We start from the raw sequence: 110,000 nt of genomic DNA, 5'->3' as shown, positions 1-110,000 counted from the left end.
TGTGGCTAACAGGTGTGCACACAATACAAAAGGAAATTAGAAGAATACCATGGATATAATGTGCCTATTGGTCATTGAGAGGCAGGCTGACCTCGGGTCAGGAAGATCTCCATTCAAGACCTGCCTCTGACACATACTGGCCATGTAACCAAAGATGAGTAGCTAAAATTTCTTGAAGCTTTATTGGTCATTTGAGTTTTCACTCTCTCACACACTGTGATACCAATCTCTCCAGATATGAGCTAATTTAGTAAAGATGGTGGAGATGGTACAGATTTTCTTTTCTCTTTGCCAACATAGGCTGTTTTCTCCAGCTTGTTCTTGAGATCCGGTGGCCTGCTTAGTGCTCTCCTTTCACTTGTCAGCTTATTCTCTTGAGCATTTAAAAGCATGTTAGTAATATCATCCAAGTCCCAAGCAGACTAATTGACATAGCTCCTAGTGTGGGATCACTGAGATTTCTTCTGAGGTCTCCATGGGACAGTCAGAGCCTGCTTTATACTATTAATTCTGCCTAATCCTCCAAATGAACGTGTTTGATGAGATGATCTCTATGAACCCTTAACGACTATGAATGCACAATCCTGTGATGAGAGGCAGAGTGCTGTACTGGTCTCAGAGCTGCTTCAGAGCTAGGAAGATCTGGGTGCAAGTCTTGCCTCTTATATATACTAGGTATGTGACTCTGGGAAACTCTCTTCATCTCTCAATGCTCTAGGCGACTCTTTAAGACAGTGTTGGGCAGAGCAGGCAGAGAACAGGGAGAGAAGCATAGTGACCCACATGGTAAAGGGATTTTCCTCAGCTGAGCACTGCTTGTACCAATGGAAGCACAGGTCCAGATCTATCCCTGTGATGATCCAATAATTACTGGCACATGAAATTCCTGGTTATATGTCCTGAATTATTTCCTTTCCATGAAGTGATTACTTACAGAAACAACCAGTTTAAGTGACTATGTTTATTCATAGGGAGATTAACTTAATTAATACTACGCTCATCTCCTTGAGTTTCATAGACTTCCTTGGAATCTATGTTTAGTGTTGTGGAACTCGGCAATCCCTGCACATATTGTGGAGGACTGCATGCTCTTGTGCACCAACCCTGTACGTGTGTGGACTTGACAATGACGCTCTAACTCTTGGTGCATTACTGGGACCCGTAATTAGATGAAATGCGTCTGTACCCTTAGGGAAACACCATATGCTTATCTGGCATCCTTGTAAATCACAGAAAGAGTGGAAATAGATTGGAGGTGGAAAGGGAATGCATGGTCACTGAAAATGACTTTGAGAATAATTCGTTTTTTTCTTTTTCTGCTGGCTGGTGTAGTGAACACAGCAACACACTAGAAGAGCAGTGTTCAAATCCTGCTTCAAGCCTCTTACTAGTTGTGTGACCCTGTATAAGCCACTTAATCTGCCTCATCCTCTTCATTTGTCAAATGAGGCCATTAACAGCACCTACCTCATGGGGCTGTTGTTATGATCCAATGAGATATTAGACATAGAGATTCTTCTCTTTCTACTGTGATCTTGGGGTCTGTGGTCAGTCTTTGACAATTTCACAGTCAATTATCTACTCCAAAGGGTCTGCCCATCACCATTAGGAATAGGGAAGTGGTCCTCAGAGCCAAAGTGCAGAGGTCAGTCTAGGTGATTTTTTTTTTTGGGGGGGGGTTGGGGAATGAGGCTTCACGGTTTTGCAAGGAAGGGAAAAGATGAACCATTGTATCAGTAAGCATCCGGACATACACGGGCGGGGGGTGGGGGAGCTGCTATCACAGGTTCTTAGATCTACATTTATAGAAGGAAAGGCAACTTTTGAGGGATCAACAGTCACTTTAATCAAGTACATGCATCATTCACTTAGTTCAGGGGAAAAAGTCAGCACCCTGAACATCAGACAAAATACAAAGAAATACAGATCAACAGACATGCTTCCAAATGTCTGACATAAGCAATATGTTCATCACAGATCAATGGACTGATCCAACTGTCTGACTATTGTTACCAAAGAGGGAAGCACAAAGATCTGGGTTTTCAAAGCCAGAGGGTTCCTTAGCAGCTTCTCAGAGTCTCATCTGGCCAAACACTTCCAGTCAGCAAGCCACAAAGTAAAACCTCACCCTCAGAATATTTACACATATTTTAGAGCTGGAGGGCATCACAATCCTTGAGAACCAGAGCCTCATTAACAAAAATTGGGCCTTCCTACAAATATTCCCATGTCAATTAATGGGTGGGGAAGATCTTTAATCACATTAAAATAATTAAAAATAGAAATAATTTCTAGTTAAAGAAACTCTAGTTTCTGTACTTTACTCCTAGGAAAGACTCTGAGTTGATGAAAGCAAGATTTAATCAGAGGCACTTGATTACACTAAAGCAAAAACAGCAAAATATCCTACTTTGCTTGCCATCACAGCCATTGACTGAAAGACTGGGGGAAAATTAGGTCCTGGTGGTCATCAATTCTCACCAGGTCTTTGAGGCCCTTCTAGATGGTGTCTGGACCTGCTTGCCAATAGATGGAGGAAGAGTCAGACTTCTCCTACTGGAGATAATACAGAGAAATGCAATACATGTCTGAATTTTCTTTTTGTCTCACATATGATCAGAAGATTCATAATGGAGAGAAAAACCAACCACCTCTACCTTGATCTGGCTATGTATATTTGTATTAAACATTTTTTCTTGTAAGTAGCACAATAATGTTTTTATTTCTGTTTTATTCAAATATTTTCATTTATTAATAGAAATACTGATATAAAGTTGGTAGATTTGATTTACCTTCTGACAAAAAATTAGGGGGGGTCTAGGTATTTTCTAACTGCCCTCCATGTCTACTCTCTGGTTTCAGGTTGAAATGACTTTTTTGCACTGTGTAGCACCCTGATCGATTCTTGGGTTTCCAAGCCCTTTGATCAGTCCATCTTTTTCCTAATGAAGATAGTCTCCACAAAAAAGGATCATATCTTTATCTCGCTGAGGCAGCTAATGGGTTTGGTGGATTGATCACTAGTCCTCAACTCAGGGAGATGAGTTCAAATCCTGCCTCCCACATTTACTTTTGAATGATCTTGTTAATTTCTCTCAGTGTCAGTTTCCTCATCTGTAAAGTATGAGGACCAACTGAGATAATGAATGAAAACACTTTAAAACCCCCAAAGTAGGATATAAATGGTAATTATATGTATTTTTATTTTCATATATATATATTTATGTATTTTTTTCTAGCCTTGGACTTAATTCCACAAACAGATGCATTCTCACCCTCTTTTGTACTCACTCTGGCTTTCAATGACTCTCTTAAATTTCTTTTTTGTTGAGTGGGTCTTTTTTCTCTTTCTTTGATATGACAAGTCATGGTTTCCTTGAATCACTTTTCTTCTCCTGGAACCCTGATTCTCTGCCTTGTAGACACCTGTCAGCAGAGTTTGTTTTTCTCCCTTAATTCTGACTCATTATGAAATTAACATCCTCTATAACCCCAAGAAATGAGATTGAAAAACAGCCTAGATCAGTGTCACAATTCCCAAGTGTGGCCTGAGCCAGATTAAAATGTGACTGGGAAATATTTAACAAAATGAATAAAAATACAATAGAATATACTTAATGGTAATATGTGGCTTTCTACTTCAGTGTAGGAATCCTTATGTACATCTGTTTTTATCTGAGTTTGACACAACTAGTCTAAATGACCTGAGGGGGAAATAGATTGGAACTAGCAAAGCCAGACTTGGGTGCTAGAATGTGCTACACTGAAGTCTGGAAAAGCTGAGGACTTGTTAATTTCTTGTCATTCCATTGTTTCAGTTGTGTCTGACTCTTTGTGATTCCATTTAGGGTTTTCTTGGCAAAGATACTGAAATTTGCCATTTCCTTCTCCAGCTCATTTTATAGATGAGGAAACTGAGGCAAAATGAGGTATCAAGTGACTTGTCCAGGGCCATGCAGTTAGGAAGTGTCAAATCTGAACTCCAGTCTTTGTGACTCCAGGTTTGGTGCTCTTGGTGCCACCTAGATGCCCTGACTTGGGGATATAAGCTCTATTCAACTGACTTGTTATCTACCCAGCTGAATATAGCTTGTACCCCTGAGTTCCTCAAACTTCAGTCAAGTAGATGTTGCCTTCCAGAATAATATGAATTATTTTGTTAGAAGGTAAATTGAATTGATTATGATGATGATAGCAGATGCAAGCACAGTTGGATAGAGCATGGGGCCTGGACTTAGAAAGACCTGAATTCAAATTCAGCCTCAGACATGCACTACCTGTGTGACCCAGGAAACGTTATTTAACTTCTCTTTTCCCCTATATAACAGGGGTATAACAATAGCACCTACCCCAAAGGGTTGCTTTGAAGATCAAATAAAATATATTTGTAAAAGTTCTTAGCAGAGTACCTGGTACATAACGTGTGCTATATACTTATTCTTTTCCCCATCAGTTTCCTCCCCCTTCTCATCTTTACCCTAATGATATTTAATATATGCATATGTACACACACATATGTCTGTATATGTGTGTGTTGTGAAGTATTTTACATATGTCATCTCATTTGATCCTCACAATAACCCTGTGAGGTAGTTGTTATCATTATAATCATTTTTCAAACTGGGAAACTGAGGCTTAGAGAGGTTAAGGCACTTGCTTAAAGTCATACAGCTAGTTAAGTTTCTGGGTCAAGATTCAAACTCAAGTCTTCCTGACTCAATCCAGCACTCTAACCACTGGGATACTTAGATATTTATATACAAACCTATAAATTAATTTGTATGTCAGTCCATCCAAGCTACTTTAAAATATGCATCTAATAGAGACAACATGAATGATCTTTGAAAAACATGGAAAGACTTGCACAAAATAATGAAGAGTGAAATGAACAGAATCTAAAGAACATTGTATACAGTAACAGCAATATTTTTTTTTTTTACAAAATTAATTTATTTTCAGTACTCAACAATCACTTCCATAAATTTTAAATTTTCTCCCCCTCCCTTTCCCCTCTCTTCCCGAGATGGCAGCAATCTTGTTTTAATAATGACTTTGGGTGAATAAATCATTTTGACTGTTACAAATACCCAAATTAACTATAAAAGATATATGAAGAAAAACACTATTTGCATCCACAGAAAGAAATGATAAATAGACGTGTAGAACAATATTACATCTATACCTATTTGTGTCTAATGGTAGTCATTTCTAGGGTGGGGGAGGGAAGGAAAAGAAGAAGTTTACATGATAACTTTATTATATATTTAAAAAGGATGACAAGTTGTACATAATAGATATGCAGTTTCATAAGCAATAATCTTTTTTTATTATACTATGTCATGGAATTGTTTATTCCATAAATTAAAATAAAATAAATTTTAAAAAATTAAAAAATTTACATCTAATAGAGAACTATTTATCATAATCCTAAAAACATTTTGATGTTGGTTCAGCAACTGCTTTGTTCTATCCTAAAAGAGGTTAGTACCACATGCTACTGCCTCAATGAGGTTTCTGCACCTATGAAATAGAGATTCAAGTGTCCTCTCTAGCCTCAGTAGTAGGATATCTCTGGGGTGAAAGGAGAAGGGAGAACATATCTTGTATTCTACTTTAAGAAGGGATCATTTGGAGGCTCTAGGATTATATGCAAAGCACCAGCTTTGCTTTCAAAGCCCAGCTTTAAAGTTCCAATAGTCTTGTTCCAGGGCATTCTGCAAATTGCTGGTTTTACTCTGACATGCTGAATAGATGTACCCTTATCCAATTGAATTACACTCCAATCACCATCAGCCAGAAGAGGTTCGTGACTATGGCCTGTGCATCCACTCCCGACTGCTGGGCAGAAAAGAAAGATCAAAGTCCCAGGAAATTATTTGATCTTTCATCAACAAATAGGGGCCATAGGAGGACAGAACACTAATTAATTACCACTGAATGGAAAGCCTTCCTCTTGAAACAGCTGGGAACAAGTTGCTTTTGACTAATAGCTCTGCCCTTCTGATAGGAAGATGATGCTTCTGAGCCAGATCTGCCCAACATGTAGGTAAATTTGGTGATGACACTTCTGGGGTGATTCAGGAGTTCTGGGAAGGCTTTGGTCTCCTTTTCCTCTCCCCTACAACTTTCCACCCCTCTCAACCTTACTCCTCCATCATTTAGCAGCTGGTGCCTAAAAGTTATCATCAAGGCTTCATACGTTAAGGCTTTTAGCAATGAATGATCAATTAACAAGCATTTATTAAGCCTACTATGTGCCTGGCTTTGTTGATACAAAGACAAAAATGAAACATACTCTGCCATGAAGGATCTGACATTCTTTTGTGGGGGAGAGGTCAGGGAAACGTTGAAATGCAGGTAAATACAAGATATATAGAAAGTAATTGCAAAGTACTTTGGGGGAGGCCACGAACGTTTAAGGGGAAGAGGAAAGGCCTCATTTAGAAGGCAGCACTTAAGCTGCACTTGGAGGGAGTGAGAGTTAGAGGCAGAGGTGAGGTGGGGGGCACTTAGGTTACAGGCAAGAAGATTGAATGTCCTCCTCTTCATCTTCCTCACCATAACAGCTAGCATTTATATAATGCTTATCTAATTATATCCTTACAACAATCCTGGGAGGTAGATACTATTATTATCCCCAACTTACAGAAGTGGAAATCAAGGCACGGTTCAAGTGATTTGTCCAGGGTCATAGACCTAGTAAGTGTGTGAGGTCAAATTTGAATTCAGGTGTTTCTTCACTCCATGTCCAGCACTCTAACCACTGAGTCACCTCGCTGCCTATATGAGGAATAGCTGGAACACTGAACCTGTGAAGAGGAGCACTGTATGATAATCCAGAAAAGGTAGATTGGAACTAGCTTGTAGAGGGCTCTAAATACCATTTTATACGAGAGTCAAGGAAGTCTGAGGATTTTTCAGTAATACAGTTACATGGCTAGACCTTTGCTGGAGGAATTCAGTAAATATTTTAGAGGAAGCTAGGTGGCACAGTAGATAAAGGGCTAGGCCGGAGTTAAGAAACCCCGAGTTCAAATTCAGCCTGAGACACTTACTAGCTGGGTGACCCTGGGCAAGTTACTTTGCCTCTGTTTGCCTCAACTAGAAGATAATATTTGTTAAGATCTTGGCATATCGTGACATTTATTTTTCCTTATCTCTCCCAGTTTTGTGGAGGATAGATTTGAGAGGACAGAGACCTGAGCAACGGAATTCAGTTGTTAGACTATGGCAATAGTGTGCGCTGGAGGTGATGAAGCCCTGAGCTAGGGTGGTTGTGATGTGAGAGGAAAGAAGGGGAGAGATGCAGGTGGTATGATAGGAGCAGAACTGACAAGACTTCCCACCTGTTTGGATTTGGGGTGAGCAAATATGAAAAGTGGAGAATATGAATCTGGGTGACTGGAGAGAAAAGGGGCAGGTTTGGGAACCTGTTTAATTGCAAATATCTCTGCTAGAAATAATGCCTTCTGCTCTTATGAGTCATTTATGCCTTCCCCCCTTCCTCCCTTTCTTCTTCCTTCCCTCCCTCCCTCCCTCCCTTCCTTCCTTCCTTCCTTCCTTCCTTCCTTCCTTCCTTCCTTCCTTCCTTCCTTCCTTCCTTCCTTCCTTCCTTCCTTCCCTCTCTCCTTGGGAGCACAGGTTCCAAAGAACTAACTCAATCCATGAGATCACTTTTCTAGTTCTGAATTTTGAAAAAACTCTATAAGGATTGGTCTGATTCCAGAGCTAGCATCCTGTCAAATAATATAGTTTGATTTGAAGATACTTGCATTAATGTGCGACAGTCATTGTATTTCTCTAATGGCTCCTAATGGTTTGGGAGGTGTTAGCACCATGCTCCCCGAGGGAGGAGGCACTCTCCTTCCACAATCTCTTTTTCATCCCTAGGGAATTGCCAGCCTGTTCTTCGCCATGTTTAAGGAGGTAGGAATGCAAAAGCAGGGCCTTGATGTCAGACCCAGAATATCCTTGTAAGACTGAAGAGAGGAAAGGCAGGAATCATTTCCATGTTGCTGATGAATTCTAGAGAGATTAGAGGGACTTAATTATTGTTTTTCTACTTCAGAATACAGGATGGAAGAAATCTCAGGGATAATCTATTTCTACCCTTTCTTTTTGCAGATGAGGAAACTGGGGCACGGAGTGGTAAAGTCCGAGGGCACATAGCAAAGTTAGTAGAAGAGCCAAGGTCTCCAGCTTCGTCTCACAGAAATCTTTCCAATAGAAAATGATCATCTTTGATCTATTTCCTTGGAGACCATCCACAGCAGATTCAGGGACTGAAAGCAAACCTTTCTCTCATTAGTTTTTCAATTATGGAACATGTCTAATTATACTGCCATAAATGCTGTTTCCCTAAACAGTTTGTAAGGACATAGAGCCCAGGGACTGTTTAATTTTGGTCTTTGCATCCTTAGCTCCTTGCAGAGGGCTTGGTACATTATCGTTCAGTTGTGTCCAACCCTTCATGGAACCGTGAACTTCACTGTGGGGTTTTCTTGGCAAAGATCCTGGAGTGATTTGCTATTTATTTCTCCAGTAGATTAAGGCAAACAGAGGTTAAATAAATTGCCCAGAGTCACACAGCTAGTATGTATCTGAGATTGAATTTGAACTCAGGTTTTCCTCACTCCAGGCTCTGTACTCTATCCCCTGAGTCACCTAGCTGCTTTGGCCTGACACATAGTAAACACTTTATGTTTCTTGGTTAATTAACTGATAATCTTAAAGAACTTTCATATGCATTCTCTCATGTGAGGTAATGGCAGGTGTTATTGTCCTGCTTTACAGATGAGAAAATTGAGTTTGTGACTTGCTCAGTAAATGGTAGATTTAGGTATGACTCTGTTACTCAAGAAGCTTCAATGGCTCCCCATTGCCTCTGAGATAAAATATACACTCCTCTGTTTGTCATTTAAGACCCTTTGTAATTTGACTGTAGACTGTCTTTATAGGGTGATCACTCATGACTCCCCATCACATTCTTTACCCTCCAGTGAAACTAGCTCTTCCTCCTCCATCTACCCCTTCTCTGTGCCTTTGTATAAGGCTATCTAGCCTTACTGCCTGACAGGCTGTCTATCCTTAGATAGCCTCTTAGAATCAGTCTGCCTTTAAGTACTACCTCCTACATAACACCCTTCTGATTTATCCTGTACCCCGACTCACCCCCTCCCCATTTATCCCATACCCTGACTCCCCCCCTCCCCCATCCCTACCCTCGTCCCTATACTTTGTATTTCCTTTGGGTACATTTTGTATCTACTTACACGGGCACACATTTTCTCTCAGAAAATGTAAGCTCTTTGAGAGGAGGAATTTTCTCATTTTTATCTTCTTATCTCTAGTGACATAACAGAGAGGTATTTTAAAAATGCTTGTTGATTGCTTGTTTTTCTGATTCCTATTCTGAGGCTCCCTCCCTCCTCTTGGTCAATCAATCAGTCAACAAATATTTATTGAATGTCTATGCTTACTGAGTAAGGTGATATTATTGAAGATTCCCTTTGTGCTTAACTATCACTTAAAGTTATAGAACTAGTCTTTCCCCAAATGTTGCTCCTTTGTTGGAGGTGACAAGAGGGTGATCTGACAGGAATTCAGGAATTCTGTTTATGGGACACCCTTCCCTTGTTCCCCTTTTCCTGTCTCTCATTTCCCAGCATTGCTAGCCCTAACAGAAGACTGGGTTGCCTAATTGTGTGTTGGCAAATTGTTTGGACTCACCTCTATACCAGGGCCCCCCCTCCAGGTCTCTTTTCACCCTTTGAGGCTTTTGAAAAGTGATTTGATTTGAAAGCAACACATTAGCCACAACATATTCCCCCTTTATTACCATGGAGCAGGAGGAGATAAATTGCCCAGTTCTGGTCTTTGTAGTTTCTGTATGGATTGTGGGACTGGGGGTGGGGGTGGGCATGGCCCAGCTGAGGTTGTGGTCTCAGCCACCAGGATCCATGACAGGCTCTCAGTCACGTACTGCCTGGACCCCAGACTTGCTGTCTTAAGAAAATGTAATTATGGCCACATATACTACAGACCTGATTACCATTCCCCAATGTTTGGAAAAGGACCAAGGGGAACTTAATTATTCTGGTGGATTATTTGGGGGTAGGATGTAAGGATTCTTTTCCGATCTACAAACAGTTCTCAATTAGGCTTCCTGGAGCACAGTTAGGAGAGGTCAGGTCAGAGAAAATTGTTTTATCATTTTGACTACATCCCCCTCCCCCATTTTTTAGGCTGGAGGTAGCATGGTACCCTTGAGAGGATGCTTGATTTGGGAGTCTCAGAACCTGGGTTTAGATCCCAACTTTGTCACTTACTCCTGGTGCATGGCCTTATACGTTCATGATCTCGCCTGCACCTTGGTTCCCTCACCGGTAAAATGAGACGATTAGACTAGATTACCTCTAACTTCTTTCTCAGCTTTAAATCTCTGATTCTATCAAAGACTGGTTATCTTTTTTTGCTGTTGTTTTAAAATTATGTATATTTTTGAATCAACAAACATGATTTTTTTCTTCCCACTTCTACTTTCCCAACTGGAAAAACAGGGAACTCATAACAAATGTGAATAAGTCAAGTAAAAAAAATTCCTGAATTAGCCATGTCCACTCTGTTTTTTCATCATGTCTAGCAAATGTATTCTTAATCTTCCAGTTCGGGCTAGATAACCAGAAATCTTCAGTTTTTATAATTTCCCTTGCTTTCTCATAGGGTCGTTGGATTTTAGGCTTCAAAGGAGCTCTGTAGTTTATCAAGGCAAACTCCCTTTTCTCCCTTCTCATATATTTTTGTTTTTTTTTTTACCATTTTCACCATTTTCTTCTTATTCTCATCTAATTCTTTCTGTAAATCTTTTCTCAGACCCAACCTCCAACACTTGATTGTCTTCTAGATCCTCTATTGATAACTGTGCCTCCTAGACTCCCCAGGCATCTGAACCCAAACAGGGATGTTTTGTGTGAGCGTAAGGTTATCTTCTTTGATGTGATAACAAAATATTAAGTCCAAACACCTTAATAGCTTGTGGATATGTCATTCACTAAATTATTTAAGCCTTTCTTGAATCATTTTCAGCACGGACAACCTCTGAATTTTCAAAGGGCAAGGGCCATGCTGGGAGCTGTGCTTATTTTGTATAGTGCCTAACTGGATGCCATGGGCAGATAAATACAGCAGTATTGTGAAGTAGGAACATTTTGTCCTCAATGCCTACATTATCCGTTTCTGGTGCCCTTTAACCCACTCTCAATATGCCTATGCGGGCTACATCAGAAGAAATCCGGCTTCCGTTCTCTTTCTCTAAAGTAATGTCTTTACTGCTAAATGCTATGGCCTTTTCTCAGTATTGACTCTGTAGAAAACCTTCTCCTGATTCCCTGCTGATGTGCTTCCATTTAAGAAATCAGTCTGTTTACTTAACTATTAATTAAGACATTTGCTAAAAGAAGGTAAAACAAGAGTAATTATGACATAACATTGTACCCATAAACCTGGGGCATGTTCTATCATGATGGCAGAGGATATCTATTAGGGAGAGTGGGCACAAACTTAAAGTATTATTTTAGTGAAGCTCATATTCAAGGAAACCATGTGCCATTTTGTTGACTTAGGTAGAAGAAATCGAAGGGGTTTGTCATCAGTGTTGGATGGTTGGCTCTTTTGTTGGGCTACTCCTCTTCTGAGCTGCTCTAGTGTCTGCTAGGTGAAGCTCACTAAACTAGTGAAACTCTGGGGTTTTTGTTTGTTTTCAGAAAGCTCAAAGACCCTTAGCCTAGGATTTGGCTAGTGACTGAGGAGTGTCTACCTCCTAGGAAACCAGTGTCAGCCAGAGAGAGATAAAGTCTCTGTTTCCACTCAGCTTTTCCAAGAGGAAGTGCAGAGAAGGGTTATAAAGTTTGTCATGAGTCAGCCCTCTTCTAGGCTGCTAGTGGCAATGCAGGGAAAAGTAAATTAGCTCTGAAATCTTTCTTTAAATCTTTTCCTGGTCTAAAGCTGAGTCATTTTGGTGAGAAATCTCATTTCTAGCTCATGGTGATTAACAGAATCTTCATTTTTATTGGCTAAGCTATAATCAGGAAATGTACATTTGCGTGATAATCAAAATAATTTTGATGTCCAGGATTTCTCAGCTATCAACTATCCTTCCTTTCAGTCATATTCAAATGAGATACTAGTAAATAGGATACTGCACTTATTTTCATGGAGGTTTTTTTTTAGGTATACAAGTCATGTTTGTTTTTATTTTTCGACTTTAAATTTGCAAAATGATCATGATCTGAAAGAGACATTTCCTTATACTAATAAATCAATGTGCTTCCGTCATTATGATGCAAATCAGACTCTAGGAAACAGGACACTATAGCCATCTCTACCCTGATGGGATATGAGATAAAATTGGGATGTGCTTATACTCGCTACCTCATAGTCACTGTGAGAAAAGTGCTTTCCAAGTCTGCTATATAAATGACTATTATTATCATTTTGTTCAATTTTCAGTTGTATCTCACTCTTTGTTAGCCACCCTGACTGCAGGGCTGATGTTCTCTCCACTGCACCAGATAGAGGCCCATAAATAAATTATCATTAATAAAAAACAAGCAGACAGAATATTGTTACAACAGTAGGAATTAAACAAAAAAAGTTGAATTGGAATAACAGATTGCTTTTTGCCCACCTTATGTAATGGGGGACTGGTCCATGAGGGTTTAGTCTTTGGAGCATGCAAGGTGGAGGCTGCATGATTGGTGAGGCTACTTCTGGAAGTGTTTAATGATGTGGAATAGAGGATCCCTTCTCTTTACTTCAGAGCATTCATGTTGATTGAGGAAGAAAAGGATTTTGATTGGCTGCTGAGTTGGAAATGAATGTTGTAAGAAAGGCACTGAGGCAAATTAATCTCTCTGGTGACTAACATTAATTATAGCTAATAACAGCTTTAAAATTTGCAAAGTGCTTTACAAATATTATAACATTTTATCTTTAAAACAGTTCTGGGAGGGAAGTGCTATTATTATCCCATTTTTACAGATGAGAGAATTAAGGCAGACAGAGGTTAAGTTAGCTGCCCTGGGTCACAGAGCAAGGCAGTGTCTGGGTTTGGATTTGAACTGATTTCAGGTCCATTGTTCTGTCCACTGAACCACCTAGCTCTCCCAGCTGGTAAAGGGAAGGAACTGTATCACAGGGACTGAAGCATCAGCGGCGCTATTCATTCCTAGGCGACATGTTGACCCTTTGTGAGGAGAATAGACCATTGACCTTACTCTTCTCTCTTTATATGAAAGCTTACAGTAGTCCTTGCCTATTTCCTATAAGATTTTCTGAGTGTGAAGAATATTTTTGTAAAAAGAGTTTGTTTTATTAAAAAAATCGTTGCAGTGTTTCAAATACTAAGTTTCAGTTTTCTGGAAAAGCCATGTATCTAGAATATTCATTTATTGGCAAAACTAATTGTTGGAACTTCCAGTTAAGATGGTCCTAGAGGAACATCAAATGTCCCAACAAAAATATGAAATAATGGCAAAGAAGGCCAAACAAAAATAATGCAGTCTTGAATTGCGTAAGGTAAGACTCAAAGAGAGAATGCACCAGGAGAGATGGAAGCAAAGTCAGAGCAAGTGGTTAATCATGTACTTTTGGAGCAGTAAATAGTAAAAAGAGCCAGCCCTCATCGATCCCTATGTAGGGGTCAAACTCTGACTACAGTGAAGATATTCTATAGGTTGAGAAACGGAAGAGGTAAACACGGAAAAAGAGAGTAAGTCAATGACTAGCATACGCAGAGCTTTGAAGAAAAGAATGACGACTATAAAAACTTGAAGAGCATCTTCAAGAGATAAAAAATTAAATTAGAAATGAAATTCTAAGAACTCTTCAGGAAAACAAATGGAAAGAGAATAAATAGCTTAGAACAGAAAGTAGAAAACCTTACCCAAGTACTGGACTCCCTGGAAAACAGAACTCAATGATTCAGTGAGATAGCAAGCAACAATAGAACAGAGGCAAAAGACTGAAAAATTAGAAGAACATGTAAGGTATCTACTATTAAAAACAGCAGCAACAGTAGCAATTAGCATTTGTATAGTACTTTCAAATTTGTAAAATGCCATATGTATATTATCTCATTTGTTTCTCACCACTGTGCTGAGATAGGTGCTATTATTATTTTCATTTTTCAGATTGGGAAACTGAGGCTGAGAAAGGTTAAGTGATTTGCTTCAGATCATACAAATAAGCAGTGTCTGAGACAGGATTTGAATTCAGGTCTTCCTGATTCTAAGTTATATCTACTGTGCCACCTAGCTGCCTTTAAATTGGGGTTCAAGTGAAATACTCAAAAGGGACAATGTTACATCATACATGTATTATATGGTCTCCTATACTTACTAGCTGTATGACTCTGGGCAAGTCACTCAACCTCTGTCTGCCTCAGTCTCCTTGATTATAAATAGAATTAATAATAGCACCTAGTGCCTAGAGTTGTTGTGAGGATCAAACAAGATAGTATATGTTAAGTCCTTAGCACACTACCTGATACAGAACAGATACTTAATAAAAGCTTGTTTCTTTCTTACCTTGTAAACCCCACATGGGACACACTACATGTGGCAATAAATGCCTGTATGATATTTACTTGGAAAAGAGATGAAAAGAAAATATTATGATTCCTTAACTTTTTCTTTTGAAATCTCCGGTTTTCTTCAAACTCATGCTCAACCAGTAACTTCTACGTGAAGTCTTTCCTCTTTCTTCAGTTGCTAGGCTACATCCAAACTACTGTGTATTTATTTTGTATGTATTCTGCATATACTTGCAGGGGTAGATGTTATCTTCCCATTAGATTATGAACCCCTGGAGAGGAGGGATTATTTCATTTTTATCTTTGTAGCCCTAGTATGTAGCTCAGAGCGCAGCACATACTCAATACGGAACAAATGCTTCATGACTGAAGACGTGATGCTCAACTTTTATTTCTTCCACTTTTTCTTCAGGGGATTTGGATTGCCCATGGATTAGAGTGAGATTTCAACTTGGTCTCCTTATTTCTGCCTACTATATGCCAGAAGTTAGAGCACTGGAATATGATTAGAAAGACCCAGATTCTTGTTCTGGGTCTGCCACTTCTTTACTGTGTGACTTTATAACTTCAAAAGACCCCTGAGTGGGACGGAACCTGGGACCATCTAACCTAAGCCAGACTGACATAAGAATTCTCTTAATATCATTCTCAAAGAGTGGCTATCCAGGGGACTCTAAATAAAACCCATTTCCTCCTGGGGCAGTCCATGACAGTTTGGATAGTTTTGCAATTTATAAGTTGGCTTGCAAACTTATGGATTTCAAATCCTTAGACCTGGGTTTAAGTCTCACAAGTGGAATGAGCTGGATATCCTTAGCCAAGCTACTACATTTCTCTGAGATTCAGTTTTTTTCATCTGTAAAATGGGGATATCAGTTTGTACTACCTACTCAAAGTGGTGCTTGTGGAGAAGGAATTTTGTACTTAAAGTATCAACATCATACCTCTTACAGATTTTGTATCTCCCTTATTCCCAGGGATAGCATGCCAAAAACACACCTCTTTGATCAATGATGGCCTTGAAGATTAGCCCTGGAAAATTCCTGAAGCTTTTGTTTTACTTTGATCCTTTTCTAGTATTAAATTCAGAATTTCCAAATACCAATTCAGCCCCCTTCCTATCTATTTCTCTTAACGTTCTCCAGGTTCTACTTGGAAGAACTTACCAATTTTCCACTTCAAAAACAGGTTATCCCATGCCCTAGACTTCTGAGTTTAGAATTCTAGTGCATTAGCTCTTGGATGCTATAACCCAATTGTGTTTATTCTATTGCCCATATCATTTTTCTTTCACCTCAATCCTAGCCTTCCCCTCCAATTCTAATTAGTGCCAGCATATGCCAGATTCACCTTATTATTTAAAAGATATTCATTGCACTGAAGTGTAGCATATGGTACCACAATCTCCTTACTCTCAGAGCAGACAGCTTTGCTTGTGAGGCACTTAAGGGCCCTGCTCTACTTTCCTATCTTGGAAGAGAGAGAGCTGGTGAAGTTTGTTTCTAGGTCACACTGACAGATCATACTGTAAGCATGAGCTCCATTATGGGAGGATGTCCCTTGGCAAAGTAAACTGTACCATTAATTAAGATTAAGCTCTGACCTGGTAACCTGTAGTTACTATAATGCTCCAAGTGCAGGCTTGCTTCTCTTGCTTCTAGAAGAGAAGGTGAAGGGACTTAAAATGCTTCTCCACTCTCCATTGTTAGGGATAATAATGTTCCTAAAGGGCATGGAAGTGAGGTTTCAGCAGGAAATAAAAGGGATTAGAAGTAGAAGAGGGGAGATAGCCCTTGTCAAGAGGTGGGAATGTGGAAGACTGTCACTCAGAGGAGAGAAGGAGGAAAAAGGACAACTGCACATTTGGAATTAAAAAAAACTAAACAACTTAGTTGAGGCCTTTTTTTAAGAGAAGGGAGCTAGATGCTCCAAATATGAAGAAACTACTCATTCTCCCAAAAATGATATGCTAGAACTTCAAAAGCTATTAGATGAGAAACATTAAATTCAGAGGAAGAAGCTAAGAAAAGCAATGATTGGTTTGGGTCCTGAGGTAACAATTTGCACCTTGATAACAAAAATAAGTAGGTCTGCTCTGTATCTTTCTTTGGCATGTATTCAAAATATAACAGAGTCTCCCATGATTTTTCACAATGGATGACTGCTACCCATTTCTAGTGATTACTGTCCAGTTCTGGTGGGCACCCATGATGCTGCCAGAAGCAACCTAAAGAATATTATTAAAAACACTGTCAAAGTGCTGAACAATAAACTGAAGAGATGATCATAGGAGCACATGTATTTTATTTATGGTTGCCCATCAAAGGTCAGAGACACAGAAAAGAAAAATTGCTTGGGGAAGTGGATAGTCTAGCAAAGCACATGGCATCTCAGAAAATGATTTGGACTTCTGGATCATAGTTTAAAACACAGGGAAGAGATTAGTTCCGGGAGGCAAGATGGCAGAATAAACAATAAATTACTGTAACTCTTCTATATTTACCTCCAAACAACCATAAAGTAGTGCCCCCCCCCCACAAATCTTGGAATAGCAAAACCAGCAAAAAGCTGGAGTGAAACAATCTTTTAGCACAAGAAACTGAGAAGATTGGCAAGAAAGGTCCTTGTCACTCAAGTAGAAGGGGAGCACAGTCCAGGATAGGAAGCATCCCAGCAAGCCAGCAGCAAACCTCACCTCACCAAACCAACAGGAGACCCTAAGTCCCAGTGCTGTGGAGTAGACAAACACCAAACACCAGGACCCCCCATGTGCCTCAATGTAGCCAAGGGAACTGGCAGACTCCAGCTCCAAGAATCACCATGTGCTTTAGTGTAATCCTAGGCAAGCAGGAATCCTCCAGTGGCCAGACCTCCATGTACTTCAGCACAGCTCTGGGCAAACAAGTAGATGCCAACCTTACAGATGCTTAAGCAAATAGGCATCCTCCAACAGCCAAACCTCCATGTACTTCAGTGTAACTCTGGGGAAATGTAGAAACACCCCATCAGGCCTCAGCACAGGCCAAGCACTGCCATTTGGACCCCAGGTTAGCATCTGGTAAGCTGTCAGATCTCTATAGACTCCAGTAGGTCCAGCCATCCCACACCCTACCCACTCAGCATAGCACCAGACACAAGGGTCCTCTGTGGGTCTCAGGATAACATCAGTGCTGCACCAGATAATCAATCAGGACCTGCAGCAACTGGCACAAGTGACCTGAGATAGTGCCCCTTCCACTCTGGGTGCAGAGCTTAAATTTTAAAAGATAGGAAAACAGCCCACAAAAATGAGTAAAAGTCAACAAAAAATAATCAGACTATAGAAAGCTATGCTGACAGGGAAGACCAAAAGAAACTTAGAAGAGGACAGCAATGTCAAAATACCTATGGGCAAAGGAAAATGGAAAGTGGTCTGAAGCCCAGAAAGAACTCATGGAAGAGCTGAAAAAGGAGCTTAAAATCATATAAGAAAGGTAGAAGAGAAACTGGGAAAAGAGATGACAATGATGCAGGAAATATAAAAAAAGAGTCAACAGCTTGGAAAAAGAAAACAACTGCTTAAAAAGTAGAATTGGACAAATGGAAAAGGAGATATAAAAATCTGCTGAAGAAAACAGCTCCCTAAAAAGTACAACTGGCCAAATAGAAAAGGAAGTACAAAAGCTGAGGAAAACAACTCCTTAAAAGTTAGAATTAGGTAAGTGGAAGCTGACGACTTTATCAGACATCAAGAATCAATCAAACAAATTGAAAAGAAGGAAAAATAGAAGAAAGTATAAAATAATTCGTTAGAAAAACAACTGACCTGAAAAATAGACCAAGGAGAGACAATGTCAAAATCACTGGAGTACCTGAAAACCATAATCAAAGGGAGGACTTGGACAGCATCTTTCAAGAAATTATCAAGGAAAACTGTCCTCCTATCCTGGAACCAGAGTGCAAAAAGCAGGCTTTGAAAGAATCCACCAATCGGAGGCGGAGCCAAGATGGCGAAGTAGAAAGACGCACATACACATAGCTCCGAACACACAAACCACAGAACGGCTAGAGGGGACCAAGCCAGGGCGAGTTCTGCACCCAGAGACCGCGGAGTATTGGAGCGAGGGAGATTCCTGCTCTGGAGAGACCTGCGGACCTCTCGTGGGGGGTCCTTCGCGCCGCGGACTGGGCGCCGGGACTGGGAGCGGAGTGCGGCCCTGCCGCGGCAGCGACACTGAGGGGAGGAGATCCGAGAGGGCTACGGGGACGGGATTTCCAGCCGGCCACATGGGTCTCCCCACCCACAGAGGGACCTGCAAACCTCTCGCAAAAGGTCCGTCGCACTGCAGACGCGGAGCCCAGCCTGGACCTGCGGCGGCGGCCGGGGCTCCGAGAGGCACAGATCTGAGAGGGCTCCGGAGGCGGGATCTTCAGCGGCGGCATGGGCCCCCCCACCAACAGGTGACTGACAGGGGTGGGTGAGAGAGTCTCTTTGGCGGGTTGAGAGGGGAGTGGGGTGCCCCCAAGGCTTGGGCCCCCCCTGGGAGGTGGGGGCTGAGAGGCGGCTGTGGACGGGGGCTCCCCAAATGGGCAGGAGCCTGGATCCATTGTGGAAGGTCTGTGCATAAACCCCCAGAGGGAACTATGCCTGAGAGGTAGCCCTGCCCCTGACCACCTGAACTTAATTCTCACACTGAATAGCAGCCCTGCCCCCGCCAAAAATCCTAAGGCAGGAAGCAGCATTTGAATCTCAGTCCCCAAACACTGGCTGGGAGGACCAGAAGGCGAGGTGGGTGTGAGGAGAACATTCAGAAGAATCCACCAATCACCTTAGGAAAGAAATCCCCAAACAAAAACTCCAAGGAACATTGCAGCCAAATTATAGAACTATGAGGGTCAAGGAAAAGATACTGTAAGTGATGAGAAAGAAGCAATTCAAATACTGGGGAGCCACAATCAGGATACACAGGATTTAGCAGTTGCAACATTAAAGGATCAGAGGTTGTGGGACATGATATTCCAGAAGCAAAGGAGCTAGGACTACAACCAAGCATCATCTACCTGGTGAAAATAAGCATAATACTCCAAGGGAAAAATGGTCATTCAATGAAATAGAGGGATTTCAAGCTTTCATAAGAAGAATGGAATTAAATAAAAAATTTGATTTCCAATCAAGACCCAAGAGAAGCCTACAAAGATAAAAAAAGAAAAGAAAACATAAAGGATTCAGTGCAAGTGGAGTGTCTACATCCCTACATGGAAAGATGACAATTGTAATTCTTAAACATTGTACCACTGCTAGTATAACTAGAAGGAGTATACATAGACAGAGGGTATGGGTATAAGATGAATTTGAGGGAATGATAATTAAGGGATGAGAAAGAGGAGCATCCTGGATGCAGAAGGAAGAGAGATGTAGAATGGGGTAAATTGTTTCACATGAAGAGTAGCGAAAAACTTATTATAGTGGAGGGAAAGATGCGGGAGAGTAGCCGATGGGCAACGCTTAAACCTTACTCTCCTCAGAATTGGCTCAAAGAGAGAATAATGAACACATCAGTTGAGTATAGAAATCTGTCCTACCTGATGGGAAAGTAGCATGATGGGAGGAGATTAAGAGGGAGGACTTACAGAAGAGAGGACAGACTGAGGGAGGGGGTAGGCAGAAGCAAAATGCTGTTGAGAAGGGAAAGGGCAAAAGGAGAGGGAGGACAAGCAGGAGGAAAAGTAGGATGGAGGGAAATACACAGGTAGTAATTATAACTGTGAATGTGAATGGGAAGAACTCTCCCATAAAATGGAAGCAGATAACAGAGTGAATCAAAAATCAGAATCCTACAGCATATTGTTTATAAGAATCACACTTGAAACAGAGAGATACACAGAGTAAAGAATCTATTATGCTTCAGCTGAAGTTGAAAAAAAAAAGAAAAGCAGGGATAGCAATCCTGATCTCCGACAAAGCAAAAAAAAAACTGCCTATGTATATTGAGCAAGATAGATACAATAGAGTGTATCTATGGTGAAGGAAGAATAATGTGCTGAGAAACTAACAGGAGGCAAAATCCAAGAAAGAATCTAGTAGCAAAATCAAAAGCCTCATGTTCTATATACAAATGCCCAAAGTTCAGGAAATATGAAAGAAGAACCAGAGATCTTACTGCAAATAGGCAACTTTGGCCGCATAAGGGTCACTGCTGGAATGAATCTCATGACGCACTTGTATCTGGGATGGGTATACTTTATTCAAAAGAAATAATATAATTAAAGTGAGGTATGGGGTAGTGTGTATTAAGAATTTAAGGAAATCAAGGAGGCAGTTTTGGAAAATGTTGTAGAGAGCATAGAGCTCAATGTGGGGAGAAATACAAGTGAGTTTATCATGAGACAAACCTGCCTTCTGAATTGGGGAAGTATGAACCATCTAGGGAAAAAGTGAGGAAGTAAATGAATTCGGGAAGTAGATTACAAAGCTGCCACAGAGGCATGATGTGGTAGTGAAGGGAGTCTAGATATCTACACATCTGCTGCAGCTCTCTGTCAAAAGCAGAGGAACTAAAAACTTCTTTGCTTTTTTAAAAAAATTATAATTTCATCTTTTAAAATGAGGATGAACCAAAAAGGGGACATTCTATATTGAACCTGATTCTTACTAAGATGGGAAGAATTGGTTGCTGGGGTGGAAATAATAGAAACTGAAGGGAGGAATGATCGGGAGTGATCAGACAGAGCCAGGCATAGTCGATTTAAAAGGATTCAAAGTCAGGATAGTTAAGATCCTTCAGGTTGGAGAATCAACTTAGGAGCATGGTTAACTTGTAAAAAGGAAATTTGAATGACATAAAGGGAAACAATTTCAATGAGGAGGAAAAATGTCTGGAGAGATCTATGTGACACTGGGGACTTGACAATCAACTTAGATTTTAAAAAAAGTAAGAAAGTAGAGGATGGATACAAGAGGATGATGTAAAAATAATGTAAAGAGTGCTAAAACTCAGAATGAATTGAGAGCATTGAAAGAGACTCAGAATAAGAAAAATGATTTTTCAAGCTATACTGAGAAAAGAAGATGCTCAGAAAAAGGAGTAAAAAATACTTGGAGTGTATGGGATAATGATAAATAGATGATTAGAGGTGGCAGAGCTGCTCAATTTTTACCTTGCTCCTGTTTTCTCTACCTAGGAGAATGGTATCTAGTACACTCCCTTGATCTATTCCTTTCCCCATTCTGCTATTGCACTATAAATGACAGAACCAAAATAGCTAATGGAGAGTCAATGCTCAAGATAAGCAATGAGATGGCGTATGGGGAACACAAGGATGTGACCTCAGTACAGTCTGCATCTGGGTATTATGGTTACATAACCACCCACGTGATCATGGGCCATTCTTTGGCACCAAACATTCTTTGTTCTTTCCATATATAAAATGTGACTAGCTCTGAGTGTGGTGCAGAGATCTACCATTATCCTGCTGCTGCCCAGCATTGGCCTTGTATGTAAGTCTCTTTGAATAAACTCTATTTGGTACCATGTTGGTGTGAATCACTTCTTTCTTCGTTACCTCAATACCCTTTCAATATGGTGAGACCCTCCTTCTGGATGATCTGCTCCCTGACAACTGTTGTAATTGATAGGATACCAAAGAAATGGGTCTGGGGAGAGAAGCTTCTGGGCAGGAAGTCCTGCGTTGGACATCCACATCCATGTGGGGATGGGTGGCTTATATACTAGATGTAGCTCACCATGTAAACACAGGGATGTACCTTCTTATTACAGTGGGACCGTCTCTCTGGGTGGTCTGTTTCCTGGCAGATAATAAGAGAAAACCTATTTGGCCTTGATGAATTTAAGTCATTTGACCCAGATGAACTTCAGAAAATTCATCTCCATAAAAGTTCAACTCCAGAAAAGACTGACAGATGTGACTGGCAAGCCACTGTTAATGATATTTGCAAGATTATATAAAGTAGCAGCAGTATCACAGGATTAGAGAAGGGTAGTGTTAACCCAATTAAAAAAAAAGTAAAAGGATGGAGTGTGAAACCTATTGGCCAATGAGCTGGACTTGGATTCCTAGGAAAAGTTTTAGAACGGACTGTTAAATTATGGATAAATTGAAGATCTGGGAAAAGGAAGCAGGGACTTTATCAAGAACAGGTCATGACAGACTGTATCAGTTTCCTTATTTTGAAAGGAATAGAACAAGGGAATGTACTAGATGTACTCTACATAGATTTTTAGCAAAGCATTTAATGAAGTATCTTATGGGAAAAGATGGTGAGATAGGAATAGGTGACAATACAATTAGATGGATTCAGGACTGGTTGAATAGCCAGGCTCAAAGAGAAGCCATTAATGGTTTGGTGTTAACTTGGAGGAAGATCTCCAGCACAGTACCTTATGTATCCATGCTTTGACTCATGCTACCAAATGTTTTTGTGACAGTGACTTAGGTAAAGGCAAAGATCTTATGCTTATAAGAATTTCAGATTTCTTAAAGTTTAGAGGTAGAGCTAACACCTTGAGTGAATCAGGAACTAAAAATGATTTTGTCAGGTTAGAACATTAAGCCAAATCTATTAAGAATGAAATTCTTTAGGGATAAATGTGAAGTTTTACGTAGTTTCCAAAAGTCAAATTCACAAAGTCAAGACATGGTTAGACAGTAGTTTGGCTGGAAAAGGCCTGGAGGTTTTAGTGGATTACAAACTCAATGTGTGTCTAGACCATTGTATGACAGACCAAAAAGGACCATGTGATCTTGGGCTATGTGAAGAAAGGCACAGCTTTCAGGAATAAAGATGTGATTCTTCCAATGTATTTTGCCCTTGCTATACTACATATGGGGTACTATGTTCAATTTGGAACACCATAGCTTAAAAAGGCTACTGAGAGCCTGGAGAGCAGACAGAAGAGGATGGCCAGGATACCATGCCATAATTGAATTCATTGGGGATGTTTAATCTGGAGGACTCAGGGTCATGATAACTGTGTTTCTGAAAGGCTGTAAGAGGGAAGATGGATTGGACTTTTTCTATTTCTTCTCAGAGGGCAGAACTATGAGCCATGAACAGAAGTGATACAGAGGAAAAATTTAGGCTTGTGGTCAGGAAAACTTCTTAAATAGGGATGTCTAAGAATGGAATGAGATTCCTCCCTTTCTCTCAAGTCTTCAAGTGGAGTCTGGATGACTACTTGTGGTGCGTGTGATGGTGAGAATTCTTTTCAGCTATTGGTTGGACTAGACTGGAGCCCTTTTATCTCTTAAGTACTGTGTAATGAAAATGAATGTGATCTCTAAAAATGTTCGAATATATAGATTGCCAAATATCTGAAGGTTATTTAGCTCTTCCTTGGGTCTAAATTCATATTCAAAGAACCCCAGGTAATTTCTCATAGTCCTTAAAAGTTTGAGAGTTGGTATGTTGTAGCTCAAAGAGTCCTAGATTTGAAGTAAGGATGAGCCACCAAGCAGAAAAACATTTATTAAGCACTTAGTATATTGTAGACTCTGTGCCAGGTACTGGGGAATGCAAATACAAAAGTGAGGCTGACTAACTTTAAGATGTTCCCATCTTACAGAGGATATGGATCAGCACTCCAGCTCTTCTGCCTACTATCTGTGCCCTTGTCGCTCAGTCTATCCTTCCTCATCTACAAAATGAGAAGGTTTGACTTAAGTTCAACCTTAACCTCTAAGTCTCCTTCCAGTTCCAAATCCTGTAATTCTCTTAATAAATCAATTTATACTTCAACAGGAGTCCTCCTTTGAGTGATTCAAGAATCATAACCCATCTACTACTTCTCATAAAAACTGTAACTAATATTCACATGGTTCACTTTGCATACATACAAAGATCTTTGCTATAAGCCTGTGACATAACCACTATTATTATTGTCATTTTACAGATGAGGAAACTAAGTTAAATAACTTGCCCAGGTTCACTCAGCTAGAAAAGCCAGAATTCTAGTTCAGTTCATCCCAACTGTGCCACCTAGTTCCCCATTGTTTTTCATGATTCCTATCGCAAGCTTCTCACAAGTCCCAAGTCCTTCATGTGAGTAACATGGAAGAAAAATTTTGGACTCTGAATTTCTAGCCTCTCTCTCTGTCTCTGTCTCTGTCTCTCTCTCTCTCCTACCTCCCTCTCTTTCTCTTCATATACATACATATATATACATATCTGCAATATATCTATATTGTATATATCTGCAGATACTGGAGACATATATTGAATGTTGCATATAGTGTAGTTTTCTCTCTCTCTCTCTCTCTTTCTCTCTTGAAGTGCAGGAAGTATGACAGGATAGAAAGCTGTCCTTGAATTCACTTACATCTGGGTTCAAGTCCCTTTTCTGGCACATAATGGCTGTGTCACTTAACAGCAACAAGTCACTTAACCTCCTAGTGCTCTAGGCAGCTTTCTAAGACAATAAATTAGAGAGAATGCAGTGGCATCGGTAGAGGAACCTTCATCATCTTGGAATTGCCTGTGCCAAAGAAATCACAGATGTCTCTAGTCTGATATTAATATATACACATTATTATTTGGAGGGAAATCTAAACGGGAAAATATCCTCTAATGATTGAAAATCTCCCAAACAAGCTATGTCATCTTACATTTATAATATTTAAGAAATAAAAGATAAAATTCATTCATCAAGATAAATCAAAGTAGAAAGTTTAGGCTATGCCTTTTGATTCACCAAGCAGAACTACAGAACTATAGATTACAGAAATGGTAATGTTGCAGGTAAATACCTGGAGGTCATCTGTTTTCCTGGAAAACTGAAGAATCCTCTTCAGCGAAAAGAAAGGATCATCTTCCTTGAGGGTGGCTTTCCTTTCCAGATTGGTATGTATTGCCTTCCAAAGGAAAGGAAAAAATTGCTTGCCTGCTGAGGATCACTCATTCACTTTTGTGGTCATACTGTACCAACCCAAGTTTACTAGAGGTATCTTCTCACAGATAATTTTCTCTCTTTCTGGATGGTTAATGTGACAAACTAATAAACTCACATCTCTAGTAAATGTGTGAATCTGAACACCCAGACAGTTTGTAAATGTCAAAATCCAAATTGTGCTTACAAACTTCCAATAATTTATATTTTTCTCCTTCTGAATTTTTTTCCTCTGCCTTCCAATCTCCCCATGTGAATTCAGAAAATAGAGCTAGGTGTCACAGTGGATAGAATGCCACACCAGGAAATCTTATCTTCCTGAGTTCAAACTTGGCTTCAGACTCTTACTACCTATGATGCTGGGCAGGTCACTTAACTTTGTTTGCTTAGCTTGTTCCTCTGTAAAATAAACTGGAGAAGGAAATGGCAAACCACTGTGATATTTTGCCAAGAAAACTCCAAATGGGGTCACAAAGAGTTGGACACAACTGAAACAACCAAATATCAACAAAACTTTGACAGCTATATGGTTTTAATGTTTCAAATATATAAGAAATCCAAACAGCTGTATAAATAGACACCATTTTAAAATGCTAGCCACTTGCTCTAGATCTGCAGGGGGTGGAAAACTAGTGGCTTTCACCTTTTCTGCCTTGTTACCTGTTGGGATGGATAAAAGCAGGAAATTGATAATGGTAGAGATGAGTAGAGAGGTTCTCCACTGCTAGGAGGGTACCAGGAATAACCCAAGCTGGTTTCACCAATAGACACTTGCTTCTTCAATTCTGCTAGGAGGCAGCAGTCTTTGGACCATTTTTTCTCCTGTATAGCTGTATCCCTTGTGCTAAGAACTCCTGTTGTTCTGGTTAGGATAGTAGTGGTACTGAACCTCAGGCTCTACCCAGGCTGGAAAAGATCAAGATAAGGACCTTGGATAGGGCTCTTCTTAGTTATTTCTTGTCTAGCACCACTTCCTCTCTCTTTCCTCTTTCCCCTGGCATCCTCTCCAAACCAGTGAGAATTAGGAGGTTCTCCAGAGAAAATCTCTCTGGCCTCATCTAGCTTTCAGGCCTCTGATTTTCAGTAGGCTTAGTGAAGAGTTCCACATAAGCCTGAAAATTTCTTTCTTATGTAAGGGACAGTGGACCATCTTTATTATTCCCAAAGCCACGGAGTAATGCCTTTCCTTGGAATTTGTCCCAAGACACTGAAGTGTTCTATATAAAGGTACTCTATCTATTTAAAACAGGTGGTTTTCCTCTTAATTTTGATCATATTTAGATCCCCTTGTGCTCATAACAAGCTTATAAAACAAGGCAGGGTTGTAGAATTAGTTGTTAACCCATGGAGCACTGATAACTTGGAAGAAAGAAATAAAATCATATTTGGGGGCTAGGAAAATGAAGAAAGTGCCTAAGGTTCTTTGAAATCTGCAAATATGTTATGGACTCCTAATAGCCTCTTCTGAAGTGAAAATGGCTTTAACTTAAATGGCTATAGAGAGGCTCTATAGCCACACAACTTTTGAAAAAACATATCCCCAAACTCCAGGAAGAAAAATGGGATCCAATAATGCTACACAGAGGAAAAGTCCTGTTAGCACAAGGTCTCACTCGGACCCCCTAGAGTGAATGTTCTTCCCACCTCAAATCTACAGGCAAAAATCAATGAGAGTAGGTAGACATTTAGTTCATTGAGCTACAGCATCCTTGTGGATATGCTTAAGGCTGATGAAAGTGAAGGAAATAGCGACAGCACTGGCTTAAGCCAAACAATTTGGTGCCTGCTACTGCAGACATTGCTTCACTGAAGTTCTCACATGGCCTCTCAATTTCAACTTGAATCACCATCAGCTCAGTCATGGACAAGTGTTAGTCCCTAAGCCTCTTTAGTACTTAGTCCCTCTTTCCCTCTCCACTGTCTCGACATTTTTATAGAGCCATCCATCAGGAGACCTCCAAGGGTAATCAAGTCCAGTTCCTTGCCTCTGAGCATAACTAAACAATCTCAAGTCAAGACAGTTAACTATTGATTCTATGGCCAAAGGTTTCTTGGGGAGTGGGAAAGTGATGCATGCTTGTTATTAGATATTTTTTCCAAGACCCAAGGATGTTCATTGACAGGATGTTCCTACTAATGGCTCATGTGTAGGATGTAGAGCTACAATGGACTTTTATTCAACAGTCTCACTTTATACATCAGCAAACTGGAGGTCAGAAAGATTTAATGTCTTGTGCAGCTAGTAAGAAAAGCTTGGCTTCAGACTCTGGTTTTTTGGTCCTCTGACTCTAGATCTAGTGTTCTATTTACCCCACACCTCTTTTTTCACATAAATTTATTTATTTTCACTTTTCAATATTCATTTCCACAGAATTTTGAATTTCAAATTTTCTCTCCATCTCCCCCTTACTCTTGCCCCAGGCCAGCGTGTATTTTGATTGCCCTTTCCTCCAATCTGCCCTCCCTGCTATTTTCCTTTAGGGTAAGATAGATTTTTATACCCCATTGTCTATATATCTTATTTCTCAGTTGCATGTAAAAACAACCTCTAACATTCATTTTAAAATTTAATTTAATTTAATTTTTAATTTTTCCCTCACCCCACTCTTCTTCCCAATATATTATATTGTCTCATCTCACTGGCTCTGAGCTAAACACCTTTCTTTTTACTTTCTTTTCCAGAAGAGATAGAAAAATTGCTAGCCACTCTTAATGGGATAATTCATGGCTTCATATTATATTTTTCAATTAGTGCCAACCCCATGACATCAAAATATAAGGTCCTAACTCTGTGTGCCTATCTCTCCACTTCCCAAGATTCTGATAAAGATGACTTTGAAACAGAGGATGTTAGCCAGAAGCTTTTCAACTCCAAGGAAAGAATAAAAACAAACAGGGTGATATTCTATACAGGGGATTTTAGATTAGATGTAAGGAAGAATATTCTGATAGTAAAGAATATCCTGATAGTCTGCTGATTATGGGACCATCTTTTCTGAAGATCTTTAAAAATAAAAGAAAGGGTGGAGTATCTGGATTGGTTCACAGGTCATTGGGGGTGATTTTGGATCCTTAATTCTGTGTAACATAACACAACTGAGTTTTCTTTGGACATTGAAAGCAGGGTGCTGCATACTGAATCATTGAGAGTAGAGTGACATGGTTCCTGAACCATGCTTTCAAATTTGGTTTAGTCAGGAAGGTGACAGAAAGGGAGCTACACTTTATGGGCAGTATAACTAAGACAGGGGATAATGGGACTTTGGAAGAAGCTAGGTACATAGCTGGACAACCATAACATCTCATGACCTAGAGAGATGAATTGACTTGTCAGTATTGAGTCATTTGTGATGATTTTAATCTTTGTCTCTTAGAAGTCAGATGTTTAAACAGGTTATTTTAAAAAAATTAATTAAATTCTCTCTAGCCAAGGAATACATTTATCCATGGTTTTCTCTAAGAAACCTGGAGTCACACTTGACATGATGAGGACCAGTCCCCTTACAGACCACAAAAATTGATTCCACTTTCTCATCACCACTTAAATAAGTGATCACTGTCCTAAGGGGATTAGTACTTGATTTGATATAGCTTCCCATCTCTACATGCTGACTGTTGAAGTGGTTTTCAGTGTTGAGGTGTTAGAGAAAAACTGTTTGGTAGAAAAGAATTGTATGGCATGGCATAGCATATTTCATGGCATTAGGTATAGAGAATAGACAGTACAAAGATTTATGACTTTTCTCTTTTACTTCTAATCCTTAATGTTTGGCCATATTCCAGTGAGGTTACTAGGCACAGGGAATGAATGACATGTACTGCTTTCTTCTCTCCTGCCTATTTCAGTATTTATACTGTCTAGAAGGTAGAAACTGCTGAAAGATTTCATGGCCAAGTCATTTCCTCCTGGCAGTGACTTTCCTACTCCTGGAAGGGGTTCCAGCTTTTCAAAACATACCATGTCAAATAATACCTTCTACTTTGTCAGAAGGAATTACCAGTTCCTTGAACAGCTAGAGCCTTCCCCTCTAAAGCTACTTTCCATCTATTCTGTGTGAATCTTGTATATGCTTATTTATGGATATATGGTCTTTCTCAGGCCCATTAGAATGTGAAAAAGGGGGTAGTTTTACTTTTATTTGTATCCCTAGTGTTTAGCATAGGGCCTGGCACATAATAAGCACATATTTATTAAATATTTGTTAGGGTTAACTTCTGGACCTTAGTCCAAGGCACTGCACAACATGGCTTTGGATTCTGTATTATCATGTGGAACTGACATGGACAAAGTCCAGTAGTGTATGTCAGAAGCATGATTTCTTTTGGGAGTTGTTGCTAATAATTAGATTGAATATCCCCAGGGCAGTGATTCCCACCCAACCTTTTGGGACTTGTGTCACTATGAAGTTATTTTATTTTTGTAAAATATGTGTCAAATGGCACACATGCATATTTAATTAAAGTCAACTCAAATTTTTTTTCACCTTTTGAGAGTTGTATGACACTGCTTAAGATAATAAAAAACAGCGTGGGGTATTATCGACTTAGAACTGGGAATTACTGTCCTAAAAAGTAACTATGTTCCCACTAATAGTCTGGGAAGTGCCCACCAGGGCACCACTCTGTGTGGTTGAGGGATTTCAAGTAGTCTCTGCTGGAAGACAATGATCTTAGTGATGTGTCTAGAAAGGATCAACAGGACCTTTCATTGCCTCTTCTGTAGTTTTAGTGACAACACATTCCATCTGTTTCTGAATGGTTTGGGAGAATCAATGAACCATATTTGGAGAATTCCTAGTTATTGAGAAGGAAGGAATGTGGGCATGACAGAGTCAGAAATATATGGTAGAGTATCACCAATTTGGATTCATTGTGGGAAGGTCACCCTGGATTAGTGAAACATCTAAATTACAAAATATTTGAAAAATAAATTTAATTTCTTTTAAGAAGTCCAACAAATTGTGGCCACATCAAGGGCCCCACAAATCCCTGATCTAAAAAAAATAGGCCAGAATAGTTTGTAATAAGATATTCATTTTAGCTAGATTAATCTTTTAAAAATAATTCAAAACAGTTTATGCATACGTGATTAATTTCCTTCTGCATTCTTATTTATGTAACTTCCTTAGTAAGTTCTCTTTTCAAAGATAAACATAATCTCAGCCCCTGAAGTGCTACATTGTGAATTAGTTGGGTATTTTGTATGAACTTTACTTGCTAACTTAAAAGAGCAAATATTATCAAAGGTATCCAATTTACTGATAAACACTGCTTCAAGGACTAGAAAAATCTGGATTTGAATCAAGACATCTTAAAGTTGTAGACATTTTTTCACAATGGATAAGTTTTATTTATATTCGTAGGATTTTAGAGTTGGAAGGCATGTAAGAAATCATCTAGTCCAACCTCCTCACTTTGCAAATGAAGAAATAGAACCAGAGAGGTTTTAAGATCACAGATTTAGAGCTAACAAGGACTATAGAGTCCATCTTGTTCAACAACTTTATTGTGCAGATGATGAGATGGAGAGAGAGGCTAAGTGATCAAGCTGGGATGTAAACCCAGGTCCTATTACTCAAAATCCAGCACTTTCACCATTGTACCATGATGACTCTCATCAGTTTCCAGATGCACTCTATTGCTTTTTATAAATGATCTTAATATAACTTTTATATGATTCTTCAGATTGTAAAAAAAGCAGTTACCAGCTCCTCCAGATCATACTTTATTTCATTGACCCAAATTTCTCTATTCATACAGTTTGACCACTTCTCAGTTACTGTTCAATTTGTAGCTGGTCAGTTTTGTAAATGGTGCAGCAATGGATGTACTTTTAAATTCATTTTTGTCTTCTGATATATACAGATACTTTCACTGTTAACAGTGAGTGAAGATGGCTAAAATCCTATCTTGGTCCATATAACTATGAATACTATACTTCAGAATAGTACTTCTCAACTGTTATACCAGGATCCTTTACTACATTTCAAAGCTTTTCATGGTGTTTCAAGGCAAACCTGGCTTCCTTTATAGCTCTGGCTACAATTACCTCCTGCATGGATAGTAATGTGACATCCTGAAGACCATACAATAATTTATTGGTAGAGTTAGGACAAGAGGTAAGATCTCCTGACTCTCAGTCCAGTCCCTTTTCCTAAACCAAATTTTAATAAATTAAGTCAATATTCTACAAATTTAATTAGATAAATGTTGGTTGAATTGAATTTGCTGGATATTTTAAGTACACCTAACAAGGCTTACTTCTAAAATGAAGCTCACTATAAAAAAGTATTAAGAAATCAGTAATCATTTTGTAAAAACAACTAATGCTCCCTAATTCATTTATGTGTGCATGTGTGTATGTATTTGTGTAAATTTGGATTTTCAAACATCAAATTTCACCTAAAATGAGTCACAACTATGAAATTAATAAACCTAAACGACTTTAAGATGATTTCAGAACCATGGACAGAAACAGAAGTCTGTTTACTCAAGAGAACTAAAGCAGAAGTGTAATAACTTAAAGTTATTTTAAGGAGTAGGTGCTGGACAACTGCTGGAAGCCAACACTGAAGGGCAGATGGGGAATATTGGAAGGGCTATTTATGTATCGCTGCCCTGAAAATTAGATCTGTGTCATTTTAGCTACAGTCACCTAAACTTCTGTCTGTTCTTGGGGGCTTTTATCTGATAGGTTTTTATCTGATAGCCTTATGGTATGGGATCAAGGAATATGAGGATAAAAACTATGACCTACCATGAATTAGAGGATTTGGTTATTCTACTTATCAAACATTGTTGATGTACCCTAAGTACTGACCTGGTGATCAAGAATACCATTATTATATCTCCGAGGCTTAGCTCTCTAAGAGCACTGGACCAGTAGGTTAAGAGATTGGGGAAAATGAGATACTATTAAACTGTCACAAGTAATTCTAGAGTACCAGTGAGAAAAGGAAATTTGAGATGTTATTTAGTTAATTTGTCTTCAAATAGAACTAAAAGGAAATTATGCCACAGAAATAAGAACCCATATAATTAAAAAAAAATTCTCTGAAGAAGGACATACCTCATCTTCCCATGGGAATCAATCCAAATGTTTAGTAAACGTCAGTGCTGATCTTTTTCTTCATCACAGCTATTTTCCTTCATTGATGTCCCATTCTGACACCTCATTGGAGTACAGCAGTAACAGTGGCTTCATGAAGGTTGGGTTCCTCTTGGACCCAACCTTGCTCAATTCTTCAGTAGTGACCTCTACTACCCAGCATGGATCTTGAATTGCCTTTGGGTATTTGTCTATCCTTCCTCCTCCATCCATGGAATACCCTATGATCTCAACCACCCATATATTCAAGGCTTCTTTTCTCCTTCAAAATTTCTCTTAAAACATTAATAGAAAATGTCATTTATCCCATTCCTGCCAAGTGCTTTTGATAATGCTTGTCATGGGTACCAGAATTGCCAGTTATAGCTCTGCTGGTGAAGGTGTTGTCTATTTTTTTAATGTAGGACCAATCTTTCTAAGAGTGGTGAAGCTCATCATCAGAAAGCTGGACCGCAGGTAAGAGGTTTTTGGCTGTTGTTATTCTGGTATGGCAGCTTATGAAGCATACAAGTTGCCATCTTCATCAGTAAAGAGAATATCTATATTATTGAAATCATGACTCTTTTAAAGTATAAAAGTAGATCTAACTTTGATCCCTAGATACTATCATTTAAGCCCACTTCTTCATGTCTCATATTCATGGAGAATATAATGGAGAATATTAAATGACCATTCTGTAGGGTACTCTCCATTGACATGGTGACTAATTTCAGAATGGTGATGATGAGTTTGTGTCTCCTGTAGCTTTATTCTCCTCTTTTTAATCAGAGAATTTCTTTCCTCTTTCTTTCCTGGCATGACAATGACACATCCTCCCAATAAACCCAGGAAATTCACAGTGTCTATTTATCCCAGTAGACACAAGCCTTCTAACTACCTTGTTGTGTCTGGCAAATACAAGGGATTAATTGCATACTGCCATAATGGCTGAGCCATCACATTTAGCTGAGTGCACTAATAAAAGGATTATTATTTAACAGTTTGGCTTCCATAAACTGCCTTTTATCCTGCCTCCCTGGGTTGGTAGGAAAATTAGAAGGCTAAACACAAATGCATAGTCTTTACTTTGAAGTTATAACACAGCCTTTCAGTAATTTTCTTCTATAAATTTGTATTGTGGTTTTTATTCCCAAGTTGATGTAGAAATAGATTAACACTAGGTATATGATTGTCAGTACGAATGGCCATTTGAGTGGAACAATGTGGAGCCTGAAGGATAAGTAGTCAGGATTTCTGGGCACAATGTTCTGTTCTCTAGCATGGTCAGATAATGGGTCATCCTAGTTCACCCAGTATTGCAGTTAATGGAAAGTGATCCTAGCTGTCATATATGTACCACCTATAATTGAAAGATTAGAAGATCATAAAATATATTAAGCACTATGACTATTACACTGTACATAATTCTATCTCTTTTTGGTGATCGAGAATTTTGCGAAGTCTCAGGGCTATTATATGACTTAGAATTATAAGAGGCCTTAGAGACCATCTAGTGCAAACTCTTTTATATGCAAAAAAAATCTGAGGCTTGCAGAGAAGAAAAGGTTGCCCAAAGTCACATGGGAAGTAAGTAGGAGGATGAGGATTTGAACTACAAAGCTACTTCCACTACATAATTCTTGCATCATTATGGCTATAGTGCATTGTTGTATCATAACCATTATACTAATGTAGGACTTCACACATACAGGAGAATTTATTAATAGAGAAATAATAGATTTCTCAGTTATAGAATTGGCTGATTTTATTTTCTATGCTTACAAGTAGAATGGTATCTCTTCCCTTCAAATCTATCCTGAAGGAAAAAAAATATATCTTTTGGTCACAGGGTGGGGGATACTCATATTTCCTTTACATAAAACTAGTGCAATGCATGAGGTGAGACAGGACTCACTTCCTCCTGACATTCCTTTAAATTTGCTTGTATGTGTACTTGCTGCATCCCTCAAGTAGAATGTAAGTTCCTTGAAGGCAGGGGATTATCATAGATCTGGAGGTGGAAGGGATTTTAGAGGTTCACTAGTTAAACTCCCTCATTTCAGAGAAGGGCAAAACTTAGGCTAAAAGGAGTTTCCCAATGTCACACAGATAGCAAGTGGTGGAGCTGGGATTTGAACCCAGGTCTTCTGAATCTGAATCTGGTCTCTTTCTACTATATCATACCTTCTCCATGACTTTTCAGTTTTGTCTTTGTATTCCAAGTCAGCCAAGAAACATTTATTAAACACCATTATGTGTCAGGTACTATGTTAAGTGCACCTTGTATAGTACCTTGGATGTAATAAATTAATAATGGATGTCTATTGTGTTGAATAGGTAAAACGCACAATTCAGGTTTATCATTTTAGCCTTTCACTTGCTTACATGAACACTCTCAATAGTTACAAACAAGAAGTATGCACCAGATTTGAATTTATTATTCATACAAACAAGTTTGCCAGACACAATATAGTATCTACTTAAGAAAATATGAACATTTACAATTTAAATATCTTTCTCATTCTTAGACCTGGAATACCTAAAATTCAATTTAACTCAGTCACTTCAGACATTCCCAACTGGCCCCTCAAAACTAAGTATGCAGTCACTTTTTCCAAAGTACGTGTTACTGTAATAGGCATTCAATTCTCCTGCAAATTGATTTTTCTTTATCATCTTCTCTTTCCTCCTCTCTCTTTTATTTCTTGCCCCTCTAAGGCATTCTAGTTTCCAAGTGGTTCAATGAAAATACAGTATGTGCTTGCTTAACTTTACAGTATGCCCAATAGGAGGTTCAAATCATATAGCAAGAGTTTGGCTCATTAGCAGTCTTTCCAAGAAGCCTCACAGACCAAAAGTTACACCACACCTTTAATATCATGGACAGTGGCTCCAATGTGGCAGATTTCCTTAGTCAAGGCTTTGTTTCCCTCTGAACTAAAGGTCTTCAGAGTATTTAATATCCTTATTTATTTTTTAATCATTATTAATAATAAGTTAAAGCCCTCAATTTCTCTGAAGCAAAATTGTTCAAGAGATGCATATAAGAGATACATAATGAAATTGTTCAAGAGACACATAAAGACATTCACGTGAATTCGAACCAGAAGAGAGTAAGAACTCAATGGAATGACTTCAGAAAATCAGATCCCTTTTAAACATTATTTATCAAAATATAAAATATAATCCAAAGAAAGATCAATGACACCATTAGTCAGGAGAGTCTCTATATAAGAAAAGTAATAAATTGGAGCACATGGAAAACATTCTTCATGCTCCATCCTAAAAAAAAAACAAAAACAGCCTACAAACCTCAACATTCAAGTTTATATGTGATTAGTATAGAACAATGAAATTCATATAAATATTATCTTCCACGATAAATACATTCACAAAAATGAATCAGTCTTTATAGATATTGCACTTGAACTCATTCACATAAAACTTAAACTAGCATTCCTTGTGACTAAGCATTTAAAAAATAAATAGACCTATTATGTGTTGATACACTTTGGTAAATATAAATCCACAAGAAAGCACTCATTTAAGGGGTTAATAGGGAACCGGTAGGACCATGAAGACTTAAACAGTAAAATATAGCCACTCCTTGGAATTTGGGCTGCTCAGGGAATCATGACTAACTGCAATAGAGTGGTCTTTTTTCCAGTCATTTATTGCAAATCCTGTTCACACACACTCAACTTTGGGACCCAAAATAATTTAAATTGATCACTAAGGTAATCTGTTTTAGTGAGAACCTTAATAGATTTTCAATCAAACAAAGGCTGTTATAAAAGCATTCCATTTTGAATTTTCAGAGTCATTTTGGAAGGATCTACCTGAAATTCTTCTAAAATAGGATGATTTTCAGCCATATCTTCAGTCAAAGAGCAGTGAGCTATTGAAAGAGGAATTTCTTGAATGGATTTCCTTCTTTGAATGGAGAACTGGATGCATATAAACTCAGATCATTTGGGTGTGTATGTGTATGTGCATATATATATGTTTGCAGGATATTATATGGAAAACCTGATTCCTTGACACTGTATTTGTGCTTGTTGGGAGTATGGAAGGAAAGAAGTTATTGTCATTATAATAGTCCAGCTGTAAATCAGAACTAACCCTACTGGACAATAGGAGTCCAATATGGAGAGGCAGGCATGCTTCCCTGTTATATTAACAGCTTCCACCTGGGAAACTATTTGGGAAAGCTAATTGTACATATGAATTGTTGGGGAGAGTTGATTTTGTCCTTGTCTAAAATTTGGAGAACTCATAACTGAACCCAAAATATTTGGTCCATGTTTTACTTCACCTCAAAAAAAGCAAATCAGAGAATGTCCATACAAGAAGAACTGTTGATCTTGTTTTCATTGCTACCATAAAGAGCAAGCTTGAAATTCTATGCTTAAAAGGTTTATCTGGATTTTTGAAAAAACAATAACATGACAAGCCTTTTAGATGAAAAACCTTTGAGTGCTATGTCTATGTATGTTTTCCCAAACTCATGAGCCTCTGGGAAATCTAATGAAAACTAATGGCAATAATTTGCTGCTGTTGTTGTTTTGGGCTCAAGAAATCTTCCTTTTCTTTTACTTTTCAGAAGATCTTTTGTCTTGGATAAGACAGAAAAAATCTATACATAATGTTAGTTTGTAGGGATGCTTCTTGGTTGCCCAGGATATATGAACAGAAAGTATTTTGTTCCAGAGCTTTTTCCAAGAGAACCTATCAGGAGTGAGAAGGATAGGTAAAGATGTTTCTGTTTCTCAAAGTGTCATCTTTAGCACCTGCGACTGATGAGTGGAGATATGTCAACTCAAAAACCCCTTTTTCGGTAAGCGCATAAAACGCAAATACCTTGAAAAATGCAGAAATATTCAATCTTAGGAGTTAGGAACAGCATGATGAAGAGATTACCTATGCTCATTGAATGTAGTATCAATTAAGCACTATTGGGTCTTACATATACTGAAAAAAATGAGTTATTCCCAGTGACCACATAGTGTGATGAGACTTGACCATATCCTATTTTTTATGCCACTGGTCCATACAGATCCAAAAGTAGAGTACTCTTGCCCTCCATAGAGGTATCAAACTGGCAGGGACTTTTGCTCTTAACGTGACTTACCAAAAACAAAACCCCAAACAAAATTATGCTTCTTTTCCTTTTCTACCAGCCTAATTCTACCAGTTTGATAGTCTTTCAGGCTATGGAGACATGAAATCTGATTACCACTCTTGAGAAGAGAAGTTTCAGCAAGTATAATGTGAAGATCTTAGAGCCCCATTAAATGGAGCGGAAGTGGCTATAGCAACCTGGTCATGGGGATACTTTTATAGGCTTCCCATTTTTATCATATTGATAAACCAGCATTTTGATACAGTGGGAATTGGCTGGTGAAATCCAGGGACTACTTGTTATTGAGAAGTTATGATTAGTATAGAACTGGACAGGCTGCTTTTGACACTTAAAGAAAGCTTTGAGTGTTCCAGCCGCCATGGTACGGAATCGCTTGCTGATAAAACAATAGAGGAAGAAGTTGATTGCAGTGTTCAACAGGGCTAGCATATTGGCAATGTCTGATATAATATGCACCAGCCAACTATTGTGGATAGGTGACACATAAAGGTGATATAGGATCATTATGATTCTGGGTGCCCAAAGGGTGGCAAAAATGGAAGTGATGGTGAACAGGATAGCTGTGGTTTTCCCTGTGGAGTAACCACGGAGTCGGAAATTGCTTTTTCGCCTAAGCTTGTAAACAATGATAGAATTTAAGATGAAAAAAATAGAGCAGGGCACCAGGTACACGGTGAAGCAGTGAACCCAGATGAGGACATGGTGCATAGAAGTGCTGATATAATCTTCAATCCATATATTGGGCCACCAGTAATATGGGATGCTGGTCAGAAAGCAGGTAATGTAGACACTTATGATGACTTTCCGAGTGCGAGCTGGATAGGAGACGGTGTGATATTTGAGTGGATGGCAGACTGCAATATACCTGTCAATCGTTAATGGGACAGTAATCCAAATGGAAGTGTGAATGGAAGAAAATTCCAGAACTTCTATGATTTTGTCTGGGACATGAGGCATCTGTTTGTTTAAGATAAAATCTTCCAGCAAAAAATCTACAAAGACAATGAAAAAGAGAGCCAGGATGTCAGCAGCAGCCAGGGCTAAGAGATAGTTATAGGATGACTTCTGTCTACGAGCCACCAGCTGGGACAGGATGATCACAGTGAGGATGTTAGCTGCGGAGAGAAGAGAAATTAACTTTGTTTAGAAGCGCACATGACTTTTTGGTTAATATCACTTCCCAAGCCCACATCTCATGGGTTTATGCAGTGGCTGTCACAGCAAAGTGGAGACAAAAGCCCAGATTTTTTAAATGGGTGATACATACTTTACCAATGTATGGACAACCATCATTTAAGTTGGTCCTGGTAGGAGGCATGGAGATTGACTGGAGACTTTTCTCCTCCATTTGACTGAGAGTTCCTTAAGGAAAGGGAAAGTCTTTTACCTCTTTTGGTATTCGCATCACTTAGCAGAGTACTTGACACATAGTAGGTGCTTAATAAATGTTTATTGATTTATTTCTTGATTTCTGATTGTGGATTCTAGACTTAGGATTCTAAGAACATGATTTTCACATTCATTTTCAAATTCCGCATCCTCCTTTTGTATGAGTTTCTTTAGTCATGCGCTACCTTACTCAGAGGATCTATCTATAGATTCTTTGGAAATAGCTCACTGAATAACTCTGGCTTAATTTATCTTTTGGAGCCTCAGTTTTCTCCTTTCTGAAATGGGAAAGTTGGACTAAAAGATATCTTATTTTGAAGATTTTTATTGATCTATTTTATTTTTATACTTCTTACATTTCCCAGTATGCTTCCCTTTTCTCCCCCTCCCAGAGGGATCCCTGATAACAAAGAAAATAGGGGAAACAACAGTTCAACAAAACTAATCAAGATATAAACCAAATTTGACCTTATATGCAGTCTACCACTCATAATCCCTTCCTGTTCTATCATTCAGCCTCCCGTCAATAAGAAAGAGAAGCGTATTTTCATATTTTTTTTCTTCTGGGACCAAGCTTGGTAATTATAATTATTTTTTTATAATTCTGAACATAAACACCAAAAAAGTACATTTCCATATCCCTATCATAATACCAAAAGAGGGTTGTATATGAAAGCACAAATCTCTATTTCATCTGGCTATCTTTTGAAAAAAAAACCCTAGTATAATAATTCCATATTACTTTCAAATTGTTCTGCCTGTCATGCTTCCTTATGAACTTCCTTCTCTTCTGTGCATTCAAAAAAATTTCAGTGGTCCACCTTTTGGGTATTACCATTGCCACATATTCTTCCATCCTTTAAAAACATAAAAAAAAAATCCTTGGAATGAATAAGCCTAGTTAAACAAAAAAGAATTCATCTAGTGGTCATATCTAAAGATGTATGTTTCTTTTGGGGTATTGAATTCATCATTTCTCTCAGGAGATGGGTAGCATGCTGCATTGTAGTTCTGAGCAGGTTTAGAATTGTTAGAATTGGTTCATGTGTGAAAGAATTCATTTAGATGATTTTCACCTAACCAAGGGGAGCTTTATTGACACAAAAGCAGTAGGCTACCCTTGGAAGAAGGCCTAGCAATTGATACAAGGACATGGGCTTATTTTCATAAGAACAGGATAAAGTAGACCAAGGAAAATTTATAACCCAGGATGAAGAAGACAAGGAATTTTGTGGTCCAGGATAAGGGGTAAATTTTGTGGTATCCCAAGAAAGAGGGAGAGACTTGAGGACACGCTCAAGTTCAGGAGTACTGAAAAAGCACCCTTAGGGCACCATTGTATCCACATCAGTTCTTCTGGAGACATGGTTGGTTATTGCATTGAAGGGAGTTCGGAAATCTTTCAAAGTTATTTATTTTTTATAATGTTTTTGTCCTTGTTCTGGTTCACTCACTTCTCCCTGTAGTTCATAGTACATAAAATTCTTTACAATTGTAATTTCTGTCATTTCTTATGGTGCTGTTATTATTTCATTACATCCTGTATCAAAATTTGTCCAACCATTTCCTAAATGATGGGTAGTCCCTTAGATTCTAGTTCTTCATGCTTTTTTTTTCTTATTTTAACCCCTTTTGGTATCATGGAGTTTGTTTGGCTCACGACTATTTTCTCCCCAGTATTATCCGCCCTTTTAGTCCTTTCCCCCATTCCTGCATATTTCCTTGTTGAATTGGAGGTATTTCTACACTAAATTCTTTTTTGTGTGTGTATATGTGTGTGATCAACTTTCCTTTGTCTGTTTCCAATAAGAGTGATCTTCACTTGATGTTCATTTCCTCTTACCCCTTCCTTAATGCTTGTATACTTTTTCTCATACTCCATTAAGAAATACTAAGTTCTATTCACATTTCTCCTTTCTATTTTAATATATTTCTTTTACCTTCTTTTCTCAAGTGCTCTATAAATGTTATCTATTATTACTACTGTGGTAGTTGTCATTTCTATAGGCTTTAAGGTTTGTAAAGCACTTTGCAAATATTTTCTCCTTTTATCTTTACAAAAACTATTTTACAGAAGAGGAAACTGAGCCTGGTATTCTGAAACTTGCCCAGGGTCACACAACTAGTAGGTATCTGAGGCCAAATTTGGCCGCTGGTTTTCTTGACTCCAGGTTCCATATTCTGTGTGACCTCCCTTTAGGCTAGCTAAAGAGCAAAACTTGTAAATTGTACAGACCATCCCACAGACCAAAAAGATGAAACAAATGGGTGCAGAGAGCTAGTCACCCCAGGGCAGACTAATAAATACAGTTAGATTACTCAAATTTTTTAAAAAATGTTTTAACTCAGGTAGCCCATAGAGGTTGTATTAACATCCCCAAGCTTTGGATTCCTGTAAAAATCTCTGATTTTACAGTGGCTAGAAAGTTTGGTTTCCTCATTTGTAAGGTCAAAAAGAGAAAATATTTGTAAAGTTCTTTGCAATCCTTAAAGTCTTGAATATGTAAGACAAGCTCTTTTGACTTCAAGAAGGATACACTTACCCTCTGAATACCCAGGGGGACACTTTGTGAAATCTCCATATGGAACAATTCTCTTAACACAATATGAGAACATACTTAGCCATTTGTCTCTACAATGTAACCACACTAGTTCTGGCTCACGCTGAAGGTCTGTGACACAATTGGTTTTGAGAGGCCAATTTTTCCCCTCTCCCCCTCTCAAAATGCTATGGAAAATTGTTTTGAAGTGGTGGAGAGTTAAGTGCCCAAATCACATTATAGGTTGACTGGCTCCGGGCTCTTACCTCGTCCCTCTTTGATTTGCCTTGATCATTTCTCTAAAAGCTTTGTATCTTACTTGCATGCAGAATAAGATGGCAATCAAATTACCAACAGCTTTTATTGGAGCTGATAGAAGTTTACCCACATGATTAGGGATAATTCAGGGGTTTGAGTTCACAGTGTGTGTGTGGGAACAGTGTTGCTGCAAAAACTAACTGCTTGCAAGGCTATGAAAATAAATTGAGTAAAATAAATGATGATCTGGCATTAGTCCAACATTTAAATAAAAGCAACACTCCACTAGGCCAGTATGAAAACTGAACTAGACCTTTTGGGGTCTGGGATTTGAGATCATTTGGAATGAGTTGAAACCCTAAAGTTTGAGTGGGGGCACATCTACCTCTTGAGCCAAATCTTCCCCAGTGCTTGCAGCTGGTTGGTGTAGTGGACAGAGAGCTGGGAGATAGGAAGAAATGAATTCAAATCTAGCTTCAGACACTTAATAGCTGTGTGACCCTGGGCAAGTCACTTAACCTTATCTATAAAATGAGGATAATAATAGCACCTACCTTGCAGGGTTGTTGTAAGGATCAAATCAAATGAAATAATATCTGTAAAGTGCTCAGCGCAGTGCCTGGAATGTAGTAGGTGCTATATAAATGTTGGCTATTATTATCATCTTTAAAGAGTGGGTAAACATGAACGTTTTGGGGAGGAGTGAGGGTGATGGAGTACAAGCCCAAGCCAAGATCTTTCCCCTTGGATCGGGAGGACTTTTGTCACATTTGTCTGAAGGGCTCCTGGAAAGTCTGGCCTTGGAGGGGCTCCTTGGATTCCCCTTCCATTTCTCCCAGATCAGATACTTCCTATCTTCTATTTAGCATTCTTTTGATATTCCTCCCTTTGATCATATTACCAGCCACTCCCATCAGGATCCTCCCTGGGTTTGATCTATCAAGACCATCTCTAGGACCCCGAGATTACCTGGTGACACCTGGATGCTTCCCTCAGTCTTTTAGGTATTTAAGTTCCATCTTGCCTCTATGAAGGCGCTCAGATTCAATCCAGCTCAGACTCCATCTAGCTGAGATTCTATCTGGCCCACTTGTGAATACAAGCATTACAACTGCTTAGGCTCCTTAAGAGTCAACCCAGTATGACAAATCTTTAATAAATTTTCTTTTTCTTTGGCTTTAAGAAGGCTTGTGTTGAATTCATTTGAGCAGGACCTGGCCTGTCGGTATTCTGGGGTCCTCAACACCCCAAACCTCAACAAGGGTAAATAAAATTTTGCTTTATAGAAACATTTTATAATGAGAGGCAGTCTGGGGGGTAGTATCTAGAGAGCTGGTCTCTTAAGTCAAGAAGACCTAGGTTCAAGTCCTATTTCTGACACACACTGGCTGTGTGACCAAGGGAAATTCACTTAACCTCTTAGTACTCTGGCATCTCCCCAAGACTCTAAGTTGCCGTGAAGGTGTCAACCTATATTTGTTAGAGGAGGTTTTCTCACCTGGGAGTTGCCTATACCTATATAATAGCAGATTCAATAACTGTTCCTATTCTTATTTTACAATAATTAGTCAATTAAAAGATCCTAGTGTGAAGACTGGTTTTGTACATGAAATAGTAGTGCCTTTTAATTAGCTCTTTTCTCAGGTCTGAATTTTCCTAAACTGACATATGCTTAAAGTAAGGTATACTTATACTGATTTGTACTTGCTAATAGGTTGCTTGCAAAAGAATTAAAAAAAAAACCAACCATCTGTGTTTACTTTTGTAAGAAAGTTTGGAAAATCTTCATTCTGTGAGCTAGAATGGTATAACAGATAGAATGTTCTATTGGGACCAAGGATATTGACATTCATATTCCCCCCTTCTTAGCTGTGTGACTGTGGGCAAATCATTTAATGTATCTGGGCTTTAGTTTCCTCATCTGTAGAAAGAGGGTGTTGGACTTGCTGACTTCTAAGGTCCCTTTGGTTTCTCAATCTATAATCTTATGAGAAATGATATTGCTTTTAAGCTTTTGTATCCAACATGGGCCTGCCAACCAACAATTTCCAATCTAAGTGGAGTGGCAAGACGTATAAAAAACAGCATGGGAGTTAATCAACACTGCAAGATGAGTATAAGACACTATGTAAATGATGGACTAAAAAAATAATGTGTATGTGTGTGTGTGTGTGTGTGTGTGTGTGTGTGTGTGTGCATGCACTCATGCCTGAGCATGGAGAGTAGGCACCTGGTTTGCTTGATGAGAAAAGGGATGCCAGTCCAAGCATGTGAAAGAATGTAAGTTGTGTGTGAATGAGAGGCATGTACAATGGTGGATTCAAGGACAATGTGAGTACATGGTTTGGAAATGCGGGTTCTTTGATTTAGAGTTAGAAGGGATCTTAGAGGTCATCCAGTCCAACTCCCTCTCTTTTTTTAGAGGGTCAACTTGCCCAAAGTTACATAGTGACAGAGCTGGGACCTGAACTCATGCTTTCTGATCCCAAATAATAAATGCGTATAACTTACCCAACAAGCATTTGTTAAATAATTACTGATTCATATCATTGTACTGGCCGTTGTAGATGGGGGATTTGGGGAATGGGGTGGTAAATATTCCTAAAGAGGTAAAATACATGGTCTCTGTGTTGAAGGTAGTTGCAGGTGTCTTAATAATCAGTGATTCAGTAGAGCCTGGCCTATTTCCCCAAGATAACTTCCTCTGTCCTGGCTCTCCCCCATGCCTGGAATAGTCCATCTCTTTCCCTCCTCACCTTGGCTTCTCTGGCTTCCTTTAAGACCTAACTCAAGTTCTACCTTTTCCAGGAGATTTTTTCCCATTCTCCCTTCTCTCCCAGGTGCTAGTGTCTTCCCTTCTGATACTGTCTTTCATCTACTCGGAACATATCTTGTATGTACCTAATTATTTGCTTGGTGTCTCAACTAGAATGTAATATTCTTAGAGTGATCCTTTTACTTTTTTTTATATCTCAAATGCTGTGCCTTTGAAGTGCTTAATAAATGCTTATTGACTGATGATTGACTTCCATAGCAGTTGACCCTCAATGTAGTTCATCATTATGGCAAGTTCAGTCCCCAGGGAGTATCTGAGAAAGTCCTTCTCTCCTGCCAAGTTGATCTAGCACCCGAGATCCATGTTTTGAATTTGGCAAGCACTAAGAGCAGCAACATTTTCGCACAACAGATGCTCTCAGTCTTCTCCAACAATGAAAAAAAAAGGTTGTGTCATAACTAGAAGAAACAAAACCATTTTTTCCTTTCCCTTGGAGGACTCCCAAGGAGCTCTTTCTTCCTCCTCCCATTATTCATTGCTTCCATCCATCTTTCCCAAGTTTCCTTGGTTCCAGATTTCCCATTGGCATAAAACATGGAGGCAGATCTGGCTGACTCAGCCTTTCAGGAAAGGTAGCAATGGTGTTAGCTGGTGAGAAAGGCTTGCTGGACAAATTTTGGACCTGGGAAAACTTTTGCCTTTGGGAGTGATGATGAGAAGAAAAGGTTTAGTGATGTATGATCTTTGACAAATTACATGCCTATTAAGAAGTCACTTTACATCTGAGTCTCTTTTTCCTTACCTACAAATTTCAATAAATATTTATTATATACCTACTAGATTCTAGACATCAGGTACTAGGTACACAATAACAATGACAATAACATTGTAATCTACACTTAGCCCAGTGCCTGGCACATAGTATGCACTTAAATATTGATTGATTAAAGAATTTATATTCTATTCATAGCTGGACTAGATCTTCACCTTTTTTATATCATAGACCCCTTGGGCAATCTGATGAAACCTACCCAGAAGAATGTTTTTCAATGTCTAAAATAAAATACACAGGTTTACAAAGGGAACCAGTTACACTGAAATATAATTATCACAACATTAAATGAAAAAGCAAGTTCATAGATCAGCTAAAGAACTTTTGGAAATGATTTCCAAGGGTTCACTCATCTGAAAAATTGATAAATCAAAATCCTTGAACTTTGAAGTTCAAGGAACCATCCTTCTTTATTGACTCAAAACCAGGAAGTGATGACACCAGGCATTTGGAGTAGGCTTTGACACTTTCTGTGTCACCCAGTGGACCCGTAATCCTCAACCTATTTTCTTATTTCCTCCCCTCCTTCTTCTGCTATTGAATGGGATAATAGAAAGTTCTAGCAGCAGAGGCTGTGACAAAATCAGAATCATTATGGTAGTGACAAGGAATGGAGGAAACCAAGCTCAGGTAGTTTGGAGGCAGAAAAGGACTAGAGGCAAGACAGAACCAGGCAGTCTAAGGTCAATGTGATCAAACTACCAAGGGGAGCCCAAGTAGACTATTATGGAGTCAGGAATTGTGCAGAGTGATTTATTGTTGCCACAAACCTCTCAGACTTCTTGAGGTCTTTTATTAAGCAGATGGTGTAATGGAAAGAACACTGCAGATTAGAAGACCTGATTCAAGTCTTGGCTCTGCTACTTGCTATCTGTTGTTTAATATTTCTGGGCTTTAATGACTTCATCTGTAAAATGAGGGTGTTGGAGTTGATGACATCAAAGGTCCCTTTCCCCTTCCAGCTCTAAATTTACCATCCCATGATCCTTAGTGAGCCAGTATTTATTAAACACCTACTATGTGCCAGGTACTATACTTAGTGAGGAGGATACACGGAAAAGTCAAAAGATATTCCTTGTAGTCCCTGGCTGACTTTGACCCCTAGAAAGAACAGAGTTCTTGGGGTTAAAGGAACCCTATGATCATCTGGAGGTGGGGAAAGCATTTGTATTAGTCAAAGAGCCTTTTTGTAAACCTTAAAATACAATATAAATGTTATCTACTATTTTGTTCTATGTAAATGTGGCTATTAATTATTAATAGCAACACATATTAATTAACATGAATAAATCTTCATGATTAATAAAAACAGCATTTATGTAGTACATAATAGTAGCCAGAATTTATACAGCACTTTTAGGTTTGTGAAGCACTTTGTAAATCTTTGTTTGCATAGTACTTTTATGCTGTAAATGCTATATAAATGCTGGCTATAACAACAATAATTAATAATAGCCAGTATTTATATGGTGCTTTGAGGTTTGTAAATCGTATTATATATGCTATCGCATTTGATCCCCACAACAATTCTGCAAGGTAAATGCTATTATTATCCCCATTTTACAGATGAGGAAAGTGAGTCTGAAAGAAGTTAAATCACTTTGCCCACATAGCAGCCTCAAAATGAGGAGAAAAGACCTTCTCTTTGGGGAGAAAAACCCCAGTCTCTTATGTGACAGGCCAGGGCACCCCTCCATCATATTAAAGGATTGTACTATCTTCTTCTTCAGAACTATTTCCCATAAAGGTGAGAGACCTAGATCCTGACAACCCTCATTTATACCCTTGCCTTTGGGGTAGTTTTAATATATTTGTTTGGCCAATCCTGTCAGAGTCATCTTGCCTTATAAAACTTAAGTTAGCAAGAAATTTCCCAAAAGACCATACAATGGGGTAAAGTATATTGCTCTAATTCAGGAATCCTTAACCTTTCTTGGGTTTTGGGTTCCTTTAGCAGACTAGTAAAACCTATCCCTTCTCAGAATGACATCTTTTTAAAAATTCATAATGAAAGGAAATGCTAAATTTCAGTTCCAAGTTAATAGAAACGGAAGTAATTTTTTTCCAAGTGCCCAGACCCCTTGAAATGTATCCATGGGACCCCTTAGAGGACTGTGATCTCCAGGGTAGAACCCTTGCTCTAAATCATTAACAAAGATGTTAGAAAAAAAAGCTTAGGTTCTTGAAACTGAAAAGTGCTATTTTGGAAGGAAGCTAACTAGATAAATGACCAAGATGCACTCACAGACCTGTGATGGAAAGAGCATGGAAAGTGTAGTAAGATGGGCATTACAAGACCTGAGTTTGGATACCAGCTCAATTTCTTATGCTCTGTATAACCTTGGACAACTCACTTCCTTGATCTAATTTCTGAAAGAATGAAGTATTTATTAAATTATCTATGCAATGAAGGGATTGTACTAGATAGCCTATTAAGTGTCTTCTGGGTCTAGGATCCTAAAATCTTAATCCCATACTTCCCACTAGGAACTAAGTTCCCCTTCTTATGTATATAACTGAGTCCTACGGGCTGTACAAAAAAATCTCTTACCATTTTCACGAACTGTCCTTCATTATTTATACTTCAAAGATTCTAATTTCATTGGGTGCTCCCTCCACCGACACAGATTGCAACTCTTCCACGACCAAGTAGATGGTCTCTAAGAGTGGCTCAACCTGAAAATTTTCATTACCCAGTGACCAACCTGGTAATGAGGTTTATTATTTATATTCAAGATTAATCGAGTTTCTCCTTCAAAGCCTCCAGGCTTTGTACTGAAGACTGAACAATTTGACATTCTAATGGAAGAGATAAGAAATGATGTAAGGGAGGAACTAAGTAAAATAGGGGAGGCGAAAAGAGGAGGCTGAGGTAACAACTATTTAGTTAAGGTTGTGCAGGTATGTTTAGGTGTGGATGATTACATACATGCACACATGTGTGTGCAGGAGAAAGGGAGACATAGGGAGAACTACTCAGCCTTTCCAAATCATTAGAGATCTTTAATTAAAGGCGAGATCAGCTTTGGGAAATGAAAGCCTCAAAAGGTGATCTCCACCAGTAACCATGCTTCTTTGTGAGTCTGAAGGTAATGGTATCATTCACATAGGCTATTGACCTGGGATGAAGGCCCTCAAGTTACGCGACCTTGGACATCCTGGTTGGTAAAGGCATAAAGCGTATCTAAAAAAGGCCCCGTCTGTCCTAGAATCTAACTTAGCTTCTTGGAATCAGAGTGTTAGGGTCCCCTGGCATGAGCAGGCAATGGGAGTCTTATTTGGGTTATGGAATTTCAACATTAGCAGCATTCTGTGGACTGCATGTTACTTTCATAGATGCCTTAGGGGGATGAAATTCAGCTTCCATCTGAGCAGGTGAGGAATCCATCAGGCAAGCCAACAAGTGTAGTCAAACCCCACTATAACTTAGCCTTCTATATACTACCAATCAAACCATGATGTTGAAACATAATGACCTACATGAATGATAGTCAATTGATTCCAGAATTTGAGAATCAGAAGGGATGTAAGTGGCCATCTAGTCCAACCTATATATGAAAGGAAACCTGACAAAAGTCTCTGCTCAAAGACTCTAAAGAGGGAGAAACTCTTTAGGCAGACCATCCTACTTCTGAATAGCTCTAATGGTCAGGAAAGATTCTTTTGACATGAGCCAAAATTTGTTTCTTTTCAACTTTCATCTATTGCTCCAGGTTCTGCCCTCTCTGGGCAAGTGGAATGCCTAGTCCCTTCTTCCCATTATTGCTTTTCAAATAATGGAAGACAGCTAACACATCCCTCTGAGTCTTCTTGTCTCTAGGTTAAACATGCCTGGTTCCTTTACCTAATCTTCATATGACATAGGCACAAGGTCCCTCATCGTTTTGGTTGTCCTGTCTTGGGCACTCTCCACCTTATCAACGCCTTTCTTAAATCATGGTGCCGAGAACTGAATGTAATACTTTAAATGGAATCAGATGAAGATAGTATACAGAAGACAGTATACAGATATCAAATGAAGACAGTATACAGCGAAACTATCACCTCCCACATAGCAGGATTGGAATTCCTTGTCAATTAAATTGTGGTACTCCTGCTCCTTCCCACCATCATTTATTTTCTTTCATTGAAAAAAGGTTTATTGATGGTTTTTGTTATTATATTAAATTCTATTATAATCAGAGAAACATAATGAGAATATAATGAGAAATATTTGTAAAGTACTTTGCAAATCTGATAGTGCTCTGTAAGTGCCAGTTGTTTTCGTTATTGCTTTTGTTATATTATTACAGCAGCAATTCATTTCAAGATATCCCCTATTCCCTCCCCACCTCATCCCCCATGCATGCCCAATGAGCCTCTCCTTTGTGACAAAGGAAAACAGTTAAAGCTGACTGACAGTGACTACATCGGAGAATGTGTATATATGGCATTCCATACCCATGGTCCCTCACCTCTCAAAAACAAGGAAGAAGGTCTCACCTCTGTCTGTTATTGTCGAGTGTGGTCTTTACTTAAATGTGGTCAAATGAGATAATGATTATAAAGTGCTTAGCACAATGACAGGCATGCGGTAAATACTATATAAATGTTCATTAGAACCTTCTAGACAGTTTACATAAACTTCATGTCATGGACTGAGATATAATCATTAATGGAAAATAAGCAACTCAAAGTATAGGACAAGGACCTTATTCCCTAAACTTCCCTTGACAACTTGGATGGACACCTGAGTTTCTTAGGTTTTCTTAATTGTGGAGGTGAGAAGAGAGAACAATTCAAGTATGATGGACCACTTGTACAAAGGTAAAGAGGTGAGAGATGGAATGATATCTATAGGCAAAATCTAATGGGCCACTTTTACCAGAATGGAGATTGCAACATAGCAGTATTTATATGGCACCCAATAGTAGTCATCATTTAAATAGCCCTTTAAAGATTTGTTGTTGTTAACTTGTTTTAGTAACGTCTGACTCTTTGTGACCCCATCTGTAGTTTTCTTAGCAAAGATACTGGTGTGGTTTGCCATTTCCTTCTCCAGCTCATTTTATAAATGAGGAAACTGAGGTAAATAGGATAAGTGACTTGCCCAGGGTTACATAGCTAGCAAGTGCCTGTGATTAGATTTGAACTCAGGTCTTCCTGGCACTGTGCCACCTACCTGCCCCTTTGTAAAGCAAAGCTCTTTGGTAAAGACTCGTCTATAAGGTATTAATCAAACTCTCTCTCCTCCACCTACCTCCTAGAAAGGTACCAAAGGAATAAGAAGGTATGAATGAATTCTCATAGGTTCCTCAGAGCAAAGGGGCTTTTGTAAGTTAAAGGGAGTATATATATTTTTTGCCACTATTACCAGTTTCTGTTGAACCACAGATGGAATTGGTTTAGTGTGTTGAGCTGAAATTTCTATATACCAAAACCTTTATTTTTTCTGATATTCTAACCCATTTTAATTAGGGCTTTAGTAATACATCCCCATCCTACTGACAAGCTAAATTGCTAGGTATTTATATTTGACATTTCCCTAAGTTTGTCATAATTGCCTCTCTTGTGAAGTGAACTCTTCAAACATTGAACATGTCATTTTCTTTGTACGGATGTTTTCTCTTTCCTACTAACCCCCTTACCCCAAGGCAAATAAAGAACAGTTAGAGAATGCCTAGGGATCTTAAGATGAGGAAACCTGGAGGGGATTAAAATCATGTGTTGTATAGGAGACTTTTGGGAGAAAAAGGTGAAGAGTCATATTTTCCCCTTTTATTACTTGACATTTGCTGTAACTTTCAACTTCCAAAATGCCATATCAGCTTAGTTTTTCACAATGGCATTTTTTTACCTTTGAAAGGAAAAGACTGTGGATATGGTTGCATTAATGCTTGTCTGTGTATGTGATCTCCTGTGCATGTAATGGGTAGGTAGGTTGAATTGCTTGAATAATCAGGTAAGATAATGAAAATAATAATGATACTTTGTTCTTCAGTTGTTTTCAGCGGTGTCTGACTCTTCATGACCCAATTTGGAATTTTCTTGGAAGAGATACTGGAGTGATTTGCCATTTCCTTTTCCAGTCATTTTACAGATGAGGAAACTGATGCAAACAGGGTAAGTGACTTGTGCAAGGTCATATAGCTATCATGAGTCTGAGTCCAGATCTGAACTCCAGATCTGGCACTCCATCCACTGTACCACCTAGATGCCCTAATAATAATTGTTCTAATGAACATTAATATAGTATTTACCACATGCCTGTCATTGTGCTAAGTACTTTATAATTATTATCTCATTTGACTCTCACAACAACCCCAGGAAGTAGGTACTATTCTTAACTCCATTTTACTCATGAGAATATTGAGGCAAACAGAGTGTTAAGTGACTTATCCAGGGTCACACAATAAGTATCTGTGGCCAGATTTGAACTCAGATTTTCCCTATTCCAGGCCTGGTGCTCTATCTATTGTTTCACCTAATATCTCTAAAGTAGGTATATAAAGTGCTTTAAAAAATGCTACAATAATGTGATATTAGTGAAAACAATAATAGTAACTAGAATTATAATCTCTATCTACAATTCCATTTCTCTTATTTATATTTTTTTAGTGAGCCTAGTTCAGAATCCTATCACCTGTCACCTGGACGATAGAACAGTCGGGAGCTTCCTCACTGATTTCCCGGCTGCCAGGATCTCTGCTCCAGTCTCCATATAACCCATAAACTGAGAGTCCTAAACCACAGATTGGACTGTTACTCCCCTACTGAAAAATCTTCAGTTACTTCCTTGAGGATAAGACACAAAATCATTAGACTGTCATTTATAGCCTTTGCTGTCTGGATTCCACTAACCTTTCTAGTTTTATAGTTTTATTTCTTCTTCTTCTCCTCCTTTTTCTTCTTTTTTCTTCTCCTTCTTTTCTCCTTCTCCTTCTTCTTTGTCTCCTCCTAGTCCTTCTTGTTCTCCTCCTCCTCTGTCTCTTCCTTCTCTCCATTTCACTGATAGTCGCTTATTAGCTTTCCCCCCTACTATCCCCTACCTCTCTGCCTTTGTACATGTGGTCCCCATGTTTGGAATGCACTTTCTCTTCACCTCTACCTTGTAGAGATAGGCTTCCTTCAAAGCATAGCTGTGGTGTCCTCTCCTACTGACTTCCCCCCCCCACCCCCCTCCATTAATGCTTTCTTCCTTTTGAAATTACGTTGTATTCCTTTGTATTTACTTGTGTACGTGTATTCTCTCTCTCCACGCTATGCAATCTTAACAGGAGGGATTGGTTTGTTTTGTTTTTCAGTTTCCTGGGTATCACATTCAGTCGGTACTTCATAAATGTTGGATTGAGTTGATCTAATCAATTAAAGCAAGAAAATGTATCTAGCTAAGATCACAATATGGAAGCCAAAGCAACTACTTTCACGGGAGCTGGATTACATTTGGCTATCAAAATACCAAAGCTTCCAAAAAGTAAATTCTTTCCCCCAAAATTGGTATCAAGACAATTTAAGTGATCCAATCTGTCGCTAGGGCTTGTCCATTTTACCAGTTGATTATTTCCAATTTATTTTGTATATGACTTGTTTGTACACAATTATTTACATGCTGTCTCTCCCTTTATATCGCGAGTTCCTTGAGGGAAGGGACTGTCTTTTACCTTTCTTTATATCCCTTGGAGGCAGATGGTGGTGCAGCACATAGAGCCCTGGGTCTGGACTCAAGAAGACTAGAATGAAAATCTAGCTTCCTATGCTTTCTGTGTGATCCTGAGCAAGTCACTTAATCACTGTTTGCCTGTTTCCCCAACTGTAAAATAGGAATAATAGTAGCACCTACATCGAAGGTTTGTTGTAAGGATCAAATGAGGTAAAAAGGATCAAATCTGTAAAAAGTGCTTAGCAACAGTGGCTCGCACATATTAGGAGTTATATAAATATCTATTCCCTTTCCCTTCTCTTGTACTTAGTACAGTGCCTGGCACAGAGGCAGCCAATGGATAGAGTGCTGAGCCTGGAGTTAGGAAGAGCTGAGTTCAAATCCAGCTTCAGATACTTACTAGCTGTGGGATCCTGGGCAAATCACTTAACCTCTGATTGCCTGATAAAATGGATTTGCTGGAGAAGAAAATAGCAAACCATTCCAATATCTTTGCAAAGAAAGCCCCAAAATGGGATCACAAAGGTTCAAATATGACTGAAACAACTGAAGAACAATAAAAGAGGAAATGGGTTAAAACTATGGCTAGAAATATTTAGGATAGACATAGACTTTCTGATAACCCCAGTGATTGGAAGAAGAAAATGAAAGGGAACAGGAAACTATTGTATCCAAATCCCTGAAGGTCTTTTAAGTACAGGAAAAACAAACTATATGCCTTGGGTGGTTTAGGTAGAGTCCTATCAAAAGATAGAGTGCTCAGCTGTACAACCTTCACAAATCCATTCCATGTCACTTCGTCCAAAGAATTCAGAGAATTCCTAAGAAGTCCGCGTGTGATGTGTGTGTGTGTCCTTCCTTGCCAAAAAAGACCGTGCCATCAGAGAAATAAGGACATGACTTGAACTTGACTTTGTTTTGAGTGAGGGAGGGCTGTGCAGGTCACCAGCCTCACTTCTCCTCCAGAGCCATCTGGATCCAGTGAGCAGATATTCATCAGGATGACTGGAGAGGACCCAGGATGAGGCAATTGGGGTTAAGTGACTTGCCCAAGGTCACACAGCTAGTGAGTATGAAGTATCTGAGGTGAGATTTGAACTCAGGTCTTCTTGACTCCTGCACTGGTGCTCTATCCACTGCACCACCTAGCTGCCCCTCCAAGTGGTATAGAGTGAAGAACAAGGAAAACAATATACACACTGACTACAACAATGTCAATGAAAAGAACAACAACAAAAATGAAATGGAACATTGGGTAACTTTAATGATCAAATTTAGCCTGAGAGAAGACTTGAGAACTTTAACCCTCTCTCCTCTTTGTAGAGGTGGGGGACTACGGATATGTACAATAGTCCTATTGTATATACACCGTCAGACTTTGTTACCATCACTTGATTTTGCTGAACTGCTCCCCCCCACCCCATTCTTAATTTTTTGTTTTGTTACAAGGGATGGCTTGATGAGTAAGGGAACTGGAAGCAATATATTTGGAAATGAAGATGATGTAGAAACAATGGATATAAATTTAAAATAAGATTTAAAGAAGAAGCTGAGAGAAAAATAAATGACCATTTTGTTTTTTAGGATTCAAATATTCTGTGGCTGAAAAAAGAATCATTTTGTTTTGGGGAATCTCTTGGATCAGACTCCTTCGTTCACATGATATCCATCTCCACTCTACCTCAGCCACTCGACCACCTGGAGCTGCTTCATTTTCAAATCTCAGGCTCTCAAATCTCCTCTCTGGTGCTGAGCTCTAAGTTCTTAATCTTTTCCCCTTCTCTAAATGCATTGGCCCTATTCTGTCTGGCTTCACTTCTTTTTCATTAATAGTCTTGACCTTTCAAGCCATTTCAACAGTGCGCTTATGATTTACTCTCAAACTCCTTGTCTTTTTGTCCTCATTCTCAGCCTTGGGCACAACTACTATATACCTTCTCTGTTCTCAGCCCTAATTTTCTGAGAGTTTACTAGAGGAATGCATTAAACAGTTCTTCCATTAAAAACTCATTCTAGATAATTTTGACTAAGCCATCACCACTGCATGGCAATCCTTTTGTTCCTTTTTATGAACTTTCTTTCATATTCCCTATAGTAACTATTCCAAATCTTTTCTACTTTCCTCAAGTCTCCAACTTATTTCTCTCAATCAGTGACTATCATATTGAGAAACTTCAGGGCTTACTTTGTCTCTCCTTCTCCAAAATTTAAAATCCTTCAATCTCAGAGGTTCTTAATCTAGGACTCATGAATTTTTTTTAAAATTTTGGTAGCCATATTTCAGTATATTTGATTTCTTTTGTAATCCTAAGTATTTTATTGTATGCATTAAAAATGTGCCTAAGAAGGGGTCCCCAGCCTTCACCTGACTGTAAAAGAGGTCCATGAAACAAACAAACAAAAAAGGTTACGAAGCCCTATCCTAGGTCCTTACCCACTTCTTTTAAAAATTTTTTTTGTTAATAACTAATTTTTTTGTTTTCAGTGTTCAACAATCACTTCCATAAGTTCCCAATTTTCTCCTTCTCCCTCCTCCCCTCCCTCTCCAGGATGGCATACAATCTTATAGGGATTCTACACATACATTCTTATTAAACACATTTTCACATTAGTCATGTTGCATAGAAGAATTAAAATGATTGGGAGAAACCATGAGAAAAACCAAACTAAAACAAAACATAATACAAGAGAAAATAGTCTGATTCATTCTGCATTCCAATTCCATAGTTCTTTCTCTGGATGTGGATGGCATTTTGCCTCGAGTCCTTTGGGAATGTTTTAGGCCCTTGCATTGCTGTGAAGGACTAAGTCTATCAGAAACAGTCCTCTCACACTGTGGGTGTTACTGTGCACAATGTTCTTGTGGTTCTGCTCATTTCACTCAGCATCAGTTCATATAAGTTTTTCCAGGTTTTTCTGAAGTCTGACTGTTGGTCATTTCTTATAGTACATTAGTATTCCATTACATTCATATACCACAACTGTTCAGCCATTCCCCAATTGATAGGCATCACCTCCATTTCCAGTTCTTGACTACCACCAAAAGAGCTGCTATAAATATTTTTGTACATATGGGTTCCTTCCCCACTTCCACTTTCTTCCCATTGGTCTCCAAGGATGAGGTGGTCCTCCTCCATGCCAACGCTAACCTCTTCTCCAGTGCCCTTGACTCCACCCTCTCCCATTGTTTCTGGAACTTTTTTCTATTTCTTTCTTTCTCTAATTTTTAACCTTTCCCTATATATTGAGCTTTCTTCCCTTCTTGTTAGTCATATTCAAGTCTCCCTTATACTAAAAATCATTGCCTCAGTCCTTCTATTATCTCAAGTTATCACCCTCTGTCTCTTCATACTTTCACTGCCAAACTTCTAGAAAGATCAATCAGTATTAATTATTCCCACTGTCCTTGCAGCTCTCCCCCTTGTCATGAGCAGTGTCAGATTTCATCACCCAAGCTCTGCATCTTACAGAGATTTATTCCTGGGTAGACTGATGCCATAGTTCTTGCCAGGTAGCTACATATAAAGTGCCATCTTGTTGCAATATATGGCTAGTCTCACTGAGACACCAGGGCTGGGATTTCACAACGTGTTCTCCTGAGTCTCCATCTCTGGGGCAGTGCTTATACTTGCATAGGAATGGGGCAGAGGATTGAAAGAGCCAGAATGCTATTATGGTAGATTGCTTGCTGGTCAGAAATTTGGAAGAACCTGGGTTAAAACACTGCCGCAGATATTACTAACTCTATTACCACAGGCAAGTCATCTAACTTTTTTGGGCCCTGGTTTCCCCATCTACAAAATGGGAATAATAATGCTTAACGTTTATAAAGCACTGACTACACAGCGTTGTTATAAAGATGAAATGAGATAACATATGAAAAGATCATGACAAAACTTTAACCCTTTAGATATCATTTGTGATTACTAGCAGTTCCCTTTTGCTGTTTGCTTCCCAAACCCCTCTGGTTTCTTGGGAATGAGTCTTAGAAAAGGTGAGGAAGAAGGTTGATGAGCTCAGGCATGAGCATAATCACCTTGTGCCTCTCATCTGGGTCAAGGATAGTACTTGAAGCCTTTTCCATGGACGTCTGGCAGAGCACTGTACCTACGTTTTACTGTAGAGAAGTTATTCACCCTCAAGGTTGTGAGAAGAGACAGAAAGCATGGATTCACCAAGTTCAGCTGTCTGACCACCTGCTTCCAGCCTCAGCCACTGCCCATATGTCTATAAGAGAAGCTCGTGTGTTTCCTGCCTCTCCAAATCCCAGGGCAGGGGCTTCCGAATGTTGTAACTTCTTGTCAGATTGCTCATTTCAGTGGATCCTTTAGGGTACATGGTCTCAAGGACTTCATAGAGAATTAGGGGCTGACACTGGAGTCCTGGAGTAGAGCCACCCAATGCATAATCCTGAAACTGCAAGAGAACTTTATAGGTGGAATGGAATAAGTCTACTATGTGTGCTAAGTACTTTACAGTTATTATCTCATTTGATCTTCACAACAACCCTGGAAGGTAGGTGCTATTATACACATTATTTTTATTTTATTCCAGTTGAGGAAACTGAGGCCTAGAGCTTAGGTGACTTATCCAAGATCACCCAGACAGTAAATGTTGAGGCTGAATTGGAACTCAGGTATTCCATACTCCAGGCCCAGTGCTCTCTAGCTGCCTAGGTCATAGGAAAGGACCAGGGCAATTCTATTGATCTTTGTGTCTCTTCTAGCACCCAGCAGAATCACAGAGTGTGAAAACTGGAGGGGACCTTGGGAATCATTTCTTACAAACTTTTACTTTTGAGATGAGGAGAGGCAGGAAAGTGATTTGTCCAAGGTGACTCCATAAGAAGCCTAACTGGGACTTGAAAGTTGACAAATCCTGGAGCTGTAGAATTGAGGGCTGGAAGGACCATGTGTAAATCCCGGCTCTAATGCTTACTGTCTGTGTGTCTGTGGGCAAGTCCTTTTTTCTTTCTGGGTTCCAAAGTCTTCCTGTATAAAATGAGCAAACTAGTTGCAGTCCTTTGGACTCCAGGTTCAGTTCTTCAGTAAATAATACTTTTTCCCACAACAAGTATAATAAATATGTGTTGAATTAATTTGAATTTAGTCCATCCTTGGCCTCTGGGCTTAATCTCACCTAATGTATCCAGGTGGATCATTGCCTCTAGGGAGGAAGATGCCACAACCACCTCCTACTCCCTACTCCAATGCGAATCATATATCACTGCCAGAAAGCTCTTCCTTACAGTGAACCTAAATCTTTCCAGCATAACACTTTTTTTCGTTCTATGCATCATGGAGACAAAGCTCATGTTGTTTACCATATAACTTTTGAAGGACATTTAAAAAACTCACTCAGAAACAGAAGGATAAGACCATAAATTTAGAGCAGGAGATGATTCCAGGGATTCTTAACCTGGTGTGCATGAACTTAAAAAATGTTTTGAAAACTTTAATATTTTGATTTCCTGTTTGGGCTCCACTCCTGACTTTCTCCACCATGTTCCAGCATTCTTCTACCCCTGACCTCACACAGAAAATATACTCTGCTCTTCTGAATGGTTGGTTATGCCAATGGAAGACCAGCTATGCTTAGCATCTAATAAACACTTAATAAATGCTTGTTAACTTGTAGACTAACTGTATTTCAGTATAATGGACTTCCCTTGTAATCCTATGTATTTTATTTTATGCATTGAGACACATTAACCTGAGAAGGGGTCCCTAGGCTTTACCAGAATGCCAAGGGGGTCCATGACACAAAGAAAGTTCAGAACCCCTCATCAAGGTCAAGGTCTCATTTTAAAGAAGCAGCAACTTAAAGGTCAGGAAGCAAATGGCCAAGCTGGGATTCAAACCAAGGTCCTTTGACCCCAACCCTGACAGTCCTTCCACTGTATTCCTCATTGTTTCAGCTTTTCATGAGTCAAAATTCATCACTATTTAAATTTTTTGGGGGTTCCCTCCAGTTTGCCCCTCTCTTAGTTTTCCTTACTTTTCTTTTGTCCGTATGCCCATAGTTGAGTGTAGTCTCCTAGCATCATGTGGACAGGAGCAAGTGTCTATGTCATCCTCTCCTGTTGCCTCTCTACCCATCTGTGTCCTATAGGGTGCCACATTGAATCCATTTGGTCCATGATACTGGTTGACTGGTTCATCCTTCCTCCTCTCTTCCCTTTCTCCCCAGAGCTGAACATGATAGTGGCTGCCAGGGCCTGGCTGGTACCTGCTGAGACCCAAGAAGCCTGACCCTTGCCAAACCATAACCAAGGTGGCCACCAGCCAGGGGAAGTCTGACTCAAGCTTGCGGGAAAAGTGAGTCAGCACCAGTCTCTCAGTGTTGGAGCCAGCCAAGTCAATCAATTGACCTTCTCCCTACCTCAGACCTGCTGGCTGCCAGTTCCCTCCTCCAGGCTGCCCCCCATTGGAAGCTTGCTTGGTGGCACAGGCCTTTCAGTAACAATAGCAACTGCTAGGTCCAGGCAGTGAAAGTACTAATAGGAGTGGTCATTTGACCCATAACATCATCATCATCATCATCATTATCAAGAATTAATTGCTCTGGGTCTATTCAAAGTGATCAAGGGAAGTGTGGAATCCATGCTGTTTTCTCTAGAATTTACATTATAAACCAAGCAATATGGTTTTAAAACATAAGGACCTTATATGTCATAGGGATAGGAACTAGACCGGAGATTTAATTGGTATAGGGAATTCCTAGATGACTAAATTCTATCTATGTGGATTTGCACCTTCTCTGCAACTTATAACCTTAGAGACTTGCCTAGAGCATTGAGAGGTTAGGTGATTTACCTAGGGTGACATAGCCTGTATGTGTCAGAAGTGGGGCTTGAACCCACATCTGCTTGACTCTGAGGTCATGGAAGGAAAGGAGTCACACTTGTTAGTTATCTAGAACCACTGTGGCCTAGGGTCAAGGAGTATGCGATGTAGAAGTTGAGCACTGGAGAGCAACCACAAGACTTAGAGAGACATTCAAGCTTTAATCTTTGCTTCTTTGAAGTTAGATGTTTCCTCCCTCTCTTCCTCTCCCTCCCTTCCTTCCTCCCTCCCTTCCTTCCTCCCTTCCTTCCTCCCTTCCTTCCTTCCTTCCTTCCTTCCTTCCTTCCTTCCTTCCTTCCTTCCTTCCTTCCTTCCTTCCTTCCTTCCTTCCTTCCTTCCTTCCTTCCTTCCTTCCTCCTTTCTTTCCCTATCTCACCTAGGCTGGAAGTACAGTAGCCATTCATGGTCCAACCTGGCCCAGTTCACTTTCCCTTAAGCAGTCCAATTGGCTTTAACCCTACTACAGCCCAGAACTTCTGAATTCAAGGGATCCTCAGCTTCTCCAGAAGCAAGGATTAGAGGACTATGGCACCACAACCATTATACACAGAACAAAAGAAAAGTATTGAGCTCCAGCTGGAAATAGATATTTATTTCAAAAGATGATTTTAAAATTAAGGTTAATTTAAAATAATATCAATTCCTTCCCTGCATTTAAGGAACATATGTATCATATTTGCTGTCATAGTTTCATGGAGATAGGGACTTGATATTCTGGAGACAGATTAACTGTACTTCCCATGCAGTAGTTTCCTTATTTAGGGTGTTAGCCATTTATCAAATGTATACACTGTATTTCTATTAAACTTTCAATTTAAGAGAATGGTATTCTTTACTTAGGACGTCTTTCTTGCTTATAATCTTTAGTAAATGAAAATGTGTGTGGATGTCACCAATTTGTTAGAATTTCACACCTGGGAGCCTTTCACATGTTAACAGCTGTGAACAAGGTAGGAGTCCTTACTTAAATAATTAGCCTTGGGAATAGGAATATGAATTAAAACACAATTCACAAATGCTGATTGTTCTTCCATCTATGTGACCATTAACTGAGGGTCATTTGGATAGATTCAAGGAAATTCATTTTTGGGTTAGTGGACAAGAAGGGGAAGGTCAAGATGTTTTGACAAAAATCTCTTAAAAAGTTCACAAAATCTCACTAAGAAGTTGGAAGGGACTTCAGAGACCATCTTGTTCTATCTATTCTTGAGCAGGAATCTCTTCCACAGTATCCCTGATAAGTGGTCATCCAGACTTTTCTTGAGGACCTCCAACGATGGAGATACCACCCCACTGAGAGGTAGCCACTTTTGCTTAGCTCTCATTGCAACCTGACATTAAACCTGAAAATCTGTCTCTGCAACTTCTACTCAATGCTTTTAGTTCTGTCTTCTGAGGTCAAGCAGAAAAATCCTAGTCTCTCTGCCATGATTGCCATTAAAATACTTGAATGAAGACAACTCTCACATCTCTCCTTTTTTCTTGGCAAAGCACACCTACTTCCTCCAATTGTTCCTTTTGTGGTTTGCTCTCCAGTCCTCTCAGCATCTTTGTAACAGACACAATACAGCTTATTGCTACCCATTCTAAAATGTGGCTTCCAGAGATCTCATTTAATTTTCACAACAATCCTGGGAGGTAGGTGCTATTATTATCCCCATTTTACGGCTGAAGAAACTGAGGCAAACAAAAATTAAGTGACTATATTAAACTAGCAATCTATCCCAACCCCTAGATCTTGTATAGAACAAGGTGTTGTCTAACTATCCTCCCCCACCTCATAGTGTATTTGCTATGTTGCTTTTTAGAATTCATGGATAGATCTTTATATTTTTCCGTTTCATATTTTTATTTGTTGGATTTGGCTCATAATTTTTATCTGTTGAGACCTTATTGGAACTTGGCTGTTTTTTCCATGTGTTAGCTTCCTCCCAGCTTCACGAACTTTGCAAATTTATCATCTAATACCTTTAATGGCTCCATCGAAATAATTAATGAAATTGTTGAACAGTACAGAGCCCAAGTCCTTCTTCCATGTTGACAAGAAACCATTAATGACTACTCTTTGAGTCTATTAATTCAATCAGTTTTTGTTGTACTAGAATCTAGCCCACATCTCTCTATCTTGTCCACAGGATGTATCATCTGAATCTTTGTCATTGCTAAAATTAAAAAAACAAAAGCAAAAACAAAGGGGAGTAAAAACGACAACTCCATCTTGGTGACTCACCTTTCAGTCCCAGGAATTAAATGGAAACCTCCTTCCACTGCCAATTCCAATGTCTAGTGGCCCCCACTATTGGAAACTTCTTGCTATATGTAACTTTAATCCAAACATCTTCTGTCTCTTCCTCTCTTTCCACATGCAGAAGTTTGGCTAGTTCTACTTATTGTCAAACACACCATCTGGCAGCTGCCTTGGGGGAGAAAAGGTTCATTTGTTTTTCCGTTTTCTTTGACTCTGGGTGGTGGTGACTCGGTAGTTGGTGACCAATAGAAAGCCGAAAGCATCAGAGGCTCTTCATCTGGAGTTCAGTGTGGATGTCAGAGGCTAATTGCAACTTCTATCTGGTTTTAGCTAGTTGATTAAATATCTTATGCTAAGTACTATTCCATCTGTCTCTTCAACAGTGGGTGCCAAAGACAGGTGTTTTTAGCTGTGGGGCAAATAGTTTAACAGTTTTGCATATAAAATTTATCCAAACTGACACTGAATTTCAATCATGTCTTTTCCTCAAGAACAAATGGGGTTTCAGTTTCATGATTGTTTTAAGACCACTGACCAACTAATATTGAAGTTATTTTCTTCACAGAAGCCACACCTTAAAGGGAAATTCTTGCTTCCTTTTAGGTAGAATTTGCTTGGGAGGGATTTGGATTTGGAGAACAAATTACTGATTTTTTTATACCAAACCTTTCTCCCAGTTGTGTTTCCTCAGGACATCGATTTCAATCCATCTAACTTAAAAACAAATAAAAGGCAAACCAAATTAATCATTATAAGAAGACCGACATATTTTTGGGGGGACTTCATTTCCCACAAACATATATGAAGAGCAAGATGTTGCCCTAGCACAAACTTAAGCTGGATTGGAACATTTGAAGTGAGAGATCAGATGTTATCTCCCAAGAGAAAAGAAGTAGGAAGATTCAGAAGAGGAGAAAATAGATGAAGGAGCAAGTAATGGTTCTAGACCATGTCCTACTTTTTGTTATCCACAGAAGCATTTCCTATTCAGGGTCAATGTTAGATTCAAAGGTACCGCTTCCAAACGTCTAGAGCTTTCCCCATTTTGTGCCAATTTGGATGTTTGGATGATTCTGCTTTTCTTTAGATTGGGAGCCTCTCCCCACCCCACAGTTTGTGTGCAGGATGCTGAAACTTCCCAGTCTAGTGCAGAGAGAATGGATTTCCAAGCATTAAGACTTTAGCATTCATACAATGGGTATGTCATTGCTTTTTTCCTTTTTAATGGTTCCCTGCTTTCAAAGCTAAGTCAAGAAATGGCTTGGAGAAGTGCAAATTTATAGCTGTAGCACCATCTCCCCTCTAGGAAACATGGTGTGTGGAGATTGTACTTGGGGGCCTGATTGGTGAGAGAATATACAGCCTCTGTTGTATTCCATGTTACTTACTTTATATGTTAAGCAAATTGGTTTTTTTTCACTAATACAATTTGAGATCATGTGACTAATTTCTAGTTGTCCGAAGGTTATTAAGGGAGGGGAAATGGGAATGCCTTTGCATTCTTTATGTAGGTAAGTTGATGATGGACTCAGAAAGGTTCTAATAACCTGAATATAACATTTGGAGTCTTAGTAAATTCTCTTATCTCTTGCATAACTGGATAATGAGGTTATAGATTTATTCATCACTGTATCTTAGAGATGCAAGGGAAGAAATAGTTCAGTTCTCAATGTAGGAATTCAATTCAGTTCACATTTTTAAGTGTCTACTCAGTTCAACAATTTGTTACATATAGTAGGCAAAGCACTGTGCTAGGTACTGGAGTAGTAATAAAGATAAGGTCCTGCTTTATGGAGCTTACAGTAAGAGACCTAAGAAAATGGAATGTGATGAATGCATTAGAAAAACACAAACAAAATCACTTTTGATTGAAGGTTTTAAGGAAGACTTCACAAGTGAGTGACACTTGAATCAAGTCTGAAAAGAAAGATTTTCAACCAGTTGAGATAGTAGAGGACAGGACATTCTAGGTATTCAACATGCCTGATGGATATTCACCTTAATTTGACTTGAACAGTTTCAGTGATGGTCAGGGCTGTGCTTGGAGCCAGCTCAAGTCAGCTGGGAGAACCGATTGTTAAATTTTCAGTGTGAGCATTTATACCTTGGAAATTGACAAACTACAAATTTGGGTTTAATTTATTATTTTCTTGATTGTCTAGAAATTTAAAAAGTGTAATAATGTAGATTAAACTGAAAAACATTTCTAGCACACTTTTTCTTTCATGGAGAGATAGTCATTAACATTAACATTTACCAGCAAACATTTACCAGTAAACCCCTGGTGATGGTACTATATAAGGTGCCATTTTTCATTTTTAAACAGTTAGAAAATTCTCTTACACTGAACCAACATTAGTCTCTCTAGAACTTGCACCCACCGGTCTTAGGTCTGTTCTCTGGAACAACATATAAAAACTGTCTCTCTCTTCTCCATGAAACCTTCAAATATCTGAAGATAATATCATGTCCTTCTTAAGTGTTCTAAGACTCCTCTTTTCTAGGCTATATTTAGACTCAGGTAGGAGTGGCTTAGCCACTCCTAATCTGTTTCATGCCTCATGATCAATTTTTTAATTCAAGTGAAGTTCAATTTTTGTATTTTTTCCCCCAGACATAAAAAAAGGTCTAACCATATATACTGGAAAAAATGGATGAAAAATGCAAATTGCTCAAACCATGACATATGGTTGGACATGTAGACCATTGAATACATGTATATATATGTATATATGCACACTAACTTCACAAGTGTTATTATATATATAAATAAAATTTACAAATATATGTTATATGCACATATATGATATATATTAAACTTAAAAAAATGAGCAGAACTAGAAAAATAATTTAGGCAAAGATTACAATATCATAGAACTTTTTAAAAAAGACTTAAAAACTTTTAAATTAAAAAACAAACCTTTAGAACTTTGATAAACCAAGAGCCCAGAAACATGAAGATGAAATATCCACTCACCTCCTAGGCATGTTCTATTTGGGAATTTATGTTGCTTGACTATGCATATTTGTAACAAGCATTTTCTTGTTCTTTTTAATGGGAGAGATGAGAGGGAGAGAAAATAGATTTTTGTTGATTGAGATAAACAAACAAATGAATATATGCTATTCTTACTAAATACTTACTAAAGCAAGACAATCTTTTTCTTCTTTCTTAATTGATTGTCTTATCTCACTCTTCATAGAAGCTATTCCAGACATTCTCTTCTTAATTCAATCCTTCTACACTTTCCTCTCCTTAAACCCTCTTGTGTTAGGACTTCACTTCTTAATTTTCCTGTAAAGCTTAAGGCCTAACCTTTCAGCATTATTACCCACTCTCTCCTCTTTGGTTCAGTTTCCTATAATGAGGTAGCCTTTGTCAAAGCTAATCTCTCTGTGTTTACACTTGATCTCATCTCCCTCTTCTGTGGCCTATTGATCCCTCAATCTTCCCTTTCTAACATTTAATCTCTATTTACTGACTTCTTCCATCACATCTTCCACATTTCTCCCATGTATTTTCTTCTCTCCACTCACATGGTCGCCATCCTAATTTAGGCCCATATCCCCTTTTTCTTAGACTATTACAAAGACCTCCTAATTGGGCTCTCTGCTTCAAGTCTGTCTCAATTACAATCCATCCCCAACACAGCTCCCAGAGTGATCTTCCTAAAATGCATATGTAACCATGTCATTTTTACTCAAACTCCAATGGCTTCTAATATAAACTCCTCTATTTGGCTTTAAAGACCTTTACAACCTAGCCTGAAACTATTTCAGGAGTTCTACTATATTTTATTTTTCTTCTTGTCTTCTTTGATCCAGCCAAACTAGCCTTCCTTTCTGTTCCTTCCACACAGTACTCCATCTCCTATCTCTATGTTTTTGCACTGGCCAGCCGCATTGTTAGGGAAGGTATGGCCTCCAAAGCTTTGCCCCACAAAATATCTTACTTCTTTTGAGTCACTGCTAAAACATCACCTTCTATATGAAACTCTTCCTGATCAGCCAGTTGCTGGTGCCCTCCCTCCCTTAATAACCCTGTATCACCTTATCTTGATTTTTCACATGTATGTACATGTTGTCTCCCCCAATAAATTTAAGCTCCCTAAGAGAAGGATTCTTGCAATTTTGTATCTGTATCCCCAGTAGCTAGTAGGTAGAACACCAGACCTGTCAGGAAGCCTTCAATTCAAATATGGCCTCAAATGCATGCTAGTGCCATGTGACCCTGGGCAAGTCACAACCTCTATCTTCCTCAGTTTCCTCAACCATCAGATGGGGATCACAGTAATAGTACCTACCTCCTAATGTAATTATGAGGATCAAATGTGGTACAGCACTGTATGGTCACATCATAGGTGCTTACTAAATGCTTATTAATTTACTGACTAATCAACAGAATGAGGGAAAAAAGTTAGAAAGACTGAGTGAATGCTGCATTGGTACCACTGAATTATTAAAAGATCCAGAAGATGGTTTCCAACATATTTGGGTAGGTGTTCCATAGTAGTTTTATGGAAAGACACTGACAAGATTGGCAAATGATAAAAAGAGTCGAGGGATTAAAGTCTAAATGGTGGGAGGAAGAAAAACACCTCCATCAGAGATACAAATTCATGGGATTGAAGGATCACAGATTTAAAGCTAGAAGGGACATTAGTCCAACCCCTTCATTTTATATATGAGGAAACTGGGCCTTGGAGAGGTTAAATGACTAAAGACACACAGGTAGTAACAAAGCCAGAATTTGAATCCAACTCCTGTCACTGCAAATCCCTCAAAACAGCAAAGTAAGAGATCAAGTTAAAGTAGATACTAAAGGCATCTTTGAACAGGAAAAGAAGTGATAGAAGTAACATGCAACTTTGTTGGTAGAAATTATTAAAGAAAGAACAGCTACATCTACTTATATGCTGCCAACCTGCGACATCTACATACGCACAGGTGTGTGTGTGTGTGTGTGTGTGTGTGTGTGTGTACATGTTGCAGGTTGGCAGTATATAAAATTCAGTAAGGTATTTTGATCATTCAATTTTCTGGATTAGAACTGAGTTACCACATATATTATACAACGTAATGGAAAAAACACTGGAGAAATTAGAGGACTTGGGTTTTAATGTGGGCTGGGCCACTTAGTGCTTGTATGACCTTGGACAAATCACTTACTCTTTAAGGGTCTTCTCTCTTCTCTAAAAAGGGCAGTTTGGGGTCCACCCAGCTCTAAGATCTTTGGGTGACCAATTGAAAAAATAGTGTAAGGATAAAGGAATGCTCTTAGCAACCAATTGACCAATGAGCATTTATTAGCACTGTGCTAGCTGCCAGAAACACAGACAAAAAGAAAACAGTCTAAACTAGCATAACATAGAGGAAATAATACAAGAAGACTCGGGTTCGAGTGTGGCCTTTGATACTTACTACCTATGAGACCTTGGGCAAATTACTGAGCTTTCCCTGGCTTCAATTTCCTCATCTGTATAATGAGTGGCTAAGACTGGATGACCTCTGAACTTCTTTCCAGAGGTAGATCTAGGATCTTATGACATTCTAGGGGGGAACAATAGGTACAAATATAAGCAAATGCAAATTACTTTCGAGGAGGCACTAGTACGTAGGGGAGGATCAGAAAAAGCCTTTCGTAAGGAGTTGAAGGTTGAGCTGAGATTTCAGGATAATGAAGGATCCTAAGAGGCAGAGATGTAGAGGGAATGTACTCCAGGTATGGGGGGAACAGACTGTGCTAAGGCATGGACACAGGACTGAGGGAGAGTTAGAAGAACAGTTTGGCTAAACCATTAAGGAGAATGATATGTAATAAGCCTGGAAAAGTACCCTGTTCCCAGATTGTGAAGAGATCAAAATGTCCCTGGAGAATTTTGAGAAAGGAAACAGCCTAGTCAGAACTACGCTTTAGGAAAATCACTTTGACACCTGAGTATTGGCTAGCATTTATGTAGCATTTTAAGGTTTGCAAAACACTTTACTGAAATTATCTCATTTGGTCCTCACAAGAGTCCTGTAAAGTAGATGATATTATTTGCATCATTTCATAGATTAGAACATACAAGCTGAGAGATTATACCCAGATTACTTGTCTAGGATCACATCTAGTAAATAAGTAAGTAAGTGAGTGGCTGAGACAGGTTTTGAATTTAGGTCTTCCTGATTCCAACTCCAGCACTTTCTGTACTGTACCCTCCTAATGCCTGATTAGAGTCTGGGACAGAATGGGGACAGAAGGCAAGAAATACCAATTAGGAGGTTACTGCGAAACACAAAGGAAAGGTAGAATTGACAAGACTTAGCAACTGGTTGACCATGGTGTGGAGGGGAGAGACTAAGAAGAAAAGAATGACTTTGAGGCTGTGAATCTGGGTGACTGGAAGAATGATGGTGCAGGGGTATGATGCCTTCAATAGAAATAAGGAAGTTGGGAAGAAGGATGGGTTTTAGGAAAAGATGATAAAGTTCTATTTAGACATTTGAATTTGTGATGCCCATGGGACATTGAGTAAGAAATATCAAATTGGGGGGCAGTGATGTGGACATGAAGGTTAGCAATATAGATATGGAAATCATCTGCATAGAGAGAATGATGGGAGATAATAATAACATTGAGAATGAGGAGAGAGAAACAGGACTAGGACAGAGCCCTGGGGGATACCCATATTTTAGGGGGTGAAGATCCAGCAAAGAAGACTGAAGAGTGGTTGGACAAATAGGAGGAAAATTGAGAGTGAAGACTGTAAGGTCAGGAACTGCATGTAGGATTGGTCTAAAATAATAATAAAAAATCAGTCCATTCCTCTATCTAGCTATCTGTCCATCTGTCTCTCTGTCTATCTGTTCATTCATTCATTCATTCATTCATTCATTCATTCATTCATTCATGCATCTATCTATCCTTTTATTCATTCACCTATCCATTTATTTAGTCATGTATTTTTATTTAATCATTTATTCATCTATCCATCTTTCTGTTCATACATCCATTCACTCATCTGATCATTCATTCATGTATCTATCCATTTATTGATTCATTTACCTGTCTATTCATTTCTTTTTGTTTATTTCTTTTTATTTTAATTTCAATATTCTCTCCCTTCCTCCCCCACTCCCCCACCAATTGAAAAGACAACAAATATATCTACTTTTTCTAATAACAACTTTTAAAGATAAAGTACTTTGAAAGATCTAAGAACTTTGACCAACCATGATTCCAAAGTACTGATGATAAAGCACGCTACCCTATTCCTGTCAGAGAGGTGGTGGATTTAGGGCACAGGTACTCTTCTGGATATCTCCAGTGAGGGAATTTGTTTCACCGGGCTATATATATTTGTCACAACAGTTTTGTTTTTCTTTTTTTTTTCAGTGGAGGTGGAGGTAGTAGAAGGGAGAAAAAGTAAGTGCTTGCTTAATTGGGGGTAGAAGTTAAAAAAAATCTCCAGACAAATATTATCTGTACTATCCTTGGGAAATTCATTCTGGTGTCTCTCACTTCCTTATGTCAAACTTAAAACTCTCCTGTTATGCTTTAAGTCTATTTCCTGCTATGCTTTCAATGAAAATAGAAAACCTGCTGGTGGTAATTTCTCTGTATTAACTCAGGTTTTCATATCACCTTCAGGCTTATGAAATGCTTTTCTCCCAACCATCCTGAGTCAGGTGGTACAAGCATGATTATCCCTATTTCACGGTAAATGAGCTGAGATTTGAAGAGATGAAATGACATGCTCCAAATCACACACTAAGTGGCATGGCCAGAATTTGAACTAAGGTCTTCTGAGTTCAAGTCCAGGTTTCTTTTTACATATCAAATAAATATTACCAGTATTTACTTAAAAATGCTATCATTCTTGTAAATAATAACTTCATAAATTTAGAGATGGAAGGGGCCTCAGAGACCCTTTTGTCCAACTTTCCTCTCCCTTTTATTTTACCAAGACGGAAACTGAGGTCATGGAAGGTATCTCACCAGAGGGAAGATTTGAACCCTGAGTTCTTCCAACAATGGTCAGTGCTCTTTCCACTGAATCACAGTGACCTTCATTTTATTCAACCTTCCCTTCTCTTGTTCAGCCTTTTTTCTGTCCTTTCTGCTAGACAGGTAAGTGAAGCAGTGGTCCCAGGGTAGAAATACATGAGTTCAAGCCTCAGGACATTACCAGCTGTGTTTCCCTCAGTTTCCTCAAGTGTAAAATAATAGCACCTATCTTCCAGGGTTTTTGTGAGGATCAAATGAGATAATATTTGTAAAATGCTGGCATATAATAGGTACTTAATAAATGTTTGTTTCCTTCCTTCATCCTTCCTTTTTGTTGTTTCTGTAACCATCATGGCAAAATGCCTTCCCTCCATCCTACTCTTGGAACACAGAGACTATAGATATGGCAAGAATTAGTGAGAGCCATCTTTTATATAGTCCCTTATCATTTTCCTTTTATTGATGAGGGGAGAATCTCCAAAAAGCCGTTAAATGTTGTCAGAAAATTTATTATCACATAAACACCCACCAAGGATCTCTCCACAGATGAGTGCCAGGGGATACTTTCTTTCTCTTTGGGTTCGACATTATAGCTTGAGTTCTCTTGGAATATACAGAACCGAAGGCCCACCTCGGTCAAACGACTGCAACGTGAGCGGTCAGGCAGTGTCATCTCCAGACAACAGGCATACTGAAAAGAGGAGTCAAGCCCCATTATTCAGAGATAGCAATGTGGTAATTTTCTTCAGTAGGAGAAATTGTTTTGGTTCATATAGTGAATGCAGACAACAGAATGACATTCAGGTCAAGGAAGCAAAATTATTATGGAAATGGTTTGTTAGCATCTGGCAACTTAAAAAACCCCACAATAACCATCTCAGAGTCTATAAGCATCATGAAGAAGGGGAGGGGTCGAGCAGTTTCTAACAGCATTAACTCTAAATTTTGAGTTTTGTTCTTTTTTTAGAGATGTTAGGGAATATATTATCCCTTTAATTTCATGTATCATTATGACTGGGAAAAGAGAGCAGATCTTACCCATGTGGCTTATAGAAGACATATACATCAGTCACAATTCTGGGGACAGAACCTTTGCCTGTTGAAAGTGTATCTTTGCTCATTGACTTCTACTGTGATTTTCATTTGGGAATATATCTTCTATGAGTTCCTAACATTTTAGCCTAGGAAACATCTAAGTAGCATTTTAAAATGTGCAAAGCATTTTACCGAGGTTATCTCATTTGATCCATACAACAACATTAGGGGTAGACCATAGTATTTTCCCCGTTTTATAAATGAAGAAATGCTGAGTCTGGTAAAGTGCTTCACCTAAGGTTACAAATAAATCCTTAATGAGCCATTAGTGAAGAAATAAGCGAATTTGGGGAGCTCCCTATTTGGAGGAATTGTAATGTAAATTATTATTTTTAATTTGATTCAATTTAATAATTGAAAAAAAATCCTGTGTCAAGGATCAAAGTAGAAAGCCTGGTAATAAATGCTAGGGATTCAAATTAAAAAAAAAAATAATCCCTGCCTTCAAGGAGCTTATATTTCATGTGTGTATATATGTGTGTGTGTGTGTGTGTATGTGTGTGTATGTGAATGAATTGGGAAGATAGACATGCAGTTTAAGTATAATACATATAGGCTAGGAATATAAGCTCTGAGAATTCTTATTTCACAGATGAGATGCGTCCCTTAGCAAGGCTACATGTGAGGTAAATTCTTAGGTCAGCTCTTCTCCCCCTGCTCTTCTCATCTCAGACCTGCTTTGTAATTTTGAATGGGAGCAGGGAAGGCATAACTTTGATTTACTGGGTTTCCCTCTATTACTACAGATCGATACGTGTGGCAACTTAGAGAATATTGCCAAATGTATTTAAAAAATTTAATGAGCTGTCCAGGGTCATGAGAAGTCAGAAAGAAAGTCAGACTAGAACTCAGATTCATCCTGACTGTGAAGCTGGCTTTCTAGAAAGCTACTATGCTCCAAAGCCACTCTTTCAACATTCGACTTCAGCTGGGGCCACCTATGGATGAGAATGGGAATTTTAGGCATGCCTTAAGGGAGGTTCCCTCCTCCCCCTCAATTCCCATTAGAATTGCTAGGTTCCACAGGTCTAGAACCTCAAACAAAAGTAAAATGGGTTAGGTTTGAGGAGGAGAGGGATTCATCTCTCTGGTCCTACTTAAAAATAATTTTAAATAATTAAATCATCTGTTTCAGGAGAGGGAAACGGGGACAATAAGAGAACCATCGATCAGGAAAGGCAAGAGAGCCAATCAAAGTGCCCATCAAAGCAAGGGCTGTGGAGACCAACAGAAACAACATTTTCAAGGACAGAGAGATGTGTTCTGATTCTATGCACGTACAGAAGAAATGGCCCCGACGTGCTTAGCACTGACTTCTGCAGGATTGTGAAACACACACACACACACATCCAGAAAAACAAACAAACCAGCTTAATTCAAAGGTGGCGCTGGGCTTTCTCTTTATTTAGCTTTAAGGGTTTGCATAGAAATCACAACCACCCAGATCAAAAACCTGAGTATCCGACGAGAGCTCTTGCTGTGGCTACCTCTCTAGCAGCACACTTCAGACTTGTTGCAAATGAAAACAACAGCAAAAACCAAGTACTCAGTGCCTGCTGGTCAGTGATTTCTGGCTAGGACTCTAATTTGTTTGTCTGTCCTATTGCTGCCACAGAAACCAACCTGGGCTCCCTACATTCATGGTGGGGAGGCAGGAGAAGAATGTTATTTATCTGCATTCAGGAGACACTTGGCTCAAGGAGTGAATTTCATTGACTAAACACTCAGGAGAGGCAGCATGAAGTTGTAGATCAAAAACCAGCCTCATTTGGCAGGTGAAAAATCTAAGACACAGATTAGGAGACTTGTCCAGGGTCATACAGCTATTATGCTTCTGACCTGGGATATGAACCCACGTCCTTTTGACTATAAACTCAGTGCCCTATCTACTAAGTCACGCTTGGGGATTTATTTTTCTTCTCTTAAGTGCCTCTATGACAGATCAAGGCAAAGTGACTTAATTAGCCCTATTTTTTTTCTTCAGAGGGAAATGATTTTCTACTAAGTACAGTGCAATCAACGCGTGAATTGAAGCATGACCCCTGACACTATAGACTTGGGCATAATCACTGGCAGGGACAGGTGCCTTTCAAAAGATCTCTTTTGCTTGTGTACGACTCAGGGTTTCTCTTGGGACCGACAGAGTTGGGTTTGCATTTCTCTTGAAATAAATCCACAGCTCCTCTCCAACAACTCAGGCTAACAGGATATTAAGCATAGGAGGGGTTTTATTTAATCTGATAGAAAACACAAATGGCTTTATGCACAAACTCCTCAATAATTGGGAAAACTCTCTTTTCTTGAGGACAATGAGGAACCCTCCCTCTGGTGGATCCCATCTTTCTTCAGTACCTTTACCAGTTATAAGGCTTACAGTACCTGTGAAGGGATAACTATGGATTGCTTTTCAATGCATGTGATTCCCTCCTATGTTGATTCTTCCTTCCTTTCAGCACCATAAAGATGGTATAGCCTGTGGGCCCCCTCTTTAAGTCTAGAGGAGACAGATGCTCTGCCTTCTTTTTCACCTTCCTCCAATGAGATAGTGGAGAGTTCCTCCTAGAACTTCTATTTAAGCAGGGTACTCAAATCAACTCTGTACTTCTTACCCAGCTCCCACCTAGGGATTGGATCTTCATCATTCCTCCATGAGTAATCCCCTCCAACCCCCCCACTCCCCTCCACTTTTCAACTTCTTTGTATCCTCAGCCATTACTTAGTATGGTGCCTGGCACTTAATAAATGTTTGTTTACTGACTGCTTCAAATTCCTTTTCTCTCAGTTAGACCCCATCTCCCTTTCCACATTACTTACCCTCTGCTATTGGCCCTTATTTATCCTGAGGTTTCCTTAGTAAGACTGCATAGATTTCTTCAGGTCTCCCTCTAGGCAGTATGTAGGCAGGTATCTTTGTGTTTCCATATTTGACCCTCTGAGTTTTGTGTATGTCTCCATCTGTCTCCAAATTTACATTTGACTGTCTGTTTCATTCCGTTTTCTTTAGATGGCCAAGTAAAAGGTCCACCTCAGGTATGGGAAATCCTGAAGCTATCAGTTTCATTCAGTGCTAGCAAAGCAATGGGAACCCAATATAAGGAGAATTCTTACCTTTTGAGGAATTTATATGCCATTCAGGAGAACAGAGGTGGGAAGAGAGACTTTTTTTGGCACTTAGCAAGACATGACTGTTTTGTCAACACTGACAGGAAAAGAAGTAGCTATAAGCTACCCCATCACTTGAGATAGTGATAAAGGAATGAAAATAGTGCTAGTCTTTTTCTCCATCAGCAACTGCAGACAAGTCCTGAAAATCACCTAAATTCTCTATAACTCCCTGGAGTTGCTTAGCACAGTATACAAACACAGAGTAGGTGCTTAATAAATATCTATTGATCGACTGGATCAACCATGAAAACTTGACTGTTGATGGGAATTCTCGAACTGTTGTCACCTGTTTTGAAGAGGTTTAATAAAATTTAAAGTATTCCTCTCTCAGAATAACCCTGGTCCCCCACCTCCTTCTTTTCCATCTTAAACTCTAGTACTATTATTAGGTTGCTTTTGGAGAAGTTAACGAAAGAGTAGCACCGATAGTTTTTTGCCTGTGTCCAATAGTCTGTGGAGGATGGTTTCTTATAGAAGCATTTATGGTCTCTGGTACTGATGTATTAACTCACAAACCTCTGTAGTGATCAGAATTTCCAAAGCTTCTATTTCATTAATGAGCCACTCAGAATCTGAATATCCCCTGTCCCCTTGCAGAATATTAATTGGAAATTCTAATGCATAGTGCAGGAAACCTGATATAAGATTACTTAGAGAAAGATTTAAGGATGTGGGGTGAAGGTTTTAATTCTAAAACTGTGAAGTAAACAGAGACAAGAAAATCATGTACACAATGGCTACAGCTACATAAATAGAAATAACTACCAAAAAATCATAAGTGAATGTTGAAAAATTATGATAAACGAGCATGGCTTGGAAGAAGAGACATGAGAAGACACTCCCATCTCATCCTTTGCAGACATGCAGTCCACAAATGCTATACGTTGCACCTACTTTCAGACTTCTGTGTTTTGATTAATTATGTTGATTTCTTCTGTGTCTTTTTTTTTTGGCTTTAAAATACTTTTTGTTATGTGAGATGGCTGTCTGGGATAGGTAAGGAGAAGGATTCTGGGGGAAAACTATGGTGATATAAAAATACATCAATACAAACATTTTACAATTCTGAAACTCAACATATTCGTATTGATCTTCATGACAAGAAGGCAAATCAGCTTTTTAAGAACAGTATAATTTTGCTTCCTCTCTGTCCATCTTATTCCCATAATATATATGTTTTTAAGTTCTACTGTGGGAATCATGTATTTAATAATGGCCTATATGTTAATCATTTACTCATAGATTTTTGGTGCTAGAAGTTAGACATCACTGAATACATTTCAATGACGTACATTTCACTTTATTTTATAGATAAGAAAACTGAAGATCAGAGAAAAGTGGCTTTCTAGTTAGGGGCAAAGTCAAAACTAGAATTCAAAACACCTGAAACTGAGGTCTTTTTCTGCCATTTAGTGATACCTTACAACATATTTGAAAGACATATACCCCAATAAGGTCCAGTCATAGAATCGTGGAGTTCGAAGTAACTCTAGAGGTCATCTAGACCACACCATATTTGAATACTAACATTCTTGGGAGGTAGTTGATTATCCCTTCTCTGCTTAGTGAACTACATAGGAGTAAAGGAAACTGTCTTATTGAATGATCAGGGAATCTTAAATGGAATTGGACCATAGAGCACCTTTATTTCCTGTCACTGTTGTGGTACAGGAGCATCCTGGCTGTGTTTCTGACAACATGATGCCTTGTCACTGAAAGTTCTTCAGCCTCTGGAGTCTTCTTACCTGGAACATCCCTCCACTAGGCGGATCCCTTCTCTCTCTTTCAGGCCTTCATTTGGGGGACGGCCAGTCATGCTTCATCCTCTTCTCAGCTGTGTTTTGGCTCTACGGATTTCAACAACGTGCCCGCATGTGGCTACGTTAGTTCTATCTCCCTTCAGGTGTGCTCTTTTATGTGCTCTTTGTTCCTGTTAGAAAGTGAGTTCCTTGAGGACAGGGACTATCATTCTTTTTGTTCGTATTTGTATCCCCATTGCTTAGCATACTCCCTGGCATATAGTAATTGCTTAATAAATACTTGTTGCTTGACGACCTGCATTAGCAGATGATACTAGCAAAGAAATAAGGCAGGCATCCCAGAAGAAGATGCAGATATTGAATGACACTGTCTATGTGTTCTCTTGCCAGACTGACCCATGAGTAGCTTCTAGTCCCAGTCGTGGGAGTTGAATCAGGTACTGTTCTAAGAACATGGCCTTTTGGATACCCAAATCTTCTCTTATTCCTATTGTCTTCACTTTTTCTCCTCTCTGAGGCCTGCCTTTGGGGCAGAATAACAGGACCAGTGGTGAAGCCATGCTACTCACTACTCCAGAGAAAAACGATAGACTCAAGGTGCAGGATAAAACATCCATTTTGGGGACATGGCCAACGCAGGAATTTGTCTTGTTTGGATATGTATATTGGATATGAAGATTTTTCTACAAACCCTCTTCCCCACCCCCTACCCCCAACCTCCCTAATTCTCACCCAGGAAAGGCAGTCAGAGGGAGAGAAAATTTTTAATTGAACAAAACAAGCAAAATAGACCTCTGAGAATATTCTTCCTTTCTTGTAGAGAAGGACAATGGAGACTTATTTTTTTGTGGTAAGAGAAAAAAAGCTCTCAGCACCTAGCTACAGGAGGCTCTGGAGATGGAGAAAGTGAATAAGTCTTGAAGAAACAATGTTGTTTTGCCCTTGAGCAGGAGGAGAAATCTTGGGGAAGGTTGGATGAAGAATGGGACACAGGGATGATAGAGAGAGTTTGGTCGGATTTGAGGAATTTCAGTGGAAATTATGTCTGATGACTTCTTTAGCTTCCCTGAAGTATGCTGGACCAGTCCTGGCCTCGAGGAGAGGAGTGTCTGGAGTGGACAGATTAGTTGAGGGAACTTTCCTCTGGGAAGAGTGATAACAGCAAAGTTTCTGTGTATCCTCTTTATTTTCCACCCCTCATGTCTGACAGTCAGATGTTAAATCCAAAGTTTTCCTATCCTTTAAAGTTTGTTTACATGTTTGTTTAATTAGTTCTGATGCTTGTTTAGATAAGGTGACTGATCACAGCTGCTTCTAGTTTGTAGGCTTCATGATTTGTGAGTAGGACGTCGTCAAGTAGATAGTGTTAAGGCAAAGCATACAGGTGAGAAAGAAAAGAACGTAGAACATGGATCCTTTCTGCTGTGATTGTGGCTGGGTTCCATGAAGATAATGAGAGAGAACCTAAGTGATTTCATTATGTAATAAAATATAATTTTCTAAAGCAGAACAAGCAGGAATCTAATCTTTTTTTTCAGGCCAAAGTGAGAACTGAAAATAGCAAAAAAAAGTGGAAGAAGGCAGGGTGGCTGTTGTGGTCATGTAGCCCTTTCTCCCATTGTTCCTTCTTGCCATGCTCACAGAGACTCAAGCTCACCCTCTGCCCACCCCCTGAAGGGTGGGAAGTAACTGGAGAGTAGAACACCCCTAGTAGGAGGAAAAGAGGAGTGTTTGGAGATTGAAGACACTCATTTACCAAGGGTGGGGGACAAAGAAGGGGAGTGAGAATTGCACTTTTCCCTTCCTATAGTAGTATAGAAAATGAGTTTTTTGCTTCATGCAAAAAAAATGCTCAAAACCACACTATTATAACTGAAAAAATAGTGCCTCGGGCAAGTAGGAGGAAATAGATGGAGCAAATAATAATAACTGACATTTATATATTACACATGTCCTCCCATTTTCATGACAATCTTGAGACTGGTCCTACATGGTTTGGAGTTTATTTTAGACTGGACCTTTTACATTATTGATATTTTATCGAGAGTTCCTGTTGAGGAACTTCCTTTATTGTAAATAGGGAACTGTAAAATGGCAACGTAACTTTTTGAATTAGAAAGTTGTCTGGGTCACTGAGAAGTTAAATAGCTTGCCCAGAGTCACATAGCCAGTCTGTATTGGGGACAGAATTTTAACCCCATTTTACTGACCCTGAGGCCGGCACTCTATCCGCTACATTATACAAGTGTTTAAGTTCATTTTCAGGATGAAAGTCAAGTGCCTTTGGAAAATGATCATCTGGTTTGATCTGGCAAAATATGAAAGTAATTCTCCTATATTTTGAAGGGGATTTCCATCCAGTTTTCACTAATCAAAGAATTCCACAGACAGAAAGAACCTGGTCTAGTTTCCTGCCTTCAGGCAGTGACAAGCTAGGTATATTGTAGACAATCACAAGCTATGTATGCAGAACTTGGCATCTACTGAATTATGAGAGAATCAAGCTTTCAGAGCATAAATGATGCCCCTGTGGTAAAAACATCCCGCATTCCTTTTCTATAGCCCTCTACTGGCAGCCTAACCATTTGGTCAATAGTTATACAAAATCTTGGGCTCTGCTTTGAATAGATTTATAAAATATTAGAGCAGAAAGGGAATTCTGATGAAGGAATATAGTGTCCTGGACTCCCTTGATATGACCAGTAAGTTTCCTTTCCAGGTTTCTTTTCTAATCATACTCCCCTGTCCTGGAGTCTCTCTTATAGACTACCAAGGGTCAATGGCATTGTTGTGCTGCTGTGGCTCATTCTCTCAGTCAAGCTGACTGGACTAAATGGCTTTCATTTGTCAAATGACGGCCGTGAAGGTGACATTTTTCATCTTCCTTCACTGTGCAGTGGTATTGCAGGGAGGCTCCATCTTCTTTCAGTTGTCTAGACCCTGAAAAAAATGACAGCTCGGTCATCAGTGGGATTACCCACTGATAGTACCAGGATGAGTACCAGGATGAGAATTATCTTTGTGCCTCAGGCTTTCTCCTAAGTCCCCTAAGATATTGCCTTCTAACTTTCCCATCAAAAAGATGTCCTTGCTAGGGCATCCTGGATTCTCCCATTTCCTTTTGCCAACCTTTTGCCTGGAGTGTAAAGATGGGGGTAGGAGGCAGGGAGAAATGCTGTAGGAAGGAGGGGGTGTGATAGGTGTGCATCTGTGCATAACATATGAGGTATGGTGATAAAGTAATATTACTCTCTTTAAAATAAACAAACACAAAGTCCTTGATTGTTAGAGCTACAGGAGACTTTACAGCACATCTAATCTAGCCCTGTCATTATACGGATAAGGAAACTGAGACCCTTGGCATTTAAATGACTTATGCAAGGTCATGCAGTCGGTTAACAGCAGAGCTAGAATTGGAAGGCAGGTCTCCTCTGCTATTTTCATTTTACCAAAAATGTTCTGAGCTTCTCTTTGGAAATTTCTTTCAAAGTCTGTGGCATATTATGCTTTAAAAATTATTATCATCATCACTAATAGCAACCATATTTTGCATATGTTGAAAATACTTTTATATATTATTATTTTTGATCATATATATTATCAATTTCATGTCCTTGAAGATGAAAAAATTCTTCATCCTTTGTTGGTGACTTTGGGAAACAACTGAAATATACTAAGGGCCAAATGTAGCAAATAAGTTAGATGATTAGGCCAGAACTGGTCTTTTTTTTTTTTCAGATTAGACCACTATAATTAGACTTTATTACAAATAGACTCATTTACTTTTGTGACTGGCAGATCTGTTCTGAAGGCAATTTCCACAGAGGGATTCCAAACAGATTTCAAACAATGGCATCCTTGTTGGAAAACGTCCATCTTCTTTTCAAGAAGACCACCTAGAAAGAGTCAACACTCATCTGTGGACACCTGCATTTAAGTTTGATTATCAAATTTACCTCATTGCTGGACAGTTATGCCTAGAATGAAGGCTAGACAGATGGATGGGTCACCCTACCCTCTCTTCCCTGGCCCTAGATGTGTTTTGCCTAGTTCACAGGTATGATAAAGGTAGACTAGGTTAATAAGCACTACCCTTTTATAACGAGCAAGCCAGGGACTAAATTCTTCCTTTTTTTGTGTTGCTCAGGACACTTTTTACTTGTTTGTTTGGTTTTTTTTCAGCCACTGCCCTATTTCACCACCTTCGAGGGAAGCTGTTTATCTTCTTTATTAGGGAAGGTGATGCTGCTTGTACTGCTTTCTGTGGAGTTGTGCTGATCAGGCAGAGCAGAGCATGGTGACACCTGGAATGTAGCCATCGGCTGTCTCTAGCCTGTGCTGTGATGCAACGTGATGTATGTGTGTGATTTCCCCTGTTCTAAACAATTTAACTGATAACTTGCCTTTCACATTAGATTAGAATGAAAAGAAATGGATTTAGCAATACATTATTCCCCTGACCCTGCCCATAAACAACACTTTGGCAGACCAGAAGAAAAGTTAACCCCTGATACTTAGGTCTTCATGTTCATGGGCTTCAGCCTTTCTCCTTCTTCCAAATAAGGGATTAATTTGATTAATTTCCATAAAGGTCAGGGCCAGATGTCTCTCCCATCCTACTGGCTATAATATATCAAGCATATTGGGACTCTAGCGAGTAGCAATAAGTTAATTACAAAACTTAAAATGTGTCGCAGTTGAGAAAGCACTGGATTGGGAGTCAGGAGATCTCATGTCTAGTCCTGACTATGACATTATCTAGTTGGATAAGTGATTTAACCCACATTATATCATCTATAAAATGAGGTAGCTAAACTAGATAACCACTAAAGTCCTCTCCAGCTCTGAATTACTGTGGTAAATATGGCATTTGGTTGATGCAATGGATAGAGTGCTGGATTTGGGCTTTGGGAAGATCTGAGTTTGAATCCTGTCTAAAACACTTACTAGTTGTATGACCCTGGGCAAATCACTTAATCTCTATGTGTCTCAGTTTCTTCATCTATAAAATGGGGATAATAATAGTACTTAGCATCTAGAGTTACTGTGAGGACCAGATTTTATATCTATCTACTATCTAGTTATGAAAATACACACACACATATCTACTTGCAAACATGAAAGTTCTATATAAATATCAACTATTATTAGTAAATCATTATTTTTTCCACCTTTTAAAAAAATTATAGTCAGGAGATCTGGCTTTGATGAATGACCTTGGGCAAGTTACTTTACCTTTCTGAGTCTCCTTGTTTGAAACATGTAAAATGAAGGGGGTCAAACTAGATTAATGTTTCTTCTAGTTGTAAAATTCAATGGCTCTGTGATTTCAAAATAGCTAGCCCATGGTGGAGAAAATAAACAATGACTTACTTTCTAGAAAAGTGAAACTTCTAGTCAATTTTAAATATACAAAGTAATTTTCTCTCTTAAAAACCCAGTACGTTCTACCAGGCAAACACCCTTCTTGCCCCACCTAGGCCCACTGAAAGTTATAGTTCCTAACCCTTCCCACATTTCTTTGTATTGATACAAAGAACTATCTCTGCCATGGTATAGAGTAGGGGTTTTTAACCTGAGATCTATGAACTCTTAATAAGTATGTAGATAGATTTCAGGGGACTTGTAAACTTGGATGGGGAAAAGACTATTTTCAGTAACTTCTAACTGAAATTCAATATTTCCATCAATTATGATTTAGACAACCCATGATTACTTTGAGAAGGGGGTGCATAGACTTTATCAGACTGCCAGAGGGGTCAATGAGACATGTAAACAAAGGTTAAGTAAAAGTAAAAGAGTAAAAGCAGGGACTTCCCTGAGCTCTCTCCCAAAAGCCCTCCAAATACTCATAAAAATGACTCTAAATAAACTCTAGAGCAACAGAACTCACACAATGATAGAGTGAAACGAATTTTCAGCCCAAGGTAATATGGAAAGTTGACAGTAAAGGTCTATCATACCAGGCAGGGAGTAGAGCACAGTTTGGGATGGGCTGACTAGCACAGAAGGGCTGGAGCAGACCTCAGGGGACAGAATCATTTGCAACTGTGGCAGTTTCTAGACTTCTCAATTCACAAACACCAAAAAAGTAAATGAGAAAACTCTGTGGGACCTGGGTGACAGAGAAGCACACAGTCTGGCCGGGTGTGGCCCCAGCCCCTGGGTGGTGGTGGGGTCGCAGTAGTCTGGTGGCAGCTGCAGCAGCAACAGCAGTGGCAGAGGCTACTTCCAGAGCTCTGGGACCATAGATGGTGGGGATTTGTGTGGCTGATGCAAAATCCCTGAAGCCCTGGGACAGTACACACACCCCATCCCCATCCCCACTGGAAGCAGAGTCCTACATAGACAAAGAGTTAGAAAGTCAAGAATTTGGCTGAGAAGATGAGTAAACATTGTAAAAGAATTCAAACTGTAGAATATTACTTTGCTGACAAAGAAGATGAAAGCATGCAACCAGAAGACAACGAAGTCAATACTCTTACATTAAAAACCTCCAAGAAAAATATGAATTAGTTGGAGGCCATGGAAGAGCTCAAAAAGGATTTTGAAAATTAAGTAAGAGAAGTAGAGGAAAAATTGGGAAGAGAAATGAGAGTGATGCAAGAAAATCATGAAAATGGAGTCAACAGCTTACTAACGGAGACCCCCCCAAAAAAACACTGAAGAAAATACCTTAAAATAGACTAACCCAAATGGTAAAAGAAGTCCAAAAAGTCAATGAGGAGAAGAATGTCTTAAAAAGTGGAGTGGGCCAAATGGAAAAAGGGGGTCCAAAAGCTCACTGAAGAAAATAAATTCTTTCAAAAATAGAATGGAGCCAATGGAAGCTAGTGACTTTATGAGAAATCAATAAATTATAAAACAGAACCAAAAGAATGAAAAAATAGAAGATGATGTGAAATACCTCATTAGAAAAACAACTGAACCAGAAAATAGATTCAGGAGAAATAATTTAAAATTTATTGGACTACCTGAAAGTCATAATTAGAAAAGAGCCCAGACATCATCTTCCAAGAAATTATCAAGGAAAACTGCCCTGATATTCTAGAACCAGACAGGAGAATAGAAATTGAAAGAATCCACCAATTACCTCTGGAAAGAGATCCCAAAAGGAAAACTCCTAGGAATATTGTAGACAAATTCCAGAGTTTCCAGGTCAAGGAGAAGGCAAGCAGCCTGAAAGAAACAATTTGAATATTGTGGAAATACAATGAGGATAACACAAGATTTAGCAGCTTCAACATAAGGGATTGAAGGGCTTGGAATATTCTGTTCTGGAGGTCAGAGGAGCTAGGATTAAAACCAAGAATCATCAAAGCTGAGTATAATCCTTCAGGGGAAAAAATGGATATTCCATGAAATAGAGGACTTTCAAGCATTCTTGATGAAAAGACCAGAGCTGAATAGAAAATTTGACTTTTAAATACAAGAATCAAGAAAAGCATGAAAAGGTAAACAGGAAAGAGAAATCATAAGGGACTTATTAAAGTTGAACTGTTTCCATTCCTACATGGAAAGATGATATTTGTAACTCATGAGACCTTTATCAGTATTTGGGTAGTTGGAGGAAATAGATAAATGATAGATAGATAGATAGATAGATAGATAGATAGATAGATATATGGCACAGAGTGAGTTGAATATGAAGGATGATATCTAAAAATATAATTAAGGGGTGAAGAAAGTAATATATTGGGAGAAGGAAAAAGGGAGAGATAGAATGGATAAATTATCTCACATAAAAGAAGAAAGAAAAAGGTTTCACAATGGAAAGGAAGAGAGGGAAGGTGAGAAGGAATGAGTGAATCTTACTCTCATCAGATTTGGCTTAAGGAGGGAATAACATACACACTCAACTGGATGTCTTACCTTACAGCAAAGTAGGGGGGAAGGGGATAAAGGGAGGGGATGATATAGAAGGGAGGGCAGGTTGAGAGAGGGGATAGTCAGAAGCAAACACTTTTGAGAAGGAACAGGGTCAAAGGAGAAAATAGAATAATTGAGAGACAGGATAGGATGGAGGGAAATATAGTTAGTCTTTTACAACATGACTATTATGGAAGTGTTTTGCATAGCTACACATGTAAAACCTATATGGCATTGCTTGCTTTCTCAATGAGGGTAGGTGGGGAGGAAAGAAGGGAGAGAATTTGGAACTCAAAAGTTTTAAAAACAAATGTTAAAAAATTGTTTTTACATGCAACTGGGAAATGAGATATACAGGGAATGGGGTATAGAAATCTATCTTGCCCTTCAAGAAAGTAAAAGGGAAGGGGATAAGAGAAGGGGCTGATAAAAGAGAGGACAGACTGGGGGAATGGGTAATCAGAATGCATGCCATCTCAGGGTGAGGGGGAAGGAGGAGATGGGGAGAAAATTTGGAACTCAAAATCTTGTGGAAATGAATGTTGAAAACTATAAATAAATTAAATCAAAAAAAGACACCTGCCCAAATTTACATATGAAAAAATGCTCTCTAGAGGATTGAGGTGGTAGTGCCAGTGGTAAGAGAAAGGAGTAGGGGCAGGTAGGTGGTGCAGTGAATAGAGCACCAGTGCAGGAGTCAAGAGGACCTGAGTTCAAATATCACCTCAGACACGACACTCACTAGCTGTGTGACCTTGGGCAAGTCACTTAACCCCAATTGCCTCATCCTGGGTCATCTTCAGTCATCCTGATGAGTATCTGGTCACTGGATTCAGATGACTCTGGAGGAGAAGTGAGGCTGGTGACCTGCACAGCCCTCCCTCACTCAAAAAACAAAGTCAAGTGCAAGTCATGTCATTATTTTTCTAATGGCATGGTCTTCTTTGGCAGCGAAGGACAAACACACAAGATAAAGGAGTATTATGGGTATGTATTGGGATTTAAGATATAAATTGTAGGTGAAAGTTAGGAACTGGAGTCTTGGGTTCTAGTCATGGTTTTGCTGCTGATGTGCTCTATGATCAGGGGCAAATCACTTCCCCTTGGTTTCATTCTATGGAAAGTGAAAGTATTGAACCAGATAACCTAAAAGATCCCTTCCAGTTCTATCATTTTGTGACCTCACTGAGAAGCAGAAAGACTCCCCCCTTTAGTGTGAACACTTTGCAAATTCATATCTGAGACACAGTCCAAAGCTCACCCTAAGATATTTCATGGTATTCCAGCTCTCTTGGAGATTCTAATTCACTGAATCAGATTCGTAGTTCATATTTCTTTCTCAGACACATATTTCAGTTTTTCTTTTCATTCTCATCCCCCCCCCATCCCCATGAACCTGGCTCAATCTCATTCCTCATTTGGATGTCCCACCCATTTTAACCTATTGATATTTTAGGGTGCTCTCTGCAGTGACTTCTGTATCAACACCACCTATATTTTGGGATATAGGACCACTGGCAGTGCTGATGTTAAACTCCCTGCTTCTCTACCCCCAAGGCAATATGGGAAGGGTATGACAAAGGTAGAAGAACATTTCTTTGGTAATAGCCTCAGCTAGTCAGTGTAGAGGTCAGATTTGTCAGGTTCAATCACCAGACACAGTTTTTAACTTTATGTGAGATTAAACAACATCTGATTATTTCTAGAGGTTTTGCTGGACCATATACTACTATTTGAGGTTGGGGAACAGCAAACCTATGTGCCATTCTCCTAATATTTTGGAATCTTGCTAGAATAGGGTCTGCAATAGAATGGGGCTTAATATAAGGCAGTTTAGAGAAAGAACAGAATTATTAAAGGTCAGTGCTGGAAACAACTCCAGAGAACATCAGAAGATCACAGTTCTAGAGATAGAAAGGGACCTCAGAAGCTGTCTGGTCTATCTTCCATCAAGAATGTTATTAAGAATTGTGATTCATCAAGATGGAGACCAAGGGAAGGGAAATGCTTTGTTCAAGGTCATGAAAGTACTAACTACCACAGATGGGATTTGAACCCAAGGCCAAATCCTTTGACTCCACAGCCACTTTCTACTTTGCTATGCTGACTTCCTAATCTGATTCTCTCATTTTACACTTCCGAGCCCAGGGAGGTAAAGTAATTTAGCCAAAGTCACTCACGTAATAAGGCAGCAGGACTATGACTAAAGCCAGGTGCGTGACGTTCTGTCTCCTACACAACTCACCTGTAAGGCAACTTTATAAGAAGGCATATTGCAAACCCTGTTGGGGAGAGGTCCTATATTAAGAGAATTTGTTCGTGATGTGAGACCAAGAACAGCCTTGCAAGTTGAAGCAGCAAGCAGTGGATTTAGGATTTTGTTATATGATGTTGCATGCATTTCAATGAAGTGTCCAAATAATCCCTCATCTGATCTTAGTGATGAATGTCAGAGGATTAAGGAGGTATTTTTTGTAAATACGTCAGCAGTTCAAGGAATCATGATGTCATTGTTTTCCTCTATTTAGGTAGAAATCATAATTCCTCAGTGACTGTGTAAGTAGAAGGGCTTTAAATGCTACTTTGGCCCAAAGAATCTGTTACCTGTACAATCTCACATTGAGCCTGTTTGAATGTAGCTAGGGCTAGCCTTTGGATGACAGATATATTATAGTGTGTGGCATTCTAGATCTGGAACTGGGAAGACCTGAGGTCAAGTATAATTCTCTGACACTTAGGAGCTCTCCGATCATGAGGCAGCTAGTGGCTTAGCGGATAGCATACTGGACCTTGAGATAGAAAGATGTGAGTTTAAACCTGGTTTCAAACCCTTATTAGTGGTATGATTCTATACAAGTGACTTAACCTCTGTATGATTCACTTTCTTCAACTGTAAAGTGGGAATAATAATGACACCCATCTCCCAGGGTTGTTGCAAAGATCAAATGACTTAATACTTATAAATTGCTTACCATAGTGCCTGGAACATAGCTGGCACTTAATAAATGTTTTCTTCCTTTCCCTTCCCTTCTCTAACTTTCTGTATCTTGGTTGACTTATCTATAAAAAGGAGATATCTGTAGTTCCTACCTTACAGGATTGTTTGAGGCTCATATAAGCCTACATATATAAACTGCTTTGCAAACTTCATAGTACAATGTGAAAAATACTAGCTCTGATGATGTCAGAAGATCTAGGTTCAAATCCAGCTTTGGGTGATTACTATCTTGGTGACCTTAAACAAGTCACAAATCACTGGATTGTTGATGTTTCTTGGAGCTCCTAAAAATATCTTCTTCTCAGCTCCATACTTGAAACTTTTCCACTTTGTTTGAACTGGCCAGAGCTTACACATGCCTTTAACTACACAGGATTATATCTTCTAATAACTCCTAACAACCACCTCCTTTATTATTAAATAATTACATTGCCCATGAATATGGATTGTGTGTCCATTATGGGTTTCATAACTGTAATCTGTATAAAAAACTAAGAAATGACAAGTGTAGGTTTCTAAGTAAATTTTAAAGTAAGTTAAAAAAATTATGTGTCAGCCTTATTTCTTGCCATCCCTTCCTTATTAGGAGTGTTCCTTTCCTCTTTTCTAATATAATATGCTTTTCTCCTCTTTCCTTCATCTATTTTTTTCTTTCTCCTGCTCGCCTACTCTACATAGCCAACTTGTGATGGCCTTCCCTCTGTTTGTTGTGGATTTCCAACTTAAAATTTTTCAAGTAGGGTGGGTCGAGAAGAAGAGATACATGCAGAACTGCAGTATGGACCAACTGACAGAGTAGACGTCCTCCCATGAAGACAATCTAAGAAATTTGGATTAGTTTATAAGATTCCTTGAAGGCAACTTACTGGAGTTGAAAAGGTTCACATCCTGGCTCTCCTAAGTGCTACTTGTGTGACCTTGGACAAGTCATTTTGACACTCTTGAGTCTCACTTGCTTTAATCTGTAAAGTGAAGGAGTTGGTCTAGATGATTACTAAGGTTTCTTCCAACTCTAAATCCTATGAGCATGTGGCTGACATCATTGATCCTAGAGAATCTTTATTGTTTTCATTGTTGAGTCATTTAATTGTGTCCTGTTCTTCATGATGCCATGGACCATAGCATGCCAATGCTGTCCATGGGGTTTCTTGACTAAGAGGACCTTAAAGGCTATCAATTCAAACCTCTTGATTTTACTGATGAGGAAACTGAGGTACAGAGAAGCAATTTGCCCAGGGCCACACAGCTAGCAAGTATCTGTGGTGGGACTTGAACCCAGGTCTTCCTGTCTCTAAGTCCAGTACCCTATGTATTCTATCAAGACATTTCTTAACTATGTAGGCTTTCACAATCCCTTCTGCCATGTCTTACAATGTTGGACAGTTTCTGGAGAGGACTGTCCTCTTATTCTAATTACCATCCTGCTTCCCCTTCACTGTGGCATAGCTCACACCCACTCCACATTCAACTCCAAATTCCCATAAACATTTTCTACCCACCGTGCTGTGCTAATTTGGAACACTTTGGGTGAGCCCACTGCTGGGAACAGTAATTCAATTAAAATCTCAGTTTTCAACAATATCATCAAACCCTGTGGTCTGTTTCTTCACACCCAGCTTAACTGTGTGTTCCTGTCAGCTGCAGAATAATGAGAGTTCTCTAATTGGGGGGAGGGAGGGTATTACAGTGAAAGTCTCAGTAATAGGAGTAATATGCTGAGCTAAGTATTTTTTTTTTCTCTCTCTGCCTCTTCAGGCTCTTTCCTAGCTGATGCGTGGAGCTGGTCCCTCACTCAGCTTCTAATAACCACCTGCCTTTTCTGTTAAATAAGTCTAGTGCCCATGAATATTGCTTGTGTATCCATTGTAGACTTCACAAGAGTGCAAAAAACAGATAAGAACAATGCCTTTCTCATTCAGAGACGTGACCTTTGAACCAGTCTTGCAAGCAATTTTCAAAAATCATTAGACCATGAAATTTGCACATGCTCCATCCCCATTCCCTGCGGCCACCCTCTTTTCCATCTAGCCATTCTCCTCCACTTTGCTTTACACAGCCAGACTGGAGCAGACACCTTCAGAATTCCTCTCCCCACCCAACAAGGACTACAATTTTTTCCCCTAAATGTCTCATTTTTACTTATCCTTTTACATGGTTTCTTTCAGGCTCTTTGCACAGGGCTGGCTTCTGGTTGGGGCAAGGATAAAGGGGGTAGAGAGGAAGTGCTTTCACTTCAGAGTCCCCCTACCTCCTATTACTGTCTGGGTAAGTCCTTGCTTTTGAAACAACCTTAATTGACATCAGATCCAGACGCTGAAGGTCTGAGCTGTCCAGCACTCTCTCATCTAGACACAGAAGTCCCCAGTTTCAGTGCCATCACCTTGGGATGACATTCTGCCCCTTCAATCTCTAGAGATGATGTTGCTAAAGGAGAAAGGTAGGGAATGAAGTGAACGAAGTTAGCCTGCCATCCTGAGGAAGAAAATTCTGAGGATAGTAAACTATTACTTTGTCCTGGCTATGTATACTTTGTGGAGAAACAGGAGTTTAGAGTTTTCTGTTTTCCCTCTGGCAGCTATTACCAGTGGAAAACTCAGTTATCAAAGGGAGCAAGGGAAGCCCAGGAGAGAAAAAATTGTTTGCTGGACAAGAATTAGTTCATGGGTGCAATAATTACAATATATGTTCTCATTTGCCTGGTCAGACAGTAATTTCCCTTCTTTTTTATTCCAAGGTAGGAAGAGTGATTAATTCTTAATAATCAATCACGTTGTGTGGTTTCACTTAGATTCAAGAAAGTGGAGAACCTTGAAAACTAGTACTTTTTTTTAATGGCTACCCACTTCAGTGTAACAAAAATGAATTGAGATAAAAACAAACAAGGGTGATGACTGATGGAGACATTCTGTGCTGTTTGAATGCATTTGGAGGGTAATATCAAGAATCAATCAACAAACATTTGTTAAGCACTTGCAATGTGCCATTTACTGTGCTAGGGGCTGGGGATGCAAAGTCCAAACTGGAACCGTTCCTGTCCGCAAGGAGTTTACATTCTATTCGGGGTAGCTGTACGTAGTCTGTTCAGACTTTCTTCTCTCTCTCCTCCCCTTTCCCTTTCCCACAAGTATGGTTGTAAAGGATTTATCTATAGCTAAAGTGTGTATGTGGGGTTCTGAAATTCCCCATTCCTGCTGAGGTTCGTGAAAAGAATTTGACAAAGGAGGTATCCAAAGTGCAGTGGGCTCCCTCGCATAACGGATCTGAACATAAAGAAAACCCACACTCCTTCCTTCCCTTCAGGAATTCTGTACGAGTCTCAGCTACACTTTTAGGTAGAAGATGGAGAGGCTTGGGCAAAAGAATAATCTGCACAGCGCTTCCTCCTAGGACAGGAGATTAGAAAGAAAATCGAAGCCAAGGGGCAAGGACGGTGCTCAAGGAGACTGTTACCCGGGAGGCTGCGGTGATGGGTGTGTGTGTGTGTGTGTGTGTGTGTGTGTGTGTGTGTGTGTGTGTGTGTGTGTGCGCGCGCGAGTGTGTATATGTGTGTGTGCGCGCTCGCGTGTGCTCTCATCATTTCCAAGGCACAGATCCCGGGGATCCATCCCATCCCCCAACTCCCAGCCCCTTCCCCAGCCATTCTTTAGATTCCCCCACTCCCTGGGGGACAGAGGTTCTGGAATACAAAGGGACGGACAGAGAAAGAGCGCTTCTCCATCCTCTCGCCTCAGAGCGCAAGATCAGTAGTGTCTCCTCGATCTTGGACTTGATCTTAGGGTTTAGTCAGGACAGCCTCTTGCGAGCTTGGGGCGTAGGGGTCGGGACAACCAGAGGGCGCAGGAAACTGACTGTCCCGACCCGGGCTGTAAGGAGACAGAGGACAGGAGGGACGGGTGCCTTCGCATCCCTCCCCTGCCCTTTGCCAGATCAGCTGTCCTACAATGCGCCGGGAGCAGAGATCCAGCTGCAGGCACATCCCAGGTGCTTAGTGGATATCAACTTTCTTTCCCAGTGGAAATCCCTTCGCTGCCCTTTGGGTATAAACTTTTCTGGCAGGGTCAGCCGTGGGGTGAATGCGATGGGGGCGACTTTGATCAGACCCCCTACCCCCTTCTGGCCTCTCAGTTGATTTGCCCTGCAGTCCTCGCGCTTCTTCCCTGACAGTCCCTTCCAGGAGCCACACACAGGTACGCAGACACCCTGACACCCGGACACACAGACCTACACGCCACCCCCTCTCATTCTCTGTCTTACACACATATACACACGCGCACGCCCCTTACCTGGCAAGCCAAGGCAGAGTAGGAGGCTATAGTAGACGACCGGCACAAAGCCCAAGCCGCAAGCATAACGGTGGTGCGAGAGGAGCGAGCTGTTGGTGAGATGGAAGTGTGTGTGCTCCATGAGATCCAGGGAGGGTTCCCGGGCCCCGGGGCGCGGGTCTTAGCCGCCTCCCAGCCCGGCTCCAGCTTCCAGCCTCCAAGCAGCCAGTGCAGAGGCGGCGGCGGCGGCGGCGGCAGCTGCTGTGGCTCTTCAGCGCCTCCTTCCTCACAGGACCTCCTTCTACCGCCCCCCCCCCCCCCCACCCCCGCCCCTCTTCTGCAACTCCTCGCTCCTTCCTTACCCCCTCCTTCCCTCCCTCTCTGCCTCCCTCCCCCTCCCGCCCGCACCTGCTGCGTGCTGGAGTCCCCACTCTAGCTAACCTCCTGCCGCCACCCTACCCCCAAGTAGTTCCCCAGGGGCACAGGCTCGCTGCGGGGTTTTGGGGGGGAGAATATTAGGGGAGAAGGTAGAGGGTCCCTATTGTCCCTCTGCCCTTCAAAACCGTGGCTGATCAGCTTCCCAGTGGGGATGGAGAGGAAATATCTCTTGCTTTTGGGGTGGTGGAGCACTTGATTTTCTTGTCTCTAAAACCTAGGGAGGGATTCCGAAATATCTCTTTCTAGCCTCTTCAAGTCCTGAGAAGAATGGGGGAGCTATTGCACTCAAAGAAAAGACAGGCTCGAGTTGACAGGGAGGAGGGGGATGGGCCACGAAGAAGAACACTGAGGCTAAGGACAAAGTGCTCCCCTTCCCCCCAGGAGGGGCTTGATGTGGGTATGACCTGTAATTTCCAGAAGAGGCTTAGGTGGCAGTGTGAGCTGAACACCTCTTGTGTCCTCATTTTGCCTTCCTCTTTCCCCTTCCTTCCCCAGTTCATTATGCATCCAGACTGGCTAATCTCCTGCCCCCCTCCCCCCTATTCTTTCCCCTCTCTCCCATCCACACCAGGTCTAAATAGATTCAGGAGATGCTGCAACTTCTCCAGGCTTTGATCCACACTTGGCAAGGACAGAACCATATTAGAGGTGTGTCTTAGGGTGCTGGAGTAGAAAGAGGCCAAAAGGTTAATAGGAAACCTTCTAGGAGGCTTAGGAGATAATAAATGCCAAGCTACTGGTTATTCTCCTCTATTCATCCACCTCCTGGTATTCTTCCCCACAGGAGTGGACCAGAGATACTGAGTCTGTCTGCCCTGGAGAAGGAACATAAGCTTTTGAAGCATTAAACTGTCACCACAGGGAAGAGGAGAGAGAGGGAGGAAGTGAGGGAGGGAGGGAGAGAGAGTGAGACAGATAGAGAGAGACAGACAGACAGAAACAGAGACAGAGACATACAAAGAGACAAACACACTCAGAGAGGGAGATCTTTCTGGAGCTGCTTCCTTTCCTGTACATCAGAAGATACAGGTAAGAGCCTCACCTCTGAGCTCTAGGGCATAGTAGAAAAAAGCTTAAAAGGATCCTGAGGCTTGGGGTTGAGACAATAGCTGTTAAGTTCAGTGTTAGCCCTACTTTTAAGTGGAGTAGGTGGTTGCCTACAGAGCTAAACCCCACAGATGCCTCCTCACACTGACTTGTTACACTGCCTAAAGTCTTACAGTTTGAGCCATTACTTTAGGTTAATACACTGATTTTCTGGAAGACTCCTGTGGAAAAGTAACCTATGAGCTGAGAAGGTTGGTCATAAATATACACTGTTTATCAGATTAGCAAATAGGTCCTTTGGCACCAGAATAATCTCTCTTCTCAACTCCTTTCCCCAGTGGAATACAAGACAGTCCAGGATAGAGGGTACTCTTGAGGAGGATTGTCCTTCATGAGGCACCAGCCACTGCAGTGGGAGACTCAGGAAAGCATGTTGAAACTAACCAATTAATATCAAGATGAAAGTGACATATTTTGGAGTTATAAAAAGAGTATTAGATTTAGAATCAGAAGAGCTGGGTTTGAGTCCCAGCTCCAATATTTGCTAGTCATATGACAGGCATTGGGGAAGTTGCTTTCTGAGCATCAGTTTGCTCATCTGCAAAATGGGGCTAATAATGCTACCTCCCAGGGTTCTTGTGAAAATTGCATGAGATCATGCAAGTAAGTTGTTTTTAAATTATAATGTGCCAATTGAATGCAAATTATAGTTTTGATGAAACTGTGTAGTTCCTCCAGGGAAAGGAGGCAGTTTAGTTTAGTTGAGAAAGTACTTCACTAGGAGCCAGGAAAACCCAAGTATAAATCCTAGCTCTGCAACTGAGACTTCATTGAATGACCTTGGGCAAATCATTTCCCTTTGTTAGACCTTCTCATCTTTAACACTGGTTTAATCTATGTTTGGCTCATGTGATTGCTTTGAGCAGTCTATAAAACTTTTATTACTAAATATCTTTTTCCTTAATACGTACAATTAAAAAAACCCACATTATTTTCCAATTGCTCCCATTCCCTTTCTGTGTCCTGTTCCTCTTTGGATTTGATCCTCTTTTGGATTAGATCTTTCTCTTCAGGTTCAGTTTGCCTTCAACTTGCTGCTGCACCGAGCCTGTAGAGGGCACAGGGTTTGTGGCAAAGAATTCAGATATTTTACTGGTCTGCAGTAAGATTTAGGTTGGGGGGAAAAAGAGCTTGTTTAATGAGATAAAGTATATCTTTGGTACCTGCTCAGCTCTCTGTCTTTCAGGCATCACAGATCTTATTAGAGGTGGAAAAACATGCAAAATTATCTAGTTCAGTGTTTCCCTAAATCTTTTTTCTGGCTCTCCTGTTTTGACTATACCCAGTGGCATACTAAGTCCAAGAAGTGTAGTTGACTGAATAAGAGGAAAAATTTCCAGGATATATATGGAATATGATCATCTTGCCCTTCCTTGCCCCTCTATTGAGTCTGCCTGCCCTGGGGAAGAAACATAAACTCATAGTTGTATCCCTTTGGAGTTATGCCTTAGTCCAGAGCAAAGAGTATCTGGTCCTTAAGATACTAGGACCATAGGTTTATAGTTCTAGAGCTGAAAGGGTAACTATAGGAGACATGTGGTCCAACTTCCTTATTTTACATATAATTAAACTGAGGCTCTAGGAGGTGAGGAGACTTACCCAAGGTCACACTGGTATTTAGTGGAATCTGAACTTAAATCCTCTGTTTCCAGAGCCGGTGGCTGTGACTACAAAACCACAGGCAAATTTCTATGTCACATCTTAAAATGAGGGCTGTCAGGGCCCATCTTTTATTTTCATAGGAATAACAGTAATAACACATTTCTATAGCAGTAGTAGCCCAGATGACAAGTGGCTTTATAGTTAAAGGCTTTGGTTTCCACATTAGCTTTTAACTGTCTTGCTGCAACTACCATTTCTTTTCTTATCCCTCATAAGCTTCTGTTTGGTTTTGATTAAGTAGAACAACCATAGTACAAAAGGCCATGTCTTTATCAGTATCTTTAAACAACAGTATATCTGGTTTGTTGATTAAGATTTATTAGCCCATTTTTATAGTTCTAACCTAGAGCAATTTATAGCAACTATTTTCTAAAATATTCATAGGTGTGTTCATAGAATACTGTGTTAATACTTATAGTATCCAGCGCTGGGCAGCTAGTTGGTACAGTGGTTTGCCCTAGACTGAAGTCAACTCATCTTCTTGAGTTCAAATCTGGCCTCACACACTTACCAGATGTATGACCCTGGGCAAGTCACTTAATCCTTCTTGCTTTAGTTTCTTCTCTATAAAATTAGCTGTAAAAGGAAATGGCAAATTACTCCAGTGTCTTTGCCAAGAAAATCTTAAATAGGGTCATGAAGAGTAACACATGTCTGCAATGAATGAACAATACTCAGGGATATCCAGAGCTTCATAGAAAACTGTTATCTTAGGAAGTTCTTTTCTCCCCATCATTGTCCTACTAGGTGAGGAGAGGGGGACATTTATCAAACAGCGAATAGATATGTTCCCATGATACCAGGCCCTTAGGCAAAGTTTTCTGGAGATGTAATTTTGTTCTGTGTTTTCCCACTTCTCATCATAATAATAGCTAGTATTTGTTTACTGCTTTAAAGTTTGCAAAGTATTTTATAAATATTATCTCGTTTTAAAGGAGAGATGATTTTTTAAATTTAAATAATTTTATTTATTTATTTTTAGATTTCGACATTCATTTCCACAAAATTTTGAGTTCCAATTTTTCTCCCCATTTCTTCCCTCCCCCACCCCATAATATCTTGCATTCTGATTACCCCTTCCATCAATGTACTCTCCCTTCTATCACAACCCTTCCCTTATCCCCATCTTCTCTCTTTTCTTATAGGGCAAGATAAATTTCTATATCCCATTACCTGTGTTTCTTTTTTCCCGGTTATATGCAATAATAATTCTCAACATTCGTTTCTAATACTTTGAATTCCAACTTCTCTCCCTCCCTCCCTCCCTGCCTACCCGTCCCCAGTGATAAGGCAAATAATTCAATACAGGCTTTATATGTGTCATTTTGCAAAAGACTTCCATAATAGTCACGTTGTGTAAGACTATATTGCCCTCCATCTTACCCTGTCCCTCCTTTTTTTCTATTCTCTTATTTGACCTTGTCCCTCCCCAAAAGTGTTTATTTCTAGTTACTCCCTTTTCCCATTTGCCCTCCCTTCTATCATTCCCCTTACCCCATTTGTCCCCTTCTTCCCTACTTTCCTGTAGTGTAAGATAGATTTTCATACCAAATTTAGTGAGCATATTATTCCCTCCTTAAGCCATATGTGAAGAGAGTAAACTTCACTTTTCGCCTCTCACCTCCTCCCTTTATTCCTCCATTGAACAAGATTTTTCTTATCTCTTTTATGAGTGATAGCCTGCCCCATTGCATTTCTCCCTTTCTCCTCCCAGTATTTTCCTCTCTCATCCCTTAATTTTACTTTATTTTTTTATGGATATCATCTCTTCTGATTCAACTCAACCTATATTCTCTGTCTATATGTGTGTGTGTGTGTGTGCACGTGTGTGTATGTACATTCCCTCCACCTACCCAAATATTGAGAAAAGTCTCAAGAGTTACAAATATTATCTTCCCATGTAGGAATGTAAACAGTTCAGCTTTAGAAAGTCCTTTATGATTTCTCTTTCCTGCTTACCTTTTCATGCTTCTCTTGAGTCTTATGTTTGAAAGTCAAATTTTCTATTCAGTTCTGGTCTTTTCATCATGAATGCTTGAAAGTCCTCTATATCACTGAATGACCATTTATTCCCTTGAAGTATTATACTACTATTTTCTGGATAGGTGATTCTTGGTTTTAATCCCAGTTCCTTTGACTTCTGGAATATCCTATTCTAAGCCCTTTGATCTCTTAATGTAGAAGCTGCCAGATCCTGTGTTATCCTGATTGTATTTCCACAATACTCAAATTGTTTCTTTCTAGTTCTTGCAATATTTTCTCCTTGACCTGGGAACTCTGAAATTTGGCCTCAATATTCCTAGGAGTTTCTCTTTTAGGATCTCTTTCAGGAGGTGATTGGTGAATTCTCTCAATATTTATTTTGCCCTCTGGTTCTAGAATGTCAGGGCATAATTTCATGAAAGATGATGTCTAGGCTCTTTTTTGATCATGGCTTTCAGGTAGTCCCATAATTTTAAAATTGTCTCTCCTGGATCTATTTTCCAGGTCAGTTGTTTTTCCAGTGAGATGTTTCACATTATCTTCTATTTTTTCAATCTTTTGGTTTTGTCTTTTAACTTCTTGGTTTATCTCATAGTCATTAACTTCCCTGAACTCCACTCTCTTTTTTAAAGAACTATTTTCTTCAGTGAGTTTTTGAAACTTCTTTTCCATTTGGCTAATTCTACTTTTTAATGTGTACTTCTCCTCATTGGCTTTTTGGACCTCTTTTTCCAATTGAGTTAGCCTATTTTTAAAGGTGTTATTTTCCTCAGCATTTTTTAGGTTCTCCTTTAGGAAGATGCTGACTCACTTTTCAAGCTCTTCTATGGCTTGAACCCATTTCATATTCATTTTGGAGGTACTGGAGGTAGAAGCTTTGACTTCCTCTGACAGTATGCCTTGTTCTTCCTCATCTGAAAGGATGGAAGGAGACACCTGTGCACCAAGAAAATATCCTTCTATGGTCTTTTTTTCCCCCTTTTTTGGGCATTTTCCCAGCCAGTTGCTTGACTTCTGAATCCTTTGTCAAGAGGAGGGTCCTAGTGGTCCTCCTCCCCCCAGTACCATCCTCAAGACTGAGATTCTGATCAGCTGCTCAATTTCCCCAGAGACTTTAAGCTGAGATGCCTGGACAATGGACCCAAGCTGCTTCCACAGCTACCATAGCTGCTCACTGCTGCTGCTGCTGCCATCATTACCTCTGCCACAGCCTGGGGCTAGTGCTGGGGGAACCCTGCTCCCCTCTAGCCCATCTGGGAAAGCCCTCTCACACTGACCTTTGGAGCTTTCTTTGTCGTTTGTGGGTTGAGGGATCTGGGACCCTCCCTGCTGGGAATTCTGCCCCAGAGGTCTGTTCAGGTCCTGTTCCTCCCAGTGCCATGGCCAGGGCTGGGCTCCACTTCACTCACCATTCTGTGAGATAGACCTTTTCTGTCAGCCTTCCAGGTTACCTTAGGCTGGAAACCTCTTTCACTCTGTTGTTCTGTGGCTTCTGCTGCTCTAGAATTTGTTGAGAGTCATTTTTTACAGGTACTTTGTGGGCTGTGGGGGAAGCACTAGCATATAGACATCTTTCTACTCCACCATCTTGGCTCCATCTCCAGGAGAGATGACTTTTTAAATGAGAAATATTCTTCTGGTTGTTGCTTTCACAACAGTCTGCTATTTTATGTAACAGGAAACCGAGGCAGACATATGTAAAATGACTTGCTAAGGATCACATAGCAAGAATCTGAGGTTGTATTTGAACTCAGGTCTCCCTGATACAAGGTATAGTTCTCTATCTGCTATGCCACCCATCTGCTTCTTTTAATGAAAAAGTAGAAAAGATAACAATTTACTACAGAGCTCATTAGGTAAATGTCCTGCTGTTCCAAGGGGTATTCCTACCTTGTCAACAAAGATGACTTCAATTGAAGACAACATGTGCTTCCACCTAAGGATACTGAATGAAAATGTGTGTGTGTGTGTGTGTATGTGTGTGTGTGTGAATCAAGTTACATAAGTATATGTGAAATAGAATCTGTTTAATTCTATGGAGAGATGACATTCTTGCACAAGACATCAAAAATTTCTACTATATCCTAGCTGAAAATTGAAATCATGGTAGGCAATCCATGTACAACCTGTATCATTACTGGGTCCTGGACTCTGGAACTGGGCTAACCTTTGCAGTTTTGCTCAACCCATAGGATTTCCCTTGAAAATGTTAGAATCTGACTTATCTCTCCCAGCAAAAAAGGCCCTTAGATCTTGTATAAGCATTCAGGCTAAGAATGGCTTTAGGTACAGCTTTATTCAATTTGAGAAAAAAATGAAGAACAGGTTTGAACCCTTGCCAGTAAGAAAAACTGTCCCTGCAACCTTTTTATAGATCAGACCTACACAACTTGCAAATTTCTTTGGCCAAAGATAGGTTAGACTAGGGACAGGCTGATGATAGTTGGCTGCCTCATGTCCTGTGACAGCCACCTGAAATCCTTTGGTGGGCTGCAAGAGATCCTGGGGGCTGTATGCTGTGCAGATCTGCTATAGATCAACAACCTTCCTTCTGCTTCCCTCTGGACGTTCACAGTGTGTGCTCACAATACAGGTGAAGAGCTAGGAGTAGGTTGTTCTTGGAGGTACAGGATTCTCTATGATAATCTTCTCTTTTTTTTTAAATTTTGGATCTGCCTAGGTGATGTGACCTATAGACCTCTCTTTAGTTCTGAATGAAACTGACCTTCACTGTCTCTTCTCTTGCCTTCTGTCATCAAAGCTAAGAATCTTGTCCCTTGCTTTCTAGTTGCTGTTTTGCCTCTCTCATTCTACATCTTTCAGATGCCAGCACCTAGGGATACATAGTTCCCTGTAGAGGTTATATGAGTATGCAGCCTGGCATTCTCTCCATGGGTACCTTTTGTAGCATACCAGTGGTTTCCTGAAAAAGGGGAAAAGCCTCATCTAAAGGCAGGTCATGGAGATTATCAGAGGATTTAAATTGTCCTAACTCTTGTTAGCATGGCTAATTAGGAGCTGACTATCCCTAAAATGATACAACTTTGGGTGTAGATCTTTTTTTCAGGGTTATGTAAGAGATTTGAACTCAGGAAGATGAGTCTTCCTGATTCCAGGTTGTGTGTTCTATCTACTGAGCCACCAAGTTATCCCTTCATGGTAGGTAGTTCTTGTCAATTTTGTTTGCAGTATAAGCACCTGGAGGGAAGGACCCATTTCTCTTACTTGTTCTGTGCAATCCTGAGTGTGTACTATCTGAACAATGAACAATATAGAGACACAACAGAACTTTAGATGGTAGCTTAAAATACTGTTCACAACCAGCCAACCATGAGAAAATTCTGCCTGTCTCTTGGGTTTTCTTTTATTTTAACTTTTGTACTCAACCGACAAAAATGTTCAATTTTTGTTAAAAGTTACTGAAATATGGGAGAAACGTAGTACTAAAGACTGCAGAAGAAAAGACACTTACTGGAATCCTCCCTGCAGGGATAACACATAGAAATGCACAGAATAATATGACTCAATACATGTATAAGGCAAATTTAGCAGGGAAGCACAATGTACACAAAAGGGAGGAGGGTCTTAAAGGATGCAGACAATAGCAATCTTCTAGTCTATGCCTGAACTTGGGGCAAAGATGACCTGGCCTGGTTGCCTAAGTCTTGTAATTTTCTGCATATCTGGGCATCCTTCCTGGGGATGGCACTGAAGTACCGGGAAAGAATTAGTCACTCAGATGAAAAAGGGATTTGCCGACTCAAAGCCCAGTTTCCAAAGGTTGTAGGGAGGGGGTGGAAGGACAAATAAGCATACATGTATATGTATCTGTATATTGCATATCTCTGTGTGTATATATGGATATGTATATCCATATATACACACATACAGATACATGCAGACATAAATGTACACACACATATACATACATATTTACACACAGTATAAGGATATAGAATAAATAAATAAATTATCTGTGGAAAGATAAAGGCAGCATAGAATGCTGTGGTGCTTACACTGTGCCAGGTGCTATGATAAGTGCTGGGGACACAAATACAAAAGGGATATAGTCCCTGACCTCAATGAGCTTACTCCTAATGGGGTAGGCAGCACAGATGAGGGAATGATGGACAGGGAAGGGTAAAGTTATTACAATACTGAGCGCAGCAAGAGGGTAATGAATGAAGGGTCCTTTCCAGAAGCAATGGAAGAATTGGTTTGCTTATTGTTCTCAGTCCAAGAAGTGGAAAGGGTTTGCATGAATGGAGGTAGAGTGAGGCAGGAGGAGAGTTATTGAAATAAAGACTGAAAGATGGTCTGTTTGGGAATCTGGAGTCAGTGAGATGTAGTGAGTTCTCATCAATCACCAAAGCCTCAGGGTATGAACACAGTATGAGCAAATTAGTAGTGGTGTCATAGCAAATTAGATATGTACATGGATATATGTGTGTATACATATATACCTATAGGGAGTGAATCCGTCTGTATTATTATATATTTATACACATCACATACACATAAACACATATATACAGATACATACCTTTTTGTTGTTCAGTCATTTCAGTCATATCTGACTCTTCATAACCTCATATGGGGTTTTCTAGGCAGAAGTACTAGTGTGGTTTGTCATTTTCTTCTCCAGGTCATTTTACAGATGAGGAACTGAGGTAAACAGGATTAAGTGACTTGCCTAGGGTCACATAGCTAGTAAGAGTCTGAGACTGGATTTGAACTCATGAAGATGAATACTCCATTCACTACATCACCTAGCTGCTCCTATACATACATATATATATATATATATATATATATATATATACATATATACACACATATATAAATGTTAAAATGCAAGGAGACTATGAATCATATGCATATGTGCACACAACACACACACATATATATGCACATAAATATACACATATATTTGCACGCATGTATGTGTATGTAAAAGATTGTCCCTTTCAGACTGTGGCAAGAAAAGATATTGAGATGCAAAGATCAAAGATGAATCCCATTTAAACCTCATTTGCACCCTGTAAAGGAAGAGCCCCTTACAAATTTGGGTGTATCATTTTGTGTCTTGTAAATGACACAAAACTTTAAGGAGGCTTCTTTGTTAATTTAAAGGATACAAGGTGTTGATTGGATTATTTCTACATGAAAAGGCCAGGAAAAGAGCTGGATACCCAACAGAGAAAATGAACTTGCCCCCCAGGGCACAGATTGATTGTCTTCCTTTTCCTCCAACCCACTTATTTGCATGGACCAACAGGTGAAATTTAGAGTTTAAAAAAAGACAAAATGAAATTAGGGAACATAAAACCCCAGAACTGTTTAGTAATTATTGACTAGCTATAGACTAGCCCGTAGAGAGAAATATTTGGGAAATGTACTTTCCCCTTCTCCCTACCATCTTCTAGTCCCTTGGATTTATTTGTAACCTAGCAGTTATTCTGGATTCCTCACTATCTCTCAAACTCTCCCCCGACCCCCATCTAAGTTGTTGCTGAAGCCTATCAATGTACCTTTTGTAACATCTCTGGAATATGCCTCCTTCTCTCCTCTGATACTGCCACTCACTCTGGTTCAGGCCCTCACCATCTCAATAGTCTGCCTGCCTCAGATTTCTCCCCAACTCAATCCATCCTCCATTCTGGCACTGAAGTGATTTTCCTAAAGTACAGGTATGACCCTCATTCAATAAACATCAATGGCTTCCTATTGCCTCCAGGATCAAATACAAAGCCATCCATTTCGTATTCAAAGCCCTCTCTAACCTCACCTGTTCCTACCTTTCCAGGCTTCTCCCCAACATGTGTTCTTTGGCCCTGTGACACTGGCCTCTTGACTGTTCCACAAACAAGACATTCCATCTCTCTGTTTCAGGTGCTTTCAATGACTGTCCTCCTTGCTTGGAATGCTCTCCTTTTTCATTTCTGCCTACTTCCTTCCCTGGCTTCTTTCAAGTCTCAACTAAAATCTCATCTTTTACAGAAAACCTTCCCCAATTCCTATTAATTCTAGTGCCTTCCCTTTCTTAATTATTTCTATTTATCCTGTATATAGCTTATTTTGTACATATTTCTTTTCTTGTTATCTCCTCCTTTAGATTGTGAGTACCTTGAAGACACTTTTGTTGCTTATTTAGTTCAATGTCTTCACTGATTGACTGGATAATCACCAAGTTAGGGTGAGGTCTTTTAGCAGAGAAATGCTACTCTGTACCAGGGAGAGCTGTAGAAAGAAAGGCTTTCTGGGATAGCTCTGATCTCCTCTCTCCTGTTTAGGACATGGTAGGCTTCAGAACTGAGGTTGTAGGGAAGCAGAATTAGAGAGGTTCCTACTAGTCTGAAGGTATGAGTCCTTGTACTTTTTCAAAGAATATAGTGGTATTGTAGCTGACCTGATACAGGAAGTGGTGGAGACTCCAGAGACCCAGTGAGGTCCAATTGAGTAAGAATAGGCAGGAGCCAGACTAGAGGGAAAACTTAGCTTTGGACAAGACACATAGAAGATGCATGGAATTTTAGAAGGGGAGGCTCTGAGAAGTCCTATGGAACTGAAAGATTGCAAGCAGAGGCAGCTACCATATGGAACAAACAAAGGCAGAGGCAGCTGCCATGTGGAGCAGGCACCAGAACTCCAGGGTTGAAGTGGTGTGGGCTGATAGGACGCAAGGAGAGTGAGGATAGATGTTGTGTGGTTACACTTACCTCCTCCAAACTGTGTACCCTCATGAGGTATTTCTCTGTTTCCTTTCACTCCTTGGGGCCCTCTTGGGAGTCAAAATCCTTTTCTTCTAGGCTTAGGGAAAGTTTGTTTACTTTTCTTTATTTTAAAGGTTTATCCAACACTTCTCTGACTCTTTTTGATAATACCCCCTTCCCTCCAGGTTGTTAGTGTCTTTTTCCCTGAAGTTACTTTGTTTCCCTCCACCTCCTATTAGTCATGTTGTGAAAGAAGAAATAATTTGCAAAATAATTATAGTTTGCAAAAGGAAAGAAAAAACTCCACAAAAAACAAAGCAAAAAAAGTATGCTTTGATCTGCATTCAGACTCCATCAGTTCTTTCTCTGGATGTGGATAGCATTTCCAATCATGGATCTTTTGGAGTTGTCTTGGATCATTGTATTACTGAAAAGAGCTAAGTCAGTCATAGTTGGTCTTTGAACAGTGTTGCCCTTACTGTGTACAATGTTCTCCTGGTTCTGCTCATTTTACTTTGCGTCAATTCATATAAGTCTTTCTCAGTTTTTCTGAAATCTACCTGCTAGTCATTTCTTACAGCACAATAGTATCCCATTACTTTCATATACCACAGCTTGCTCAGCAATTCCCCAATTGATGAGCATCCCCTCAGTTTCTGATTCTTTGCCACCACAAAAGAGCAACTACAAATATTTTTATACATCTAGATCCTTTACCTTTTTTTAATGATCTCTTTGGGTTATGGACTTAGTAGTGGTATTTCTGGATCAAACAGTATGCACAGCTTGATTGCCCTTTGGGAATAGTCCTGAAATTGCTTTGTTTTTACTTTGGGAATTAAAATTTTTTTTTTTTTTACTTAGTCTCTTTCCTGTCATTTCTCTCCAATAGAATGTAAGCTCCTTGTGAATAGACTGATTTGTTGTTGTCTCTGTATCCCTGGTGTCTGGCACAATACCTGGTGCTTAGTAGGTAATTAATAAATGCATGTTTAATTGTATGCTTGTTCAATTAGCATTATGAACTAACTCATGTTTTCCATACATAGAATATACTTGCACAAAAATTTCTGTTTGAATGTATTTTAATCCATTTGTGGTAAGTTTCCAAAATTTACTGTTTTTGGTCTTTGAAAACATTTTTTGGGAGTGTAGATTATGATGTAATTGTTGTAGGGAATTCACAGTGAGAGTACTACCTCTAATGTTCATCAGCAACTGCTGTGAAATTTTTATTTTTAAACAGTTTCCTGCAGGTTAAGCAAGGGACTCACAGTTAGTGTATGTTAGAGGAAAGACTTGAACCCAGGTCTCCCTAAGCCTGATGCTGCGGAATCACTTATCCTGCGGAAATTAGGTGGTTTCTTTCTTGCTGCTTCTGGGATAAATTTTTAGAGAACTATAAGATGCTCAAACTTGTTGTTTATGTATCCATGGCATCATCTGTAGTGGGAACCATCCTAGTGAGCATGTATGTGTGTGGATAGGGGTCTATCTTACTCCTTTCTGGAAGGAAGCCACATGTGGCCCCTATATATTCTGACCCCTTTGTCAAAGAGTGTGCTTGACCAGTGGTTCTTTTTGTGCTGTAGTCCTGTGTTTGGGGTCTATGCTGAATGAAGCTGATTGGGGAATGAACTAGGAAGAGCTGCCCACTTCAGTAGGCTTTCAGAGGAAAGGCCAAAGTCTCTGTCTCTCTCTTCCTCTCTTTTGAGTGTATTGCTGAGGGCTCTGTCAGCTTGTCCATGGACTTACTGAAAGAAAGGAGAGTGGAATTTTTCTTCCTCCCTGTTTTCAGAATCGGCTACGTTGGCTATGAACAAGAACATGAACTTGTTTGAATGAGCCCGTGGCTAGCTCTCAAATCCATGGTTGCTTCTTTGCCTTTGTGTATATTTACCTGAACCCAAGCAAGCAGACTGTTAGCCTGAGAGACACATTCCAACCCTGTTAATAACCTCATGAGTACAAGAGTTTAGGAGTTTCTAAGTTCTACTTCTAAGAGGAGGAGATGACCATGAACAGGATCCTCCTCTAGCTGAAAAGACTAAGAAAACCTAAGCCTTTTCTGGCTAGAAGACCAGGATCTAGATTTGTTGCTTGGATAGAGAAAATTAATAAGAAAATGAAATCTGTTTAGCAACGCCATAGTTTCCCAGAAAATTTTCCTTTCTTCCCAGGAGAGTATAGAGGGGTACTAAGTATTTGTCAATGCATACTTTTGTATTGCAAGTCTTTTGTGTTGTACGTATTTCTTTTGTGGCAGAGGAAATAAATAGCTGTCCTATACCTGATATCTAGTACTTTATGCACTGAGTGACTTGTAAAACGGATGCTGTTGATTCCTTTTGCAGAGATTTTAGACATGAGTCAACCTAGGGGCAGCTAGGTGGCCAGTGGATACGAATGCCAGACCTGGAGTTAGGAAGACTCCTGTTCCTAAGTTCAATTCTGTCCGCAGACACTTTCTAGTTATGTGACAAGTCACTTAATCTGCTTGCCTCTGTTTCCTCATTTGTAATATAAGCTGGAGGAGGAAATGGAAAATCACTCCAGTATCTTTGCCAAGGAAACCCCAAACAAGGTCACAAAGAGTTGGACGTGACTGAAAATGACTGAACCAACCTAAACTTAATATAACAGATTTTTCTCTGGAATCCATTATGAGAGCATAACCAAGAATGTGTAAAGAAAAAAAAACAACTTGATTTCCTCTTTGGTATCTGAATCTCCCCAAGAATGAACCCAGTCTACTTGAGCCCTTACCTGAGGCTATTGTGGGAAGGGATCCTCTTTGGACTCCAGATAACACAAAGATTCTCAGAATTAGTGGACACATCAGAGATCACCCTGAAACTGAACAGGAATTCTCTTCACATGAATTCTGATCCACCTTCTACTTAAAAGCTTCTTCTGACTGGGGAACCCATTACATCCTAAAGCTGACCATTCCATTTTGGACATCCCTAAATGTGAGAAAGTTTCTCATATGAAGATAAAATACTTGCTTTTAAAAACTCCTGCTTACTCCTAATTCTTCCCTCTAGGACTAGGCAAAACAAATCTAATCCTTCTTTCAGATGACAACCCTTTAATGCTTGAATATAATTATAGTTTCCCTCCTAAATTTTTTTCCTCTTTGGGTTAAACATCATTAAAGTTCTGACCACCTCATTCCATCCCCATCAAGAAAGTTCAGTGGCTTCCTATTGTCTCCAGGATAAAATACAAACTATTCTGTTTTGTATTTAGCCATTCACAATCCGTATTCAGTCTTTATTTCCAGATGCATTTTACATTACTCTCCCTCATGTGATCTACTTTTCAGTTAAATAGATCTACCTGCTATTTTCAATGCACAGAATTCCTTCTTCTACTTACATGCCTTTGCATAAAGCATTCCCTATACCTGGAATACTCTCTTCTGTCCCTTGGAATTCATATTTTCCTTCAAGGGTTAGTTCACATATGACTTCCTACGTTAGGTATTTCCTGGCACCCTTGGTTGCTAGCATTCCTCACCTTGAAATTAATATATGTATACGTGTATATATGTATACACACACACACATACATACACACATACTTATATATTTATTTTGTATTGACTTATCTGCGTACATGTTATTTTCCCCCCAGAATATAAGCTCTTTGAAGGGATGGATCTATTTTCATTTCTGTCTTTGTACTCTCAATACCTAGCACAGTGCCTGGAATCTAGTAGGCACTCAACAAGTGCTTATTGAATTAAATCAATTCTTGTATGGTCTGGTTACCTGTCTCCTCACTATACTAGGTGCCTTCTTCTGGCCTTGTTCTCAGGTCATGTGTGACTTTCTAGGTCCTTGGGTGAGGCCTTTTGACTGAGACCAAGTTTTACAGAGCAAATCCTTTTATTAAAGAGATTTGTTCTGTGAAGTTTGAATTTAGTCAAATGACCATACTTGAGGGCCTACAGGACCATATGTGGCCTTGAGGCTGCAAATTCCTCACCCTACCATCAAGGCCCTTACAACTGAAAAGTCTATCATAGTAGAAATTCAATTCAATTCAATTTAATAACCATTTGCTAAACATAATCAAAGCTGTTGAGGTTGGACAACTATTTTCAGAAAATATGCTCTCAGATTAAGACTCTTGTGTTTGATAACATGTTTCATCCACCCCATGAAAAATTTTATTTGTTGGCATAAACGTGACAATTGGGTTTAAACGATGGGAGAACAGGTCATGTTTGCTAGGGTCTCCTGATACTTGATTCTCAAGGTGGCTAAGATCTGTCTGTGTATTTATGTGGTTAAGAAAAGAGTAATCTATAATTAACAAACCCATTTCATGGTTCCTCACTGAATTCCTTTGTTATATATAAGTACAAGGCAAATTTCTCAATCTTTCAAGTATTTATTGACAACTTTGGACCACATAGCATGGCAGGACCATCCTCAAGAGTACCACTCAGAGACATTGCCCACATTTATCAAGGAGCAGGGCCTGATTTCATCTCTTCAGATGGCAAAATCATTCCTTTGATCACCTCTCTATACATCTTCCTTTCCCAAAGTAGCCAATAGTTTCAGTTCTCATAAGGTCATCCAAAGCACTTTTTTGGGGGGTTGCTATAGAGTGGTAGCATGGTGTAATGGCTTAAGTTTGGACTTGGAGTTGAAAAGACTTGGGTTCAAACCTTACCTCTGACACTAACTGTATGACTTCAGACAATAAAGTCTCTCTTATTCTTTGTGTTCTCTTCTACAAAAGGAAAGAACTGGACTAGAGGGTCCTTAAGGTCCCTTATGGCCCTATGATTTTGGTTCCAAGGGCCAGTGGAACAGATGGTAAGAATCCTGGGATACCATTGATAATTATTCTTTATTATGCCATAGTTCAACCTCTCAATCTTTCCTCCTATATAGTGCCTTTCTTCTCAGAAAGTCTGAGAAGATCCGTCTAGAGACCCTGCCTGTGATCAGAGACAGCACAACTAACTCAGAAGGACAGAATATTATATAGGCCCTGACACCTGAAATCATCATGGGGATACCCTTCACAGGGTAAATTATGATAGATACCTTGCTGCCAATTGGTGATTTGTCAGTTGAAGTATCTCAGTCTCTGCACTCTACTGAATGAGTCAAATGACCAGTGTTGTATTTTTTCAGTATATCTCTTTGCAGAGTGAACGCCTCCCAGTTGGTCCCTGTAGCTAGTCTAAGTTTTTAGGGATGTTTGCCCAGGAAGGAAAAGACACGTATGAAAATATAGTTGCCCATACCTGACATGCCCTAAAAGCTTCCCATCTAGTGGGACCCTATATATATATATATATGTATATATATATATACATATATATTGTTATTTGTTCTTCACTCATGAAGAGGACCAATGATATCATGGGGTAATGTTTTGATTTGTGGAAGTGAATTAGATTTAAATGAGGCAGAGGTGCACAGTCATCAGCCTTACTGTCTCTTCCTGAGTCATTGAAGTCCAGTGGCAAGGCAAAAGTCAGAATGACTGGTGATGGCCTGGGATGTAGTGAATGACCTTGGTATCTTTGATGCTTGACCAAACTCTAAGTACCCCACAACACCTGTTTCAGCCACCTTTATGGCTGTTGGAATAGATTGTTCTTCTCTGTCTATTCCAGTAGAGGAAGTCTTCTCATGCTTGAGGTAGATATCCCCTTTCCTCACCCATGGATTTAAAGTCAGTTGGTTACCCTCAACCTGGTTTAGCCCCTCTGTGCAGATGGTTTTAAGAGGGTGGGCCACTGCCAATGCTACAGCTTCTTAGAGCCACAGGTAAGAGCTGAGTGGTAGATAGACATCCTAGTCCTCCCTGAACACCCCATACATACACCCCTCAAAGTATCTTCAAGGCCCTGACTGTCTACAAACATATGCCATGCCCTCCTGAAATCCTCAGCTCCATAGATGAGAAGGAGATCATTGTCTCCAGAAACCCACTGTTAGAAGGCACCTACTAAGAAGGGAATGATGCACTGACTGTGTCATCTCTTTTATAAAACACATTATAAAATATTTATTGATCTTGTAAGTGGGAAATCAGAGTCCAGAGTCCAGGGTCCTGAGGAGAAGGACCTAGAGTAGAAATGTTTTAGTAAACTAGTAAAGACAAACTTGGTGGATGAAGGGAATCATAGGATCATAGATTTAGAGCTGGAAGCAATCTCAGAGTTCAATGAGTCCAATACTCTTATTTTATAGATGAGGAAACTGAGGAACAATAGAGGTTAAGTGACTTGCCCCTGTTACAAAGCTGGTAAGTTCTAAAAATTTTTTTGTATTTTTTATTTAATTAACTTATTTGTTTTCAGTTTTCAGCAATCACTTCCATAAGTTTTAAATTTTCTCCTCCTCCCTTCCCCCTCCCTTCCTGAAATGACATGCAATCTTATGTGCGTTCTACACATACATTCTTATTAAATACATTTTCACATTACTCATGTTGCACAGAAGAATTAAAATGAATGAGAGAAACAATGAGAAAAACCAAGCCAAACCAAACCAAAATATAACACAAGAAAAAATAGTCTGTTTCATTCTGAGTTCCGATTCCATAGTTCTTTCTCTGGATGTGGATGACATTTTTCCACAAAGGTCCTTTGGGAATGTTTTAGGTCCTTGCATTGCTGTGAAGGGCTAAGTCTATCAGAAACAGTCCTCATACACTGTGGCTGTTACTGTGTATAATGTTCTCTTGGTTCT

The 110,000-nt window shown here is 39.5% G+C and overlaps 1 protein-coding gene across 1 annotated transcript; it reads right to left on the bottom strand.

Annotated features, from left to right (window-relative positions):
- Positions 1-37,883: 37,883 nt before the first annotated feature.
- GPR139 (G protein-coupled receptor 139) lies at positions 37,884-91,511 on the bottom strand. The gene is made up of 2 exons (XM_072650491.1): positions 91,391-91,511; positions 37,884-38,818 (listed from the first exon to the last, which is right to left on the bottom strand). The coding sequence occupies exons 1-2, from the start codon at positions 91,509-91,511 to the stop codon at positions 37,884-37,886; spliced, it is 1,056 nt and encodes a 351-aa protein (XP_072506592.1).
- Between the last annotated feature and the right edge of the window lie 18,489 nt (positions 91,512-110,000).

This window comes from Notamacropus eugenii, chromosome 3 (genome assembly GCF_028372415.1).
Source record: "Notamacropus eugenii isolate mMacEug1 chromosome 3, mMacEug1.pri_v2, whole genome shotgun sequence".
In the NCBI taxonomy this organism is placed as follows: Eukaryota; Metazoa; Chordata; class Mammalia; order Diprotodontia; family Macropodidae; genus Notamacropus; species Notamacropus eugenii.
Note: the sequence above shows the minus strand (reverse complement) of the source record. Positions and strands in the feature narration are given on the sequence as shown.

Bases quoted from the DNA above. Each gene is read 5' to 3' on its own strand.
- GPR139 (XM_072650491.1), bottom strand. From the start codon at position 91,511: ATGGAGCACACACACTTCCATCTCACCAACAGCTCGCTCCTCTCGCAC. The intron at 38,819-91,390 runs GTAAGGGGCGTG...TTCTCTCCGCAG, and splicing joins ACTCTGCCTTGGCTTGCCAG to CTAACATCCTCACTGTGATC.